General features: G+C 35.5%; 1 protein-coding gene and 2 pseudogenes across 1 annotated transcript; 2 read left to right on the forward strand and 1 right to left on the reverse strand.

Moving 5' to 3' along the window:
- Positions 1-45,958: 45,958 nt before the first annotated feature.
- LOC100977935 (UDP-glucuronosyltransferase 2B4-like) lies at positions 45,959-62,561 on the reverse strand (annotated as a pseudogene).
- Positions 62,562-70,025: 7,464 nt separating this feature from the next.
- Positions 70,026-81,559, forward strand: LOC100980327 (UDP-glucuronosyltransferase 2B10-like). The gene is made up of 5 exons (XM_055111471.2): positions 70,026-70,746; positions 72,024-72,172; positions 76,248-76,379; positions 80,395-80,482; positions 81,322-81,559. The coding sequence occupies exons 1-5, from the start codon at positions 70,026-70,028 to the stop codon at positions 81,543-81,545; spliced, it is 1,314 nt and encodes a 437-aa protein (XP_054967446.2). The 3' UTR covers positions 81,546-81,559.
- Positions 81,560-94,716: 13,157 nt separating this feature from the next.
- On the forward strand, positions 94,717-97,715 carry LOC100978288 (UDP-glucuronosyltransferase 2A2-like; annotated as a pseudogene).
- Positions 97,716-116,301: the final 18,586 nt, after the last annotated feature.

Raw genomic sequence — 116,301 nt, forward strand, 5'->3', positions numbered from 1 at the left:
ATTTTACATTGCTTCACCTATGTGGACCCCGACTAATTAGCTGATAATACATTGAATAGCTATAATATAAAGACTATTTTGATATGAATCACATGAGTAATACAGGATGTGTTTAGAGTTCCAGAGAAAAAACACAAGTACTTCTACATGAAATAATTAGAAAAACTTAATTAGGCAAGTAACATGATATGAGATAAAAGCTTTGATTGGACCTAGGCAGTGTGTGGTAAAGAAGGGATTTTCCAATAAAGAACAGAATGAGTAAAGGTCATGGATATATGAAGAGCATCCCAATGTGTATGGATCACAGAGAAAGTTGAGGGCAAGCTATTAAAAAAGACAGTAAATTTGGAATGAAGACCTTAGGCAGTCTTAATTGTCATACTATGGATTTGGATTTTAATACATGACCAAAATTTACTTACACAACTTTTAAAAAATGACAGTTGGGGGAGGAGCCAAGATGGCCGAATAGGAACAGCTCCGGTCTACAGCTCCCAGCGTGAGCGACGCAGAAGACGGTGATTTCTGCATTTCCATCTGAGGTACCGGGTTCATCTCACTAGGGAGTGCCAGACAGTGGGCGCAGGCCAGTGAAGCAGGGCGAGGCACTGCCTCACCTGGGAAGCGCAAGGGGTCAGGGAGTTCCCTTTCCGAGTCAAAGAAAGGGGTGAGGGACGCACCTGGAAAACTCGGGTCACTCCCACCCGAATATTGCGCGTTTCAGACCGGCTTCAAAAATGGCGCACCACGAGACTATATCCCACACCTAGCTCGGAGGGTCCTACGCCCACGGAATCTCGCTGATTGCTAGCACAGCAGTCTGAGATCAAACTGCAAGGTGGCAGCGAGGCTGGGGGAGGGGAGCCCGCCATTGCCCAGGCTTGCTTAGGTAAACAAAGCAGCCTGGAAACTCGAACTGGGTGGAGCCCACCACAGCTCAAGGAGGCCTGCCTGCCTCTGTAGGCTCCACCTCTGGGGGCAGGGCACAGACAAACAAAAAGACAGCAGTAACCTCTGCAGACTTAAATGTCCCTGTTTGACAGCTTTGAAGAGAGCAGTGGTTCTCCCAGCACGCAGCTGGAGATCTGAGAACGGGCAGACTGCCTCCTCAAGTGGGTCCCTGACCCCTGACCCCCGAGCAGCCTAACTGGGAGGCACCCCCCAGCAGGGGCACACTGACACCTCACACGGCAGGGTATTCCAACAGACCTGCAGCTGAGGGTCCTGTCTGTTAGAAGGAAAACTAACAAACAGAAAGGACATCCACACCGAAAACCCATCTGTACATCACCATCATCAAAGACCAAAAGTAGATAAAACCACAAAGATGGGGAAAAAACAGAACAGAAAAACAGGAAACTCTAAAATGCAGAGCGCCTCTCCTCCTCCAAAGGAACGCAGTTCCTCACCAGCAACGGAACAAAGCTGGATGGAGAATAAGTTTGACGAGCTGAGAGAAGAAGGCTTCAGGCGATCAAATTATTCTGAGGTATGGGAGGACATTCAAACCAAAGGCAAAGAAGTTGAAAACTTTGAAAAAAATTTAGAAGAATTTATAACTAGAATAACCAATACAGAGAAGTGCTTAAAGGAGCTGATGGAGCTGAAAACCAAGGCTCGAGAACTACGTGAAGAATGCAGAAGCCTCAGGAGCCGATGCGATCAACTGGAAGAAAGGGTATCAGCAATGGAAGATGAAATGAATGAAACTAAGCGAGAAGGGAAGTCTAGAGAAAAAAGAATAAAAAGAAATGAGCAAAGCCTCCAAGAAATATGGGACTATGTGAAAAGACCAAATCTACGTCTCATTGGTGTACCTGAAAGTGATGCGGAGAATGAAACCAAGTTGGAAAACACTCTGCAGGATATTATCCAGGAGAACTTCCCCAATCTAGCAAGGCAGGCCAACGTTCAGATTCAGGAAATACAGAGAACGCCACAAAGATACTCCTCGAGAAGAGCAACTCCAAGACACATAATTGTCAGATTCACCAAAGTTGAAATAAAGGAAAAAATGTTAAGGGCAGCCAGACAGAAAGGTCGGGTTACCCTCAAAGGGAAGCCCATCAGACTAACAGCGGATCTCTCGGCAGAAACCCTACAAGCCAGAAGAGAGTGGGGGCCAATATTCAACATTCTTAAAGAAAGCAATTTTCAACCCAGAATTTCATATCCAGCCAAACTAAGCTTCATAAGTGAAGGAGAAATAAAATACTTTACAGACAAGCAAATGCTGACCGATTTTGTCACCACCAGGCCTGCCCTAAAAGAGCTCCTGAAGGAAGCGCTAAACATGGAAAGGAAAAACCGGTACCAGCCGCTGCAAAATCATGCCAAAATGTAAAGACCATCAAGACTAGGAAGAAACTGCATCAACTAACGAGCAAAATCACCAGCTAACATCATAATGACAGGATCAAATTCACACATAACAATATTATCTTTAAATGTAAATGGACTAAATTCTCCAATTAAAAGACACAGACTGGCAAGTTGGATAAAGAGTCAAGACCCATCAGTGTGCTGTATTCAGGAAACCCATCTCACGTGCAGAGGCACACATAGGCTCAAAATAAAAGGATGGAGGAAGATCTACCAAGCAAATGGAAAACAAAAAAAGGCAGGGGTTGCAATCCTAGTCTCTGATACAACAGACTTTAAACCAACAAAGATCAAAAGAGACAAAGAAGGCCATTACATAATGGTAAAGGGATCAATTCAACAAGAGGAGCTAACTATCCTAAATATTTATGCACCCAATACAGGAGCACCCAGATTCATAAAGCAAGTCCTGAGTGACCTACAAAGAGACTTAGACTCCCACACATTAATAATGGGAGACTTTAACACCCCACTGTCAACATTAGACAGATCAACGAGACAGAAACTCAACAAGGATACCCAGGAATTGAACTCAGCTCTGCACCAAGCGGACCTAATAGACATCTACAGAACTCTCCACCCCAAATCAACAGAATATACATTTTTTTCAGCACCACACCACACCTATTCCAAAATTGACCACATAGTTGGAAGTAAAGCTCTCCTCAGCAAATGTAAAAGAACAGAAATTATAACAAACTATCTCTCAGACCACAGTGCAATCAAACTAGAACTCAGGATTAAGAATCTCACTCAAAGCCGCTCAACTACATGGAAACTGAACAACCTGCTCCTGAATGACTGCTGGGTACATAACGAAATGAAGGCAGAAATAAAGATGTTCTTTGAAACCAACGAGAACAAAGACACAACATACCAGAATCTCTGGGACGCATTCAAAGCAGTGTGTAGAGGGAAATTTATAGCACTAAATGCCCACAAGAGAAAGCAGGAAAGATCCAAAATTGACACCCTAACATCACAATTAAAAGAACTAGAAAAGCAAGAGCAAACACATTCAAAAGCTAGCAGAAGGCAAGAAATAACTAAAATCAGAGCAGAACTGAAGGAAATAGAGACACAAAAAACCCTTCAAAAAATTAATGAATCCAGGAGCTGGTTTTTTGAAAGGATCAACAAAATTGATAGACCGCTAGCAAGACAAATAAAGAAAAAAAGAGAGAAGAATCAAATAGACGCAATAAAAAATGATAAAGGGGATATCACCACCGATCCCACAGAAATACAAACTACCATCAGAGAATACTACAAACACCTCTACGCAAATAAACTAGAAAATCTAGAAGAAATGGATACATTCCTCGACACATACACTCTCCCAAGACTAAACCAGGAAGAAGTTGAATCTCTGAATAGACCAATAACAGGATCTGAAATTGTGGCAATAATCAATAGTTTACCAACAAAAAAGAGTCCAGGACCAGATGGATTCACAGCCGAATTCTACCAGAGGTACAAGGAGGAACTGGTACCATTCCTTCTGAAACTATTCCAATCAATAGAAAAAGAGGAACTCCTCCCTAACTCATTTTATGAGGCCAGCATCATTCTGATACCAAAGCCTGGCAGAGACACAACCAAAAAAGAGAATTTTAGACCAATATCCTTGATGAACATTGATGCAAAAATCCTCAATAAAATACTGGCAAACCGAATCCAGCAGCACATCAAAAAGCTTATCCACCATGATCAAGTGGGCTTCATCCCTGGGTTGCAAGGCTGGTTCAACATACGCAAATCAATAAATGTAATCCAGCATATAAACAGAGCCAAAGACAAAAACCACATGATTATCTCAATAGATGCAGAAAAAGCCTTTGACAAAATTCAACAACCCTTCATGCTAAAAACTCTCAATAAATTAGGTATTGATGGGACATATTTCAAAATAATAAGAGCTATCTATGACAAACCCACAGCCAATATCATACTGAATGGGCAAAAACTGGAAGCATTCCCTTTGAAAACTGGCACAAGACAGGGATGCCCTCTCTCACCACTCCTATTCAACATAGTGTTGGAAGTTCTGGCCAGGGCAATCAGGCAGGAGAAGGAAATAAAGGGTATTCAATTAGGAAAAGAGGAAGTCAAATTGTCCCTGTTTGCAGACGACATGATTGTTTATCTAGAAAACCCCATTGTCTCAGCCCAAAATCTCCTTAAGCTGATAAGCAACTTCAGCAAAGTCTCAGGATACAAAATCAATGTACAAAAATCACAAGCATTCTTATACACCAACAACAGACAAACAGAGAGCCAAATCATGAGTGAACTCCCATTCACAATTGCTTCAAAGAGAATAAAATACCTAGGAATCCAACTTACAAGGGATGTGAAGCACCTCTTCAAGGGGAACTACAAACCACTGCTCAAGGAAATAAAAGAGGATACAAACAAATGGAAGAACATTCCTTGCTCATGGGTAGGAAGAATCAATATCGTGAAAATGGCCATACTGCCCAAGGTAATTTACAGATTCAATGCCATCCCCATCAAGCTACCAATGACTTTCTTCACAGAATTGGAAAAAACTACTTTAAAGTTCATATGGAACCAAAAGAGAGCCCGCATCACCAAGTCAATCCTAAGCCAAAAGAACAAAGCTGGAGGCATCACACTACCTGACTTCAAACTATACTACAAGGCTACAGTAACCAAAACAGCATGGTACTGGTACCAAAACAGAAATATAGATCAATGGAACAGAACAGAGCCCTCAGAAATAACGCTGCTTACCTACAACTATCTGATCTTTGACAAACCTGACAAAAACAATAAATGGGGAAAGGATTCCCTATTTAATAAATGGTGCTGGGAAAACTGGCTAGCCATATGTAGAAAGCTGAAACTGGATCCCTTCCTTACACCTTATACAAAAATCAATTCAAGATGGATTAAAGATTTAAACGTTAGACCTAAAACCATAAAAACCCTAGAAGAAAACCTAGGCATTACCATTCAGGACATAGGCGTGGGCAAGGACTTCATGTCTAAAACACCAAAAGCAATGGCAACAAAAGCCAAAATTGACAAATGGGATCTAATTAAACTAAAGAGCTTCTGCACAGCAAAAGAAACTACCATCAGAGTGAATAGGCAACCTACAACATGGGAGAAAATTTTCGCAACCTACTCATCTGACAAAGGGCTAATATCCAGAATCTACAGTGAACTCAAACAAATTTACAAGAAAAAAACAAACAACCCCATCAAAAAGTGGGCGAAGGACATGAACAGACACTTCTCAAAAGAAGACATTTATGCAGCCAAAAAACACATGAAAAAATGCTCATCACCACTGGCCATCAGAGAAATGCAAATCAAAACCACTATGAGATATCATCTCACACCAGTTAGAATGGCAATCATTAAAAAGTCAGGAAACAACAGGGGCTGGAGAGGATGTGGAGAAATAGGAACACTTTTACACTGTTGGTGGGACTGTAAACTAGTTCAACCATTGTGGAAGTCAGTGTGGCGATTCCTCAGGGATCTAGAACTAGAAATACCATTTGACCCAGCCATCCCATTACTGGGTATATACCCAAAGGACTATAAATCATGCTGCTATAAAGACACATGCACACATATGTTTATTGCAGCATTATTCACAATAGCAAAGACTTGGAACCAACCCAAATGTCCAACAATGATAGACTGGATTAAGAAAATGTGGCACATATACACCATGGAATACTATGCAGCCATAAAAAATGATGAGTTCATATCCTTTGTAGGGACATGGATGAAATTGGAAACCATCATTCTCAGTAAACTATCGCAAGAACAAAAAACCAAACACCGCATATTCTCACTCATAGGTGGGAATTGAACAATGAGATCACATGGACACAGGAAGGGGAATATCACACTCTGGGGACTGTGGTGGGGAGGGGGGAGGGGGGAGGGATAGCATTGGGAGATATACCTAATGCTAGATGATGAGTTAGTGGGTGCAGCGCACCAGCATGGCACATGTATACATATGTAACTAACCTGCACAATGTGCACATGTACCCTAAAACTTAAAGTATAATTAAAAAAGAAAAAAAAAGAAAAAAAAAAAAAAAGAGATGATCAATTCCTATTCCAACTTGCACTTATGTAAATACTCAGTTGAAGCTTAATGAGGGTAGATCTATTTGGTAAATAAATTAGTCTTACTATAATTACATTTGAAAGAAATGGGCCTGATTATGGAGGGAAAAATCATGTTTCAGTAGAAAAATATAGCGTACTGATAATTAAAAAAAAAACAAAACAAAAAAAAACAAAACCTAGAAGATATAGAAAAAATAAGTTCTAAAACAACAAATATATACCAATAAATGTCTTCATTAAAAATGCATAAATATCTTAAATAAACAACCTGTAGTACCTCAAGAAATGTGAAAACAGAAACTAAACTAAAAAATAGTAGAAAAGGGACATAACAAAGATTATAGAGAAAAAATAGAGATTTTTAAAATATTTAAAAATCAACAAGACAAAACGGTTTATTGAATACGCAAAATTTAAAAACTTCAGCTAAGTTAACTACAAAAAGAGATGACTCAAATAAATAAAATGAGAGATGAAAAGGATACATAACAACTGATACACAGAAATACAATGGATTATAAGATACTATTATAAACAAGTTCATGCCAACAAATTAAAAAATCTAAAGGATAAGGAAAAAATTTTGGACACATACAACCAACCAGGATTGAATTAAAAATAAATAGAAACATGAACAGGGAAATAATGAGTAACAAGACTGAAGCAGTAATAAGAACTCACATCAAAAAAAAAAACAAAAAACCATGAACTGATAGTTTCAGTACTAACTCAAGATGGATTCAAGACTTAAATGTAAAACCTAAAACCATAAAAACCCTAGGAGAAAACCTAAGCAATGCCATTCAGGACATAGGCATGGACAAATACTTCATGACTAAAGCACCAAAAGCAATTGCAACAAAAGTCAAAACTGACAAATGGGATCTAATTAAACTAAAGAGCTTCTGCTGAGTAAAATAAACTATCATCAGACTGAACAGGAAACCTACAGAAAGGGAGAAAATTTTTGCAATCTATCCCTCTGACAAAGGGCTAATACCCAGAATCTACAAAACACTTAAACAAATTTACAAGACAAAAACAAACAACCCCATCAAAAAGTGGGTAAAGGATATGAACAGACACTTCTCAAAAGACATTTATGCAGCCAACAAACATGAAAAAAAGCTCGTCATCATTATCATTAGAGAAATGCAAATCAAAACCAAAGTGAGATACCATCTCACACCAGTTAGAATTGCAGTCATTAAAAAGTGAGAAAACAACTGATGCTGGAGAGGATGTGGAGAAATAGGAATGCTTTTACACTGTCGCTGGGAGTGTAAATTAGTTCAACCATTGTGGAAGACAGTGTGGCGATTCTTCAAGGATCTAGAACTGTAAATACCATTGGATCCAGCAATCCCATTACTGGGCATCTACCCAAAGGATTACAAGTCATACTATTTTAAAGACACATGCACAAGTATGTTTATTGCAGCATTATTCACAGTAGCAAGGATTTAGAACCAACCCAAATGCCCATCAATGATAGACTGGATAAAGAAAATGTGGCAATATATACCATGAAATACTATGCAGCTATAAGAAAGAATGAGTTCATGCCCTTTGCAGGGACACAGACCAAGCTGGAAACCATCATTCTCAGCAAACTAACACAGGAACAGAAAACCAAACACTTCATGTTTTCACTGCTAAGTGCAAGATGAACAATGAGAACACATGGACACATGAAGGGATACATCACACACTGGGGCCTGTCGTGGGTTGCAGGGAAAGAGGAGGGAGAGCATTAGGACAAATACCTAATTCATGTTGGGCTTAAAACCTAGGTGACTGGTTGATGGGTGCAGCAAACCACCATGGAACATGTATACCTATGTATCAAACCTGCATGTTCTGCCCATGTATCCCAGAACTTAAAGTATAATTAAAAAATTAATCCATTTTTTCCCAAATATTTTTTCCAAAACATTAAAGAGAAGTAAATGCTTTAAAAATGATTTTTTAAGAGTATGATTACCTTGATAGTAAAACCAGAAAGAAGGAGCCAGAGAGAGAGAGAGAGAAAATTTATAGACCAATAATCCTGATGAACATAGATGCAAAAATACTCAACAACTTCTAGCCAACCAAATCCAACAACACATCAAAAAGATTATACACGATGAGGAACTGGGATTTATCGCAGGGATGCAGAGAAGGTTAAGCATATGCAAACCAATAAATGTGATATATTATATCAAGAGAATTAAGAAAAAACATATAATTTTATCAGTAGATGCACAAAAAGCATTTGATAAAATTTACATTTCTTCATGATGAAAACTTTAAACTTTCAACAAGTATACTAAAAACACTTCAAACTTATAAAGGCCATATATGACACATGCACAGGTAACATCAGACTAAAAAAGGAAAGTTGGATAGCTTTGTCTCTAAGATCTGGAACAAGACAAAGATGTCCATGTTGACCACTCTTATTCAATATATCATTAGAATTTCTAGCCAGAGCAATTAGCCAAGAGAAAGAAAGAAAGGGCATCCTTTGGAAGGGAGAAAATCAAATTATCCCTCTCTGCATTTGACATGATTTTATACACAGAAAATCCTAAAGACTCCACCAAAAGCTCTTAAAATTGATCAACAAATCCAGTAAAGGCAGAAGGTACTAAATCATCACCCAAAAATCAGTTGTGCTTCTGTATTCCAATATCTAAATGTTAAAAAAAGGCAAAGAAAATAAATCACATTTACAAAGCTACAAAAATGAAATGTGTAGGAATAGATTTAACCATGAAAATATAAGATCTTTACAATAAAAATGATAAAACATCGATGAAAGAAATGGAATAAAACACATCTGTAGTTATAAAGTCTTGAACTCCTCAAAGTCATCCATGAGGATTGGAATCAAGTTCTTCCAAACTCCTGTTAATATTTATATGTTGACCTGCTCCTATGAATCAGAAATATTTCAAATAGAAATGTTTCTAATACACTAAATTATTTACAGAAGGTTTACAATTTACTCTGCCCATATTAATCACAGAACTCACAATCTAAGACAACAATAGCATTATAAAATGTATTTCTTAAATGATAAAACTTGAAAGTAAATTTACACCTTTATTAGTGGGCTGCAGAATAGATGCAATGTTGGTGGACATGAAAACAACATTAATCTCTTTGTACATTCCTATCAGAACTTTTGGGTGTCCATGTGCATTTTCATTAAGCAGTAATATTTTGAAATAAATTTTATTTTCTGAGGAGTAGATCTCAACAGTCAGCTTAAAATATTCAGTGAGTCATGCTTTTAAAATATGTGCTGTCATCTAGGCATTGTTTTTCTATTTATAGTACACAGGCAAAGCAGATTCTCAAGGGCTCTCAACTCATAATTCTCAAGGACTCTAGAACTTTCAAAATAATAAATGAACATTGGCTTCAACTAAAGTCACCAGCTGAATTAGCCACTAACGAAAGAGTCAGCCTGTCTTTTAATGCTCTAAAGCCAGGCATTGACTTCCCCTCTTTAGCTATCAAAGTCTCAGATGACATATTTTTTCAATAAAGGACCGTTTTGTCAACATTCAAATTCTGTTGTTTAGTGTAATCACCATCATCAATGATCTTAGCTAGGTTGTCTAGATAATTTCCTGCAGCTTCTACATTGGCACTTGCTACTTTACTTTGTACTTCTTTGTTATAGAGACAGACTTTTTTTTTTTTTCTCAGCCTCATGAGCCAATGTCTGCCAGCTTTCCACATTTTTCTCTTTGGCTCCCTCATGTATTTCAGCCTTCATAGTTTAAAAAGAGGTAGGGTCTTGCTCTGGATTAGGGTTAGTGTTAAGGCATGATTGTGGCTGGTTTGATATATCCAGATTAAAACTTCTTCACATGAATGATAATGCGGTTTTACTTTTTTACCATTTGGGCATTCACTGGAGTAACACTTCTAATTTCCTTCATGAACTTTGTTTTATCTTTTTTGTTTTTTTTTTTTTAAATTCACAACTTGGCTATTTGATGCAAGAGGCTTAACTTTAAGTCTTTCTGAGCTTTTAACATGCCTTCCTCATGTTCCTTAATTATTTCTAGCTTTTGATTTAAAGTGAAAGATGTGGTACTCTCCCTTCTACTTAGGGACCTTCGTAAGTTTATTAACTGGCTTAATTTCAATGTTATTGTGTCTCAGGAAATAGGCCTGAGTGGTGGGAGAGAGACTAGGAAACAACTGGTATGTGGGGCACTCAGGAGACACCCATTTATTAAGTTGGACATCTTATATGGGCATAATTTGTGATGCTGCAAACCAATTACAACAGTAATATGAAAAATCACCAATCACAGATCACCAGGACAGATATAATAGTAGCGAAAAAGCTTGAAATTTTGTGAAAATTAGCAAAATGGGTCACAGAGATATAAATTTGTTACTTGCCATTTTAAAAATGATGTCAATAGACTTGCATGATGTGCAATTGCCACAAGCATACAATTTGTGTAAAAAAGAAAACAAACAAAAAAAAAACTAAATATGTGTAAACCATATTAAAACAAAGTGCAGTAAAATAAGGTATGCTTGTTCTCTGAAGAATATTATGATGTGTGATGTAAATGATGCAATATGATCAGAAGCCCAGAGAAAACCATTATCCATCTATGGAGCAATCAGAAAAAGCTGGTGTGACAGATCACATAATACGGTGAGATGAAAGCTTTGGTAGACTCTAGACAGAGTGGCTAAAGGAAACAAATCACAGAAGGAGAGAAGTCCTGATATTTGGAAATTATTCCCTCAAGTACGAATTTTAGAGTAAATTGTATACCAGAGATTATAAAAGAAAAATTTTGGTCGAAATTGGAGGTCTTGTGTAGCTTTGTGTGATGTATACAGGTTTCTATTTTAATTTACAGGCAAAATAATTTAATCTAGTTTTAAGGAAAGCCAGTCAAAAGGTTATTTTTGTTTTGTTTCTTTAATAAGCCACTCTGACAGCTAAACAAAGATTGGCAAGGAAACAGAAGAGTGTAAATGTAGGAAAAATAATTACAAGTATATATTAGGAAACCAAGTATGAGATTATAGGGCTGTGGCTTGCATTGATAATAGTAAATGTGAGGAATATAATTTGAATTTGTGATTACTGACTACATCTGATGCTGAAAGTGTTGTATCAACAAAGACACTGATATGGTTTCTACCTGAATGGTCAAAACACTGATAATGCCATTAGGTAAAATATGATACAAAAAATAAATGTTATGTTTGGGAAAATTACGATCTTTCTGCAACTTGTTTTTCTTCAGTGATTAATTTAGTAATAACACTTCTCTATGTAAATAAGTATAACTTCCTTGGAGACTCATTGCTGGGTAAAGCGATAGAGTTTCAAGATATGAATTAGATAATAATTTATCTGTCTACTCAGCTATCTATGCTTCTGTTTTTTTTATGTTACACATTTAATGCACAATTTACAGCACTTACCTAATCCACTCATTAATGGTATGTAGAGAATAAAAGAGAATGTGATGTAGTTCCTATGCTCAAGTAGCTCACATGTTTATATTTAAACAAGTTGAATCGCATTTATTTCTATATTAAAGAAAGGGCTCCATTAGAGATATTCCATGGTGAGGAGTGTGTAAAGAAGAATGTTTAGTACAGAAAGTCAATTGCATTTAATTTTTTTCAGATGAAGCTATGCTTCAGCTGAGACTTTTCAATAGGTGCTTAGAAAGTCAAAGGAATGCTATTTAAAACCCTGATCAATTTTAATAGTCTCATTTTGCTAAGAAGAGAATCACAAGCAAATTTGGAAGTATAGTCATTGATAGATTTTCTTTTTTTTTTTTTTTTTTTTTGAGATGGAGTCTTGCTCTGTTGCCCAGGCCAGAGTGCAGTGCTGCGACCTCAGCTCACTGCAACTTCTGCCTCCTTGGTTCATGCAATTCTTGTGCCTTAGTCTCCTGAGTAGCTGGGATTACAGGCACGTGCTACCATGCCTGGCTAATTTTTGTATTTTTAGTAGGGACAGAGTTTTACCGCATTGTCCAGTCTGGTCTCAAACTCCTGACCTCAGGTGATCCAAACATCTTGTCATCCCAAAGTGCTGGGATTACAGGCGTGAGCCACCACACCTGGCAGACAGAATTTTTGAGAGAGGGAGAAAGGATCAGATATTTCATATTTCACAATATTTTTTGTTTTACTGTTAATGTTGTTGTGCTTTGACACAACAAATGTCTCAGAGACTCAGGGTCATTTATTTAGCAGAACCTATTTGAGAGGAAGGATTAGAGTCAACAGTTGGAGAATCATTTGCTTTGCATAAATAGGCAAGATGATAACAGATTTTCTGATAGTAATTGATAGAGTGAATGACACTTCACAGGGAAAAAATGCAAAAAAAGATGCTAAGGTTAATAAATATATTAGAAGAAAGTGAAGTATTTAAAAATATTTGACAATAAATATTATTTCCAAGCTATATACAAAACTCAGGAATGCTAGGATTACAGTATAGCTGTATCACTTCTGTAAAAAAAAAACAAAAATTGGATTAAAAACCTTATTAATAACACCAAAAGCCAAAGTCAGGTGTTAAGATTATGTTCACATTGTATATGCCAAATAAGTAAATTTTGCTTATGTGAGAAACTTGACCCTATCCGGAGAGGCCAAGCAGGTATTCATATGATTTCACGGCTACAATGATTTTAGAATATAGTCACCAATTTCTAGAAAATATGGTGGTTTACAAATATTAAGAATGAATGCAACGTTAATGGAAGGCTGAAGCTAGGTAAAATTCAGGTATGAAAATATACTTCAGAGGATAATAAGTAAACTTAGTAAATCAAGAAAGACCTGTCACAATATGCTATGTTGTGAAAAATGAATGTGACTATGTATATATATATTTTATTATACTTTAAGTTCTAGGGTACATGTGCACAACGTGCAAGTTTGTTACGTATGTATACATGTGCCATGTTGGTGAGCTGCACCCTTTAACTCCTTGAATATGACTGTATTTTTAAAGTCTGAGATTTAATAGTGTTTGTCTTTTTGGATCAGCTTCTCAATGTGCTTTAATTAATTAAGAATCAACTTGTATTGCTATCATCCTTGCTGGAGCTTCCAGCCCAGCAGTCTCACTTCTGTCTGAATGCAGCAGAAGGGTGCAGCTTCCTGTTATCCCAGGGAACACCCTGATGGCATGGCACACAACCTCACCCATTCTGCTGCTGTTAGCCAGATGGGCAACGCTTGCTAGAGCTTACAGCCAAGTGGCCTCCTTTTTGTGTGAACTCAGCTGGAGGGCTCAGCTTCCTATTGTCCCAGGAAACACCTGAACAGCAGAGCATGCTCCACCTGAACCTGTCACTGGTAACCAGGCAGGTAATACCTCCTAGAGCTTCCAGCCCAGTAGTCTTGCTTTGTGCGAGTTCAAGTAGAGTGTGCAGCCTCCTGTTATCCCAGGAAACCCAAGTATGGCAGGATGTGTGACATTCCACCCACCACTGCCACTTGTCACCAGGCGGTGCAGACTCCTGTTGCCCCAGTAACACACCAACAGCATGGCAAATAACTTCACTTGTCCCCACCTTCCATAGCCAGATGGGTCCCATCTGCAAGAGCTTCCAACCCACCTAGCGTTCCCACTTTCATCTGAACTTCAGGAAGCACAAAAACAGCAGATTAGGGCTGATAGATCAAAGGTATGGTTTTGTGTGCCAACTGTGGCTCCTACCTGAGGAAGACCCACGGCCAGAACATTTAACAAAATACACACAGTCATGGAGAAAGTAATCAGAAGGGGCTCCTCTAAACCCAGGAGTGGACTAGAATCAAAGATAGTCAACTGAATTCATCTTATTCCATAATTAAACCCCTAAAAGCATCAAGAAAGGAGAAAGAAAAAACAAGTTCTGAAATTGGGGCAGTAATTAATAACCTACCAACCAAAAAAAGTCCAGGACCAGATGGATTCACAGCTGAATTCTACCAGAGGTACAAAGAGGAAATGGTACCATTCCTTCTGAAACTATTCCAAACATAGAAAAAGAGGGAGTCCTCCCTAACTCATTTTATGAGGCTAGCATCATCCTCATACCAAAACCTGGCAGAACCACAACAAGAAACGAAAATTTCAGGCTAATATGCCTGATGAAGGTGGATTTGAAAATCCTAAATAAAATGCTGGCAAAACAAATCCAGCAGCACATCAAAAAGCTTATCCACCATGATCAAGTCAGCTTCATATTTGTGATGCAAGACTGGTTCAATATAAGAAAATCAAAAAACGTAATCCATGACATAAAAAGAACCAATAAAAAAAACAAAAAACAAAACAAAAAAAACATGATTATCTCAATAGATCCAGAAAGGGCCATTGACAAAATTCAACATCACTTCATGCTAAAAACTCTCAGTAAGCTAGGTATTGATGGAACATATCTCAAAATAATAAGAGCTTCTTATGACAAACCCACAGCCCATATCATACTGAATGGGCAAAAGCTGGAAGCATTCCCTTTGAAAATTGGCACAAGGCAAGGATGCCCTCTCTCACCACTTCTATTCAACATAGTATTGGAAGTTCTGGCTAGGGAAATCGGGCAAGATAAAGAAATAAAAAGTATTCAAATAGGAAAAGAGGAAGTCAAATTGTCTCTGCAGATAACATGATTATATGTTAAGAAAAACCCCACTGTCTCAGCCCCAAATCTCCTTAAGCTGATAAGCAACTTCTGCAAAGTCTCAGGATACAAAGTCAATGTGCAAAAATCACAAGCATTCCTATACACCAATAAAAAAAAGACAGCCAAATCATGAGTGAACTCCCATTCCCAATTGACACAAAGAGAATAAAATACCTATGAATACACCTTACAAGGGATGTGAATGACCTCTTCAAGGAGATCTACAAACCACGGCTTAAGAAAATAAGACAGGACACAAATAAATGGAAAAACATCCCATGCTCATGGATAGGAAGAATCAATATCATGAAAATGGCCATACTGACAAAAGTAATTTATAAATTCAATGCTATTGCCATCAAGTTATCATTGACTTTCTTCCCAAAATGGGAAAAAAATACTTTAAACTTCATATGGCACCAAAAAAGAGCCTGCAGAGCCAAGACAAACCTAAGCAAAAAGACCAAAGCTGGAAGTATCATGCTACCTGACTTCAAACCATACTACAAGGGTACAGTAACCAAAACAGCATGGTACTGGTACCAAAACAGATATATAGACCAATGGAACAGAACAGAGGCCTCAGAAATAACACTACACATATACAACCACCTGATCTTTGACAAACCTGACAAAAACAAGCAATGAGGAAAGCATTCCCTATTTAATAAATGGTGCTGGGAAAACTGGCTAGCCATATGCAGAAAACTGAACTGGAACCCTTCCTTACACCTTATACAAAATTAACTCAAGATGGACTAAAGACTTACACATAAGACCTAAAATCATAAAAATCCTAGAAGAAAACCTAGGCAATACTATTTAGGACATAGGCATGGGCAAAGACTTCATGACTAAAACACCAAAAGCAATGGCAACAAAAGCCAAAATAGACAAATGGGATCTAATTAAACTAAAGAGCTTCTGCACAGCAAAATAAACTATCATCAGAGTGAAGAGGCAACCTACAGAATGGGAAAAATTTTTGTAATCTGTCCATCTGACAAAGGGCTAATATCCAGAATCTACAAAGAACTTAAACAAATTTACCAGAAAAAATCAAACAACCCTATCAAAAAGTGGGTGAAGGATATGAACAGACACTTCTCAAAAGAAGACATTTATATAGCCAACAAACATATGAAAAAAAGCTCATTATCACTCATCATTAGAGCAATGCAAATTAAAACCACAATGAAATACCATCTCACGCCAGTTAGAATGGTGATCATTAAAAAGTCACAAAACAACTGATGTTGGAGAGGATGTGGAGAAATAGGAATGCTTTTACACTGTTGGTGATAATGTAAATTAGTTCAACCATTGTGAGAGACAGTGTGGTGATTCCTCAAGGATCTAGAACTAGAAATACCATTTGACTCAGCATTCCCGTTGCTGGGCATATACCCAAAGGATTAAAATACATCATTCTATTATAAAGACACATGCACACATATGTTTATTGTGGCACTGTTCACGATAGCAAAGACTTGGAACCAACCCAAATGTCCATCAATTATAGATTGGATAAAGAAAATGTGGCACATATATATCATAGAATACTATGCACACATAAAAAAGGATGAGTACATGTTCTTTGCAGGGACATGGATGAAGCTGGAAACCATCATTCTCAGCAAACTATCACAAGAACAGAAAATCTAACACCGCATGTTCTCACTCATAAGTGGGAGCTGAACAATGAGAACACATGGACACAGGGAGGGGAACATCACACAATGGGGCCTGTCATGGGGTGGGGGGCTAGGGGCGGAATAGCATTAGGAGAAATACCTAATATAGGTGACAGGTTGATGGGTGCAGCAAACCACAATGGCACATGTATACCTATGTAGCAATCCTGCACATTTTGCACATGTAGCCCAGAACTTAAAGTATAATAAACATAATACAATACAGAAATATCCTTGTAGTTATTTATCACTTTATAACAAACTACCCTCAATTGTGGGGATTTTGAAAAACAGCAAGCGTTTTATTACAACTCCCATAGCCTGAGTGTTGGGTAGCCTCAGTCAGGTGGTTCATACACAGTATTTCTCAGGCTGATACTTTCATATGGTGGCTGGGGATGTAATCATCTGAAGGTCATTCATTCACATACTTGGTGATTGATGTCAAAAGACTCAAATTCCTGTGGGACTGAATAATCATGACTTTAGTCTCCTCTTTGCATCTCTCCTTGAAATTGTCCTTTATCGTCAGGACTTTGTGTGTGACACTGGGTTCCAAAGTGTGTAGAGGGAGAAAAAGAGAAAGAGGGAGAAGGAGAGAGAAAGAGAGGAAAAGGTATAAGTAGAAGACAGAGACAGACAGACAGACAAACAGAGACAGAGATAATGTACTGCCTTTTCTAACACAGTCTTCAAAATTATGCTGTCACTTTCAGTATAATTTGTTTGCTAAGCAAGCCACAAGCCTTGCCACATTTCAAGGGGAGGGACCACAGTTTAATAAGAATGTCAAAGTATTTGCAGTGATGTCTGAAAATTCCACAAATTTAAGCTATTGAGTTGGTCAACAGAAGCCTCTAAGCAACTATGAAATTCATTACATATGGACATTAAAAACACAATAAAATCCTAAAAATTGTGTGAATTTATATTTTTACAACTACTGAAACATTCATTAAGCATTTTAAAATATTTACTCAAAGATTTTTGTATATGAAATAGGTGTCCTAAAAACTAGCCTCAAATAAATTAAACAACATAGTAGTGAGGTGATCATAAGCGACTCAACTTTTTCCCACTTCTTCTGCTCCAGACACATATACATGCATTAAAAAATGATGTCAAAAGACATATACAGCCTAGTATAAAATGAAGGAAGAATGTCCACCAGTTGTTAAAATTGGAAGGAATTCTATGAATAGATGATTGTGAAAACTATGAAAAAGTGACTTTTGGGAGGAAACCAAATGAGACATAGTACCTTGAAGCAAGGAACAAAAATTTACAGAGTGCAGTGACTTTTGTTAAAAAATAATAATAATAAAATGTGTGTGTAACTGGAGATCTCCCTAGACCACAGCAGAGGCGATTTTAAATATTGTGAAGGGATTCTCTTACATTAGAGAATAGGAGGGATGTTGCAGAAATCAACACATGTTGAAGATTTCCTCAAGAAAACCATATGAGGAAATAACCAGTGACACGCAGTTGGAGATTTTCATGCAAGGATCATAAATAGGGGAAACAATCAGAATGAGACTTTGATTTTTAATTTATATATATATATTTTTAAGATAAGGTGTTATTCCATTGTCCAGGCTGAACGAAAAGCAGTGGTGTGTTCAGGGCTCACTGCAGCCTCAACCTACCAAGGTCAAGTGACTCTCTCACCCTGCTGTCCAGGCTGGAGTGCAGTGGTATGATCACATCTCACTTGAGCCTCAACCTCTGAAGCTCAAGTGATTCTCTCACCTCAGTCCCCCAAGTGGCTGGGACCACAGGTGCATGACACCACACCCAACTAGTATTTTAATTTTTGGTAGTGATGACCTCTCATTATGTTATCCAGGCTGATCTCAAACTCCTGGAGTCAATCCTCCCATTTCAACATCCCAAAGTGTTGGGATTACAGATGTGAACCACCATGCCTAGACAAAATGAGATTTTTAAATAAGTATGATTCAAATGTTCAGAGATGGAAGAGTCACTAATATAAAACAAGAATGGGATGAGGTGAGAAGGATGAATACAAAAATAATCAGATATTTCTGAAATCAGAAATGGGCTCCCTAATTATATATGAAATGAAGGTTGATTACATGAAATAAAATGAAACCAAATGCTTGACCAATAGAGCCCAAAAGAGGAATTACCTAATGCTCTAGAAATTGTCAGTAAACAGATTAAAACCTAAAAGCATTGCTTGTTAACACCTTACATTAGAAATTTCCTGATTACTTGTTTTTTTCCAAAGCTCTCTTGTTTCTAGTTGTTTTCTTGGTCTTAGCTACTCATTATATGCTTTGTCCAAGCATTTATGACCTATTCAATGTGTTTGTCTCAAGTGTATTTCATTCTGTCTTAACTCTTGCAACCTGCATGTCCTCATTGTGACGGATTAATCCAACAGCAAAGTTCACCTTATCTGACCGAGGATTATTCATTAATTTTTACTTGTTTATCTGACCTTTATCAACCTTGTTTTTTGCCAATCACTCTGAGCCACTGTCATGATGAATCAGGATTCTAGATCTTTTATGAAGAACAAATTCATCCTTAAATAAAGTCTCTATACCAAGAAGAAGCTATAGAAAAATGTAACTTGAAAAAATCAGTGCAGGACATGAACAAAATTCTCACTGGATCATAAATCCAAAAAGTGATTAATCAGACTAATAATTAGGAACTTGCAATGAACTCAATGAGACATCTTGATATGCTTTGAATTGGTGAAAGTTAATATCCATTTTTAGGTAAAGCATCAAATACCTGGCTACTCCAGTGCTGATTTGTTGGGAGTATGAATAGAGTGGTGATAGGCTAAGGGTATTCATGGGCTCAGCATGACAATACTCCCTCTAACCAAGTCTGAGCTAGCTACTACTGAAATCAAAAATCCAACCCGCTAGTATGTCAATTCTTATTATATATTTGGACATTAAAGAAGTGACCACCAGGGAGGTGGAGAACCCAGTGGGCCAACTCTAAGCTCATCTTTCTCAGAACCTCTACATTCCCCCACTTTCAAAAATGTTATTTTCAAAAGAAAGCCATGTCTCCTACTCATCCAAATTTTGCCAAGATTCAGTGTCTGAAGGAACACAACTTTTATAATGATAACAAATGAAAAAATTGAAATTTTATGCTTTACAAGTTTTCAATTTATTGTCCCCTGGGTGCAAATATAACTTTATGATACTGAATCAGGATCCTGTAAACATTCCTCCTTTGCCAGCTAGTTGAATGTTAAGCTTCATCAATAAAGAACACTGGAGTGGTTGTGAGGTGGTAGATGCCAGAAGACACAACCCCCCCAAGACCCTGCTCTTTACTGTTATTCAGTAATTTTTACAATTATTATTGGGTTTTAAGAATTTGTATGTTAAAGAATATATTTAAGACTATTAAAGAATATACTTAAAGAATATAAGAAGGAAACTTTTAATTCGCATATTTGTTTTATCTTTTAAGAAACATTGCATTCTGCATAGATATTAATTCAGAAAACTTATACATAAAGCATTTGTCCTTGACATAGATAGACTCAGCTTCATATGTTATTTTCATCATTAAATTCACAATTATTTCATTTTTGTCTTCAACTTCTGTAGTGCTTCATATTCCAGTCTTTAAGCAGCATATTCAAAATTTTATAGAAAAAGATTTTCATGAGGATGAAGAATGTTATTTCAATTCAATGATTCCATGTGACTACTTAGAGTTTCTGTATTTAAATTTTGTTAACTGCTGAAATATTTAAAAGCTTGTAGAATCAATCTCAAAGAAACAGACACATGCACAATATTGAAATTTTTGGAATTTAATATACTATGTGATTTTATGAGTCTCTATCAAGTAAACCTTCATATTCACATACTTTCCTAACTATATGTGTACATAGTACTTTATGTGAAAAGATTTCTCAATATTAAAACAAATGAAAGTATTCTTTGATAGCTCATGAATAGACAAAGATTATTTTATCTAGCTATATGGTCTATGAATTGCAAAGAAGATCTATTTTGGCAAGGTCCTTGATGCATTTTCAGATGTTGTTTCATAAAAAAAATAAATAGACTAAAATTTAGTTTGTGTAGTACATGTTGAGCTACATAATTTCCCCAGACTAATATTTGTCTATAAGGTTTCCCCTTTTATAAAGAAGACATTACTATAAAAAGCACTAATGCGTTACGCTTTTTTTCTTGTACTTGGCTATTTGTTTCTTTCTAGTGGCAAGACTATATGTTCAAAGTTTAGTAAAGTAAAATATTTAGTGTATATCTCTTTTCTAGACATTATAATAATTCATTTTATTACCAATTATTGCTACAATATTTTCTCATAGAGAAGAGTACTATAAAAATCTATTTCATGTGTGAGAAATAATCATTATGCCTCTCTTTCAGTCAACTGTTTTAGACACATCTCTTGTCAGATGGAAGAACAGCTCTTAAGTTTGTTCCCTTCTTCTCTGTTATTTGCTTTTCAAACCTTGTTCTGAGTCCAAAGGCTGTAATGAACAATATTTGAATGTAGGTATTGGAGAGCTTTTGCCATTTACTATGTTTTCTCCAGCATAGATTTTAAAAACTGTTGCACATGGTATTTGGCTCTTTATTCCACCTACAATTTAGTTTTCAATATGTTACGAGGAGAGAATAATTAAAATAATAGTATACATTTCTAGTTTGTATATCCTCAGTATTCCAGGTATTAAAGTGGTTGGAAATATCATACTTGACAAGGTGAGGGCAAGAAAGGTGAGATCATATTTCAGGAGAGAAATCATGTAACATTATAATCTAGAGGGACTGGACTAAACTTGCTGGACCATATCTATAATTCCTAACTAGAGGGAACTAGCCTCTTCTTTTCTTTTGTGTATTACCATCCAATTACAAATGGTCATTACTAAAGCAAAAATAGTAACTCAAGTGTATTCAAGGCCTCATGTGGAAAACATCTTTAGTCTTTCTAACCAAAGATTTTACTAGGTTGCCTAGTTTTACATAGGAAGCCAGTTATGACCATCTAGAGTTTTGAAACAAAGAAAATTTTCAAGAGAAAATATTTTGTATTTCATGAAGGATATGAATTGGAAACATCTATTTAACATGAAGAACTTGCCTAAACACCACGCTAAGAGAGTTGGCCAAGTTTAGTCCAGCTTATATGTGCACTATGTCATGGATTTGTCCTGGAAGGTGACCCTAGCCTTCATGCTGAGGCTTTGCTCAATAAAATGTGATCCTGCCAAATTGCAAAATTACCCTGTCTAACTCACCTTGTCTAATAATCATTTTACACTTAATTTTTATGTAATTTTCTATTTGCATGTAGCCCACTACTCTCTTTTTGGTTTCCTTATTTTTATTTCCTCATATTTCCTTTTTATTCATAAATGGATTTTCTTTAAAAGTCTCGGTTACCTTTGTCTTAGTTGGAGTTGAGCTCAGTTCATACTGTAGTGTCTGTCCCCTACTTCAGTAGTCAAAATAAAATTTGTCTTGCAATTTTTAACAAGAATCTTGCTCCATTTTTCTTTTTTTTTTTCTGACAGGGACACATATATTCCATATAATTGTATTTGTTTATATAGAAGAGGGTTCTTTATCTAGGTAACAAACATGCACATTTTGCACATGTGCTTCCGAACTTGACATAAAAGTTGAAATAAAACAATAAAAATGCAATATATAAATATATTTATTATATATAAAAGTATAATATATAAAATATATAAATTTATGATATATTATATAAATATATATATAAAAGAAGAGGTTTTTTAAAATGCATAGTATAGCTAGTCTTTCTGCCTTTCTCAAGTAAACAGACTGAGTTTCTAGTGAATCTCATTTTATTTTCAGTTTAAAAAATATACATAGATAAGCATTAAAATTTAATTATTACAGGTTTTCTGAAATTAAAATTGTACATTACTTAATGTTTAACAAAGATTAAAAATTTCAAACAAATCAAGAAGGCACAGGTCTTGAAAAATGTAGTAAAGAATAATTACTCCATACCTTGATACATAGTGATGGTATTAAATGGCATGATTTTCTGTATCATGCCTGCCTCAAACAGATGTACTCTCAAACAGATGTACTTAGGTCTCAACAGATCTAAACAGATGTACTCTCTTTTCTTAGATCTCAAACAGATCTCAAACAGATGTACTCTCTTTTCTTTCTTTCTTGCCTTAACAACTTTTGATAATCGAGCAACATATTATGACAAAGAGAGTAACAATTGCCATGCAGTCCAGCACATCCATAGAGCAGTACTGGAGCCAGGTGAGACTGTTGGTAGGTGGCTCCATTGTGGTGCATGACAAACTCAATCCAGGAGAGTTTTTGGTCCAATGGCTTCAGAGACTGATCATAATAAATGATTGATAACTACATAACATTTTTTTTACAGCTAAAGGAAAATCAAATAGACATCAACTTATATAATGAACCAGAAAAGATAAATATGTGAAATTTTTGTGTAGATGTTAAAAATGAGTGCCACACAAAAGTGGATGAAAAATAAAATATTTCATTTCATGGTGGTTATAGAGATTTTGTTTTATGGGCTAGAATTTGTTTCATGCATAAGATTTCAAGATGTGAAGAGATAATTTAAGAGAGAACAAGTATTTGTAGCCTAGAAATTGAAATCAGATAAGTCCAAAGGGTTAAAAAAAAATCATTTGAGAGTACAGAGATTGAATTATCCAGGAAAAAAAAATTTAATGGACCTAGCATACAAGTTTCAAAATAATATCAAAGTCTAGAGACAGCAGACAAATCTGACAAGGTCAGGTACATGTCAGGGCAAAGCTCATAAGAAGCTGGCACTGACCGAGAGTTGGTATTAACATTACATCAGTGGATTCATGGTTAGAAGTATGAAAGTGGATGCCCTTAGTTTGAATCCTAACCTGATATCTACAGGTCCTTTTTTTTTTTTTTTTAAAGTATCTGTTCCAAGTTTTTTTATTGTTAAATTGAATGAATAAGAGTCGTATCTTTCTTGCCTGATTTTTGTGAGTAGTAATGTAATGATTCTTAGAATACTTGGTAGAATTATTCTCGTCATAAAGTGATTGTCAGTAAATGTTCACTGTTATTACTGTTTTTCTTGTATTGTGATTTTAGAATCTAAGTGGCTTCCAGTATTTTACTTTGAGGCATTGTAGTTCCATTTGTTTCTAGTGTTGAAATAATTATGGACTAATAGACAAAGAATAAGGATGCATATAAGTATCTCACTTACCAAGTCAAAACCAAAAAGTGCTAAAGTATGGCACTGTAGCAGTAGCAATGGAGGTAACTTCTCCCCTTGTTATTTAAAAAACACAGTGGGAGAACTGTGTTTTTCAGAAGAGGGCACTAATTCTGATATATTTTTTCATACAATTGGGTTACATAATACAAAGAACCAAGACAATGTGTGTCATACACATTCAATATGTATCAACTAATTAAAAGTTATCTTCATTTTTCAATACCAGCATTATGCTTATTAAAAATTATTGCTATTACTAATATAATAGTAATAGCATAACTGAAATTAATGTATGCACTAAAATAATTTTTAAACCACATATTTCTGGTTTAATACATTTTGGTTATTAAACAGAAATATTCCAACTTATATCTTTCAAGTCAATTATTTTTTGATTTTATAATTCTTCAAAATAAGCAAATCAACCACCATTGTAAGAACAAATAAATGGCTACATTTATACTAATATCTCCTCTTTTCAATAATTTTTGAAGGCAAATTTGAAAGCTCTAGTTGTTTACAAATTATCAGTGATGGGATCAAAATGTAGTGTAAAAATCTGGAGAACATTAAATATAATGGGAATTAGAGATTGATTGTCATGCTGATTACTGAAAATCATCTTAGGAAAGCTTTAAAAACAAAAGAAATGAATAACTAATATGAGATCATGAATATGTTTATTTGTTTTATTATGGTAACCTTTTAAATATGTATTTGTATTCCATAATATCACTTTGTATACCTTCAATATAGACAAAAAATGTTTAAAAATGAACATTTGATGAGTTCTGTTTCTGAAAGACAACATAAGTGTGCTGAAAATTAGTCAGTACTGTAATAATATTTATGGTTTTCTGCTTCAACTTTGTCCTCAATCTTTCTTATAATCCTTCTGTTACCATCTTTAGCAATTCCTCTTATTTTACTTTTTGGCTATTTTAGAACTTATGCACTATCCTAAAACCTCTGACAAATGTTTCCACTAAAACAAACGAAAAAAACACATTGCAACACAATGGTGTATTGATCATGGCCTTTAAGTGTTACAAAAAATATATGTACTCAGCACTGTGTCCATATTCAGAGTCACTGCTGCTCCCTTGGCCTTCATGTGAGAAAGTATGAATATATGCTATGAGGTTAAAAAATTTACATTCGTGTAGGGTCATTAATGACTGCCTTTAATGCATTGAGCAAATCTGTAATTTATGTTGTTTTTGAGTCCAATCTAACAGCTTCCCCCTTAGCCTTCATGTGAGCAAAGTTGTCACATTGATCTGCAATAAAGGAAGCCCCACCCTAGGGATTCCATGATAGATTCTCTCATACATTCCATTGGATCCATCATGAGTTATAAAAGCTTTGGTTTGTGGATGACCTAAGAATAGATGATTTTTTGAAAAATTATGCATTGTAAGTCTTAGAAATAAAATGAGCAATGCACAATATGAGGCAATGAAACAGGTAGTGTTCTCTAGATAAAAAATTATTGCAACAGTAAAACTGCATTAAAATCGGTTTCAGATCACAGAGGAAGATGCACCAAGTCCTCTGGGGCAATAAGTGAAGGCTACACATTAAGATGTGGTATGTGTCTTGAGACTTGAAGAATTAATACAATATTGTCACGTGGACAAATAGAGAACACTGTGGATAAAGATAATTGTGTGTCACCCATTTCCCATTACCACCCTCCCCCACAAAAGAAGCAGGATGCATGCCAGAACTTGTTCTCTTAGAGAAATGATGAAGTCACTGAGTATGAAAAGGCATAGTATCCAAGGCAGCAGGGAGTGGGGTGGTGATGGTGCTTGAATAGAGGAAGGACAGGCCACACTCCATCATGAAATGTGTTACCAACACTCCATGATAAAGACCGAGGATTTACTCCCATAGAAAATGCAGGAGATCGTCATGAAAAAGAGCTGTCATTTTTCAGTTGCATTTGCCACATCTATACATTAGGAGGAAGGGTAGGTGTAATGATTGAATTAGGAGACAGACAACCCAGAAAATTATTGAAAAAAAATTTTGTGAAAGGTAACTACACTTGAAATAAAGATAGTTTGTTTCTGGCCATAAAGAATGTGACTATGTATAATAAAATGTCAACCTCTTTTAGTTTATTATATTTTCCCTAGGACTGGAAGATAAATGTAAAGAAGTTAGATTTTATTTTTGACTTTTTAAATAATAAATGGTGAATCACTTATTATTTCAACAGTGTGTTTTCTGTTGAACCATTTTCATCCTCATATGTCGTTACCAAAGTTTTCAATATTTGATCCTCAGAGTCTTACCGAGAAGGTCATTCTGGACTACCCACTATATAGGTGAATACTGGTACTAAGGTATCTGATTTCCTGTCATCAAATTTCCATAGAACTATATAGATAAGGGAGCCTAATGATGAGAACACGTGGACACATAGAGGGCAACAACACACACTGAGGCCTTTTAGAGGGTGGAGGGAGGAGAAGAAAAAATCACTAATGGGTATTAGGCTTAACACCTGTGTGATGAAATAATCTGTAAAACCAACCCCCATGACACAAGTTTACATATGCAACAAACTGGAACATGTACGCCTGAACTTAAAAGTTTTAAAAAAGTATGTACCTTGTTCTATGAGTGAAATTGAAATGATAGCATATCTGTTAGAATTCTAAAAACATTGAGATCACCTAGTCAAATGCCTTCCCTATGGCTAATAAGGAAATGAGGACAAGTTAAGTAATGAGAACTATTAGAAGACTGAAGTAAATGGAACAACTATATTTTCTTGACTAATTTTTATATTGTCAAGTTAAATACAATCATGATGTTTCATACATAGTGACTTAGAGAATTGTGATAATAAATTAAAAGTTCAAATATTTAAGTAATTGTTAGGCAGACATAATTCTAGTATAAAGAAGAGTAAAAAATTACTAATGATCTACACATTTTTATTAATGTATTTACTACATACACATTCATCTCACAAATTTAATATTACGTTTTTCATTTACAAAACAATCAAATGGGAGTGAGTTTACTTATATTCATTTGTTCCATAAGTTAGAGTCTGATATCTGACAATTTACTAAAAAAGCAAATCTATGCCATCATCTATGTATGAGAAATACACTAATCTACTTAGAAAGTACATATAATTTGTTTCTGATTTACAAATTATTAAGTGCTTCTTCCAAGAAAAAATTTTAAGTGATATTTTTCACATATATCGAGAATATTAGCACATTTACTACCACTGGAAATGATTTATATGTAAAAATAGTGATTGGCAGCTTATAAATCATAGGGCTGTTGAAAAACTTCCAAAATTGTGATGACGCTAAATTTTGTTCTGTTGGCTGTTAACTCTTTGATGGTACACTCTAAAGCCTTGACAGATTCTGTCTACCTTAAGGGCAGGATTTGATCCCCCTTCTTTATATTACATCTTCCTATCAGATATTGGCCAAATCCAGTCCACCAAGGCAGTTTGGTTTTTCTATTTCTCTAAATCTACATGGCTAAGTGGGTACCTAGACTCAGGGTGGGTGAGTTTGGGCTTCCTTTTTTCTAAATAGCCCTCTGAAAAATACACTGAATAGACCTATTTCAAAATTAGGGTAAGTAAAGAGCCCCAGATTACATGGAAAGCCTAAACTCCATGATACATTTCAATTTTTTTCGATACCTACTTATTGTGCTAGTGAAGTAACTCATAAAGTATAACTCCTTTCTGATAACATTTGTAGTGTGTACAGTGCACTTAGGAATCCTGTAAATAATAGAATTGAATGGCAGGGCAGAATTTGGTGATATCTGTTACCTGCCACCACTATCATAATAATACCAAAATGCCATATTGCACCTCCTAATTATGTATTTTTTTCTAATCACAATGTTAATGGCAAAATATTACCAATCAGCAACACTCTTTGTGCTGTTTTATCATCTGTCATGTATATTGTTTATAAATTGACATCTTTTTGCAGGAATCAGGAGTACCAGAGAGAGACCTTGGGGTGTATACAGGAGGATATCTTTATTGAGTGCACTCAGACTCAGCTGACTTAACATCCAGAGATTGGGCCCCAACAAAGACAGCACTTGACTTTCATACACACTTTCCAAAAGGGGTGGGCTAACTTGATGTAGGCTTACAGTGGCATGAAAGCAGAGATACAGAGGGAGAACAATTAATCAAATTGTGACAGTTCATAACTCGAGATTACACATGACTGTTGCTTTGCAACCTAGATGTCTGTTATCTAGGTTTTGCTTAAAAGAGCCTTGCACTGGTTTGCCTTATAACCTTCACTAGGTGCCCAGACAGCTGTAGTTCAGGCCTTCTCAGGTGTCTCATGACCTTCGCAGTACCTTTTAGACAAAACAGAATACTTGAAGTTACTAGTTACAGAGAACAAGAATCTATAAACTCATACCATAAAACAAAGGAAAATTTGTTTTTCTTCTCCCTATGTTGAAGGAGTTTTAGGAGAGTCTACAGACCACATTTTTTTGGTGCATCTCCTGGCTTTTTAGATAGTAGTATCAAGACTTTCCCTGGGTCTGGGCTGCACCCGTTGCTGCGTCTGGGACAAGTTAGCCTAATACAGGAAAGCTTATTTCTCTTTTTAATTTTATTTTTCTTTCTTTCTTTCTTTCTTTCTTTCTTTCTTTCTTTCTTTCTTTCTTTCTTTCTTTCTTTCTTTCTTTCTTTCTTACTTTCTTTCCCATCTCATCTTCCCCTTTGATGCCTCCTGTAAATGGAATTCAATAGAAGGCATCACTATCATTTGATTCCTCATTACAAGTCAGTTCTTCTCTGTTTGGTACGAGTTGATACTTGTTTAGAGCCATCAGTGGAGTGGAGGTGGTTCTGTTAACGATGGATTCTGTGGTTGATTGGATGTTTCTGATGAGGAGGCCTAAGAGGCAAGGGAACATTAAGCAACCTTTTAATATAGCCAACACTACCCCTAATGTTTTAAAACCACCAAAGGATGAAAACCAACCTCCTAAGAGGGAATCTGGAGACCATCTGGGTTCCGGGTCTGAACTGGGACATGAGCTATCTTCCACATCCTGGCAGCTATTTCTATGATGGCTTTCCTGTTATCATTAATTTCTAGGCAGCAATTCATCAGGCTCAACTTTCCACATAATCCTTCTTTTTGGGCTAGGAGGCAGCCTGAAGCCAGTCGATTCTAATAGATGGTGATCCTTATTTCTGTGGCTTGCTGGGCCAGCAAGTCTAACATATTTGCTGTCTCATTAGTGATGATTTCAAGTACCACCTGCAACCTTATGATGTGATTAAGCATGTAAATAGGGGTACAGTACCCCCTGGCCTATCTTGTGCCCAGGTACCTATAGTATGTATGGTATAATAAAGTCTTAATTACTGTGTTTCTTATCCATGTAAGAATGGTGCCCCCTTTGGTCCATCAAAGTTATAACTGAGTGCAGTAGCTGGATTGTCACTTGCTGTCCTAAAGTCAGCTTATTAGCTTCCTGTGCCAGCTGAGCAGTGATAGCTAGTGTCTTAAAACAAGGACTCCATCCAGGTGCCACAGAATTCAATTGCCTGGATAGGTATGCCACCGGGTGATGCCACAATCCTATGGCTTGAGTTAGAACTCTTACGGCCATTCCCTTTTGCTCATGGACATATAAAAAGAAAGGCTTAGTTAGATCTGGCAGTCCTAAAGTTGGGGCCTGAGTCAAGGCTTCTTTGATTTCCTTAAAGGCCTTCTCCTGGTCAGCCTCCCAGAGGAGGAGCTCCTTTTTCCCCTCTTTGTGGCTTCATATAATGGCTTAGCCATGAGCGAGAAATTTGGGATTCAGATGCAGCAGGACCTTGCTGGCCCTAGGAACTCTCTTGTCACTGGGTGGTTGGAGTAGGAAGTGTACAAATGGTCTGCTTCTGTTCACTACCAAGCCATCTTTTCCTTTGGCTTATATAGAAGCCTAAATACTGGTCACTTTCAGAGCAGATTTGAGACTTGTTCCTTAACACTTTATATCCTGCCTTCCATAGCAAGTGCAGGAGGTCTTGGGTCCCTTCGAAGCAGTCCTCTCAGGTTGGGGCTACTAGAAGAAGATCATCAATGTACTGGAGCAAGACACAGTCACTATTTGGTGGGGTGTATGCTTTAAGGTCTGAGGCCTGTGCCTCTTCAAAGATTGTAGGAGAGTTTTTAAATCCTTGTGGGAGTCTTGTCCAAGTGTACTGTGATTTACCCCATTGAAAAGCAAAAATAGGCTCATTAATTGGTGCAAGCCAGAGACGGAAAAATGTATCCTTTAAATCTAGGACTGTAAATCAAGTGGCACTTGCTGGAATATGTCCCATTAAAGTATATGGGTTTGGCACCACTGGGTGGATGGTCACCGTGGCTTAGTTTTCCACACACAAATTCCGTACTGGTCTATATTCACCAGACGGCTTCCGCACTGGCAAGAGAGGGGTGTTTCATGGTGACTGGCATTTGACTGTGATTCCATGTTTATGAAGACTCTCTAAATATTTGCGGACACCCAGTATGGCCTCAGGGAGTAGCAGGTACTGTTGGACCTGAACTGGAGTTGCTCCCAGTTTTAACTCTACCACCACTGGTGCCTGACTTACAGCCAGTCCAGGTGGGTTACTATCAACCCAAACTCTGGGAATTTTAGTAAGCAACCCAGGCATTTCATTTACTCTTGGTTCCAGAGTCTTTTTTGCATATAGTCTCTATTCTTCAGCCTATAGTACAGTACGGGTTAACATCATACCTCCGGGTGAGGTAGATTTGAAGTTACATTCCCTTGTGGCCCAAATGTAATCTGTACCTGCAGTTTTTGAAGTAGGTCTCTTCCCAGCAAAGGAACAGAACCATTTGGGATGAGAATTCATGTTGGACTTCTCATCCTCCTATAACACACCTCTTTGACCAACCGATGGGCCTCTTTTCAGAGACTCCAGTGGCTCCCACAATAGTTGCACAGTTCTTGGATAGTGGCCCTATAGGTTGGGTCACTACTGAGTGTTTAGCTCTGGTGTCTACCATAAAGTCCATTAGCTGGCCTCTAACTTCCAATCTGGCCATGGGCTTCTCAGGGCCCAAAGAGAAGCAGCCTGGTCTATCGTAGTCCTCATATCCTTCAGCCCCTGCCAGTCTGATCAGATCAGTGCCTGGTTTCTCCTGGGTGTGGCAGCCCCTGGCTGGTGGCCTTCCTGTACGATGGCCCTGACCCTTCTCCTTACTATTATTCTCTGGACACTCATCCTTCCAGTGTCCTTGTCTTTTGCACTGTGCACACTGATCTCTTTCCAACCTTGGCCAGCTCTCAAATCCCTGTCCATACTGGCTTCTTCCACGCCCACTTCCATGCCCACATCACGCCACCTGGCAAAGCCAGCTTCCCTCCCTGTGAGAGCTGCTGCCAGCCAATCAGCCTTTTTCTTAAGCCTTTGATTAGCCTCTGTCTTTGCCTCCTGATCTCCATTAATGTACAACTTGTGGCCACTTCAATAAACTGAGTAGCATTCATGCCTGCAAAACCTTGCATTTTCTGCAATTTTTGCCTGATATCCCCCTGGGCCTGCTCTACAAATGCCGTGTTCAGCATGTGCTGGCCTCACTAAGTCTTTTATAAAACTGGCTGGGGCTTTCATATGCACCCTGAAGCACCCATGAGATTTTTCCCTATATTGATTGCCTTTCTCCCGCCTTCCCTTAAACTTTGCAGGAGTGCCTCTTGGTATCTGGGCAGCTGCTGTAGTTGGGCTGCCTCATTTGGGTCCTAGTCGGGGTCCTCTTGTTTCCCAGAGAGGCATTTGCATAGCCCAAACATGACCTGACTGGAGACAGTTTGCTTTATTTTCCTAGCATTTCACCTTAACTTCCTGGAGTGAGGGCTCAGATTTTTCCATCTCAGGTGAGACTGGGGCATGTATCCCTTTGAGCTTGACTCCTCAGAGGCAGTAACTCTGGGTAAAGGGGGGTAGATTGGAGCATATGGAGGAAGGGTCTCTTTTCCCTCCAGTGGTTCTTGCAAAACCGGGTTTTCCTGTGGCTTTCTTTTTGTCTCTGTGTTTGCCAGAGAAGATTTCACTTTCAGCTCAGCTCAGGCTACAAGCTCCTGTGACTTTCCCTTTAACTCTGTTTTCACTTTGTCTTTGTAGCTGCCAGCACAGCTGATTTCTCTTGGCTTGAACTGCGAGCATTCTGCAATAAGCTGCTAAATAGGGCTGCATTCAGCCATGAGTTAATATAAGGAAATTTGGTCTGAATGCCCTGACTGTCCTCTGACTCCGGTCACCACCTTAAACACAGGGCCAATTGTGTCCCTATCTATAAGTACATTTGGCCAGCCAGCCAACACCAAAAGAGGGCTATTCTAATTCACAGAGAGCTCTCAGCATTCAATGGGTTAACTTGACTCCCTAACCACCACCCCCCCACCACCACAAAGCCTTTCTTAAAGTTCTTTAACATGAATTCCAATGGGGTGGGTTTTGAGGATTTTCCTCCCATTTCCTGCCAGTTACAACACAGCACATTCACCTTTCCTTTCATTTTAGACCAATCGGACCGGTTGTTCCTACACTTTGCTCAGATAGATGCTGGGATTGTTTCAAGGTCTGAGCTTTTGTAATAGTGCTGTTATGAATATGGATGTGCAAATATCCCTTTGAGATCCTGATTTTAATTCTTATGGATAAATATCCAGAAGAGGGATTGCTGCATCATATGGTAATCTTACGTTAAATATTTTGAGAAACCTCCATACTGTTTTCAGTAGTGTCAATTTTTTAAACAAACCTCATCACTCAGTTCCTTTGGAAGGAGGTATGTGCCACAAGATTCATTTCCTCTATTATTAATGCACAGTCGTGCAAGTGTGCATGTGTGTGTGTGTAGCAGGACAAGCCACAGACAAAACTTCTCAGACACCAAGTTGTAGAAGGAAGGGCTTTATTCAGCTGGGAGCATCAGCAAGCTACTGCCTTAAAATCTGAGCTCTCCAAATACACAATTTCTGTCCCTTTTAAGGGCTCACAACACTGAAGATTTCACATGAAAAGTTCATGATTGATTTGAGCAAGCAGGTGGTGCATGACAGGGGCTGCATGCACTGGTGGTCAGAGAGAAACAGAACAGGGCAGGGAGTTTCACCATGTTCTTCTATACAATGTCTGGAATTTATGAATAACATCAGTTTCTAAGTCATGAGTTGATTTTTAACTACTAGGTTTAAGCCAGGCAGGCCCAGGGCTGGTTTTGAGCATGGTGCTGGGCTGCCTGTCTTTGATTTCACTTATTTGTTTTTTTCTTAAAACAGGTACTGAGGATAAAACAATATAAAATAATATGAGAGGGTCTTTCTCTTCCTTCATTCCCCTCTTTTGAGACTCTCACTTTTTATTAGCGGGAGTTCTCACTCTTATTTTTGTTACTTATGTCTTTTTGTGCAACAGATTGATAGTGATTTATATAGTACACTTGTGCTGAAGCACTTTGGTGAACTAAGGTAGCGATGAAGCTTTTTATCATTTGAAGAAGTACAGGTAGGAAACAAAGGAGCAGTAAGTAGGTTCTTAATTACTATTATTACTCTTATTATAAGAGTTTTAAATCTTCCCATTGCTGGGAACTAATTTTTAAACATGGCTTCCAGATTGTGTCCGTGCCACACTTGCATGGGTACATGTGCCAGTTTTGTTATGTCTTTAACTATATCCTCAACTACTTGTCCTTGATCATCTATGTGTAGGCAACAATTAGTAAGGTTAAATTTTCTACAAACTTTTCTTTCAGCTGCTAGCAAGTAGTCGAGAACTAGTCTATTTTGATAGATAGCATTTCTCATCAGAGTCTCTTGCCGGGCAAGAACAGTCAAGGCTTGATTGGTTTTATTAGTAATAATTTCTAAAACAGCTTGTAACTGTATGATTCGGTTGAGCATTTAGATGGGGGTCTAGTATCTTCATGAGCCATCTTGTGCCCAAGTGGCAGGTCCATAGTATTGTATGATTTTTTCAGGGGGCCATTTATTATCTTTTTAATCACCTATGGCTATGCTTCCTTTTTTGTGGGAAGCATAGACTGGGAAGCCTAGAAGTTTACCTGTTTTTATGGGCAGTAAGAAGAAAGAAGGCTTAATGGTGCCAATTGCACTGCTACCTCTCCACTGATCAGGCAGCTTAGCATAAGCTCTGTGTCTACATATCTAGTATAACCTGGTGGGGACCATCCAGTCCTGGTAGAATTCTGGGTGGGCCTAAACAGTATGCAACTTTGGAAATTTACTGAATGGATTTCTTTCTGTGTAATTGGAACTCCACCATGTAACTGTTTTTGTGGTACTATTATAGAGCTTTTGTCTAAGACAGCTAAGCTGCCTTACAGGATGAGCGAATCCTTTTCTTTCTTTAGATATGCAATACTGTCTAATAATTGAGACTTTTAGAACCTAGAGATGATCAGGGTGATTCTTTTGGTCTGGGAATTCATCAGGAACTGGGTCTGTAGGAACTAATTCTGGGGCTTCCCATGGCCATTGATCTCCTGTTACGGTTTTTCCACAAACATAACGTGAAGTGACTTGTAGAGACTGGGCTACGTGTTCGGCTAATTGCAAAAACAAATTTTTAGTTTTTCCTGGAATCTCAGGTACTGGCACATTTAGTTCATCATAGAAAGTCTGAAATACTGGTTCTGGATAGTGTTCTTGAACTTCTTCTTTTATTAGGATGCTTACACTAGGATCTAGTCTTTTTCTATTAATGTCTAATGTTACATATTTTTCTTTATTTTACTTTGGGTCTGAGGGGTTTGTGATTATCAATTTTAAAAGGTTGCAGCTCCTACTCATGCAGGAGGGGAGGGACTGACCTTTTTATTTTTTATTTTTTTGGAGTCAAACAGGATCCTTTTTATCTTTTTTTAAGTAGTCTAAATGACACAAGACCAGTATTAACACATCTCACAAAAATATGATTCTTGACAGATATACTTATTTTTTTACTGTGTAACTAGTTTTTCAATTTAGAGAACCACATCTTATTTCATGCTGCTTACTATTAATAGCAGCACAAGTGTCAAATTTTAAGATTACGTTTTTGGGGACCTTTCTTTTTTTTTTTCCTTTTTTTTTTTTTTTAGCTATTACTTTACTTGTGTCACTTAGAAAAGGATCAGTCCTTAATCATGGGAGGCTTACAGTGAGTCATAACACGCATCAGGCTGGTCACTTCCTGGATTACATACTTTGTACTGAGTGTTATTGTACAAACAAGTTCCTTTTGGAGTTCCTAGGCATTCATAATAACTATAAAATAATAGGACTGTAGCAATCTTTTGTCCTACCTCAGTGACTTGATGTATATACTGGGAACAGCCCTCAGTCTGAGGAAGTTCAGCTGAAGTCCTTAATGTACAAGTCCAAATTTTAAGGAAAATGAGTCCTGCGATGAGTTTCCTCATGCTTCAGCCGTGCGTGGACCAGTCAGCTTCTGGGTGTGACTGGAGCAGGGCTTGTAGTCTTCTTCAGAGTCACTTTGCAGGGGTTGGTGAAGCTGCTCCTATCTACGTACAACTCCTAGTCTACTGATGTTTAAGGATTGTCTCGGAGGTTGGGCCTACTAGAATAAACTGAGTCCAGCACCTCTAAACAGTTATGTTTAACTAGGCTCTCTGATACCAGGAGTAAGGTGGCAGGGTTAGGGTGTTGCAAACTTCAATGGTTATGTGGGGATTTTCACAGAGCAAGCTTTGGTATCTACTTAGTGTAGCATTTATTAGCTAATGGTGTCCTTTGGTATTTATTAAAATCACCACAGCATGGGGAGACTTTATGTTTAGGTTTTGTCTAAGAGTTAGCTTATCTGCTTCTTGTGGTAACAGGGCCATTGCTGCCAGGGCCCTTGGACATGGGGGCCAGCCTTTGGAAACCCCGTCTGGTTGTTTTGAGAGATAGGCCACTGGCCTTGGCCAGTGCCCCACAGTCTGAGTTAAAACTCCAACTGCCATTTTTTTCTCTTTCTGACACACAGACTTCACAGAATTTTGTCAGGTCAGGTAACCTCAGGGCTGGGGCCGACATGAATTTTTTTTTTTTTAACTCATGAAAAGCTCTTTGCTGTTGGTTGTAATAGAATATTACAACAATGTAATAAAAATGTAATCTACATTTTTATTCACTGTCATCTACCAAAATATTGACTTAAATCCTGTAGCTATTTGATTTCAAGCTTTAAATTGATCTGGTATTCCTTGCGGGGCTCTAATTGCATCTAAATAGATATGAGAGTTGGAAGACCTATAAGGGGCTTCTCTCGCTTTATGATATCTTATTATTTTCTTTTCTTCCTCTGGTTGATGAAATGCCAGGGTGAAAGGGATAGCCAAATGGACTAAAGCACAAGTGCCACTCTAGTTATTCAGCAGAGTGCCTAGTAAAGGTCCACGACAATACCACCACACACCTGCTCGGGGATGAACAAAGGCTGACTGATTGATAAGCTCTTGAAAATTCTTAAGCTCACTGCATCCTTTTAGGTCTCCAAGGAATGCTGTCTCCTCCCTGCTGTGAGAGACACGAAGTGAACTTAGTATTGGAAGATGGAAGCTGGATGGCTCTCGGAGGCTGACCCACAGGGACTTCAGGATATAGCAGAGAGAGCTTGGCATGACTTATTACTCCAGGCTGTAGAATCCTGGAAAAGAGTTACCATGCAGCCTACGCCTGGTCAACTGGAGGACCACCGTAGTGGAAAGGGGACAATTAGGGCCTCTGGCCTGCCGTGTGCACAAGCATAACAATTGCTTTTGTTTAACGTGCAGATGGAATATTTGATCTATTTCAACCAGGCATTTGCATCTTGGTATGCTGTCTTAATTGCCAAAGTTTTTTTTAAGTCTTTAACTTCTGTGATCTTCTAGTAAAATGAATGTTTCCTTTGGCACCAATTTGTATTAGTTTTTAGACCAAAGAAAGCTAAACACCATTTTATATTTAATAATGCTTCTTGTATGATTTTTATACCAGATAAGCTAAATTTTACCTTTATATTAGTGTGCTATTAATATTAAACTTAATTTTAATAAAACCTTGAAGACATATTTATCTAATTTTTCATGTTTGACCATAAGGTAAGATTTTATAGACTCTTTTTAACCTTTTATAATTTTTGTTAAAGAGCAGGTTGATGCTTTAAGAAAAAAAACCTGTTGCATTTTTACTTTTATGTCTAGTTCGCAGAAAAACTGGATGATACCTTTTTAACTTTAGCTAATATGTTTACACACAGAATTTTCTTTACAATTAATGTTTTAAAACTTGCTTAAACTTTTAAAACAATAACTTTTTTAACCTTTTAAGGTAGGTAAAAATCCTCATTTTGATGCCTCCTTATAATCTTTTTACCAAAGGTATGTTTTACTTTTTTATACACTTTGCACATAAACTGTTTCTTCAATAGTACTCAAGAGGCCAAATTACTTTTAAATTATAAAACCTTTTTGCATAAATTTTTATAACTTTTTTTCACGACTTCCGCTGACAATTCTTCAACATGTCTCAACTTTTTGACTTATTACAAACATTTTTTTCTTGAAACAACCAATTTATTTCAGAACAAGAATTTACCATATAACACTGTTTTTACGTAAATTTTGCCTCCCCTTCTTTTTTTTTTTTTGAAGATAACCATTTCTTTTTTTTAAAGCAAACTTTTTTGATGTCTTTGGACTAGACTGTCTAAGGCCACAAGATTAGAATTTACCATAATGTGTGTTACACTGTTAACTTTTAGCAAACTTCACTTTTGTTGAAAACCTTGTAAGTTTGGAATTTCTATTATCCTTTGCTATTAATAAGACCTTGTTTAGTCTAAATTAACTTAGAATTGGTATAGATGGCCTTTTTTTTCTCTCTGCTGGTCTTTCCTTGCCTCTGCCAGCTGCTTATGCTGCTGTTCTCTTAACTACTGTTGGGGGGGAAGGGGTCTAAAGACAGCTGTAACTGTCTATGTATGGAAACTGGTCTTGGTGCCTTGGTTTACAGGTTACTTTGTGTCATACCTTTGAAACAAGGGACCTGTCCAGGCTTCCTTCTGATGTCCAACCTACCTCTAATGCTGGCCAGTCTATTTCACACAAAGCTTTAAGTTTTCCTGGAGTCATAGTGACTCCATAGTCTCCATTAAATCCTTTCTTGAAATTCTTTAACATAGTTCTCAGTGGGGTGGGCTTACTTTGCACCTGATCCATGTTTTTTCGAGGCAAAACACCACGCTTACACCACACACACACCACAAAACAAAGAACAGGTAAAAGGGCACACACACACTTTTGCAGTTTATACCAAACCAAAATCAAAACCAAAATCAGCATACCCAGAAATTCAAGCCAGGCCAAAAACCGAAACCAAAGTATCCAGCAATTCAAGTCAAGTCAAAACCAGAACAAAGGTGCCAATACAGGCACACCTTGGGTGATCAGGCCACGATTCCACTCAGGTGGAGTGGGGCAAGTTCCAAAGACTAGTCTTACCAAATTTTAGATGTCTGGACTCCAAGTGCCAGTTCCTTCCTGGTGTTCAGCCACTGTGTTAATCCTCTGTGAGGGCCTGCTACCTGCTTCTCTGGTGAGGCATTCCACCGGGGCAATTTCCTACCCAGGAGGGCTCTTTGGATCATGTCACTCAGGCTGGCTGGAGTCCCCCACAGGGGCACTCCACAAGCCAGGCTTAAGTTGCCTAAGGGGCTGCCTCAGCTGTCTGTCAATCACGTTGCTTCCCAGTCAGGGAGCCAAGAAATATAACAGGAGGAGCCGCAGACAAAACTCAAGACACCGAGTTGTAGAAAGAAGGGACTTATTCAGCTGGGAGCATCAGCAAGCTACTGCCTTAAAATCCGAGCTCCCCAAATGCACAATTTCTGTCCCTTTTAAGGGCTCACAACACTAAAGATTTCACATGAAAGGATCGTGATTGATTTGAGCAAGCAGGCGTTACGTGACAGGGGCTGCATGCACCGGTGGTCAGAGAGAAACAGAACAGGGCAGGGAGTTTCACAATGTTCTTCTATATAATGTCTGGAATCTATGAGTAACATCGGTTTCTAAGTTATGAGTTGATTTTTAACTACTAGGTTTAGGCCAGGCAGGCCCAGGGCTGGTTTTGGGCCTGGCGCCGGGCTGCCTATCTTTGATTTCACTTATTTGTTTTTTTCTTAAAACAGGTACTGAGGATAAAACAATATAAAGTAATATGAGAGGGTCTTTCTCTTCCTTCATATGTACTTGACTTAGTATATATAATAAGAATTAAAATAGCATCTTTACAGAGTAGTGGGAAAGATACTGTTAGAAAATATGGAAACCAGACTCTTCATTTATAATATTTTAATCACTAGTATGGATTCTTAGGAAGACTAGTGTTATTTGTTTACTTATCTTTAATTTTATATTGTTACAGCTCTGCTAAATAACTTGTATTTATTCCAGGCAGCTTTTCTGTTTAGTCATGAGAATTTATTTCCCTGACTATGAGCACAAAGGAAAAGTTACTTGTGATTGGGAAGATGTTATGTATTTCTCTTAACTATGTAATCCAACATAAAACATGTTTTTCATGATCTTATTGGACATTTGCATATTCCCTGGTAAAATTCCTGTTTAGATTCTTAAACATTTTTTGATTATGTTATTTGTCTTTTTAACATTGAGCTGTAAGCTTTCTTTATTTTTTTTTATATAAGTAAGTCACTTATCAGGTATGTAACTTGCAAATAGATACTTCAAACTCTGGTTTCTCTTTTGACTTTATTGATGGTGTTCTTTGATGTGTGAAAAATTTTAATTTGATGAAACCGAATTTATCAATTTTATTTTGGTTGCTCCTGCTCCTGGTGTCATATCTAAAAACTTTGCCACATTCAATGTTACAAAAAAATTTTACTTTGCTGTATATACAATTGTTTTTGTGCTTAAAATATTAATGAATTCATCCTTTCAGCAACCCCATGAGGTTGATAATACTATGACCACCAATGCCATTTCATTGGTGAGGAAGTTGAAGCAAATAAAGTCCAAGTAACTTGTCCAACCCCACATCATTATGTAGTGGTTTCTCAGAGACTTGAATCAAGGGCATCTGGATCCAGAGTGCCAGCTCTTAACCACCATGTTATGCTGAGTCTTCTATTTGAGGTACAGATATTTTCAAAATATAATATTCCCTATTTTCCACTCATGTAGCTATATATTAATTGTAATTTTATTACAAATGTATAATTTAAAATATGTAGATTTATTATTCCAGTTATATATCACTGCATGACAAATTGTTTCCAAATGTCAGGCCTTAAAACAACTGTAATCATTTTATTATCATCGCTCAGAGTTTGGGTGTTGGTTGAGCTCAGTTATGTGTTCCTTCCACAGAGTTTCTTAGGTAGCTAGTTTCCTACGGTGCCTCGGTCTATAATTATCTGAAGATCATTCACTTACATACTTAATGATTCAAGTTGAAGGGCTCAAAGTGCTAGTGGGCTACCAGGATTTCTTGGGCATATATCTGTGTCTCTCTACCAAATTGTCGTTTATTACGGGGACTACGGATGGAGTTGAGGAGGTGTAGAGAGAAAAAGAAACATACAAACAAAAGATCCAAAGAGAGAGGGAGAAAGAGAGAGAGAACACTTTGTGTTTCCAACAGAACTTTGTAAGATAAGCTGCATTATTTCCACTATATCGTTTCTGTTGAGACAGCTACAAGGTCTGCCAAACTTCAAAGGGAGGGGATATTACTTGACAGGAAAATTGTCAAAGTATTTATAGTCATGTCACAAAAATCACAACCAATATAACCTTTTGAAGAAGACAGTAGAAGTTGTTAAGTTATTGTAAGATTCATAAAATATTAAAAATAATAAAAAACAAAATATGAAAATTATGTGAATTTAGATATCTACAGTTCTTGCAATTTTTTAAACATTGTATTATATGTATCCATAGGTATTTTAAACATGGAATAAGGGTTCTAAAAAAAGCTGCAAATGAATAAAATAGCATGTGAGAAACATGATCAATTCAAGTTTTTTGAATAACACTAATGAATTAATAATGAAATGTTAATTTTTCAAACTTCGTGTACTGATTTTATGTTTATTTCACAAATTCATTTTTAAACCTCATAAATAACACATGAAACTATTGTAAAAAGTTAAATACTGCAGGATTCTGTAGAATAAAATCTAAAATTCCCATCCTTATATTTATGTGCATTCTTCTAGATTTTTTTTCGTTGTACAAGTTTACATATATTTTATTTTATTTCATTACAAGTACAAGTAAGCCTTTTTTCCTGGAAACTACTTTTTCTATTTAGCAGTGGAATAAACTGTTCTCTGCGATGGCTACACTCACACATTTATTGGAGGTATGTGTGTTCATTGACTGGAGCCAAGTAAGTGCTGGAGGAAATATTCTGTTCATACATGTGCTTATATGGAAGGATTTCTGCATGACAGTTTCTAGATGTAGAACTTCAGTTTCAAACTGTATATTGACATTTTATTTTAGAAGGTTATTTTGCATTATACTCCCTCAAAAATAGATTTTTCAGATTTTTATAGGTTGCAAATCTCTAGAGCATTAATTTATTGGCATTGTTTCTATTTTCCTGAGCATCAGTTACTTTATAATCTTTTATATGTTTTTGGGAATTTCTACTTTGAAGTGCCTGTTCATATTTTCATTAAGTTTTATATTGGAATGTTTCTCCTTTTTAGTTGGTGATTGTAGTACTCACTAAACAATAGATACCCATCTTTTAAGTGTGTTGTAGAATAGGTTTACTGTGAATTATTTCAGGCTTATAAGAATGATAAAACAACATTTTTAGCCTTTGCCACCTTGTTATTCCTGTTTTCCTTTATAAATGTATCAATACCTGGATGATTTGTGTAAAATATTCTGTTATACACCCTTCCTATAATTTCTTTAACATCATTGTTTTAGTGCATGTGTGTGTGTGTATGACATGATTTATATATATGTATACAAATACAAATCTACATATTTAGTGATATATAGTGATATATATAATATAACATATATGTGTGTGTATATATATATAGTGATATATATGTGTGTATATATACACACATGTTTATATAGTGACATATATTTAAATCATGCCTTAGGCCGAATAATATTTGTTGGGAGACTTGTTTAGTGATAAGACTTCTGATTAACAAAGACAACTGGGTTTCTGTCAATCTGGACCACTTTGATCATAAAGTGCTTCCCTGATGTGCAGATTAAAGGAGGTTTATGGCTTGACTTAGCTATTTTCCACAAAATTTATAAACTTTTTGTATTCTTTGTAGATGTATTTTTGTTATGCTAAAAAATGTAGTGTTGCCAAATTATATTTATCGGAGGGAAAGATCAAAAGACTGTGGAAAAGAGAAAAAAAATTAGACTTGATCATTTATAGTTATGTAGAATAATAATTATAAATTCAAACTGTCTTCAATAAACACATTGAATTTCCCAACATAGCTATTAGATTGTAAAGTGATGCTGTGTCTTGTTTCAAAAGAAATGGACATGTATATGTGCCTGTATGTTCATCAAGATTGAAAATTCACTAACTCCCTTTAGAATGCATTTCCTATATTATCACAAACTAAAATTAAGAACTTGTATTTGCTATTAAAGGTCAAAATGAGAATAAAACCGATATGAAATTTAGGATTGTTTTTTCTAGTTCTGTTAAGAATGATTATGGTATGTTTAGGAGAATTGCATTGAATTCATAGATTGCTTTTGGCTGTATGGTCATTTTCATAAAATTGATTTTACCCATCCATGAGCATGAGAGATGTTTCCATTTGTTTGTGTCATCTATGATTTTTTTTGACAGTATTTTGTAGTTTTCATAGTTTTCTTAGTAGAGGTCTTTCACCTTCTTGGTTGGATGTATTTCTAAGTATTTTATTTTATTTTTTTTCTTTTTGATTCAGCTGTTGTGAAATGGGTTGAATTCTTGATTTGATTCTTGGCTTGAAGTCTGCATAGCCAAAGCAAGACTAAGCAAAAAGAACAAATCTGGAGGTATCACATTACCCAACTTCAAACTACTACAAGGCTGTAGCTACTGAAACAGGATGGCAAAGGTATAAAAACAGACATGTGGACCAATGGAACAGAATCCAGAATCCAGAAATAAAGCCAAATACTTATTGCCAACTGATCTTTGACAAAGCAAACAAAAACATAAAGTGGAGAAAGGACACCCTATTCAACCAGTGGTGCTGGGATAATTGACAAGTCACTTGTAGTACAATGGTACTGAATCCACATCTCTTGACTTATAAAAAAGAATCTACTTAAGATGGATGAAAAAATTAAACCTAAGACCTGAAACAATAAAAATTCTAGGACAGAACATCAGAAAGTCTCTTCTAGACATTGGCTTAACAAGGACTTCATGAGCAAGAACTCAAAAGGAAGTGCAACAAAAACAAAGATAAATAGATGTGACTTAATTAAACTAAAAAGCTTCTGCACAGCAAAAGAAATAATCAGCTGAATAAACAGACAACTCACAGAATGGGAGAAAATATTCACAAACTATGTACCTGACAAAGGACTAATATTCAGAATCTACGAAAATTCAAACAGACGAGAGAAAAACAAATAATATCATCAAAAATTAGTCTAAGATCATGAATTGACAATTCTCAAAAGAAAATATACAAATGGACAACAAACATAAAAAAAATGCTCAACATCACTAATTATCATGGAAATGCAAGTCAAAACCACAATACAATACTACTGTCCTCCTGTAAGAATGGACATCATTAAAAAAAAAAACAGAAAATAATACAATATTGGCATGGATGTAGTAAAAAGGAACACTTTTACACTACTGGTGGGAATGTAAACTAGTACAACCACTATAGAAAACAGTATGGACATTCCTTAAGAACTAAAAGTAGATCTACATTTTTACCCAGCTATCCTACTACTGGATATCTACACAGAAAAAAAGAAGTCATTATTTGCAAAGACTTATGCAAATCTTTACAGCAGTACAATTCCCAACTGTAAAAATATGGAACAAACCTAAATGCCCATCAACCAATGGGTGGATAAAGAAAATATGATATGTATGTATGTGTGTATATATATATACACACACACATATATAATATATATATATATACACCCCCCCATACACACAGACACACGCCTTGGAATACTACTCAGTCATAAAGAGGAAGAAAATAATGCCATTAACAGCAACCTGGATGGAATTGGAGACCAGTATTCTAAGTGAAGTAATTCAGGATTAGGTAACTAAACATTGGATGTTCTCACTTATAAGTGGGAGCTAAGCTATGAAAATTCAAAGCCATAAGAATAATATAATGGACTCTCAGGACTCAGGGAAGGTTGGAGTGGGAAGAGGGATAAAAGACTATACATTGGGTGCTGTGTACACTGCTCGGGTGATGGGTGTGCCAAAATTTCAGAAATCACAACTAAATAAATTATCCATCAAATCAAACACCACCCGTTCCCTAAAATCTATTGAAATAATATAAAATATGAGAATAAAATCAAACAGATGAATATTTTTAATGACCAGAAAAAATGGGTAAACTGAGGCTCAGGGTGAAAGACTGGCTCAGCAGAAGGGTGGGACTTGACCCCAGCTCTCCTGATTTTTAGTCCGGTGTTCTCTCCACCACTCACTTACTCATTTCTCCATTTTTAATTTTTTTTTTTGGACAAAGATGTATTGATTTTGTTGATATCACATGGAAAGCCTTAATTGGCTCATAGAACCAAAGGCTTTGTAAAATAGTTCAATATTACTGTAGGAAGCAGGTAGCAGTTGCTATATTTCTAATGCCACATACGTTCCACTGGGAAATGATTAAAGCTCTAAAACAATAAACATTTTTGCCATAAATTTTAGGAAAAAACTGACGCTGAAGCAGTATGCACCATAAAGGCCAAGCAGCACTACTCATCTCAAAATATCAAAAGGAAGAGAGAGATTTTTTATACAATTCAATTGTTTAATAGTTCCTTTAACAACAGTTAAAATATGAAAATCCTGCTCAAAATGAAGCCAAAGTAATCTGAGTATTTGCAAAATAGAACCGATACTGTCAGTGGACTTCTTAATATTCTTGTGTTTAAGTACAATATGTGAAATGTAGTTAAGCTCAGTAAAAATTTTTTCACGTAACTTGTGAATGAGGGCAATGAATTTCAATATAAGCTTGACAAATTTTAACATCAGCTCGTATGGCTTTATACTATTTAATATTTTTGCCAGTATTTTCCTTCTTGACAAAAAGTATTTCTAACCATTAAACAGGTATTAAATCTCTGAAAAACAAATTTTTTAGTTGCCAAGGTAAGTAATTTTTGAAGAGATTTTCTGTCACAGAAAGAAAGGAATCTTGCATCATAATCTTTCTTGTTGGAATAAACTGAAGAAGTCCCATCTATCAGATTTCCCAACTTCAAGCTTCAAATACAACAAATCTGTTTCCCTTCTTTCCAGTTCTAGCAAATTTCCAGACACAAAACATACAACATTTCATGATGGTAAATATCACAGTTGCCACACAGGACAGCAGGAACCCAATCACGTTGAAGGAGTGTTACTGGAAGCCTGTGAGGTCCTGGGCTGCAACCCGAGGTTGCTTGGCTCCTTTACGGCACATGACAAATTCAATCCAGAAGACCGCTCGACCTTTACTGGTTGATCATGTCAAATTCTTGATAACTTCATAGTGTTCTCTTTATATCTGAAGGATAAACAGAGAGATACCAAAATTGAAAGTAAGTTTATTTTCTTGAGCATATCAAGTCCATGTAAGGCTTTTATTTTTTATTTTATTTTATTTTATTGATTTATTGAAACAGAGTCTCACTCTGTTGCGCAGGCTGGAGTGCAGTGGTGCAGTCTCGGCTCACTGCAACCTCCCCTTCCTGTGGTGTCAAGAGATTTTCCCGCCTCAGCCTCCCGAGTAGGTGGGATTACAGGCGCACACCACCATGCCTGGCTACTTTTTGGATTTTTAGTAGAGAGAGACAGGGTTTTTCTATGTTGGCCAGGCTGGTCTCAAACTCCTGACCTCAGGTGATCTACCCGCCTCGGCCTCCCAAAGTGCTGGGATTACAGGCGTTAGCCACTGCACCTGGCCCATGAAAGGTTTTTACAGTGCCAAATGATTCAGAGTAAATGACATATAATTGACATAGAATTTGTACAATTTAGTTTGAGTCATCATAGAAACTTCGGCTATTAAATTGGAATTTTATCATTGACAAATTTTTTAAAGTAAAATGGAAAGTCAGGAAAACTAATTTCTTTCAGGCAAAGCAAATATGAGCCATTTTATTATTATTTTTTAATTTGTTAATTTTTAGTTTTTGTGGGTACTTACTAGGTGTATATATTTATGGGTTTCATGAGATGTTTTGATACAGGTTGCAATGTGAAATAATCACATCATGGAGAATAAGGTATCCTTCCTTAAACATTTATCCTTTCTGTTATGAACAATACAATTACACTCTTTTAGTTCTCAAACAGGCATATGAGAATGTGCTCAACATTATGAGCAATTTTAAGTTCTTTAGGAAAGATAGTGAAAATACAATTTGAGAATTACCATTTTTAAGTTCCTAAAAGGAATTGTGCCATGGTCAGTGAAATGCCTCATAGCTAGTCACTCTGCTTCTACCCTACCATTTTTCTCCTACTGTTTCCTACCCAGTAGCCAGAATGAAATTTTTGAAATTAAAGGTCAGATTTTGCAACTCCCCTGATTAAGATTTTTGCCTGACTTATCATATTAAGAATAAAATCCAACTCTGTTATTTGGTCTACAGGACCCTGCAATGTCAAACACTGGCAAGCTCTTCTCCTAACACTTTTTCCATACACACTATGTCTTCTAGAGACATTGGTCTATTTTTCTTTAAAGTACCAAAGTGTTCTCATCATAGCATCTTTACACATTTTGCCCCCTCTCTCGCACTCTTGGAACATTCTTTCTTTCAACAACCCAAGGCATGCTTCTATCTCCTTTTGAGGTTTCCCTCTAAGTGTTACCTCTAAGATAGGCTTTTCCTGGACACTCTATGATGGAACCTCTAGGATTTTCTCTATTGTTTTATGCTTATTTTGATATTTGATTCCTAGAATTTTAAATACATTATATATCATATAAAATAAACCTTTAAATATTGAAATGAAAAGATAAAAATACATACACTAAGTGAATAGGTCGAAAGTGTGAGATCATCTTGAACATTATCTTGAAGAGAAGATACCAATTTACCTTCTGCTCAGATCGTGGTGTACGATATCACAACCTGCCTAGAATAACTCTCCTTTTCTGAACCATTTATTCACTACTTTTGTCTTCCAATTAAATATTAGCCTGACTTCAAATATCATACATTAGTTTCCTTTGTTTATGTAATTGAATTATATAACATATATTCATTAGAGCCTATTTTTTTTAAAATTTTTGTGTAGCTGTTGTTGGTTAATTCCATTGCTGTTTAGTATTTTGTTGATTGCTAAAACACAGATTATGTCATCATTTTATGACCAATAGACATTTGGGTTGCTAACAATTTTTGGATAATATTAATAATTCTGTCATAAACATTCTTGTATATGAAATCCAAGAGTTCTGGGCCCCCCCTCACAAGATGTGCGACAGCTGTGTGGCTCATCTCTTCAGCCCCCATGCACATTCAAGCCCCTTATGGGAGGGGGAGCATGCAGACAGGCAAGTGCAGGAGCCTGGGCGAGCGCCCCTGGGCTCTGGCCCCATGGCAGCATCCAGGGGTGGGTGTCTACAACTCCCAAAGCCCAAGTAGGTATGTGTTGGTGTACTCTTTTAACCTTGCAATGTACTGATGGCTTAAGTGTTAACCAGTTCAGTGCCCTGTTAGTACTTAAGTCCTTGTCCAGGATCCAGAAAGAATCAGGTCGCACATGGACTCGAAGGATGAATGCAGGGGTTTTTATTGAGTGGTGGAGGTGGCTCTTGGATGAATGGAGAGCTGGGATGGTGATGGAGTGGGAAGATGATCTTCCTCTGGAGTTTGGCCATCCAGCATCCAATTTCCTCTCCTCTCCAACTGTCCCCAGCTGAACTACTCTCTGCATTCAGAAATTCATTCTCTTCTCTCTGATGCACCATTCTGCCATTCTTCGGCTCTTCTTTTCATGCCGGGGGTTTGGGGTTCATATGGGTACAGAATAGGAGGGCATGGTGGGCCAAAAGGCAACTTCGGGCCTCAAAAACAGAATGTCTGTTCTCATTTAGTTTTCAGGCTTGAGGGTGGGAACTTTGCTGGGGAACCGACCTCTTCTACCCAGTATTTTCCTGTTTCCTGTCCATGTCATATGTAGCACTAGGTTTACATATTTATACATATCTGTTGGGTATATAATTGAAAGTAGAATTGCTGAGATAAAAATGCATGCTTCATTATGATTAACTTCTTGACTTTGTTTTTTTCTTAATTTTTAATTTTTTTAAGTTTTATTTATTTATTTATTATATTTATTTTATTTTTTTTGGAAACAGAATTTTGCCCTTGTTGGCCAGGCAGGAGTGCAATGGCATGATCTTGGCTCACTGCATCATCCAACTCCCAGGTTCAAGCGATGGCTCACGCCTGTAATCCCAGCACTTTGGGAGGGCAAGGCGGGTGGATGTTCTGAGGTCAGGAGTTCAAGACCAGCCTGACCAACATGGTGAATCCCTGTCTCTACTAAAAATACAAAATTGGCTGGACATGGTGGTGCATGCTTGTAATCCCAGCTACTGGGGAGGCTGAGGCAGGACTTTAAATTTTTTTGAAGTGTATTTTCTTAATTTCCAAAATTAAAGATATTTTAGTTACATTTTTTAAAATTTCCCTTACTTCTACTAAGGCTGGATCATATATTCTTCATGATATTGAATCTTTTCAAATTTACTGAGTCTTGATTTATGTCCCACCACATGTCACTTCAAATAATTATTAACAATTCAATATGCTCTAAGAAAATGTCTTTTAGTTGATATATATGATACATATATATATGCATGCATGTGTGTGTGTGTATCATGTTACATTACAAGTTTTCATTCGTTAACTGTGTTCTTCTAATGTTCTATGGCATTACTCATTATTTGCTCCTCTTTTTAAAGTTTGTTTAGATTTAATGGAAGTATCTGTGTATTTACATTTAAATAAACCACCTTATTTTATATTTCTTTTATATTGGTCCAACCTGTTTTATTGTACAACCTGTTTTAAAAGTATTCCTTTAGGTGATGGCTGTCTTACATGAAAACATTATTGATAGTAGTTATAAATGCTGAACTGATGGTAGCTGGAGTGGGTAGACATTTTGCATGTTGTATCCTTTGGAGTATAAATAAATCAATTATTAAAAATTTAACTTATTAAAATTAAAAATTTTGTGCTTCAAAAACCATCATCAAAAGTGTAAAATGTTAGCACACCCAGAATGAAACAAAATATTTGCAAATTATGTATCTAAGATTATATCCATGATACATAAATAGTTCTTAAAACTCAATAATAAGACAAGTAGCAAAGTTTAAAAATGTTCCAAGGATTGGAATACGCATTTTTCCAAAGCCATATATGGTCAGTAAGCACATATAACAATGGTCAACATTTTTAGCTGTAATGAAAATCCAATCCAAAACCACAATGAAAGATCATTTCACACCCACTAAGAAGGCTATAACAAAAAGATAATAATGTGTTGGCAACAGTGTGGAGGAATTGGAACCCTCTTGCACTGTTGGTGGGAATGACAAATGGAACAAGGACTTTGGGAAACAGTTCAGCAGTTCTTCATAAACATACAGTTCCCACATGAGCCAGCAATTCCACTTATAGTATCAATCCCAAATAAAGAAAAACATGTTTATGCAAAAACACGTGTAGCAATGTTCCTAGTAGCCATAATTGGAAACAATCAAAAGGCCAATGAACTGATAAGTGAACATATAAAATATGGCATATCCATACTATAAAATATTATACTGCTGTAAAAAGAAATGAAGTATTAATACACACTACAACATGAACAAATCTAAAAACTATTTTAAAAAACCCAAAAATTTATGCTCAGTGAAAGAAGTCATTTACAGAACACCCTAAATTATGTGATTGCAGATGATGGCTTCGTGACTCGTAAGCATTCTAAATATATTGGGATTTTAAACCTTAAATAGGTGGATTTTAAGTCATGGAAATTATATCTAATTATCAACCTGTTACAATAATGAAAGGAATAAAAATGAATTTTTCAGCAGGAAAATAGTTATACTTTTAGATATTTTAGATATTTAATTAAAACATTTTATCATATTTCTTTAAGTTTATCCTTCTTTTCTACTGTGGATTGATCATATAATTTTTTTAAAACAGTCTTTTTTATATTATCTATATTACTTGAAAATTATTTTTGTGTAAAAAATTGTTTCACTATTGGATACCCATTAAATGTACGGAGTTCTAAAAACAGTTTTTAAATAGCTGCTCAAAAATAAAAGAAGATTTCAGATTGGTTACATCATTTAAATTCTTTCAAAATTAGTCTCTTGAAAAAAGGATGAAACTCATACTATTGAGAAGATAAGGTATCTATAAATATCACCTAGTGAAAAGATATTGTTATACTCACAAAGGGTCATTAATTATTGGCTTCAAGCATTGAGCAAGTCTGTACTAGACATTGTGTGGAAGTCCAATCTAATAGCTGTGCCCTTGGCCTTCATGTGTGCAATGTTATCAGGTTGATCTGCAAGCAATGGAATGTGCACCATATGGATCCCATGGTAGATTGCCTTGTAGATGCCATTGGATCCACCATGAGTTATAAAAGCCCTGGTTTTTGGATGAACTAGGATTGGATAAATTTTAGCAATATTACTCATAGGAATAAAATGAGAAATGCACAACGAAACACGCAAGTGACAGTGTTTTCTAGCTAAAACATTGAACTAAATTAAAATTGTGTTTCAGACTTCAGAGGAAGGAGCACATACTTCTGCTGGAGATATAAGTGAAAGCTATATGTTTTGTGCGACTTCAGACTGAAAAAAAATTAAACAAGATTACCAGTTGGACTAAAGAAACAATGTGATCTAAATTAAATGTGCAAAAAAAAGAAAAAGAATCAAAGAAAAGAGAAGGACATGTAAGAATGTGTTCTCCTAAGTGCAGTCACAGAATGTGATATGTGAGATGTGCAAGGCAGCAGGCAGTGGGGTGGTGGTGGTGCTATGATTGAGGAAGGACAGGTCACACTTCGTCACAAAATGAGTCATCACTTTATGATTAAGATTAGGAATTTAATCCTACAGAAAATTCAGACTTCCTGGTGATAGCAGAAGAGCTGTTTTATTAGTGACATTTGAAATAACCCTGCATAAAAAGAAAGAACAAGTGTAAAGTTATAGAAATAGGAGACAAAGAGACAATCTATGATGTTAATAAAAAATTCTGCAAGAAATAATAACACTTGAAATAAAAATACCCTGATTCTGACCATAAAGACTGTGAATGTATATCATAAAATGCCAGCAATTATAGCTTATTATGTTCCCCGTAGGACTGGAAAATAAATATAAAGAAGTTTCATTTTATTTATAAGTTTTTCCATAACACATTTTGAATAAGCTTATTTCATGATTAATCATTCACACTCTAATGGGCTGGTACTAATATATTCAGTATTTCTACTCCAGAGTCATACCAAGAAGGTCATTCTGGGGTATCCACTTGGACACTCGAGTATTGAGTCCCAAGCCATGTGGTCTATTCCCATCAAATCTCCACAGAACCTGCTACAGTAAAAAAAAATCTTATTCCGTTAGTAGAACTCCAAAGTTAGAGAATGTTAGGACTCTAAAGAGATTAAGAATGAGATCGGGGATGTTAGGTAATAAAACTACTCAAAGACTGATGTAAATAGAATGCCAACATTTCATTTTCTTAACTTCTATAATTACTTAAGCATATAAGGAAGTCAGGATTTTCCAAATAATAGCTTAGAAAAATGAGATTATAAATGAAAAGTTCAAGTATTTAAAAAATTGCTATGCTTTACAAAAGAAGACCTATGTGTGGCCAACCATCATATGCAAAAAGCTTACCATCACTGCTCATTAGAGAAATGCAAATCAAAATCACAATAGATACTATCTTGCACCAGTCATAATGGCTATTATAAACTTAAAAAGTAATAGATGCTAGCGAGATTGTGTAGAAAAAGGAATGCTTATACTCTGTTAGTGGGAGTGTAAGTTGGTTCAACCATTGTGGAAGACAGTGTGGCACTTCCTCAAAAACCTAGAGGCTAAAATACAATTCAACTCACCAATCTCATTAGTGGGTATATACGCAAAGGATGATGAATGATTCTCTTATAAAGGCACATACACATGTTTATTAATAGCAGTAGTATTCACAATAGTAAAGATATGGAATCAACCTTAATGCCCATCAATGATTGACTGAATAAAGAAAATGGAATGGGATACATATACACCATGGAATATTATGCAGCCATAAAAAGCAAGATTTGTATTTTACAGGACATAGATGGCGCTGGAGGCTGTTATCCTTAGCAAACTAGCATAGAAACAGAACCACATGTTCTCACTCTTAAGTGGAAGCTAAAAGATGAGAACACATGGAAACATAGCATGGAACAACATACTGGGGTGTATTGGAGGGTGGAGGGCAGGAGAAGAGAGAAGATCAGGTAAAATAACTAATGGGTACTGGTCTTAATGACTGGGCAATTAAACAATCTGTAAAACAAACTCCCATAATACAAATTTATCCATGTAACAAACCTGCACCTGTACCCCTGAACTTAAAATAAAATTAAAAAAATAAAATAAATTTAATTTTAAGCACATAAAAATTCTAAAAAATTGTATGTATGAAAAATATTTAAATAGTCATTATAATTCTAGTGAGAATAAGCAGTAACAATTTAGTAATGACCTATATGCTTATTTTATTTTATGTATTTTATACTAGTTTTCTTCTTCCAAATTAAATATTAATTTATTCATTTTTAGTAATATAGGAAGCAATTCATATATTTCTGCTTGTCTATAAGTCATTATGTTAGGGTTTGGTGTTCTTTGATTGACAAAAAAGCAAGTTGATAAAATAAGCTAATTGTAAGAAATAATGCTACAAAGGTAGCATGTATAACTTCTTTGAAATTATGAATTATCAAGCACTACTTCCGGGAGAAATTTCAAGGGACAATTTCTGAGACAAATTCAGAGTATTATCAGTATTGCTAATTTTTGTTGTTTTTTTTCAGCATTGAAATGAGGAACCTGCTGGTATCATAAATAAAGATATAGCTGTTGAATAAATTCAAAATCATATTTTTCTGAATTTGGTCAACAGATTGTTAGCACTTAGACAATGTGCTACAAAGCTTTGACAACAGTGATTAATATGTTCTACTATCGCCAAGACATTCTTATGTTTAAGTTACAAATTTTGGAACTCCCAAGCAATCCTCATAAACTGATAAATAATTTACAGTGTTTTACTTGTTATATCAGTATTAAAATAACTGGGTTTTCAGCAAAAAACTTTAGTAGAGGTCATTGCAAGAAGACTATATCAGATAGGGAGCTAAAAAGTAATTGACAAATACACAAAAGTCACCGTTTTATTCTATACAGAAGAAAATATGTTCCTACTATGTATTATAGAGGGAGCATCTGAACCTATTCCCCACCTGGCTTCCTTCTGTTTGACTCCTTCCTATATTTTTATGTATTATAGAGGGAGCATCTGAACCTATTCCCCACCTGGCTTCCTTCTGTTTGACTCCTTCCTATATTTTTTTCTGCTGCCTCCATTGGGAAGAATTGTTAATCTGATAGTTAATGCTGAGTCCTTGTGGGGTCACATTTTATACAGCACAGGATCCACCTTCAGGTCAGGATCCATTTCCATCCTTTTTCTTTCATCTTCCTGTTTTAGACATTGGCTGGGCCCAGTCCAGCAAGGGAGGCTGCTTTTTCTCTTTTTCTAAATCTACCTGGCTAGGTGAGAACTTGGACTAAGTCTGTCAGCCTAGGCCATTCTTTCTCTGAATAGTACCCTGAACATCACTCAGATGGGCCTATTCCAAAATGTAGAGGAACTATATGAGGCCGGATTACATGGCAAGCCTAAACTGCATGATGCATGTTAGACATTTTGAAATACCTGCTATTGTTATTGTGCTAGTGAAGTCACCCATTAAAATGTAACTTCTTCTGATAACATCTATAGTGTGTATAATTTCCTCAGGAATCCTTAAACATAAGGATCAGATGACAGGGAAATAATTTGGTGATATCTCTTATGTGACCTCAATATCATGGTAATACCAAAACTTTACCTACACCTCTTAATATATTTCTTCCTGTTCACAATATTAGTACCAAATTTATTATCCATGATTATACCCTTTGTATTACTTTAGCATCTTTCATGTACATTTCTCATTTTGAACTAATATCTGATAATTAGTGCTTTCCCAAGAGCTACATTTCCAGGAAGGAAATTTCTATAATTGGATTATTTATAGACTTTAACAGCCTCTTTTGGTAGTTTTCCATACCGTAAGGAACTTTATCTATCCTTCTGTGGATCTTGGCAAGGGCTGATGCAATTACATTGGCCCTTTCTTCGGACATGGTGCTGATCATTGACCCCAGAGAAAACACCACAACACCATTTTCTCCAGAGCTCTGGATAAATTCTTCCATTTCCTGTGAAAAAAGAATTTGTTCCATCACAAAAGAGTAACAGCACAGCAGGCACTACTGAAAGAATTGGTACAAATTACTAAAGAGAGAAAATCAAGTATTATCAGGAATTATTGGAGGAAATTATGTCTTTTAACTGACCCAATCATTCAGTTTCTTATCAAGAAGATGTAAAATATGAGATAGGTAGCCTCTACTAAGTGTGTTTATGTAAATATGTGTGTGTGCATGTTTGTGTGTGTGTGTAAGAGAGAAATGAAATGGAGCTATTACATAGTAGTCAGGGAGATAATGTTAGAAAACACTATACCCAGACTCTTCACTTATAATATTACAGTTACTAATATAGGTTCTTGGAAAGTGGCACTACTTGGCTTTAATTCTATATTGTCATTCTACTAAATCACATATCTTTATTTCAGGCAGGTTTTCTTATTGGGGGAAACAGCCCCCAATATTTCAATGTAGGTTCTTTTCTATTTTCCCTAAGTATGAGCCAGTCTGAGAAATAAAGGGAAAGAGTACAAAAGAGAGAAATTTTAAAGCTGGGTGTCCGGGGGAGACATCATATGTTGGCAGGTTCCGTGATGCCCCCTGAGCCACAAAACCAGCAAGTTTTTATTAGTGATTTTCAAAGGGGAAGGAGTGTATGAATAGGGTGTGGGTCACAGAGATCACATGCTTCAAAGGCAATAAAATATCACAAGACAAATGGGCAGGGCAAGGTCACAAGGCCAGGGTGAAAATAGAATTCCTGATGAAGTTTCATGTCCCACTGGGCACACATTGTCATTGATGACACATTATCAGGAGACAGGGTTTGAGAGCAGACAACAAGTCTGACTAAAATTTACTAGGCAGGAATTTCCTAATCCTAATAAGCCTGGGGGCACTACAGGAGACCAGGGCTTATTTCATCCCTTATCTACAACCATATAAGACAGACACTCCCAGAGCAGACATTTTAGCCCCGCCCCCCCCCCCCCGAATGCATTCTTTTCCCAGTGCTGTTAATTATATTCCTTACTAGGGAAAGAATTCAGTGATATTTCTCTTACCCGTTTTTGGTAATAAGGGAAACATGACTCTGTCCTGCCTGGCTCCCAGGCAGTCAGACCTAATGTTTATCTCCCTTGTTCCCTGAACATTGCTGTTATCCTGTTCTTTTTTCAAGGTGCCCAGATTTCATATTTTTCTAACACACATGCTTTACGAACAATTTGTGCAGTTAATGCAATCATCACAGGGTCCTGAGGCGACATACATCCTCAGCTTCTGAAGATACTGGTATTAAGAGATTAAAGCCAGGTATAGGAAATTATAAGAGTATTGATTGGGGAAGTGATAAATGTGCATGAAATCTTCACAATTTATGTTCTTCTGCCGTGGCTTCAGCTGGACCCTCTGTTCAGGGTCCCTCACTTCCTGCAACATTTTCTATAGAATTGTTTTAGTTTGAAGCTATCAATGGTTTTCTTCCCTAACTATAAACACTGAGAAAACGTTACTCACAGTTGGGGTGATTTTTTGTTTACATTCATCTTCCTCTATAATTCTTTACACTTCACTAAAATTTTGTCAGAGTTTCCCAGTCTTTTTTCAAAAAAGAAAAAAAGTAACAGTAAAAAGTGGTGGTTAAGAATCACTGACATTCTGGAGTCTGGTTGTGGTTTGGAATTTCTATGAATTAGTACTGAGAGTCTCATTTATAATACTGAATTGTACAGTATATAGTTAGACAGTTGAATGATCATATTTTTCAGGTGATTCTTTAGGTGGAATAACTTTTCCCTGAAATCACACTGTTAAATTGATGTTCTATTTATAACTGCCTGTGAGGAACTCTCATTGTCACTTTGTTGTGTCTCGGAGGCAGCAGCACTTGCACCATAATGGGAGAGGCCACCAGCGCTTTCCACAGGGGAGATCTGGTCACCCTCATGAGTAGCTCACTCACACTACACTTCTTGGTGAAGATGTACTTGGCTAAAATTGATTGATATTTACTCTGATTTGCTTTCTCCAATCTATGCCAATATTTAAATTTACAAACTTTCAGTTTTAATCATTAGTGTAAAACTTTTTTTAACTGCTGTTTATAAAACAAAGAAAAAAATCCAAATATTGACTGTGAAGACCATATATTGCTGTATGTTTTTTTCAAATACGATTTTTAATCTTAAGACATCAATGTTAATGTGAGAGTCATTGTACTACTATTTCAGATAATACATGGGGCATCTAGACATTTTGTGTGATTGCAGTTACCTGTTGCCACATTTACTGTAACTCGTGTTCAGGGTTTACTCTCACTGGCTTGATGCCCAGAGCCTTCTTCATCCACCCAGTGTTGAAGGAATCTAACTTCTGTTTACTGATTCATCACTAATGTGGACTGGTTGTTTCAGACTCTGTCACAACTTCATAAAAATAATACAAAATCACTGTAAGTAATTTAACAAAAGTATGAAAAGTTTCAAAAAGAAAAGGAAATATTTCTAAAATTTCTATCTAGAGATATTACCAATGTAAAATATGTATATTCTCATCATGGCTTTTATTCTATTTACACATGTACACTCATGACATTTATTTAGAAAGTTTTAACCTTATTGTATATACATTTTCCTCTTACAAAAAATTTGTCATCTTGTTATATTTATCATTTTCTACTACACTTTACTTGCATTATCGCTCACAGTGTAATTGAATATTTGATTGATAAAATTATTGTAAGGCTATAGTATGCATATAGTATAAGTTTTTAGTCATTCCTTCATTTAAGATGTTGGATTATTTCCAATGTGAATTTTATGAATATTTTCCATAAATATTAAATGTGCACATCTTGATTCATTTTTTTCTCAGTATGATTACATGAAACTATATTATTAAACCAATGATTATGTGCATTTTTAAATCACTAGAAATATTTTGCCAAATGTCTTTTTCTCTTAAAATATAGACATATATTATGAGAATCTAATATTTAATTTAAAAGAAAACAACGTGGGTTAACAATTATTCTACATAATAAACAATTAGAGAACCAATTTTACAACCATTGACTTGCATTCAAATCTTTCTGCAAGTTAATAACAACAGCTACTATTAGTAATTATCACTATTATACTACTAGTCATCCTTTTTCTTATCCTTCTACACCTCCTATTCTCTTCCCCCTCCTATTGGCACTATCACTTTCCCTTAATATGAATAGGGAAATCTTTCAATAGTAGGGTAGGGTGGCATAGAATTTTTATTAGTCTTACCTTAGCTTTTGTCTCTTTAGAAAGTTATAAAGCACATACAATTTGCATTCAACATAGATATTGTATTTTACCCATGGAATACATTCTCAGTTTTATGTAGACAAAAATCTTAAAAGATTACTTAATAATGTATTAAAGAATGCTTACTTTCTACCTATGTCTTAAAAGTATGACACTAATTTAAAATGTATGAGGTTCTTGTGTTCCTTTACAAAGAACATCATCTTCTAAGTCGACAGAATTCTTTAATTATTGTAAACTAAGTTTACTACTATTCAGATACAAGTGATAGAAATTATTTGGTCTTTATAATACGTGCATCATTCATTTTCTCCATGCTTCTCTGTAGGGGGCTTTGGTGTCTAGACACAAGTTCAACCAGGAAGCTGTACTAAGTTGCTTGTCATAAGGCTGAAAACACCTGCTCTAATAAGGCATGTTTCTGTTCTAAGATGTAAACGTCAGATATCTCAGTGTAGAATGAGTTACATCCTTGAGTAAAATCAAGTGAACACTGGGTTTGGCTGCAAATATTATTAAGGGTACACATTTATATTGTTGAGTAACTATTTTCTTTTTAAGATAGAATACTTAAAATCCTCATAACTTGCAGTAGAATTTTAGAATGTCAACTTACGCATCTCACTAGCAAAACTAGTATGCCTACTTTTATTCAAGTCCACAATGTATCTGTCCTCCACGACTTTTCAAGAGAACGTAATCTTGATGTGCTGAACAATCTGGTTCTATTAAATGAAGAATGGTATCTCAAGTGACTTGCACATGTTAAGTAATTAATAGTGTTGGTAATCATAACAAAATAACCATAATTGCAAAATTAATATTTCTGAATCACTGACTATATAACAGAGAGATTTTAAGTGTTTTGTGTGTATTAACATTTTTTCCACAAAACACAATATGAAGTGGGTACTATTACTGCAAATGTAGGCATAATTACTTCTAGTCCAACATTCTAATCCACTTTTCCATCATCTGCTACTAGATTCCATGCAAAATTTCCCAAATGGTCTGCTCTTTCTTTGTTTCTTTTTTTTTAAATAACCTTATCATATATCTTCATTTCCTAACTCTTTTTAGTAGTCCCCAAAGGTGCTTAATAAATATTTTAACTCCTAATAAGTATCAGGCTCTAACGTGTCTCTCAGCATCATCTGACTCTCACTCAGCCTGTCCCTGCAAACTAAACTTGGAGTCTTGAGAACTTTCCTGAACACTTTACCTTTTTTTCTTTTTGTGTTTTCTGCCCTCCTCATTATTTCACCAATTTCTGCACATTGTTCAGCTGTCAGCTTCATTATCAGTGAGTCCAGGATACTTTCTATTATCTCCACTGATGCTATCTTGGCATGAGATAATAGCTTTTGCACAATTTTTATTACTTGTACATATTCTATCTTTTGAAATAGAATGTAATGTGTGTGGGGACAGAAACTGTGTCTATTTTTTTTCCTCTTGCCTGTGGTTTTTGTTAAACTTTTATAAATATTCTCTTAATGAATGACCAATACCTTCTTACGTGTTGCATAATCAAGGCTTTAATTTAACCAACCCTATTTTCAAAGTCTCCTTAGTATCCCTCTGTATCTATAATAATGATGAAACTCATGTACTTGTGATGGTATCGATAAATCAACAAGTACAAGAGTTCCTAATTGCTATCTGCTTTACCCCACCCACTTCCCATCTTTCTTTCTAAGTCAGACACTCTGCAGGAAGACGGTTGAGTCATTCCTATTAAAAATTCAAAGCTAACAAAACCAAATCAACAAAATTATCTTTACCTTAGGTAGGGGTTTGGTAGATTTGCAGTGGAGTCCTCCAACAAATTCAACATTTGGTAAGAGTGGATGAGGAAATTGAAAATTCCAGGAGTTTTTAATAAGCCATATGTATGTCAGCTTTCTCCATTGTCTCAGATAAGGTAATGGGTCTTCCTGAGAGGAAAAATGAAAGAAAAAGTGGATTACACAAGATAATTACATTAGGTAATTTTCTGAAAGGGATTAGAATAATGTAGGCAAAAATGTAGACCAAGTGTCTGTACTTTGAAATACATGAACATATATTCAAATATAAACATAAGTTATTTTTTATGTATTATATATTTTGCCCATGTGTATTTATAAGAAAAGCAAACTGATAAGAGAATTTTGAGGGTAAACTACATCGTTAATGTCACATCGGAATACTCACAATCACAAACAATTATTAAAATAATCTATAGAGAAGTAAACATCCATTTCTTTACCCTTTAAAACTTCAATAGTAGCATATAAACATTTAAACAACTCTTTGAGCTCCATGATCAACTAATTCTGCCTAACCCATAAAAATAATTTTCTGAGAAATAGTCTAGTTTCTGCAGTTCATTAAGCTAATCTTTTTATCTTTGGTTATTCAAGTGAACTGTGGGCTATTTTGAGAGTGTAGCTGAAATCCTTGTACCAACTACTGCTTTTGATTTATGCTAAGGTATTAACCATATTAGCTTTTAAGTAAATATATTTGAAAATTACAGCTAGAAAATTTTGAGAAATTATTCAAATAGAGATTTTTATCCAACCTTAATTTGGCTTATATTTTATAATAAACAGACATAGTATTTTTTTAAAAAAACTATATAGATAGAAAAATGTTCAGACTTCAATAAGATGATTGGTCTTAAAATGAATAATTTCCAATCTTTTAGTGAAGGAATGTGGAGACATTAGAAACTACAAATTGCCCTTATTGGTTTTTGCATTTGAGACAGAAGCACTATTTCTCTCAACTGTGAAGGAAACCTTCTAGTAACATGGGGACATATTTTAATTTCAGAATAAAGAAACTGCGGTGTACAAGGAAAAACAATTTCTGCAATGTTACATAGATAGTTGTGGTAGAAAATTGTGTAACTACTCAATATACATGTATGCATTCAGTAAGATGTTTGTGGACGGGTCTGACTTTTTTAAGATAAAAATATGTATAGTAAAACAGATGTGTGATTGTTTAAAGAAATATTAGGTGCACTAATTTACAGGTTTATGACTTCCTAGAATGTTCTGTACGGCCACAGGGTTTTAACTGAACTTATAATTTAAGCTTTTCTATAATATTTGTGCAATTGATAGATCATCTTGTGTTTTCATTTCATAAATTCACTTACGAAATACTCCACTACCAGCTGGGCATGGTGGCTCATGCCTGTAATCCCAGCACTTTGGGAGGCTGAGGCAGGTGTATCACTTGAGGTCAGGAGTTTGAGACCAGCCTGGCCAACATGGTGAAGCCCCATCTCTACTAAAAATACAAAAAATTAACCAAGTGTGCTGACACATGCCTGTAATCCCAGCAGTGAGTTTAGATTGCACCACTGCACTCCAGCCTGGAAGACAAAGAAAGACTCCACCAAAAAAAAAAAAAAAAAGGACCCTGACTTTATTGCTTTATATAAGCTCAGCTTCAAAGGCACAGGAAAGTTAGATCTCCATACTACCAACTGAAAAAATTACTTAGGTAAAACTTCACTGGAAAACTGATCCCACTTCTTCATATTACATATTTGGTTGGAACCAAAATTGAAAATAAACCAGATAGATCATATATTTTTACCCTCTCTATGAAAGTCATTTGGTCACTTAATTCTGACATAACAACAGGTATGTAGGAAGGCAGAAACAGAAATCCTACACTGTGCTTTTCAAGTGTGTAGCCAGCAGAGAAGTGGAGACTGTACAGGAAGGGTATGTTAAATAGCTCAGCCAGCAACTCACCACAGGGAATAATAGCATCTGCAAGAACAACATCAAATTTTAACTTTTGTAGTTTTTTCATAAGTTTATTATTTTAAACTACATCCTTACAGAACTTTCTAAGTATGTCATTAAATGTCCACATGATTTCTTGTACTTGTGAAAAATATGACCAAAATGTGTCTTTTGGAAGGGCTGCCCATCTCTTGACTAGTTGCATGATGATGTCCTCCAACTCAGTTTTAGTTAAAGATGCAGGATAAACTTAAGTTTAAGAGTAGGTAGGCTGTTGGGATCAAACAAATGGAAGCTGAAAATGCCAGTACAGGCACCTCATGCCCCCTCTGGACAAGCTCATCCAGGATTGTCTTTATATTCATCCAATGGCTGCTGAATGCTGTGGGCCACACCAGCACCTTTCCACAACTTCCAGAGCTAATGTAACAGCTCAGCTGTATCCGCAGCAAAATTGAAGTCCATTTCATACACATCCTGGTGCAATGAAATGCTTTTTTCCATTTGCTGTTTCTTTCTGTCATTTATTATGGTTATATCCATGGATAAATCAATCACGAAGTTCAAATGTAACTTTTACACTTCAAAGGAAATATATTATCATTAGATTAACAGTCTGAGCATGTAGATGGCAAGGAGATAAATGAAGGTAGATGATCTATTTACACAAGTGTGTTTAATGTCCCTTTATGTTTATAAGTGCTATCTTTGAGCTAATATCAATGTTCTTGTATGGACACATCACTTGTCTTATGTAATTTATTTTAGAAAAGTTTCCAGAAACGTAGTCATGAGAGGTCCATGTTTGTGCATTTTGTTTGACACAGAACTAAAGATAAAATAACAAAACATGGTTCAAATAATTTTTTGTATATTTTGTTTACATATAATTTATATACCACACAGCACCTTCAACTGAGGCATGGTGTGCAGTGCAGGCTGCCATTTTTGCTGTTTGTGCAAGTTAGCTGTTCTGCCCTTCGAGCTTTGGAGAGTCCAAATGTACATTTGGTGGAAGGAATTCCCCAGTTGCTGCACATCTGCTCTATAAAAACATGGCCAGAGTGCTTCTTTAAGCAGGTACCAGATCCTGTTCCTCCTCACTGGGTGGGACTTCCCAACAGGGGACTCCAACCACTCCCACCAGTGTTCTTGTGTCTACAGAGATTTGAAAACTCCCTGTGACAGAGCTCCCAGAGAGAGTTACGGGCTGGCATCTTTGCTGTTTAAGTGACTTATCAATTCCAGTCTGTAAGCTTTGAAGAACCCATGCTGACTGGGGTGAAAATGATACAGCAGAACAGCACAGCAGCCATATAAAAATGGGGCCAGACTGCTTTTTTAATTGAGTTCCTGACCCTCGTCCTCATTACTGGGTGGAGACTCCCCACAGAGATTTTTGGCTACCATCACTGGTATTCACAGGCTGACAGAGGTTCCAGGCATCCCTGGTAAAGAGACCCCAGGAGGGAGGGCAGGCTGACATCTTTGCTGTTTGGGCAACTTAGCCATTCCAGCCTTCTAGCTTTGGAGTGTCCAAGGCAACCGAGGGCTGAAGTGTACCCCCAGCAAAGCACAGCTGCTTTATGAAAATGTGGCTAGACTACCTTAAGCAGGTCCCTGATACCATTCCTTCTGACTAGGGGTCTGATCTCCCAACTGGGGTCTCCAGCCACCTCTTAGAGGTATGTTTGTGGCAGAAACAGGTCCATATCTCCCTGGGATGGAGCTACCAGAGAAAAGGGCAGGCTGCCGTCTTTCCTGTTTCTCAGCCTTCACTGGTGATACCTCCAGGTACTAAAAAATCTGAGGTGAATAGTGACTGGAGTGGCCCCTAGCATAACACAGCAGCCCTACAGAAAAATGATCAGAGTGTAATGTGGTTGCCTGCTCCTGTATGTCCTCATCATGCAGATCTTCCAGGCCTGGGTCTCTAGCCAACACCTGCCCAATCTATCCAGCTAGTAGCAAAGTGGCAACTCCTTGGAGAGAGCCACTGGGGAAACAAAAAGCCTCTCAGCCACTGCATCTGCAGTGAAACTTTCCTTGACTCCCTTGGACAAACAAAGGAGCAAAGACACTGAGCCATTGCTGGCTTGCATCTCTCTGAGATGAAGCCACAGGAACAAACAAAGTAGCAAAGCAGCAAGCCAACTGATGTGGAGCCCAGAGCAGTGGGTGCAGGAGAATCTGTAGCAGTGTGGCCATCTCTGTAAGTTCAACTTTCATGAATAAGAGACCCTAGCCCTTGGGTAACAGTCAGACCTGATCCCTGCATGGTGATCCTGCACATCAGATGAGGCTGGTCTGATTTGAGACTCCTTGATCTTCTACCCTCTCCTGGGGCCCCAGCCTTGCCATGCCTACTTACAGGGCAGCCAGAAACAACCATAGTTTCTGCAACAGAGGACCAGGCCTGACTGACAGAGAGTTCCAGTGACACAGTCCCTACAACTGTGTACCAGTCTGCATGTTCCCTCCCATACTGCAGCTTCGACTGAGCCTTTCCCCTGAGAAACTCCTCACACCACTTTGCTGAGTGCATGCCTGCATGGGTGGATTTTGCTGTACTTGACCTACCAGCACACAGGAGTGCAGTGCATCCCTCCATGAACCCCCACCGCATTCACTCAAATCACACTGATAGCCTTTGCAACACTGCAAAGAGAGCCTTGATGGGCACAGAACCAGAAATCCCTGTCAAGCCAGTGCCCACCTTTTTCTGATGCTGCATAGAGGACAGGGGATCCTTCCATACCCTGAGTGATCACTTCTGCTTGCAGGGCACAGAGAAGGCACCCAGACTTGTGCTGGCAATCACCCCACCCTAAACAAACACCACCTCCAGTGTAACATCACACAGTCTCCAGCAGGGGTCTTCCATTCCCCTTCCAACTGCTTTGCTTCTGCCACTGTTGTGAACACTCAGAAAGAGGCAGACACTCCTGCACTCACTAGCACTCTGCTGCACTTGTTGCACCTTGATCACCCTAGTGCAGTAGACTTAAAGCCTTGAAAAGCCAGAGATCAAAGCTGGGGCTCAATGCAAGTCCATCAGAGTTAAAGCATACCGTCCAGGAGTTGGGAACTGAACTCTGCCCCCTCTACAAACAATGTCGGTTGGCTGAATCCACCTTATATCACAAACAAACCTTCAAGGCAATCAAATAGAATAAAAGAAAAAAAAATCCAAAGGCCAGCAACCTCAAAAATTGAAGGCAGATAAGCCCACAAAAATAAGAGAGAATCAGTGCAAGAACAGTGAAAACTCAAAAAGACAGAGTGCATTCTTTCATCCAAATTACAGCATCACCTCTCCAGCAAGGGTTTAGAACTGGGCTGAGGCTAAGATGGCTGAAATGACAGAAGTAAAATTCAAAACAGGGATATAAACAAAGTTTACTGAGCTAAATGAGTATATTGTAACCCAATGCAAGAAAGCTAAAAATAATAATAAAACATTGCAGAAGCTAACAGACAAAGTAGCCTGTAAAGAGAAAATGTAACTGACCTCATAGAGTTGAAAAGAACACCGCAAGACTTTTATAACGCAATCACAAATAAACCAACTGAAAAATAATAGCAAAATAAACCAACTGAAAAAAAAATTATGAGAGCTTTAAGACAGGCTTTATGAAATAAGACAGGCAGGCAATAATATAGAAAAAAGAATAAAAATGAATGAACAAAACCTCCAAGAAATATGGGATTATGTGAAAAGAATGAGTCTATGAGTATTTGGTGTATCTGAAATAGATGGAGACAATGAAATCAACTTGGAAAGTATATTTCAGGATATCATTCATGAGAACTTTTCCAATCTAGCTAGAGAGGCCAAATTTAGAAATCAGAAAACCCCAGTGAGATAATCAATGAGAAGCTCATCCTCAAGACAAATAATTATCAGATTCTCCAAAGTCAAAATAAAAAAAAAATGTAAAAGACAGCTAGAGAGAAAGGCCAAATTACCTACAATGGGAAGCTCATCAGACTAATAATGGACTTCTCAGCTGAAACCCCGGAAGCCAGGAGAGATTGGCGGCCAATATTCAACATTCTTATAGAAAAGAAATTGCAATCTAGAATTTCATATCCAGCCTAATGAAACTTCATAAGCAAAATAAGAACCTTTTCAGACAAGCAACAGCTGAAGAAATTGGTTACCACCAGACCTGCCTTGCAAAAATTTCTGAAGGAAGCACTGAATTTGGGGGGCGGGGGGTGGGAAAGAGTGTTACCAGCCTTTACAAAAGCATACGGACGTACACATACTAGTGACACTGTGAAGCAAGCACATAAACAAGTCTGCAAAATTACTTGCTAACATCATTATGACAGGATCAAGTCCACACATATCAATATTAACCTTAAATATACATGGGCTTAACACCCCTATCAAAAGACACTGAGGGGCAAGCTGATTATAGAACCAAGAACCATTGATATGCTGTGTTCAAGAAACCCATCTCACCTGCAGTGACATATATAGGCTCAAAATAAACCAATGGAAAATAATCTAACAAGAAAATAAAAAAAAAAACAGAAAAAAGCAGCAGTTGCAATTCTAACTTCTTACTAGACAGACTTTAAACCAACAAAGATAGAAAAATGACATAGAAGGATGCTACAGATGTATACTATTAAGATGATGAAAAGGAGGCAGGACTAGTTTGCAGCTTCTACTCTAATGGATAGAGCAGTGTGTTGGGACTCATGTCATGAACTGTTTCTCCAAGGATTACAGCAGGAACACACCAGGAAAGCGGAGAAAATTCACAGACTCTCTGAAGGAACTGGACCACCACTGCAGGCTCCCTGAGATGCTGAAAAACTGAGTCTGCTTGCTTTCTAGGTGAGGAGGCTTGTGGTTAGCCCTTCAGAGTTGGTCCAAATTGAAATGAGGAGAATGGGCCTTTAGAGTCCTACACGTGACCAGTCATTGGATATGGGCTGTCTTGGAAAAGTCACTACATGCTAGATAGCTTTCAGCAGAGATGTACTGAGAGAAAGCTTATAGGTGAGGTATGTCAGTTTTTAATCACTTCATCATCTGGAAAGTAATTTCTATATTCCCAAAAGGGAAATCTGGGTGACACATAAAGCATGCACTCAAGGACATTAAAAATGTTGAGCAATATTGCCACTCTGCTGGCAATATTTGCTCACAAACTGTGTTCAAATATCCTTTTAAGAAAGATTTACCTCATTTCAGGTTAACAGATTATTAATAGAATAAAAACAAATTTATCTATTTTGTGACATGCATCTTTTCCTTCCTAATTCTACTTTGATGTAAATTTCTGGTGAGACTTTTTAAAGTAGAACTTACCTGAATTACAAGGCAATCTGTGAAACAAGTTCAGTAGTAGGCGTTTAGAAGATAAATACTTTCTAAGAGTGAGAAACGTAAGCAATGTTGCAAATATTCAGAAAAGGAAAATATTGTGATTTAGACAAAATATTTTCAAATGAAGCAAAGTAACTGTAATTGTACTTAAAACATATCTGTTTGGATAAAAATAAAAGGAATTTCTACAGTCAGAAAAACAATGTCAAGGAACATGAAATGAAGCTAATATAATAAGTGTGAAACTACATAGAGAAAATGAAGATGGTCTATTTGAGAATGTTTAGATAAATAAGAATAGATCACACCACTGCCTCATTGTTGGCAAAATGATGCTTTCTTATACTAGAAACTCTTTATATACAACTAAATTATCTCTTGTTCTGGAGACAGCCACATTTACAATAAGACTGAAATTTATTATTCACACATACAAACACAAAATCATTCATCCTTTTCTTTATTCTCTTGCTTTCCAAAACCTCTATTGTCAACACTTAAATCATTATGACATTGATTGACATTGATATGTACCAAGTTAGAGAAAGTTATAAAGAAAGATAGCATTTTAACAGTTGTCTAAGAAATGGGCTTTTTTGTTTCTTATGCTGACCTTTGTATTCCAGCTCTGAGTCCATGAGAATGTGCTGGTGTGGCCAGTGAAATACAGTCTTTATATCAATTTAATGTTGATACTTGATGAACTTGCTCAGAAACACCATGAGGTAACTGTGCTTGTCACCTTCAGCTTCCATTCTCATTGATTCCAACAAGCTGCTGTTAAATTTGAGGTTTATCCCACATCTTTTACAGAGAATGAACTTGATTTCATTTTTATGAAATTGATCAAGATGTGGACATACAAGTTCCCAAAGAGTACATTGTTGGCATATGATTCAAAGATGCAAAAAACACATATTATGAATGTTCTGATACTGTTCAAAAGCTCTGTGAGTATGCTGTTTTGAACAAGAAACTTACAAGGAACAACAAGATTCCAGAATTTATGTCATTCTTGCAGATGTCACTTCTCATTAGTGAGCTGCTATCTGAACAGCTTAATCTGGTAAACATTTGTTATACATTTGGTCTACAATCATCCATTTACAACTGGCAGTATGTACCAAGAACTCTGTGGAGGACTTTCATTACCTCCTTCTAATGTAACTGTTGTCATATCAGAACTTAGTACCAAAATACATTTATAGAAAGGTGAAAAATCTTTTCCATTTTCTTCATTTTGACTTTGCATTTGAGACTTTTAACAAAAAGAAGTGGAATCAGTTTTACAGTGAAGTATTAGGTAAGTTATTATTTAATTTATTCACTTTTCCCTCCAATATGTGGAAGGAAACTTTCCTTTCTTTGTGTCTGTTAGAGTGTGTTTATGAATTAAAATAAAAAATGACCTTTTTTGTTATTTGAAAGACAAGGTTTGGCAAGTTGGTGGAGACACTGAAACCCTCATACATTGTTGGTGAGAATAGAAAATTATTCACCCACTTTGAAAAAGTCCAGCAATTCCTCAAAAGGTTACCTATATATTTACCACACAATTCAATAATTGCGTTTCTAGACATATACCCAAGAAAAATAAAAATATGTCCAAAGAAAGCATGTACATCAATGTTAATCAACGCTATTCATAACGGCCAAAAGTGGAAGAAAATCAATGTCCATCCACTGATAAATGAATAAATAAATGGTGTTTATAAGTAGCATCTGATACTATTTGGCAATAAAAATATCAACGCTATGCATAATGGCCAAAAGTGCAAGAAAATCAATGTCCATCCACTGATGAATGAATAAATAATTTGTGTTTATAAGTAGCATCTGATACTATTTGGAAATAAAAATGAAATCCTTATATACACTATTCTATGGATGGTCCTTTAAAAACATTAAACTAAATAGAAGAAGCCAGCCACAAAAGACCACATATTATATAGTTTCATTTATTTTTCAAAAGATCCTGAATAAGCATATTTGTAGAGGCAGAAATTAGATTACTGGTTGCCCAGTGCAGGGTGGATGCAGAAATTCAGGTGGGGAGAAGATATTTAATATACAGGATTTTTTTTAGATAAAACTGATTGTTATGTTGGATGCACAAGTCTGTGAACTTACTTGGAAATATTTAATTTTAAATAATAATTGATGAATCATATGGTATATGAATTATACTTCAACAAAGTTTTACAAGATATTCCTTGAACCACGATATTCAAAAATTCTATCTGCATTGTATAATTACTTCATCTCTTATTCTGTGTCAAGGGGCCTGCAGGACTCTCTCACTTGCCACTGTTCTTGACACTATTACAAAATACATTACATAAAACAGGATACTTGCAAGGTCATTAAACTTAGGTGGATGACAGCAAATATAAACATAAAAGAAACATCAAATATTCTTGAGTAAATATGAAGTAATCGAACTTTGTCTCCTTGCCATCCATGTACTCAGGATGCTCATATAATGTATTTACTTTGAATTGAAGCAGCTTTGTTTTAACTTGATTGATTTATCCCTGTATATAAGTATGAGAAAGAAACAGTGACTGGAAAAGAATGATCACATTGCACCAGGATGGCTCTGAAATGGACATCAGTTCTTCTGCTGATACAACTCAGTTGTTACTTTAGCTCTGGGAGTTGTGGAAAGGTGCTGGTGTGGGCCGCAGAGTACAGCCCTTGGATGAATATGAAGACGATCCTGAAAGAACTTGTTCAGAGAGGTCATGAGGTGACTGTACTGGCATCTTCAGCTTCCATTCTTTTTGATCCCAATGACTCATCCACTCTTAAACTCGAAGTTTATCCTACATCTTTAACTAAAACTGAGTTGGAGAATATCACGATGCAACTGATTAAGAGATGGCCTTACATTCCAAAAGATACATTTTGGTTATATTTTTCACAAGAACAAGAAATCATGTGGGCATATAATAACATAATTAGAAACTTCTGTAAAGATTTAGTTTCAAATAAGAAACTTACGAAAAAACTACAAGAGTCAAGATTTGATGTCGTTTTTGCAGATCCTTCTTTTCCCTGTGGTGAGCTGCTGGCTGAGCTATTTAACATACCCTTTGTGTACAGTCACAGCTTCACTCCTGGCTACTCATTTGAAAGGCATAGTGGAGGATTTATTTTCCCTCCTTCCTACGTACCTGTTGTTATGTCAAAATTAAGTGATCAAATGACTTTCATGGAGAGGGTAAAAAATATGCTCTATGTGCTTTATTTTGACTTTTGGTACCAAATATTTGATATGAAGAAGTGGGATCACTTTTACAGTGAAGTTTTAGGTAAGAATTTTTTCAATCAGTAACATGAAGCTCTAACTTCTTTCTGTCTTTGAAGCAGAACTTGTACAAAGCCATAAAGTCAAGGAAGTGGAGTTTTTGGTAAGTGAATTTATGAAATGAAAATACAAGATGGTCTATCAATCTCACAAATATTATAGAAAAGCTTAAATTATAGGGTCAGTGAAAATGCTGTGACCATCACTCATACAGAACACCCCAGGAAATCATATACCTATATATTAGTACACCTAAGACTTTAAGTAATTACACATCTGTTTTATCATAGAATGTTTCAGATCTTAAAAACAGCAAGTTCCATCAAGTAACATCTAACCGAATGCATAGATTTAGAATGAGTAATTACACATCTTTCTACAACTATCTATATAACTGCAAAAATTTTTCCTTGTAAACCTCAGTTTTCTTATTTAGAAATTAAAAGATGTTCCCATGTTATCAGGAGGTTGTCTTCACAGTAGAGAGAGATAATGTCTATATCTCAGATGCAAAAATCAATAAGGGTAATTTGAAGTTTCAAATGTTTCTATACTCCTTCACTAAAGAATTGGAAATCATTTATTTAAAGTCCAATCATCTCGTTGAAGTGTGAAGGTTGTTATATCTATATAGTTTATTTGAAACTGTGTCTCTTTATTTAAAAATATGAGACAGATTAAGGTTGAGTACAGATTTCTATTTCAATAATTTCTCAAAAATTTCTAGCTATAATTTACAAATATCTTTACTTAATATTATTAAGAACTTAGCTTGAATCCAAATGAGTAGTTGGTACAATGATTTCAGCCAAACTCTCAAAATAGTCCACGGTTAACTTGAAGAACCAAAGATAAAAGGATTAGCTTAATGATTTGTGTAAACTAGACTATTAGTTAGAAAATTATTTTTATGGTTACAGTAGAATTAATTGATTATGGAGCTCAAAGATTTTTTTAAATATCCAGTGGCTACTATTGAAGTTTTAAAGAGAAAATAAATTGATGTTTAATTCTCTATGACTTATTTTAATAATTGTGAGCATACTGACTTGACATTAGAGATGTAGCTTAACCTCACAATTCTCCCACCACTTTGCCTTTCTTATAAATAAACATGGCAAAATATAGAATACATAAAAAATAAATTATTCCTATATGTATATATTTTTCAAAGCATACAAACCTTACCTACATTTTTGCCTACATTATTCTAACCCCTTTCAGAAAATTACATAAAGTAATTATCTTATGTCATCCACTTCTTTTCTTTATTCCTATCAGGAAGACCCACTACCTTATCTGAGACAATGAGGAAAGCTGACATATGGCTTATGCAAAACTCCTGGAATTTTAAATTTCCTCATCCATTCTTACCAAACGTTGATTTTGTTGGAGGACTCCACTGCAAACCTGCCAAACCCCTACCTAAGGTAAACGTACTTTCATTGGTTTTATTTTGTTGGCTTCAAAGTTTCAGTAGAAATGACTCTATAGCCTTCATTCAGAGTGTTTGGTTTACATTGAAAAAAGATGGAAAGTAGGTGGGGTAAAGCAGATACCAATTAGAAACTCATGTACATGTTGATACCATCATAAGCATGTGAGTTTCATGCATATTACAAATAGGAATACTAAGGAAACTTTGAAAATAGGGTTGGTTAAATTAAAGTCTTGATTATGCAACATCTAAGAAGGTATTGGTCATTCATTCAAAGAATATTTATAAAGAGATTAGCACAAAACACAGGTAAGTGCAGAATTTTCAGAGAAAAAAATAGACACAGTTTTCTGTCCCTACATACCTTACATTCTACTTTGAAATATAGAATATAAGTAAGTAATGAAAAGTATATAAAAATTATTTTCTCAAGGAAAAACCCAATGCTAAGAAAGCATCAGTGGAGATAATAGAAAGTATCCTGGAGTCACTGATGAGTACGATGAGAGCTGAACAATAAGCAGGAATAGGGAAAAGAATGACGGGGAGAGGCAGACAAAAAGGGAAAGCAGATAAAGTGGTCAGGACAGTTCTCAAGTCCTCAGGTTTAGTTTGCAGGGAATGATTAAGAATCAGACAATGCTAAGAGGTAGATTAGAGCCAGATACGTATTAGGAGTTGAAATATTTATTAAGAACATTGAAAAAGTCCAAAAAAAGAGTTAAGAAATAAGGATATATGAAATGATTCTCTTTTTAAGAAAAGGCTCCGAGATATTCAATGGATTAAATTGCAGAAGGGCCAGACTGTAAAGACCCAAACATTCAGGAAATTTTTCATGGATTCAGGTAGCAGATGATGAAAAAGTGGACTACACTGTTGATAGAAATAATTATGCCTACATTTACAAAAATAGTGCCAACTTCATATTGTGTTGTGTGGAAAAAATATTAACACAGACAAAACACTTAAAATGTCTCTGGCATATAGTCAGTGACTCAGAAATGTTATTAATTTTGCAATTATGATTATTTTGTGATTATTACTAATACTACTGACTACTAAACATGTGAAAGTCACTTGAGATATCATTCCTCATTTAAGAGAACCAGATTATTCAGCACATCAAGGTTATATTCTCTTGCAAAGTCATAGATGACAGATACCCTGTGGACTTTACTAATAGTAGACATACCAGTTGTGACAGTAAGATAAGCTAGTTGAAATTCTAAAATTCTTCCATAAGTAATAGGATCTTCACCAGTATTCCAGCTTAAAACACTTCCTCAACAATATAAATGTATGCCTCAAATATGTACAAACACAGGGTTCACGTGATTTTAATAAAGCATTTAAATCATTGTGCATTGAGATCCCAGAATTTTACATTTTAGAGCATAAACATACCCTATTAGAGCAGATGATTTCTGCCTTATGACAAGCAACTCAGTAAGACTTCCTGGGGGAACTCGTCTTGACATCATAGGTGACTGACAGAGAAGCACAGAGATAATGAACACTGCATGCATAATAAAGACCAAATAATTTCTACCACTTGTGTCTGAATAGTGCCCTTAGTTTCAATATGAAAAAAATACCATCAGCGTATAAGATTACATTCTTTTTGAAGGAAAAGAAGAACCTCATATATTTTAAATTAACATCACATTTTAAGACATATGTGCAAAGAAGGCTTCTTCAATGCATTATTATGCAATCTCTTAAAAGATCATTTTTACTTGCATAAAACTGAGATTTTATTCCATTGTTAAAACTCAGTATCTATGTTTAATGCAAATTGTATGGGCTTTATATAGTCAGTTTCTCAAGAGTCAAACGATGAGGTAAGACTAATGAAAAATATATACCACTCTACCCTACTCTTGAAAGATTTCCCCACTCACACTAAGGGAAACTGATAGTGCCAGTAGAAGGAGGAAGAGAGTAGGATGTGTAGAAGGACAAGAAAAAAAGGTTGACTGGTAGTACATTAGTGGTAATTACTAATACTAGCTCTTGTTATTAACTTGCAGAAAGCTTTGAATGCAAGTCAATGGTTGTGAAACCAGTTCTTTAATTGCTTATTATGTAAAATTTTTGCTAACCCAGGTTGCTTTCTTTTCAATTATATATTAAATTCTCAGATAATTTCTATATATTTTAAGAGAATAAGACACTTGACAAAATATATCAGGTGTTTTAAAAATACATATTGTTATTAATTTTATAATATAGTCATGTGAAATAAAAAAATCAAGATGTACCTATGAAACATTATGGAAAATATTCACAAAATTAACATTGGAAGTAATCCAACATCTTATATGAAATAATGATTAAAAACTTATGTGCCTATGATAGCACTAAAATAATTTTATCAATGAAATGTTCAATTACGCTGTCAGCCATAATACAAATACAGTGAATTAGAAAATGATAAATATAACAAGATGGTAAGTTTTTGCAGGAGAAAATGTATATGCAATAAGATTAAAATTTTCTAAATAAGTGTCACATCTGTACATTGACCTATATAAATAGGACAAAATCCATAATAAAATAATACATATTTTCTATAAATAATATCTCTAGATAGAAATTTTAGAAAAAAATTATTTTAAAAAATCTTTTCATACTTTTATAAAATTTCTTACATTAATTTTGTATTATTTTTATAATATTATCACAAAAGGAGAAACAACCAGTCAATATCAGTGAGGAATCTCTACACAGAGGTTAGATTCTTTAAACACTGCACAGAAAAATAAGGCTCTGGCATCAAGCTAGTGAGGTGAAACACTGAACACGAGTTACATTAAATGTGGCTACAGGTAACTGCAATCACACACAATACCTAGATGCCCCAAGTATTATGTGGAATAGTACAGGGACTATCATGTTAACTTAAGATTAAAAATCATATTTTAGAAAAAGCTCTATAATATGTGGTGCACAGTTAATATTTAGACACTTTTTTCTTTGTTTTTTTAAAAACCATTTGGAAAAGTTTTACCCCAATGATTAAATCTGAAAGTATTTAAATTTAAATATTGGCATATGTTGGGGAACACAAGTCAGAATAATTCTCAATCAGTTGCAGCCAAGCACATCTTCACCAGGAGTGTAATGTGGTGTGCGTGAGCTACTCAAAAGAGAGACAAGATCTCCCCTGCAGAAAGGCCTGGTGGCCTCTTCTATTCTGGTGCCAGTGCTGCCTCTGAGACACAACAAAGTGATGATGAGAGTTCCTCACATGCAGTTATAAATAGCACATCAATTTAACAGTGTGATTTCAGGGCAATAGGTGCTCCACCTAAACAATAACCTGAAAAATACAGTTATTCAACTACTAACTACAAACTGTACAATTCTGTATTATAAATGAGACTCTAAGGACTGATTCATAAAAATTCCAAATCACAATACTAGACTCCAGAATGTCAGTGATTCTTAACCACCAACTGTTATTTTTTATTTCATTTTTTGAAAAGCTACCGGAAAACTGACAAATTTTAAGTGAAGCATAAAACATTGTAGAGTAACGTAAATGTAGATATAAAATTATCCCAACTGTAAGTAGCTTTTCCTCAGTGCTCATAGTTAGGGAAGTAAACCACTAATGGCTTCAAATTAAAAGAATTCTACAGAAAACCTGAAATAAACAGAAGTGATTTAGTAGAACAAAAATATAGAATTAAACCCTAGTGGTGCCACTTTTCCAAGAACTTATATTAGTAATTATAGTATTATAAGTGAAGAGTCTGGGTATATTTTTTAACATTATCTCCCTAACTACAATGTAATAGTTCCATTTATTTTCTCCATTACACACATACAGACACATACCTACACACACACACATATTTACACAAATATCCTTAACAGAGGCCAAATATCTCATACATCTTCTTGCAAAGAAACAGTGATTGAGTCAGTTAAAAAATATTATTTACTCCAATAATTCCTCAAAATACTGGATTTTCTCTCTTTGATATTTTGTACCAATTCTTTCAGCAGTGCCTGCTGTGGTGATACTCTTTTGTGATGCAACATTTTTTTTCCCACAGCAAATGGAGGAGTTTGTACAGAGCTCTGGAGAATATGGTGTTGCGGTGTTTTCTCTGGGGTCAATGGTCAGTAACATGACAGCAGAAAGGGCCAATGTAATTGCAACAGCCCTTGCCAAGATCCCACAAAAGGTAAGATAAAGTGCCTTACTGGTGTGGAAAACTACTGAAAGAGGCTGTTAAAGTTTGTGATCTACATACAAAGAATATTAAAGAGTAGATTGAACTCTTTATAGCTGAATACAGCCTTAAATATGCTTGTATAGCATCCACTGACAGAAGTAATAGTTGTGCCTCAGACTTAGTGATTACATGTGGCCCTGGGGGAGTTACTACCCTTGGTATGCATGAGTGGTTCCTATTAGCATCAGTGGGAACTCAGTACTCCATATGTATTCACAAAAGGGAGCTTGAGACCCACAGTTATTTTTAATTTCTGATATTAACAGTCATACCTACTGCTGAATTTAACTCAATATATTTCAGTTAAGTGAAAATGGTGCTTAATGTAGTCTTTAGAATGACTTTCAGGTATTTTCAACTAAAAATATATATCCACAACTGCATCCCTGTAGAAATACAAGTAAGATTTATGATAATTTTCTTCAAAAGAGTTTTCCTAATCTCAGCAGTATCCAATGGGTGAAGAACACTTGACTAACTCTTGGGCCACCTCTATTACTTGTACTCTGGAAGCCCTTAGTGAATGTTTACAATTAAGGAATGTAGTATTTCTGTTTGTACTTTAAGTCAAATGCTTATATGAAATATGTGGCAACAAATAGAGAAGACTGGCTCTGTTGGTCATTATGCAGCATATACTGTATTTAAGGTTCAGTGGTAGTATAGCATGATTGAATGTCATTAATATAGGAATAATAACTGGCACATGTGGAGAGTAGGGGAGTAAAAAGAATGAATTCCAGTCCTGTGATTAAAAGTGTAAACTATAGGCTGGGCATGGTGGTTCACACCTGTAATCCCAGCACTTTGGGAGGCCGAGGCAGGCGGATCACGAGGTCAGGAGATCGAGATCGCCCTGAACGATATGGTGAAACCCCATCTCTACTAAAGATACAAAAAATTAGGCAGGAGTGGTGGTGTGTGCCTGTAACCCCAGCTATTCAGGAGACTGAGGCAGGAGAATCGCTTGAACCGAGGAGGTGGAGGTTGCAATGAGGCAAGATCGCACCATTGCACTCCAGCCTGGGCTACAGGGCCAGACTCTGCCTCAAAAAAAGTAAACTAGTAAACTAGAGACTCTACTGCAGTATATTTCAGGACTTAGAAGTTTTACTTTTATAAACATGGTGCCTGGAAGATGTCACTAATGTATTTTACTTCAGCATAGGGAACAAACATTTTAAGAATATTAATCAATATTCCTGTATGGTAAGTTTTTAACAATTTTTTAAAAGAAACTTTATGAATATGACAAATAAGAAAGTTCAGGCCTAAAAATTTAGCTTTTGGGAAAGAACTAATTATCTCAGATATTAGTTCAAAATCAAAAATATACATGGATGATGCTATAATAATAGAGGCTGTTTTTCATTTATAATAAATTTGGCATTAATAATATGACCAGGAATAAATTTATTTAAGAAATATAGATGAAGTATCGATATTATCATGTTATTGGGGTCAGGTAAGAGTTATCACCAAATTCTGCCCCTGTCATTTGACCCTTTTGTTTAAGAATTCCTGATGGCACTGCACTGTACACACTACAGATGTTATCAGAAAAAGTTAGGTTTTAGTGGGTGACTTCACTAGCAAAATAACAAATAGCAGGTATTTCAAAAAGTCTGACATGCATCATGCAGTTTAGGTTTGCCATATTATCCAGCCTCAGATACTTCCTCTACATTTTGGAATAGGCCTATCTGAATGATGTTCAGGCTACTATTCAGAGAAAGAGTGGCCTAGGCCAACAGACAACTAGTCCAAGTACCCACACAGCCAGGTAGATTTAGAGAAAGAGGAAAAGCAGCTTGCTCTGCTGGACTGGGCCCAGCCAATATCTGAAGCAGGAAGATGAAAGGGAAAGGATGGAGATGGATCCTGACCTGAAGGTGGATCCTGTCCAGTATAAAATGTGGCCCACAAGGACTCAGCAGTAACTACCAGATTAACAACCCCTCCCAATGGACGCAGCAGAAGGAAATATAGGAAGGAGACAAACAGAAGGAAGCCAGGCAGGGGAACAGGTTCAGATGCCCCCTCCATAGAACATAGTAGGAATATATTTTCTTCTATATAGAATAAACCAGTGACCTTTGTGAATTTGTCAATTACTTTTTAATTTCTTATCTGATAAAGCTTTCTTGTAATGACCTCTAAATTTTGCTGAAACCTGAGTTACTTTAACACTGATGTAGCAAATAAAATTAAACACTGAAAATTATTGTTCAGTTTATGAGGATTGCTTTGGAGCTTCAAAATTAGTAACTTAAACATAAAAATGTCTTGGCTATAGAAGAACATATTAATCACTGTTGTCAAAGCTTTGTAGCACCTTGTCTAAGTGTTAATAATCTGTTGACCAAATTCAGCAAAATACAATTTTGAGGTTATTGAAAAGCTTTATTTTTATTCCTGATACCAACATGTTCCTCATTTCTATGCCAAAAAAATCCAAAATTAGCAATACCGGTTGGTAATACTCTGAATTTGTGACAAAAATTGTCACTTGAAATTTTTCTTGGAAGTAGTGCTTGATAATTTGTAATTCCAATGAAGTTATACATAAAACCCTTGCAGCATTTATTTATTTCTTGTAAGTAGCTTATTTTATAGACTTGCTATTTTGTCAATCAAAGGACAACAGGCTCTAATATAATAACCTACAGACAAGTAGATATATTGAAACTACTCATATTACTCAAAAAGAAACGAATACATTACAATTAAATTTGGAGATGAAAACTAATATAAAATACATAAAACCAAATAAACATATAGGTCATTACTAAATTGTTACTGTTTTTTTACACCAGAATTGCAATGACTCCCTATAATTTTTTATACTTTTTTAAGAATATTTTTTTTAAATTAAATTAATTTAACCTTTATTTTTAACTTCTATTTTAAGTTCAGGAGTACATGTGCAGGTTTTTTACATAGGTAAACTTGTGTCATGGGGGTTTGTTGTACTGATTGTTTCATCACCCAGGTATTAAGACTAATATTCGTTTATTATTTTTCCTGATCCTCTCTTTCCTCCCATCCTCCACCTTCCAACACATCTCAGGGTATGTTGTTGCCGTCTATGTGTACATGTGTTCTCATCTTTTAGCTTCCACTCATAAGTGAGGACTTGTTACACTTGGATTTCAATTCCTGTGTTAGTTTGCTAAGGCTAATGGCCACCAGCTCAATCCTTATCCCTGCAAAATACATATTTTTGTTCTTTTTATGGCTGCATAATATTCTGTAGTGTATATATATCATATTTTCTTTATTCAGTCCATAATTGATGGTCATTTAGGTTGATTTCATGTCCTTGCTATTGTGAATAGTAGTGCAACTAACATATACTTTCATGGATCTTTATGAAAGAACAAGTTATAGTCCTTTGGTTATATACCTAGTAATGGGATTGTTGGGTTTCATGGTATTTTTGTCTCTAGGTTTTTGAGGAATCACCACACTGTCTTCCACAATGATTGAACTAACTTACATTCCAACCAACAGAGTATAAGAATTCCTTTTCCATACAACCTTGCCAAAATCATGATATTTTTTGAGTTTTTAATAATGGCCATTCTGACCAGTGTGAGATGTTTTCTCATTAGGGTTTTGATTTGAATTTCTCTAATGATGTGTGATGTTAAACTTTTTTTCTGCATATGATGGTTAGCCCCAAGTAGTTCTTCTTTTAAAAAACATAACAATTTTCTAAATACTTGAACTTTTCATTGATAATCTTATTTTTCTAAGGTATTATTTTGGAAAATAATGGTTTCTTATATACCTAAATCATTAAAGTTCAGAAAATAAAATGTGGGTATTCTTTTTACATCGGTCTTTGAGTAGATTTGTTTACTAACATCCCTTGATCTCATTCCTACCCTTTTTACAGTTCTAACATTCTACAATTTTTGAGTTCCACTCATGGAATAAGATATTCTCTTTACTGTAACAGGTTCTTTGGAGATTTGATGGGAATAAACCAGATGCCTTAGGTCTCAATACTCGGCTGTACAGGTGGATACCCCAGAATGACCTTCTAGGTAAAACTCTGGTGAACAAATACTGGATATATTAGTAACAGCATATTAGAGTGTTAATAGTTCATCATGAAATAAGCTTATTGAATATTAGTTAAGGAAAACAAAATGTAACTTCTTTATATTTATTTTCCAGTCCTAGGGGGAAAAATTTGCTATAATTGTTAGCATTTTATGATATACACTCACATTCTTCACGGTCAGAATCAGAGAGAATCTTCATTTCAGGTGTTATTATATCTCACAGAATTTTTCAATATCTTCTCGGGCTGTCCCTCTGTCTCCTATTTCTACAGCTTTACACCTGTTTTTTCCTCTCCTGCAGGGTTATTTCAAATGCCACTAAATATAATAGCTCTTCTATCACCAGTGACTCTGTATTTTCTGGAGGACTAAATTCCTAATCTTAATCTTAAAGTAATGACACATTTCATGATGAAGTGTGACCTGTCTTTCCTCAATCCTAGCACCACCACCAACCCACTGCCTGCTGCCTTGCATACCCCACATATCACACTCTGTGACTGTACTTAGAATAACACTTCATTTCATGCCCATCTCTTTGCTGTCCTCTTTTGTGCACATTTTTAAAATCTAGAATGCTCTTTTTCATTAGTCCAACTGGAAATCTTGTATTAAGTTTTGCAGTCTGAAGTCACACACACCATATAGCCTTCAGTTACATCTCCAACACAAGTACCTGTTTTTTCCTCTGAAGTCTGAAAAGTAATAGCAAATTAGTTCAATGTGTTATCTAGAAAACACTGTCACTTTCAGAGCCTTTCATTGTGCATCTCATTTTATTCCTATGAATAATTTTGCTAAAATTCATCCAATCCTAGGTCATCCAAAAACCAGAGCTTTTATAACTCATGGTAGAGCCAATGGCATCTACGAGGCAATCTACCATGGGATCCCTATGGGGGGCATTCCATTGTTTTTTGATCAATCTGATAACATTGCTCACATGAAGGCCAAGGGAACAGCTGTTAGAGTGGACTTCAACACAATGTCGAGTACAGACCTGCTGAATGCACTGAAGACAGTAATTAATGATCCTTCATGAGTAGAACAATATTTTTCATTAGGTGGTATTAATAGATAGTTTTTTTGTCAGTAGTTAGCATAAGTTTCATCCTTTTTATGAGAGTAATTTTGAAAGCATTTAAATGATTTAACCAATCCCAAATCTGCTTTTATTTTTTATCTGTTATTTAAAAATTGTATTTAAACCCCATACATCTAGTGAGTAACCAGCTAGTGAAACAATTTTCTAAACAAAAATAATTTTAAAATGATATAGATAATATAAAAAAAATTTCTTAAAAATTTGACATAATGAATCCATAGTAGAAAGGAAGAATAAACTTGAAATAATATAATAAAATGTTTTAATTAAATATCTAAAATGTCTCAGAATATAACTATTTTCTTGCTGAAAAATTAATTTTTATTATCATTATTGTAACAGACTTGAAAATGAGATTTAATTTTGAGAGCATAAAACCCACCTATTTATGGCAAAAATTCCAAATATTTTTACAATGTTTACAGAGTCATGAAGTCATCACCAGTATATAAGTTTGGAACATTTTTATCAACACAAAAGAAACTGCAATGACACCAAAATCACCTCCCATGACTGCCTAGTCATAGTCTAACACCAATTTGTTTTCTTTCTCTACAGATTATTCTCTCTAGATATTTCATATAAATGGAATCATACAGTCTAGGGTACTGTGTAAATGACATTTCACCTAGCCTAATTTTTTGTTGTTTTTTTTATGGTTTTTAGTTTAATTCATGTTGTTGTGTGTTTTAATATTTAATTTCCTTTTACACTTGTATAATATTTTGTAATACGAATACGTCATAATTTAGTTGTTCATTTATCAGTTCATTGGCCTTTTGATTGTTTCCAATTGAGGCTACTATGAATATTGCTACACATGTTTTTGCATAAATATGTTTTCCTTTCTCTTGGGTTGATACTATAAGTGGAATTGCTGGCTCATGTGAGAACTGTATGTTTATGAAGAACTGCTAAACTGTTTTCCAAAGTACTTGTTCCATTCATCACTACCACCAGCAGTACAACATGGTTCCAATTCCTCCACACTGTTGCCAAACCTCTTATTATCTGTCTTTTTCTTACAGACTTCTTAGTGCATATAAAATTATCTCTCATCCTGGTCTTGGATAGCATTTTCATTACTGCTAAAGATGTTGAGAATCTTTATATGTGCTTATTGATCATTCATATATCTTCTTAGAAAATATGTCTACTCCAATCCTTGGAACATTTTTAACTTTGCTATTTGTCTTACTATTAAGTTTTAAGAACTATTTATATATTATGGGTCAAATCAGATATATAATTTTTAAACATTTTTTCCCATTCTGGGTGACCAAACTTTTACTTTTTGATGATGGTCGTTGAAGCACAAAAAATATAATTTTAAGTTAATTTTTAATAATTGATTTTATTCACACCCCAAAGATAACAATGTGCAAAATTCCTTGTGGAGTCCAGCTACCATCAATTCCACATTTATAACTACTCTCAATAAAGTTTTTGTGTAAGGAGGGTATCATCTAAAGGAATACTTTAAAAATATTGTATCACAAAGAAAATAGAAGGATAATGAATGATCAAAATACCTTTAAAGAAGATAGGAAATAATTGAAAAGAAACACAAACCAGCTTGGACAAATAGAAAAGAAATATAAAACAAAGTGGTAGATTTAAATGTGATTATACAAATACTTTCACTCAATCTAAACAGACTTTTAAAAAAAGAGCAAATAATGAGTAAGGACATAAAACATTTGAAGAACACAATTAACAAATGGAATCTTATAATGTAAAATGATATACACACACATATGTACATATACAATACACATATAGGTATCGTATATATCAACTGGAAGACACATTTTCGTAGAGCATGTCGAATAGTTAATAGTCGTTTGAAGTGGCATGTGGTGGGAAATAAATCAAGACTTAGGAAATATAAAAAGATTCAATATCATAAAGACTATATGATCCAGCCATAGTGGAAGTAAGGGATGTTATAAATACTATTACTAAAATATCTTTAAATATTGGAAATTAACAAAATACACTTCAAAAAAATTTAAAGTCAAGAAGTAAATCATAATTATGCATGCACTTTTATCTCAGCAATTCTACTCTCAATTATATACACAACAGATATGTATAAATATATAAATCTAATGGTATATGGAAGAGTGTTCATGACAGAATTATCAAGTGTCCAAAAATTGTTAGCAACAGAAATATCTATTCAACATAAAATGAAGACATAGTTTGTGTTTTATCAATCAACAAAATATTACACAGCAATGGAATTACCCAAGAACTGCTATATTAAAAAAAACAGACACTAAGGAGTACATATTATATAATTCAATTATATAAACAAGCAAAACTAGTGCTGCTATTCAAAGTCAGGCTAATCTTTAGTTGGTGGACAAAAGTGGTGACTAATTGGTTCAGAAAAAGAGAGCTATTCTAGGCAGGTTGTGATCTCCTGTACCATGAACTGAACAATAAGTAAATTGGTATCTTCGCCTCAAGATAATGTTCAAGATGATCTTCCACTTTTGAACTATTCATTTAGTGCATGTATATTTATCTTTTGTATTTTATATTTAAATGTATATTTTATGAGATATATAAATCATTTTAAAAATTCTAGGAATCAGATAGAAAATAAGCACAGAAAACAGAGAAAATCCTAGAGGTTCCATCAGAGTGTGGCCAGTAAAAGCCTCTCTTAGAGGTAACACTTAGAGGGAAGCCACAACAAGAGAGAGAAGCATGCCTTGGGTGTAGCGAGAAAGAATACTCCAAGAGCGGGAGAGAAGGGATAAAATGTGTAAAGTGCTAAGATGAGAACACCTTTGGAAGCTTAAAGGAAAATAGAAGGCCAATCTAGAAGACAGTGTGCAGGTAAAAGTGTTAGAAAAAGACCTTGCCAGTGTCTAACAATGTAGGGTTCTGTAGACCAAATAACAGAGTTGGATTTTATTCTGAAAATAATGAGAAGCCAGGCAAAAATCTTAATCAGGAGAGTGCCATAATCTCACTTTAATTGCAAAACATCATTCTGGCTACAGGGTAGGAAACAGTAGGAGACAAAAGAGTAATCTAGAAGCAAAGTGACTAGCTATGAGGCATGTCACCCACCATGATAAAATTCCTTTTTAGGAACTGAGAGATGATAATTCTCAGATTGCATTTTCACATCTTTCTTACAGCACTTAAAATGGCTCATGATGTTGAGCACATTCTAATATGCCTGTTTTAGAACTAATAGTGTAATGTGGAATGTGTTCATAATACAAAGGATAAATGCTTAAGGAATGAGTATCTTATTTTCCATGATGTGATTATTTCACATTGTATCAAAACATCTCATATACCCCATAAATATATACACTTAATATGGACCCACAAAAACTTAAAATTAAAAAATTAAAAACAAATGATGTCAATACTAATTTCTGATCAATGCCAACTTCTTATCAGCTTTGCCCTGACATGGACCTGAACTTTGTCATAGATTTGTCTCCTATCTCTAGACTTTGATATTATTTTGAAATTTGCACACCAGGTTCATTACAATTTCATTAATGGCTAATTCAACCTCTGTACCCTCAAATGATTTATTTTTATCCTTTGGACTTAACTAATTTTAATTTCTAGCATAGAAACATTTGTTCTCTCTTAAATTCTCTTTTCACATCATGAAATCTAATGCATCCAACAAATTCTAATCCATAAACCAAAATCTCTATAACCAACAGGAAATAAAATATTTTATTTTGCACCCACTTATATGTGGCACTAACTTTTAACATCTATTCAAAAATTTCACATATTTCTATTTTATATTCTATAAGTTTATGTTTATTTGATTTTCTTTAACTGTAAAGAGAATGTTATATGGTTTCAGTCACTCATTATGATCAGCTTATGAAGCCCACAGACCAAACAGTCTTCTGGATCAAGTTTGTCATGAGCCACAAAGGAGCCAAGTACTTGCTGCCACCTGCCAACAGTCTCACATGGCTCCAGTACTGCTCTCTGGTAGTGCTGGCCTGTGAGGCAATTTTTACTCTCTTTGTGATAATATTTTGCTGGTTTGATTATCAAAAGTTTGTTAAGACAAGAAAAAAAAAGAGAGTAGCACTGTTTGAGATCTAAGGCAAGGAGGCATGATAGGGAAGGTCATGACATTTAATGCCACCAATATTCATCAAGGTGTGGCAAAATTCTCCTCCATATTTCACAAGACTTGTGCCTTCCTGATTTATTCAAATATTTTACTCTTCATTAAACATTAAGTAATATATAATTTTAATTTCAGAAATCCTAAAATTACTCAATTTTGATGCTTACTTATGTATATTTCTAAACTGAAAAAAATGAGATTCACTGAAAACTCAGGTTGTTTACTTGAGAAGGTGGGGGAATAATGTATTTCTACTGTGCATTTTTAGAAACCCCTTTTTTATTTTTATTTTATTTTTTACTTCCAACATTTATTGTAATTCCAGAGGTACATGTGCAAGAGGTGTAGGTTTGTTACAGAGGTAAAGAAAACTCTTCTGTATAAACAAATACAATGATATGGATTATGTGTGTCCCTGCCAAGAAAAACAGAGCAAGATCCTTCTTAAAAATGGCAAGACATATTTTGTTCTTACTAATGAAGTAGGAGATAGAGACTAGAGTATAACCTGAGCTCAACTCTAATTAAGACAAAGGTAACTGAGGCTTTTAAAGAGAAAAGTGATATGAATAAATTGAGGAAAACAAAAAGTAGCTAGTGGGATATGTGAAAATGGAAAATTACATAAAAATTTAGTGGGAAATAATTGAAAATTATTAGACAAAGTGGATTAGGCAGTGTATGTATGTTTTGCAGTTTGGCAGCATCACATTCTTTTGAGTCAAGACCTACCATGGAAGCTAGGGTGACCTTTAAAGGCAAATTCATGAACTAGTGCACATATAAGCTAAGCTAAACTTGGCCAAGTCTCCTAACATGGTGTTTATGCAAGTCTTTTATGTTACATGGGAGTGTACAAATAAGTCCTTCATGAAATACAAAATATTTCTTAATGAGAATGTTCTTTGTTTCAAAATTATTGATGGTCATAACTGACTTCCTATCCAAAACTATGCAACCTGGTAAAATCCTTAGTTAGAAAGACAAAAGATGTTTTCCACATGAGGCCTGGACTATGCTTGAGTTATTATTTTCACTTTAGTAACAACCCTTTGTAATTGGTTAATAATACACAAAATAAAATGCGAGGCTAGTTCCCTTTAGATAGGAATTATAGATATGGTTCAGAAAGTTTAGTCCAGTCCCTCTAGATTACAATGTTACATGATTTCTGTCCTGCAATAATATCTCACTATTTCTTGGCCTTAACTTGTCAAGTCAGACATTTCCAACTTTTTTAATACCTGGAATACTGAGGATACACAAACCAGAAATATATATAATCATTTTACTTATTCTCCCCTCATAACATGGAAAAATAAATTGTAGATGGAATAAAGAGCCAAATATCCTGTACAATAATTTTTAAAATCTATGTTCAAGAAAGCGTAATAAATGGCAAAAGCTCTCTAAATCCTGCCTTTAAATATTGGTCATTACAGCATCTGGATTCAGAAAAAGGTTTGCAAAGCAAATCACAGAGAAGGAAAAAAACAACTTAGAGCAGTTCTTCTGTCTGACAAGAGATGTGCCTGAACAATCAGATGGAAGAGAAGCATAATGATCATTCTAACACATGAAAAAGATTTTTATATTACTCTTTTCTATGAAAAAAATATTTTTAGCAACAATTGGTTATAAAACAAATTATTTTAATATCTAGAAAAGAAATATACACTGAATATTTTATTTTATTAAACTTTGAACATATAATCATGCCACTAGAAAGAAAAAAATAACAAAGTGCAAGAAAGGAAAAAAGTAATGCATTTGTGCGCTTTAATTATAGTAATGTCTTTTTTTAAAAAAAACAGGGAGAAACTTATGGATAAATATTAGTCTGAGGCAATAATGATGTTCAGCATGTACTACAAAAGCTGAATTCTAGTCTGTTTATATTTTCTTAATGAAGTATCTTCTGAAAATGTATCGGAATATATCAGAATATACTTTCCTAATAAAGTATGTTCTTAAAATAGATCGTCTTTGAAATTCTTAGACCATATATCCAGATACACATATCTATGTCTATCCATGAGTGAACACATAATACTTTCACTAGTTTAATTCTGAGAAGCCTTTTTACATAAAGTGATATGTACATATATACTTAGGAAAATATGTGAACATGACGGTATGCTTGATGGAGAGTCATAAAAATTCCATTATAAATTGGATTACAAAAATTGCAATAATATGTTGTGTCTGCTCTTTGGAGATTGATTGTACAAGCTTTTAAATATCTCCGCAGTTAAAAAAATTTAAACACAGAAACTCTAAGCAATCACATAGAATGATATAATTGAAATAACATTCTTCAAATTTGCGATATTCTTTTTTTAAATTTTGAATATGCTGCATAAAGACAGGGATATTCAAGCACCACAGAAGATAAACACAAAAATAACATAATTATAATTTTAATCTTTAAAATAACATATGAAGCTGAATCTATCTATGTCAAGGACAAATGGTTTATGTAGGAGTTTTCTGAATTAATTTCTTTGCAGAATGCAATATTTCTTAAAAGATAAAACAAATGTGCTATTAGAAGTTTTCCTCTTACTTTAAGTATATTCTTTAGTATTCTTAAGTATATTCTTTAACATTCATATTCTTAAACTTCAATATTAATGATAAACATTACTGAATAACTAAAGTGTGAGTCTTGGAAGGGATGCACCTTCCTGCATCAAGCACCTTACCATCACTCGAGTGTCCTCTACTGATGAAGCTTAACCTTCAACCAGCTGGCAAAAGAGGAATGCTTACAGGATCCTGATTCAGTATCATAAAGCTATATTTGGATCCGAGCTACAGTAAATTGAAAACTGGTGAGGCATAAAATTTCAAATTTCTCATTTGTTATTATTTTAAAGTTGTACCCTAAGACACTGAATCTTGGTAAAGTTTGGATGAGAAGGAGGCATGACTTTCTTTTTTGAAAGTGGGGGGCCATATAGAGGTTCAGACAAAGGTGAGCTTAGAGTTGGCCCACTGAGTCCGCAGTTCCACTGGTGGTCACTTGCCTAATGTCCAAATATATATTAAAAATTGCAATACTAGTAGGTTGGATTTTTTATTTCAGTAGTTGCTGGCTCAGAGTTGGTTAGAGGGGATTCTTGTTGTGCTGAGCCTGTGGATGCCCTTCACCTATCACCACTCTATTCATACTCCCAACAAACCAGCACTGGAGTCGCCAGTTATTTGGTGCTTTACTTATGATAAATATTAATTTTTCCAATTCAAAGTATATGAAGATATATAATTGATTTCATTGTTAGTCCCTAAATAATAAACTGATTAATCACTTTTTGTGTTTATGATCTAGTCAGAACTTTGTTCACGTACTGCACTCATTTTTTCAAGTGATATTTTTCATTAGATTCTTCTTTAGTATAGAGACTTTATTAAGGATAAATTTATTATTCATAAGAGATCCAGAATCCTAAGTCATCATGACCATGGCTCAGAGTGACTGGCAAAGAGACAAAATTAATAAAGATCAGATAAACAAGTAAAAATTAATGAATAATCCTTAGATAAGGTGAACTTTGCAGTTGGATTGATCAATAATAATGAAGACACGCAGATTGCAAGAGGTAGGATAGAATGAAATAAAAATTGAGACAATCATATTGAAACAGGGCATAAATACTTTAACAAAGCATATAATGGATAGTTAAGACCAAGAAAACAACTAGAAACTAGAGAGCTTTGGAAGAAAAACTAATCAGGAAAGCTTTAACAGAAGGTGTTAACAAGCAATACTTTTATATTTTAATCAGTTTACTGGTAATTTCGAGATCATTAAGTGATTCTTCTTGGGGGCTGTACCAGTCAATCATTCAGTTCCACTTTATTTTATGTAATCAAACAACATTTCATATAATTAGGGAGCACATTTCTGATTTCAAGAATATCTAATTATTTTTGTATTCATCCTCACCTCATCCCATCCTTGTTTTGTTAGTGACTCTTTCATCTCTGAACATTTGAATCATGCTTATTTAAAAATATTTTTGTAACGTTACGGTGGTTCACATCTGTAATCTCAACCCTTTGGGATGCTGAAATGAGAGCATTGTTTGAGCCCAGGAGTTTGAAATCAGCATGGACAACACAACAAGAGCTTATCACTACAAAAAATAAAATAATTAGTTGGGCATGGTGACATGCACCTGTGGTCCCAGCTACTCAGGGGGCTGAGGTGAGAGAACCACTTCAGCTTAGTAAGTTGAGGCTGAAGTGAGCCGTGATCACACCACTGCACTCCAACCTGGACGACTGAGCAAGGCCTTAAAAAATAAATATAAAAATCGAAAATCAAAATCTCATTCTGATCGTTTCCTCTATCTAGAATCCTTGAGTGCAAATCTTCCAATTGTGTATGACTGCTTAGTTTCTCATGTAGTTTTCTTGGGGAAATCTTCAACAGATTTTGCTTTCTGCAACATCCCTCATGTTCTGTATTGTAAGAGCATCCCTTCACAATTTTTTCAATTGTCTCTGCTGCAGTCTAGGGAGATCTCTAGTTCCACACATTTTTTCCCTACTTATTTTTTAACAGGATGTCACTGCATCCTGTAGAGTAAATTTTGTTCCCTGCTTCTAGAGACTATGTCTCATTAGTTTTCCTCCCAAAAGTCACTTTGTCACAGCTCTTACAAGCATCTATTCACAGAATTCCCTCTGATTTTAACAATCGGTAAACATCCTTCCTTCATTTTTTGTTCGTTTGTTTGTTTGTTTGTTTGTTTTTACTCTAATGTGGAATCTGAAGTGCAGGGACACAATCTCACCTCATTACAAACTCTGCCTCCCCGATTCAAAGAATTCTCATGCCTCAGCCTCCCGAGTAGCTGGGATTACAGGCGCCTGCCATGACATCTGGCTAATTTTTGTATTTTTAGTAGAGATGGGGTTTCATCATGTTGGCCAGGCTGGTCTCAAACTTCTGACCTCAGGTGATCTGCCCACCATGGCCTCCCAAATTGTTGGGATTACAGACATGAACCACTATGCCTAGATCTTCCATCATTTTATACTAGGCTATATATGTTGTTGTATGTCATTTTTTCTTGTAGATGTGTATGTGTCTGCAGTAGAATAAATGGGAAAGAATTGAGCCACTTAGGATCACCTCAGTATTCTATGCCGTATGATTAATTTGACGCCTGTTCATAGGAAACCTATTTTATATTTAAAATATCTATGAATAAATATTTTACAATGCATAATAAAGGTTTCAATAGTTGTAAACTTTTAAATTCACACACTTTTATGACTTTACTGTGTTTCTATTTTCAATATATAATGAATTTGCTAGTTACACAGTGACTTCTGTTGACTAACTCAACAGCTTATATTTTGGTGATTTAGAGACATGACTGCAAATACTTTGACATTCTAATCAAACCATGGTCCCTGCCCTTGCACTTTAGCAAGGCTTGTGGCTGTCTCAGCAAAGAAAATATGGTAGAAGTGACAGCGTAATTTTGAAGACTGTGTTAGAAAAGGCAGTATATTGTCTCTGTCTGTCTCCTTGTCTCTGTCTGTCTGTCTGTCTTTGTTTTTACTTATATCTCTTTCTTCCTCTCTCTCTGTCCTTCTGTCTCTTTTTCTCCCTCCGTACACTGTGGAGCCCTGTATTACAGCCAAAGTCTTGATGATAAATGACTGTTTGGGGAGGGGCACACAGAGGAGACTAGAAAGTCAGGATTATTCAGTCAAAAAGGAGTTTCAGTCTTTCGACATCAATCACTAAGTATGTGAATGAATGACCTTCAGATGATTACATCCCCAGCCATCATATGAAAGTAACGACCTGAGAAATACTCTGTATGAACCACCTGGCTGAGCCCACCCAACACTCATGCTATGAGAGTTCTAATAAAATGCTTATTGTTTTTCAAAGTCCCCACTTTTGAGGGTAGTTGGTTGTGAAGTGATAGATAACTAAAATATTTCTAAAAATGTAATTATACATTCGTAATAATATACAATTAATATAGAGGCAAGAAAATGAAAACTACAAATGTAGCAGTTTGAAAATAACTGAAACTCAGAAAGGGAGGTCAGCATAGCATGGTGGTTAAGAGCTCTTGCACTCTGCATCCAGTTAGCCTGGATTCAAGCCCCTGCAAAACCACTACAGAATTATGTGGGGTTTGGCAAGTTGCCTCACCTCTATGCCTCAACTTCTCCATCAGTGAAACGGAGATGAAGTAACGCCATTATCTACCTCATGTGGCTGATGAAAGGCCGGATGCATTAACTTGGTAAAGCACTACAGGTGCTATATGTAGCAAACTAAATTTGCATTAATTATAATAATTATTAACTAGACAGATAAATTTCCACAATGATTTGAGTCCTTACCTAAATTGCCTCATATAGTTTTAAAAGTATCATTTTTCAAAAGTAAATGATAAAAATGACAGCATTTGCTATTTTAAATATGTCAGAATTAAATTTCTTATAATTTAATTAACCAAGGGTTGACAAATCAATTGGGTCCTCTGGGCAAAATTTGGTCAGCTACATGTATACATGTTTTTTTTTAAATATTTGAGGTAAAATTACATAAAATAACATGTACTATTTTAACCATTTAAAAGTGAACAATTCAGTGGCATTCACAGTATTGTGTAACTATCACTTCAATCTAGATCCAAAACTGTCACCAACCTAAAAGAATGTTTATACACATTAGACAATCACTCTCCATTCAAGCTTACCCTATCTTGGTTATACGGCATTTTGTGTTAAAATCATTCTGTTGTATATTAGAAGATTTTTTTAAGACATACAAATTATTTTTTTCTTAATTCTCTTGGTGTTATGTATCACATTTATGGGTTTGCATAGGTTTAACCTTCCCTGCATCCCTGAGATAAATCCCAGTGCATCATAGTGTATAATCTTTTTGATGTGCTGTTGAATTTGATTGGCTAATAATTGCTGAGAATTTTTGCATCTATGTTCATCAGAAAAATTGGCCTACAGAATTTTTCTATTTTTTTTTTACTTTTTGGCTCCTTCTTTCTGGTTTTGCTATCAAGGTGATCCTTATCCCAGCCATAAAACCCTATTTTTTAAAGCATTCAATTCTCCTTAATGTTTTGGAAGAAACATTTTTAGAAAAATGGTTTATTTTTCAATAATTTGAATAAAATTAGTACATTTTTATGGAGTTTTTATTGCTGCTTCAATTTTGTTACTCGTTATTTCTCTACTCATGTTTCTGTTTCTTCATAATTCAATCCTGATTTGTTGTACATTTCTAAAAGTTTGTCTATATCCTTTGGATTTTTTAATTTGCTGGCAGTTACTTGTTTATGATAGTCTCTCATAATCCTTTGTATTTTTGTGTATCAGTTGTTATGTATCCTTTTCATCTCTTATTTCATTTATTTCAGTCATCTATTTTTGTAGCTATTCTAGCTGAAGCTTTTTCAATTTATGTATTAAAAAAAACAACTTTTCTCCTCTTCATCTTTAAATATTTTCCAAATGATTTTTTAACTTTCTATTTATATTTTCGGTGTTTCCTGAGCTCTTTTATAAAAAGATGTGCTCTGAATTCTCTGTCAGAAATGTTATATATGTTTATTTCTTCTACTGCATTAGGTGAGTTCTGTTGTTTTTTAGCGGTGTTGTGTTTCCTTTCATCTGTACATTGCTGTTTCCATATTTAAAGAGATATTGACATGGTATAGCTCTTATAGGTGTATTCTTGGTTGTTCAACCTTTACTATTTATTATTGGAATCTAATTCCTTGCCACCAGTTGCTTTTTGTTTGGGCAAGGACTTAATATTTGCCACCAGAATTTAATACTGCACCAAAACTCAATATTTGCTCTAATGTTGTTTTCCAGTCTTGGGAGACTTATTGTGAGCATCTGAACATAAATGCTGCACTGGAACTTAAACCCAGACTTGCAGTGATTTCTAGGTCTGCGACAGATTTAAACAATCATTGGAACTTAATTTCAAACCTTATACTTGTTTCCCAGTCATGGAAAATCTCCATCCACATGACTCCCTGGGAATTGTAAAAAATCTTGTCAAAGATTCAGACCTTCTCTTAGATCTTGCCTCCTGCAGTGCTATGGTTCTGGACAGACTCCTCAGTGTGGCATCCCTGTAGCTAGGTACACAAAGCAGACGCCAAGATCTGTGGGCCAATCACTGTGATTACTACTCTCACTTTTGGTCTCAAATTTACCCCAGGTGGTTCAGTCCTGTGAACACTATTAATACCTCTTGTGGGGTGGGACAGATGTGGGCTTTCCCTCCAAATTTACAGACCCATGAAGAAATTATATGTCCACTTGAAATTCCCTCCTCCCATTTCAATAACTGCAGGTAAAAAGAAGTTATCTCACAGTGGTGTCATTTTTGTGTGTGGAAGGGGTTGGTATAGCCCCCAAAAATTATTCATCTTACCAATCATAAGTTTGTCATGTCCGTGAGTCTTGGGGTTTTCTCCTTCTCTATTGAGATCTGGTGAATTCAGAGTGGCATTTGTGTATTTGTATAGCTACTAGTTGTACTTTTGTTGGGGAATTGATGTTGGATTTTTAAAATTTTATTATTTTGTTGACATCACAAAATGCCAACAAATTGACACTTGATATTGTTGAAATAGTTTTATGAGTTTACTAACCATTATGTTTTTAGAATTTGATGTCTGCCAAATATTAAACAAGATGGACATTTCTCACTTAAATGTTCTGTATAACTATCTGGTTGTGTGCTTTTTCTAGTAAATAATTATTATGTACTGAAGCCATATGTTTCTAACACAAACTTTCTCATTTCTATGCTAAAATGCATCTCAGAATATAGGGACAATACAACTATATATATGTCAACTTCAAAATTTTATTTTAGAAGTATGTGTAAACTGTATTATTCTATTTGGCATTGCATCTTTATAATGAAGAAAATTTTTTTCTCTGTGGGGAATGGAAGAATTTTTCCAGCGCTCTGATAAGGATGGTGTTGTTGTGTTTTCTCTGGAGTCAGTTGTGAAAAACCTTACAGAAGAAAAGGTTTATCTTATCACTTCCGCCCTGGCTCAGATTCCACAAAAAGTCAGTAGAACCTCCAATCCTTATAAGAAGCTATTCACACAATAGAGAAAGTATGGCTTTCCATTTGGAACTTGAATCTCATTTTTCAATTTGCGTAACAGGCATTAGATTTACGTAACAATTTGGAAAGCATTATGGTAGTGTATGTGGACACAACTGATTATTTGCCTAGTGATCTTTTCTATTGCTTTAGTAACACATCTCTTGCTTGTCATTTGTTAATAGTAAAATAAAAATAGTGCGTTAAGTCCCTATTTCACATTGCAGGATTTGAAATCTTGAGACATATTCTGATGACTCCAAAGGAAACTTTTTAAATATACTAGCTCAAAGGAATATAAAAATTGGGTAATTATATAAGAAAGAGAAGAATCATGCTCAATAGTATTCTCAACATATTTGATTATATAGGAACTCTATTCCGTGTATTTGAACATAAAAGTAGAAGCTTAAATTTATGTAGTCTTTCTAATGAACTAGAGTTTTCTATAGTTAAAAGGCAATTACGGTTTTAATATTATAGTCTAGCAACCTGCATGTAATTCTTTATGATATTCAATTAGTTTTGTTATTACTGTAATTCTAGTTTTCCTCTCTTTAGTTAGTGCTATTTATACACCAGCCTAGAGGGTTTTTTTTAAATTTTATGTTTAGTTAAATTTCAAAACACTCAATAAAAGCAAGTATGGTAAATAGGAATGTGAAATTGGTTTTAGTCATGAGATTCTCTTTTTGGGAGTTCAGAGTATCTATGTAATCCTTTGTTTTCAAGTGTGAGATTTTCATATACGTTTCTAGAAAGAAAAAAGTATGGAACTAAGATACAAATACAAACAAAATTTAAGCTTCAACAATGAAATATAGGTAACTCCTCTCTGTTTGTTTTTTAATTAAAGATAAATGAAATAAAGGAGAGAAGGAGGCATGAAGAGAAAAGACAACCAACTACCCAAAACCAGACAAAAACCAAAGCAATGTTTGTCTCTGGGAAACTATAAATTTGATAATAGAGCTAGAATGGCCAAGTGATTTACATTTACACAGAAGTTGTGTGTCCGTAAGAAACTGAACTTCCATATGCTGACAAATTAGCCAACACTGCTTTATTTTTTTGTTATTTTTATAATCTCACTCCTAGATGATTTGAGTTTGCAGGAAACAAAATAATAAATGGTATCCCCAAGAGTTGAATGGTACCTACCCTTTTAAGAGGTGACTGTCAACAGTCTTACTATTTTTTTCAGTGATTACATATGACCCTTATATGCTCCTGTCTCAAATATCATCTGAAATAAAGTGGATTGTATGAATTATAATGATCTGAAAACTCAAAATACTATTATCTTGTGGTTTAACTTGTGAAATGCATACATTTTCTTCCTCAGGTTTTATGGAGATTCAAAGGAAAGAAACCAGCTGCACTGGGGACCAATACTCAGCTCTACGTTTGGATATGCCAGAGTGATCTTCATGATAAGATTATGACATAGTAAAAATGAGGAATTTCATAAGGGAAAAATTGAATAACTGTTTAACACCTAATAAATTTAACAAAAATTTAAAATTTATAGTTTGTTATTTTACCTTTAATTTTAAAGTATATATAATTGAGTGATTGTTGGTCATTATATTTTTTGATTCTTACTTTTATTTTTAAGGTAAGTTTCAAGCAATGCAGAAATAAATTAATGCCTGTTTTCCTTAAGAAAGCAAATTTCTTTTGCAATGATGCCCTTTTTGTTCACTTTTGTAGAAAATTCTGCCCTCTTCAGTGAGTTATTTCAAAGATTTTTTCCCTACATGTCTCTGAAATTCTTTTAAGATTATGATAATAAAAACCATACTTCTCATTCAGTTTCCCAACTAGGTCATGCACAAACCAAAGCTTTTATCACTCATGGTGATATAAATGGGATCTATGAAGCTATTTACCATGGAGTCCCTATGGTGGGAGTTTCCTATGTTTGGTGATCATCTTGACAACACCTCTCACATGAAAGCCAAAGGAGCAGCTGTGCAGCTGAACATGAATACAATTACAAGTACAGATTTGCTTAGGTCTTTGAGAACAGGTATCAATAATCTTTTGTAAGTATTACTGCTTTAAAAGGCTTATCTACCATTGATTATGTTATATGTCATACTAGAAAATGTTAGGGCCATACTGGAAGACTATTTAAAAGATCTTCCCTCGCAATCTCAGGTATTATCATCTTAGTATTGCCATTATCTTAGTATTGCAATGATTATATCATCAGGTATAATTATCTTAGTATTGCAATAGTCCTGGAAATGATAGTTCATAGAGTGTCAATCCTCCTTCTTGGAAACAGTAGATTTAAATTAACAACCAGCTTACTAAGTATTTTTCTATGTCTTCATTTTACCCCATTCTGCTAAGAATATGTGTCTTTTTCAATTTCCCCACCGTATCTGTTCAATGCTATGCAACCAATGAAGTTCATATCACAACAAAAATAATTCTTTTATTCAACAAGCTTTTGCCTTGTATAACATATGCTACGGTTTACCTACTTCTTTTTAATGAAAACAAAACAAAACTCTGTTTTCCATATGTGCTCTTGCTTTCCAGTTATAAAGAGAATGCTATAAGATTATCAAAAATTCACCATGATCGACCTGTAAAGCTGGGTTGAGCAGTTTTCTGGATCGAGTTTGTCATGCACCACAAAGGAGCCAAGCACCCTCGGCTAGCTGCGCACAACCTCTCCTAGTACCAGTGCCACTCATTGGGTGCGATTGTGGTTTTGCTGGTCTGTGTGGCAACGGCTATATTTTTGGTCACAAAACTTTGTTTGATTTCCTGTCGAACATTTGGTAAAATAGGAAAGAAGAAAAAGAGGAAATAGATGTTTCCGAATTTGGGAAAGGCAAGAATGGAGCAATCTTGTTAATATTTCATCCACAGATAATTTAAAGAGAACACATTACTTTCTCCTCATTTTCATATTTTCCACTCTAAAACTCTGGGGCTTTCTGAAGTCCTTTATGAGACTCCCTGCCATTCAAGAGCTATTGCTTGTAAGACTTTCATTCTTCATCAGTCTGGCGTTGCGTTTTGAGATCAGCAGCAATCAGAGTCCAGTTGGCCTTGTGTTTGCAATATGTTCTGCCCTAACCATTTCGTCCTTTCCCAAGAATCTGCTCAGGGTTGTTATCCTCTCTCTCTATGAACTCCCAACCTAGAGTCCCAAAACCCATGAAAAACAAAGAAAGAAATATTGAAAAATAGGATTTTTAATGAGACTAATGTTTACATGAGTTATCAGAAAGCAAAATTTACGTATCTACTATACATATAAAAATTTTGTGTGTATCAGATTGATTAAGACAGGAGTTTCCAACTTTTGCTAAACATGAAAAAAAGGGGAGTTTTGATTATAACAACACCAATGCCCATTTCTCTTAATAAATAAAGAATATCTGTCAAAAGCCAAGATTTTGTATTGTTAAAAGGTGTCTCGGTGATCCCAATGCATAGTGGAATGTGGAAAACATGGCTAAACTCAAACTTTAAAAAGTCACAGAAAAGAGAAAATCTTGAAAACTGCCAGTGAAAAATGACTCATCACATATAAGTGAGCTAGAATAAGAGTATCAATAAGAATCTCAGCAGAAACCTCCCAAATCAAAAGTAAATGAGATGATATATTCAAAGCGCTGAAAGAAAAAGAAAAAGAAACCTGCTAAACAAGACTACTATATGGCAAAGTTATATCTTACAATATTTATAGAATATTGAATATCATCTATGATAAAAAATAAAACAACAACTGAAGAAAATAGTCATTACAAGACCTGACTATAAGAGATGCTGTCCTTCAAGTTTAAATGAAAGGATGCTAGATATCAAAACAAAGGCATTTGCAAATAGAAAGCTCTGTGGCAAGGGTAATCATACAGTCCAATATAGAGCTTCATAATGTTGGTGTATCAATTAATTTCAATTTTGGAATACAATTTAAAAGACAAAAACATAAAAAAACTATAAATCTATCTAAATAAGTCCATCTAAGAAAAGAACTGTTACACAACATAAAAAGCTATAATTAGTGACACCAGTAACATAAAGTGAAGATACTAGTAGATTTTTCATATGTGATTGAAATGGTTTCGAACAATTTAAAATACATTTTTAAACTGTAAAATATTTTATATAATCTTCAGAGTAACTAAAAAATCTGCCTATAGAAGATACACAAAAAATAAATAAGAAACAAAACCTCATGATTTAACAAGCACGGTTGCGTGAGAAAAGTTTCTAGTAAATACCTACATAAAAAAGAAAATCTGACATAAGCAACTAACTTTACATCTCAAGAAATGAGAAAAAAATAATTTTAAGCTCAAAGACAGCAGAAGGAAGAAAATATTACAGATTTGAACAGAAATAGAAAACTTTTTGAATAGAAAAAAATCAACCAAACTAAGAGTCAGGTTTTAAAATGGTCAATAAAACTGAAATTTTTTTATCTAGACTGTTATTTTAAGATAACAGAGAGAAGAGTTGAATAAACAAAATCATATATAAAACCTCTACAACTTAGCAACTACAACCCAATTTTTTTTTAAAAAAGCACTTGAACATGCATTTATCCAAAAAATATTATATGGTCAAAAAGCATATAAAAATATGTTCAACATCACTAATCATTAGAGAAATGTAAATCAAAAATATAATGAGCTATCACTTCATAACCATTAGCATGGTGTATATGTGTGTCTGCGTCTGTGTATGTAAAACATCTCTTAAATAGGTTATGAGCTATCACCATAAGCATTAGGATGGTGTATATATGTGTTTATATATACAAACACACATTATATACCTATATAAACATGTATACATATATAATATATATATAACATAAATATGCACACCTATACATATATAATATATACACACATATACATATATAAAAAACATTATGAAGTTAAAGGACTCTATATTGGACTGTATATTTACCTTTGCCATAGAACTTTATACATATACATACACACACACACACACAAATATGCACACATGCCAGAAAATTAAAATAGAATTTACATGTGACACAACCTTGTCACTACTAGGTAATTATCCAGAACAAATGAAAAGCAGAATTTTGAAAAGCTATTGGCAGACGTCTCACTCCTTCATGTATTACTGGCAGCACATCAGACTGACAGACAATATGACTTATGTGCAAAGCTTAATTATTTTTTCTTCTATGTAACTTGTGATCTGCTATTATTATACATTTATAGGATGGGGAGAGTAGTATACCTAGGTGTTAGGTCATAGCAAAATTTATTTTCCTAATTATTTTATATTGAAAATGTAATTATCTTTGAAATTATAAAAGTAATATTACGGTGTAGAAATAGTTAAAAAGATATTGATAAAGTGAGCATAAAACGATTATATTACTTTAGTAACTGAAAGTATTGACTATACTTTGTAGTTAAGGCATAGAATATTGTGGCCATAACATTTTAGAAATAAAGTATTTATTATTTTGTAACCGAAACCCTTTCAGCTATGTTTCACTTTGTGGAGTATCTCTGTACCTTTCACTTAGGTTGTGTTTCCATTGTATTTCTTCACATTTGCACGCCGTTTACAATTCTTAATGGTTGCACTTTGTTTTTAGAGTCAGAATTCTGTGTGGGTTTATGGTGCAATAATGTAGTTCTAGGAATAAATATCAATTTTGTTCTTCTGTTGATACTCTACAGAAAAGCATAGGGATATTTCTATAAAGAATCATGATTTTAGGCTTTGGACTTTTTCGATTTTTTTCTTTGTATGTTTTTCAAGCATATTCTTCCTTTGCTTTCTTACCAACAGTACCTTCAGATTCAGCTTGTATCTGTTTATACTGAAAATCCTCTCTATGTCTATGTAGTATATAATTTTAGCCCTCCTTATATCCTTACTTTCTTACACTATGGATTAAGCAAAATATTTTTAATTACATAAAAAATCATAACATGAATTTTATGTTTATCTGATGTACATGATTCAGAGTTATCTGCTTACTTTACTTCTGTAATCCCTCTCTATAATGAGTAAAATATAATCTAAAAGTTAAAACTTTATCTGAACCGTAATGTTGCTGAGTATCAACAGGTCCTGATCAATTTATATTCCATTGATATCATCTCACATTTATAATGTATAGTTAAAATTCAATTGAATTCAAAATCTTTACTAAGAAATAGTCATTATATATTTGTTTGAAAATTTGGAATATTACTAAATTTAAACCTCAACCTAAGCAAGATTATTTGTATAAAATTACACTTCAATCACAGCTTTTATTTTTCCAATAGGTATCATTATTTCAGTTTTACTTCAATATAATAACTATAAATGCATTTTACCGGAAAAAAATGGAGAATCAGTAATAGCATCAGTCAATTCATATTGATGTATGTACACGTATATTTTTAAAATATTTAAGAAATTCTCTTTAGTAATCATTGCATGCTTTCTCAAAATTAAATCTATATCATGTGTATAAAACAAAAATGTCTCAATATTCTGTCAAACTAAGGTGTATATTCAGACTGAAAAGAATCACTTACGTAAAATTTGGAGTATGAATGATCTAACCCCTGCTACAGGTCCTGTATTTATTTCAACACACACTTTATGAGCACTGATGATGCTGGGTCATAGGCTAACCTCTCATGTTACAAAAATAAATTTTAACTCTAATAATTTTTTTCTCTCTTTCTCTTACTCATTCTCTCTCTTTCTCTGTGTTTTCATGTGTCTTTCACCTTTGCTTCTCAATACAGTACTTCACCACACTACCAGGTGGTATGTTAAAATGAAACAAATCACAGACAGTATTGCTCCATTCATGTATATATTTCTTAGTAAAAAGGCCTAATAAAGTGATGAAATGTATTCCAGCAAGCTCAGTACAATCCCACCTCTTTGATCTTTTAATCACTCCATGAGAAGCTCTGAGCACGTGTATAGTATATACAGGGATAAGTTCCTGTCTGCTGGTGTGTAATCATGACTTAGAATCAAAATACTTGCCTAAAAAACCAGTTGTGTAGCTCCTTTGTGGAGCTGTGTAGATCCTTTGGCCTAGAGATCTTTATGTAGCTACCCTAAATCATCTCTCTCAAGTTCAAAGTTCCATAAATCTCTAGGGCAGGGTCAAAATGCCGTCAGTCTTATTGCTAAAACATAACAAGTCACCTTTGCTCCAGTTCTTCATCCCCATCTGAACCCACCTCAGCCTGGACCTTATTGTTCATATCACTATCAGCATTTTTGTCAAAGATATTCCACAAGTCTCCAGGAAGTTCCAAACTTTCCCACATTTTCCTTCTGAGCCCTCCAATAGCCCTGATTATTGTATTAGTCCATTTTCTAGCTAGTGATAAAGTCATACCTGAGACTGGGAAGAAAAAGAGGTTTAATGGACTTACAGTTCCACATGGCTGGGGAAGCTTCATGATCATGGCAGAAGGCAAGGAGTCACATCTTACATGGATGGCCGTAGGCAAACAGAGAGCTTGTGTAGGAAAACTCCCATTTTTGAAACCATCAGATCTCATGAGATTCATTCACTATCACGAGAACTGTGCAGGAAAGACCTGATATATAATTCAAGACCTCCCACTGTCTTCCTCCCATGACACATGGTAATTTTGTGAGTTATAATTCAAGATAAGATTTATGTGGGGACACAGCCAAACAATGTCACCCAGTCTTATGAAGTTCATTATAGTAGTGTGAGAATGGACTATTACAGTAAGTTGGTACTGAGGTAGTGGGGTATGACTATAAAGATACCTGAAAATGTGGAAGTGACTTTGGAACTGGATAACAGGCAGAGACTGGAATAGTTTAAAATGCTCAGGAGAAGATAGAAATATGTAGGAAAGTTTGGAACTTCCCAGAAAATGGTTGAATAGTTTTGACCAAAATACTGATAATGATGTTGCCAATGAATTCTAGGCTGAGGCGGTTTCAGATGGAGATGAGAAACTTCTGGAAAACTGGAGCAAAGGTAACTCTTGCAATGCTTTAGCAAAGACATTGGCACCATTTTGCCCCTGCCCTAGAGATCTATGAAACTATGAAGATGAGAGAGATGATTTAGGGTATCTGGCAAAAAAAAAAAATCTAAGCAGGAAAGAATTTAAGAATTGACCTGTTTGATTTTGAAAGCATTCATTCTTATGTGTTCACGAAGAGATGGCTTGAAATGGGAACTTATGTTAAAAAGGAGAGCAGAGAAAGATTTGTGGTTGAAAGTTTGAAAGATTTGCAGGCTGACCATGTAGTAGAAAAGAAAAACTCATTTTCTAGGGAGGAGTTCAAGCCAGCTTCAGAAATTTGCATGAGTAATGAGGAGCCAAATGTTAATCACAAAGACAATGGGGAAAATGTCTTCAGAGCATGTCAGAGTTCTTAATAGCAACCCCTCCATCACAGATCTGGGAGCCTAGGAAAGAAAAGTGGTCCACTGCTGTTCTGTGCAGCCTTGGGACTTGGTGCTCTGTTTCCCAGCCATGGCTAAAAGGTACCAAGATATGGCTAAGACCATTATTTCAGAGGCTGCAAGTTGCAATCCTTGTTGGCTTCCACGTGCTGTTGGGCCTGGGAGTCCACAGAAGTCATGAACTGAGGTGTGGGAACCTCCACCTACTTTTCAGAGGATGTACGGAAATGCCTGGATGTCTAGGCAGAATTCTGCAGCAGGGGTGAAGCCCTCATGGACAACCTCTGCTTGGGCAGTGCTAAAGGGAAATAAGGGGTTGGAGTATCCACATTGAGTCTGCACTGGGACACTGTCTACTGGAGGTGTGAGAAGTGGGTCACCATTCTCCAGATCCCAGAATTGTGGATTCACCAAAAGCTTGCACCACACACCTGGAAAAGCGACAGACACTCAACACCAGCCTGTGAAAGCAACTGGGAGGGTGATTGCACTGGGCAAAGCCACAGCAGCATAGCTGCCCAAGAACATGGGAGCTCACCTTTTGCATCAGCATGACTGGATGTGAGACATGAAGTAAAAAGGAGATCATTTAGGAGCTTTAAGATCTAATGACTTCCACTAGATATCTGATGTACATGGGGAGTATAGCCCCTTTATTTTGGTCAATTTCTCCTATCTGAAATAAGAGCATTTATCCAATGCCTGTACCCTCATTGTATACTGGAAGAAACTAATTTGCTTTTGATTTTACAGGCTTCTAGGTTGAAGGAAATTGCCTTATCTCACATTAGGTATTGGATATGATCTTTTGAGTTAATGCTGAAATGAGTTAAGACTTTGGGGGACTGTTGAATAGGTACGATTGATTTTGTAATGTAAGGAAATGAGATTTGGAAGGGGCCAGGGGGAAATGCTATGGTTAGGCTTTATGTCTTCACTAAAATCTCATTATAAATTGTAAACCCCATAATCCTTATACATCAAGGAAGAAACCACATGGGAGGAAATTGGATTATGGAGGCAATGTGCCTCCCGTGATAGTCTTGTGATTGTAAGTTATCATGAAATCTGATGGTTTTATAAGTGTCTGACAGTTTTTTCCCTCACACACTCATTCTCTTGCCTGCCACTATGTAAGATATGGCTGCTTCTCCTTTTACCATGATTGTAAGTTTCATGAAGCCTCCTCAGTCATGTGGAACTTTGAGTCAATTAATCCTCTTTCTTTTATAAATTATCCAGTCTTGGGAAGTTCTTTCTAGCAGTTCGAGAATGGGCTAATACATAAGGATTTAGTCATAAATTGTTTCCAAAGGCGAATGTCCAGAATGGTGTCTCCTAGGTTTTCCCTTAAGATTCTTACAGTTTGAGATTGTAGAGTTAGATCTTTAATTCATTGCCTTAGGCCATTTTTGCATTGTTATGAATTAATACATGTGGTTGCATAACTTATGAAGTAAGGAATTTTAATTGGCTCACAGTTTAGTATATTGTATAGCATGGCCCCAGCATCCGCTTCTAGTGATGGCTTCCTGAAGCTTACAATCATGGAAGAAGGTGAAGTTAAGACTTTGGGGAACGGTTGGAAGGACATAATTGTATTTTGAAATGTTAAGACATGAGATTTGGAGGGGCCAGATGCAAATGATATGGTTTGGCTGTGTCTCCACCAAAATCTTATCTTGAGTTGTTGTTCCCATAATTCTCATGTGTCATAGGAGGGACCCAGTGGGATGTAATTGGATCATGGGAGTGGTTTCCCCCATGCCATTCTCATAAAAGTAAGTTCTCACAGGAACTGATGGTTATATTAGGGGCTTCCCTCTTTGTTCTGTTCTCATTCTTGTCCTTGTTGCCACCATGTGAAAAAGAATATGTATACTTTTCCTTCTGCCATGATTGTAAGTTTCCTGAGGCTTCCCCAGCCCTCTGGAATTTTGACAAATTAAACCGCTTCTTTATAAGTTACCCAGTCTTGGGTATGTCCTTATAGCACATGAGAGCAGACTAATACATCATAGAAAAAATCTAGTTCTTAAAAAAATGTCTTCAACTTACCTTCTCTCTCTTGCTTCCACTCTCCCTTTTACTCATGCAAACCTCTCTAGCAAGTTAATGCTCTGAAGCCCACTTGAATAACTCTACTGAAAAGCTATTTTCATTTCAACATCATGCCTATTCTGAGAATTTTCCAAACTTTTATGCTCTTTTTTTTCCTTTTAAATACACGTTCTAACTTTAGGTTCTTTCCTTGCTCCTATATCTTATCATAGGCTGTTAGAAACAGACAGGTCACCTCTTGAATGCTTTGCTTCTTAGAAATCTCTTCCACCCAACACTCTAAGTCATCACCCTTAATTTGAAACATTCAGAAAGCCCTAGGACATGATCATAATGCAGCCAAGATTTTTGGTAGGGTGTAACATGGATGACCCTTATTCTGGTTCTTCATATCTTCCTCATTTTCACCAGGGACCTTCTCAGTGTGGCCCTCACTCTCAATATTTCTGTCAGCATTTTGGTCACAAACATTCTACCAGTCTCAAATGAGTTCCAAACATTTTCTCAACTTCCTTTCTTCTTCTAAGCCCTCAAAACCCATCCAACCTTAGACCGGTACCCATTTCCAAAGCTACTTCCACATTTTCAGGTATCTCTATGCCAACATGCTACACTTGGTATCAATTTTCTGTGTTAGGCTATTTTTAGCATTGCTATAAAGTAATAAATTAGGCTGGGTGATATGGTTTGAATTTGTATTCCTGTACAAATCTCATATTGAATTGGAGAAGGGGCCTGGTGGGAGGTGACTAGATCGTGGAGGTGGATTTCCTCCTTGCTGTTCTCTTGATAGTGAGTGAATTTTCATGAGATCTGATAGTTTAAAATTTTGTGTTACTTCTGCCTTTGCTTTCTCTCTCTCTCTCTCTCTGTCCCTCTGCCTCTCTCTCGGTGTCCTGCCACCATGGAAGATGTGTTTGCTTCCCCCTTTACTTTCTCCAGATTTTTAGTTTTCTAAGGTCTCCCACTCATGCTTTCTGTTACAGCTATGGAACTGTCAGTCATTAAACCTATTTTTTTCATAAATTGCCCAGTCTTACGTAGTTCTTCAGAGCAGTGTGAGAATAGACTAATATGCTGAATAATTTATAAAGAAAAGAGGTTTAATTGGTTCACAGTTCTTCAGGCTGTGCAAGTTTGTCTCCAGTATCTGCTTCTGGAGAGGACTACAGAAAGCATACAATCGTGATGGAATTTATAGGAGGAGCCATTGCATCACATGGCAAGGGTGGGATCAAGAGAGAGAAGGGATGTTCCCAACTGTTTGAAGCAACCAATTATTGTGTGAATTACCTGAGTGACAGTTAACTTATCACCAAGGGGATTGTGCTAAATCATTCAATAATGCTTCACTTTCATAATCCAGTCACTTTCCACTGTACCAAAAGAGGGTCTGGTTGCTCACCACTTGTAGAAAGAAGCCAAAATAGTAAGAGCAGGATATAATAAGAAAGACAGTAAATTTTATTACTGTGGTCAGCAAAGGGGAAAGTGGCCAGAAGCACTTTCAAAATTTACCACTTCTTTCAAAATTTACCACTTCTCAATTTCTGTAGATAGGGCAATGGTTTAAGAAGAGGGGCTTGGAATGCAGAAGAGGCAAGGTGGGTTCGGATGTGCCAGGTTGTGTGACACACTCCAGTGGTTTATCTTGAATTATTGTTCCATCGAGTGAAGGGGAGAACATTATGTGCTCAACCTGGTTACAAATTAATCACAGAGAATCTTGCAGTTATTCTGTAACTGGGAGTGAACTCCAGCCTTGAAGTAATCTCCTGCTGGGAAGAGAATTCCAGAAATACCTGCAGCATGTTAGGATTTGATCCCTGAAACTTCTAACCGGTATATGGTCAGATAAGTTATCATGGTGTGTGCTTAACAGGCATCTAGGTAAATTAATGTGCAGAAGGCATGGGAGCTTAAAGTGGGAAAGGAGAGTGGAGTTTTAAAGCACATTCTCATGCTCTATTTCAAGATGAAAGAATACACATCTGTTGATTGTTGCAAAGCTGTGTCTTGAGACTGGAGAGAAAGAGGAAATAAAGTTTTTAAAATGTGGTTTGAAGCTAAGCTGCTTGGTTACATACTGATATAATTTTTGCAAAGGTGATTTTAATATCTCTTTTGGCTTTCATACATCTTATTCTTAAGTTTGTGGACATAGAGATAAAAAAGGGTGAAAATCAATCTGGCTTCTTCCTGCTGATAGGAGCATAGTTAAGGATTTAGTCCCAGGGAAATAGGAGGGAAATCACTGCTATGCAGCTATCTGCATGTACTCATGGTTGTATAACAAAGATGTTAATATTCTCACCCACAGTTCTAGTACAGCACTTAAGTGAACAATAGACTATAGGTTTTTACAAAGACAGATTCAGTTAAATAAGAAGAGCAAACTTAAATATATCATCCTATATCTTTTTAGTCAGTGTTCTAGTCCTGAGACTAGATGAGTTCAATTAAACAAATGTTTCTCGTATCTGTTTAAGGAGGCAACATTGAAGATAAGCTAAGCTTCTGTATCTATGAAAGAAAACAGATATTTAATAAAGGCATTTATGTAGAGACAGCAGAAAAACAAAAGGTTAATGTTTGGCACAATTTCTCTATACATTAGACTTAAAGGATTTTTATTTAAAGAGGAGGAAGGTAGTATCAATTTCACATGCTTTTTTCTCACCTGTATTACAAAGAATCAAGGCCTCAGAAAAGATGTAGTAACAATTTTATTGAGGCCAAGTCAGAAAAAGAATTAAAATATAATTTGCAAGCATTAGTTTTGGGACTTATAACCAAGAAAAAATTCAGGATTAAGTGCACAGTGTATAAAATATTAAAAACTCAAAAATAATAGACAGGACAAATCTAACAACAGGTGTGCTATATTATTTTCCTGAAGCACAGTTTTTCTTTCTTCAATTCCCATTTTTACTGAAGAAAAAAAAATAGTAGGACAAATATATTTGCATAAAGTAAAAAAAAAATTCCTATTTTACTTGGCCTGGGTTTTTGTATAAAGTTAGTCAGAATAATTATTTGCCTTATAGAATTCTTAAAATTAGCTTTGCTGGAACTTTATTCCATAAGAAATATTAGCTTAGACTTTTCAAACCCTTCAGCCCAGCCACGGATTTATCTGTGCCTGCAAATATCAGTATGGGTTGGATGAATTTCTCACCTTGAGGTCCCAAGATAACGTGGGGCTCCTGAGACTGTCAGAAAGTGACATTTTTTACTTGCCATAGGAAAGAAATTCTTACAAGAATCGTGTAGACAAGTTAAGAGGTCAGATTTACCAAGGGGCTTTTATTGGCTCTATTAGTCAACTTTGATCCCTAAAAGCAATCTGAAAGTATTCCATTCGAGTTAAAGCTTTGGTATATATTTCCTAATAGTGTCCTGTTATTAAAAAGAAAAAAAAAGATTCTTATTTAACTTACACAAATAACTATACTGTCATAAATTAAGTAGGCTTACAATGAGTCTTCAAATTCTGGAGAAATCAGGTAGAGAGAGAAATACGTTTTAAATTTTGCCCAAAGGAGTGTACTTTACCCAATTGTTAAACGTTGTATGTGGCTCAAAAGAAAAAAAAAAGGTTTTCTAATCTCTAAAAAGAAAAATAATTAGCTATGTTTCAAACAAAAATCCACAAAAAAATTTTTATCTTTCATTAGTTAGGTGTGGTTAGTTTACTCATGTTCTTTTCAATATTATCTCCCTATGAAAATCTGGGAATTTTTTTCCTCTATTCTAATGTAAAGAACACCATTGTTATCAGGTAAATGAGTCACAACAACCTTACATATAATCTGCTTAAACATCTCAAATTTCTTAATCCTCTCAACATTTACAATTTTATGTTCTGATCCCAGGAGCTTTTCTTCTTTATCTTCAAACCAATTTAACTTTCTGGTAAAAAATAAAATCTCCCAGAATAGGGTTGAGCCAAGATTCTCAACCCCTTTTGTCAATCTCTATCTAAACTTGCCTCAACATTGTTGCAGGCAATGTCAGCTTTCCCATTAGATTACAAATTTTGCTTTAAAAAAAAAACTTATCCAATCTAAGGCAAATACAAAAAAAACTGGTGTAGGTCCCTTTGATGTTTGGGGACCAGCAGGAGCTCCCTTTGGTTCACCCCACCTTTGATAGCATTTTGTGCCCAGGTAGAAGGGGCCCACTTAACCATAGCCTTTACTATGATCAGGGTAATAGGTATATTTAGTTGAATAATATTCTGGTATTGATAAAGCCAGTCCCATATGGCTTGCACATGAAGCATATCAGTTGCTTCATCTGGGGAACTCCACCTGGAATTTTACAGGGTGAGTTGGGCAGTCTCTTTCTCAGGGTAATCAAACTTAACAATGGCAATTATTCTGTCCACTAGGCTGGTTGTTTTCTCAGGAATAAACTTTTGTGAAGCTGGGTCACATATACTCTTCAGTGATTATTTAATCGTGAGCTGTGGGACCTGCATAAATGCATGCTCTTTCATTCTGTAGCACTTAAAATAAAAATATTGTCCTTAAAGTAGTTATTTTTCCAATCCATTATAGTAAAGGTTTCTCAGAAACTGATTATATTACTCTACAAAATGGAGCAATTTCTTTACATTACACCCTCTGGGTTTAATAGTTAACTTGGCTTTCCCTTTCCCCACATTGACCAGAGGTTCTTGGTAACTACAGGTCTCAAAAGTAACTTTGTTGCCCTGGCTTAAGATGTGTATGTTTGTGTGTGTGTGTGTGTGTGTGTGTGTGTGTGTGTGTGTGTGTGTGTGTGTGTAGCTTTGAGGCTAGTGGCCTGAGCTGAGAAAGACCCACATAAATTTGGTCCAGCCTTAAGGCAAAACCCAGCACTCTTTTACTTTCATTTTAGCGATTACAGATAGCAATAACTGAGGGAATTAACATTTTGTAGTTTTCTTATTAGTTTACATTTTGTTATGCATTCCCTGAACTAACTCCCTGGGAGTATGGCTATCATCCATCTCTAAATTTCCACTGGTAACTTTTACCTTTAGTAACTGAATGCAGCCCAGCTGCAGCTCCTGAAGGTGGGTAACCGTGTAGCCACCCAAGAGTCAAAAGTTTCTCATTCCCTGAGTTTTCATTTTTCTCTTTATCCATTTGGTCTTTATCTATCTATCTATCTATCTATCTATCTATCTATCTATCTATCTATCATCTATCTATCATCTATCTATCTATATCTATCTTTCTATCTATCTATCTATCTACCCCATCATTTTTTTTTCTTGAGATGGAGTCTCTCTCTGTCTCCCTGGCTAGAGTGCAGTGGCGTGATCTCAGCTCACTGCAAGCTCTGCCTCCCAGGTTCATGCCACTCTCCTGCCTCAACCTCAAGAGTAGCTGGGACTACAGGTGCCTGCCACCATGCCCAGCTAATTTTTTGTATCTTTTTTTGGTAGAGATGGGGTTTCACTATGTTAGACATGATGGTCTCAATCTCCTGATGTCATGATCCACCTGCCTTGGCCTCCCAAGGTGCTGGGATTTCAGGCATGAGCCACCACACCTGACCCATCCTTCTGTTTTTATAAACCTCACCCAAAAAACCTTTGTATTCTAACTATTTTAACTATTTTAACTATTTTAACTATTTTAACTCTCAGTGACATAAATTCTCAGTGACCATACTGAGGGTTACTTAATTTAACATAACGTGACTCAGATTTTATACTATTAGAGAGAATTTTGAGATTAAATTTTCCAAATTAATGTTACCAAATACGACTATAGTCATGTGAACTCAAAGGTATCCAAGCTAGCTTTTGTTAGTGTGATAAGCACTTAACTTTTCTTTAAGTCAATTGATTAGAGCTCTTTCATATATTTTGATATTGAAATATCACTTCCACATGACACAAGTAATATATAACTATAACAGAGATACAGACAAAGGCAGATGTTGGGAACAGGCCCCCCAATTTGGCCATAAACTGACCCCAAAACAAAGTCTTAACAAAGCCATAAACAAAGTCTCTGCAGCACTGTGACATGCTTGTGATGGCCATGACACCCACACTGGAAGGTTATCAGTTTACTGGAATGAGGGCAAGGAAGACCTGGTCCACCCAGGGCAGAAAAGTGCTTAAGGCATTCTTAAAGCACACATAATAGCATGAGTGATCTGTGCCTTAAGGACATGTTCCTGCTGCAGATAACTAGCCAGAGCCCATCCTTTTGTTTCGGCCCATTACTTTATTTCGCATAAGCAATACTTTTAGTAAATCTTATCACTGGCTTGCTGTCAATAAATATGTGGGTAAGTCTCTGTTCCAGGTTCTCAGCTCTGAATCCTGTGAGACCCCTATTTTCCCACTCCACACACTATATTTCTGTGTGTTTGTGTCTTTAATTCCTCTAGTGCCACTGGGTAAGGGTCTCCACAACTGAGCTGGTCTGGGCAGGCAGATCCAAAAAATGTTTTTCATTTGTCTGTTTTCAAAAACAGTCTCCCTTACTTCAGACTATGAATAAAAAGAAATATTACAGGATTTAACAAAAGTTTAAGGAGAGAGTTACCATCCCAGGCCTTCTCAAAAGGAAGGAAGAGCTGAAGCAGCAGGATATAGCAGAAACTAAACTTCTACTAATCAGATTACACAGTTTAAAAAATGAAATATTCTTGCATTAACTCAATATTTTAATATAATTTTTATAACCAATTCATTAGTTTTGTATTAGTTTAATTTTAATATTAAAGTCCAATTACCAGAAAGACTATTATAATCTCTTTTTAATTATAGCCAACTTACTCATATATATTTCATATATGTATTTAAAATAAATTTCATTTTACTAAACTTACTATGACTTACACAGATTATTCATAACATACTTGGCTTTGGGGTTTGTCTTAAACATCCATCTTCTTCAACAACCTGTTATTTTATTTTAGAACAAAAATTTACAATACAAGATTTGTTTTCATGTAATCTTTCTTACCAAAGGTACCTTTTTATATGTATTTCTTTAAATATCTCTTATTCCCTAGTTTCTTTTGCCTTGTATAATATATTCACTTTAAATAACTGTTGAACTAGAAAAAATAATTGTCTTTTAATAAGAAAACATTTTTAAAGTTTCCTTATAATTTTTGAAATCAAAAATTACCCATACATTTAACAAATATCTATTATTTAATATAGCTTTAGATTCCAAATTATATGACTTTCATTTTATCATAGTCATATAATAAATGTATTTAATAGTTTGCCTAGATTATTTATAAAAAGTGTAACAGTCATCCCTTAGTTATTTTTTTAACTATGTTTATACCCTATGAATTTCAGGTATTTACCTAAGAAACTTAAGGTTAAATATATGGGTATTTTTCCAATAACTCAGGATTTAGTTGCTCTCATTAAGCCAATAATATTAAATGTTTTCTTTACTAAAAATTACACAAGCAAAGATCATTTAGTTTGGTGCTGGGTTCACAGTTTTATAAACCTTATGCCAAATTTTGGCACCTTACAATATTTGGCAGGAAACAAAAATATTTGGCAAGAATAAGTATGAAACCACTTGATCAATAAGTGGAAAGAAAAATGCTAACAATTCTTAAGACATCTCTAATATTAGTTTACCAATAATTTCAAAGCTAGTTTTTTCATTAAAATTTTTACTTAATTCACATAGACTTGAAAAGCCATTAGGTTTATTATTTCCTTAATTTCTGAGATCTCCTTAACTTTAATTTTATTTGGTTCCTTATAGCTATAACACATAAAAAATACACGTATGTACAGATAAACAGATACAAACACCCTCATACAAAGATTCTACAGCTTTTACTTTAGAACTCCAGACATGAGATATTGATACAAACTCACTGGTTTACAAATAATAAGAAGAAGAAGAAAAAAAACCCAAAATAACGGTTCTAGCCAAAAAGTGATTTTTTTTTTCCTCAGTAGAAAACTAGCAGTAGATATAAAGCAGGTAGAAAAAAATAGAAAAATAGAGAACATAAAAACTTTATAGTTACATGTAAACCTTTGGGTCTAAATTTTCACTTAGTGTAATTTGGCCATCAGTTTAAAATGTGCAAAACAGAACATAATATGTAACTATCTGGAGCCCTAGAAAGTCTGATATTCCATTATCACATAGTTATAAAGAACTACCTGAGAGTAGGTAATTTATGAAGAAAAGAGGTTTAATTGACTCACATTCCACAGGGTGTATAGGTAGCATGACTGAAGAGGCCTAAAAAAACGTATAATCATGCAAGAAGGGAAAGTGGAAGCCAACATATCCTACATTCCTGGAGCAGCATGAAGATGGGGTTTGGTGATACACCCTTTTAAACAACAAGATCTCATGAGAGCTGTATCACAAGACAACACTAGGAAGATGGTGCAAAAACATTAGAAATCACTTCCATGATTCAATCACCTCCTACCAGCCTCCACCTCTAGCACTGAAGAAAACAATTTGTAATAGTTAATTCTCACACGGCTAATAAAGACATACCCAAAACTGGGTAAATTATATAGAAAAAAGGTTCAATGGATTCACAGTTCAGCATGGCTGGCGTGGCCTCAGGAAACTTACCATCATGGCAGAAGGGGAAGCAAACATGTCCTTTGAGCAAAAGGGGGAAAAGCCCCTTATAAAACCATCAGATCTAATGAGAACTCACTCACTATCATGAGAATAGCAGCATGGGAATAACCACCCTCATGATTAAATTACCTCCCACTGGGTCCCTCCCAAAACACATGGGGATTATGGGAACTACAATTCAAGATGACATTTGGATGGTGACACAGCTGAAACATATCACAATTTAACATGAGATTTGGGTGAGAACATAGAGCCAAACTGTATCATTCTAGCCCTGAACCCTCCCAAATCTCATGTCCTTCTCACATTTTAAAACAAAATCATGCCTTCTCCACAGACTCCCAAAGTCTTAACACATCCCAGCATTACCCAAAATGTCCAAATAGTAAGTCTAATCTGAGACAAGGCAAGTCCCTTCCACTTATGAGCTTGGAGAATAAAAAACAAGAGAGTTACTTCCAAGATCCAATGGGGATACAGCAACTGAGTGAATGTTCCCATTTTAAAAGGAAAAAGTTGACCAGAATCAAGGGGCTGCAGGCCCCAGGCAACTCCTAAACCCAGCAGGGCCCTCATTAAATCTTAAAGCTCCAAAATAATTTCCTTTGACTCTATGTCTCACATCTATGGCACACCAGTGCAATGGGAGGGCTCTCAAGGCTTTGGGCAGCTCTGGCCCTGTGGATCTGCCTGTCTTTTCCTCATCTTCCTGTCTTTTTCTGAGCCCTCCAAACTGTTCCAACCTCTGCCCATTACCAAGCTCCAAAGTTGCTTCCACATCTTCAGGTATCTTTATAACAATGCCCCACCTCTCTAGTTTTCTGTATCAGTTTGCTGTCACATTGTTCTCACATCTTCTGTATTACTTTGTTCTCACATTTGTTCTCATATTGCTATAAAGAACTACTCAAGATTGGGTAATTTATGAAAAAAAGGGGTTTAAATAACTCACAGTTCCCCAGGCTGTATAGGTACTATGGCTGAGGAGACCTCAGGAAACTTACAATTATGAGAAGGTGAAGGGGAAGCCAACATGTCCTGCCTGACTGGAGCAGGAGGAAGTTGGGGGGAGCTGCTACACACTTTTAAACAACCAGATCTTCTGAAAACACTAATGATAAGACAGCACTAAGGGGGTGGTCCTAAATCATTAGACGGGGAAGGCCCCCAAACTTCTCCATTTTACACAAATGCTTGCAAATGGGAGCCGCATGAAACCAAAAAATTGCCCCAAAAGAGTTTTGTCCTTGTCTTTCCTCATTCTTATATATTTTCCCACTTTTTTTCTTAAAAGGAGGAACCAAACTGTGTCCTAGGGTTTTTTGTGTGGTGCATCAATGTGTGCTGATTGTAAGTGAGACTCCACATGTTTTAACGTTGAGTTGTTTCTGCCTTCTTACACGTCTTAGTGAATCTTTGAAATGCTTGTTCTTCAGTGCCGTAAAGAAAAGAAATAGCACTTGAACATAAATTTAATTTCTTCAGCAAGGCCATTTTTTTTCTTTTTTTTTTTTTCCTTTCTGCAAAAAGGGTGCACTCACCAGCAGTTTAGTCATGAAAGTACACCAAACAGAGGATACAGGGTCATTTATAACTTGATGCATCCACCTTACTGCTGTGTCCTGTTTCTACTGGAAGGAATAGGACCTCATATTCTGTATTTGTCCTGATTGGCTGGCAACTTAGAACTTTTTAAAAGAGGCAAAGGCAGAGGAGAACAAAGGAAGGTGGAAGTAACTTGTGGAATGCTGAGAAAGGTAAAAACACCTTCAAATAAGCAATAGGACAAGTCTATGACCTAACGCTTTCTTGGACCAGTGCAAGCATGCCAGGGCAAATATTTAGGCTAAATTGTGGGAGTTAAGAACATAAAGTACATTGATTTCTTTATTACGGCTTGTGGATATTTAAGAATGTTAGCATAGGTCTTTGAATAAATTTTGCTTCTAAGACAAGTTACTATTTATTCTCAATTAGATGAGGAGGAAAGTCTTTGAAGAGGCGCCGCTACTTTACTTTTTACAGTAAAGCAGACTAGGGTCACTGGAGCAGTTTTGTTGTTTGAGGTATTACCAGGAGTTCTGGAAAGGGTTGTCCTTTCACAGTTGAATGCAAAGACTCTTATAAAAAAAAAAAAAAAGAAAGCTAATGGGGCAGAGTGTTTCATTTGCGTAAGACATGAAAAACTGGTTAGGATTGGATGTCTTGTTTGCATATATACAAATTATTGTTAGCTCCACTTCTTCCCTCTAGTGTGCACGCAGGTCCTTAGCCTGACTTACTGCATGTTGTTTTATTTTGCTTATTTGGTATGT

Source organism: Pan paniscus, chromosome 3 (genome assembly GCF_029289425.2).
Source record: "Pan paniscus chromosome 3, NHGRI_mPanPan1-v2.0_pri, whole genome shotgun sequence".
Classification (NCBI taxonomy): domain Eukaryota; kingdom Metazoa; phylum Chordata; class Mammalia; order Primates; family Hominidae; genus Pan; species Pan paniscus.

What these genes read in the sequence shown, in the direction of transcription:
- LOC100980327 (XM_055111471.2), top strand. Translation starts at nt 70,026, where the DNA reads ATGGCTCTGAAATGGACATCAGTTCTTCTGCTGATACAACTCAGTTGT. An exon ending in TTGCCAAGATCCCACAAAAG is followed by an intron (nt 76,380 to 80,394) that starts GTAAGATAAAGT and finishes TTACTGTAACAG; the next exon opens with GTTCTTTGGAGATTTGATGG. An exon ending in ACCCCAGAATGACCTTCTAG is followed by an intron (nt 80,483 to 81,321) that starts GTAAAACTCTGG and finishes ATCCAATCCTAG; the next exon opens with GTCATCCAAAAACCAGAGCT.